The sequence below is a fragment of the Heterocephalus glaber genome, unplaced genomic scaffold, assembly GCF_053883595.1.
Source record: "Heterocephalus glaber isolate CG9 unplaced genomic scaffold, H.glaber_assembly_v1.0 deba00001532, whole genome shotgun sequence".
NCBI lineage: Eukaryota > Metazoa > Chordata > Mammalia > Rodentia > Bathyergidae > Heterocephalus > Heterocephalus glaber.
Window position 1 is genome coordinate 2,633,271 of NW_028258330.1, and position 121,896 is coordinate 2,755,166.

The window sequence follows — 121,896 nt, forward strand, 5'->3', positions numbered from 1 at the left end:
GAGGATATGCAGTACAAATGCAACAGCTCAGGGCTGGTAATATACTAAAGAGCATTGTTCTTTTGGTTTTTTGTCTTTTTGTCTTTCTTTCTTTCTTTTCTTTCTTTCTTTCTTTCTCTTCCTTTCTTCCTTCCTTTTTTCCTTTCTTTCTGTCTTTTGAAACAAGGTCTCACTATATATTCACTATGTAGTCCAGGCTGGTTTCAAATTCACAGTGATCCTCCTGCCTCAGCCTCCTGAGTACTGATCACACTGTTTCTTACTGTTTGACTTTCTTTTGACACTGAGGGAGATGCTAGTGTGCTGGGATCCTCTAGAACACCCAGCGAGCCTCCTTTCCTGGCTCTCCTGAGCCATTTCAGACCTGCTTGGGGCTTCTGTCCTGATCTCCCCTGGAGGCCTCAGTTGTGTATGGAATAAAGCTTGTCATATCCTCATGGAATATGTGTGGTGTCATCAGTATCAAACTGCAGAACCAATTTTTTATGGTGCCAATTTTAAATAGTTTTGTTGAAGACATTGCATTTTCCACTTACAATACAGTGCTTATAAAGTGCAAAGTTTTCTTTTCCCTGTGGACATATTCCATGTTCAAGTATTGAGAATGCCCAGTACTTTAATATGGCAGTAAAACTTTAAAAACTGCCACAGAATTTGCTGCAAACTTAGGTCCTTCAATATTTTATTAGGTGGAACAATGCTAAATCTACACCTGGGGTTGGCTTAACCAGGATGGATTTTGAGAGGGCATCCATACTGTTTGGCAGGATGGCTACAACAGCAATTCATAACATGGTGCTTAGCCAGGCTTCTTTCCTCTCTCAGAGAAAAATGTAGGCCATCTGGTTAGTGGTTTACAAATTATAATGCTGGTACAAATTTGGTCAAAGCCAGAAACAAAAAAATTGTGCAACTTACTAATAAGAGTATCTACGTCTCATTTGCTTATGAAACATTTGAGGAATTTGTATTGTGAACAACTGGGTGGACATGACCAGTGTCATTAAAATGTGCTCTAGGTTCTACATAATTTCTGTAGTGTCCATAACATTCTATGTCACCAAACCTGTCAAGTAGCAACTTCATATTACCCTTCTCCATTCTGCCATTCAGCTTGTGAAGTTACCTACAATATTCATGCTCATAACAAGATGGATCCTCTGTGCTTAGAAGAGTCCAAAAATCATTAGGAACAATAAATACATTTAAATATTGTTAGAAGATTTGACTGGGAGAAGGGTAACATCCAGAAGCTACAAAGAAAAATGACTACATAAAATTTTTAAAGTCTATTTGGCAGGGAACAATAGACTTAAAATTTAAAGTCAAGCAATAAGCTGAGGGCAATATCTGCAATATACATGCAAGACAAAGAGTTCATATATTTTTATATAAAGAACTCTTACAAAGCAATACAGAAAAGACGAACCCTGCTTTTGTAAAAAGACATGAACAGACAATTCAAAGAGAAAAAATCCAAATGACTATTAAGTATATAGAAATCATGATCAACCTCCTGAATAATCAAAAAGGTGCAAACTGAAACAATAAAATACCATGTTTCTGCTAGTATAGGTTTATTCTGAAGTAGATGTACGAAAAGGCTAAGCCAAGTGCTTACAAGGGTATAAGGAATAGGTGACCTTTATATACTGCTGTTGGGAGCATACATGGAGCTACTTTTTTTTGTTTGTTTTGTTTTTGGTACTGGGGATCAAACTTGGGACCTTGAGCTTGCTAGGCAAGCGCTGGAACCTCTGAGCTAAATCTCTGGCCCCGTGGAGCTACTTTTTAGAAGGGTAGTGTTTACCAAAATAGAACCATCAACTTCCCTTCTAAACAAGTCATTATTCAGATGTATACACAGTGGCATCCATAGGTCTGTTATAACCTATATTCATGATAACTGGACATTGGAGCAATATGAACATTTGTCAAATAAGGATCAGGAGAAGTGAGGCATGCTATGGTTGTACAATGAAATGCCACATAGCAGAGAAAATGGGAAACGCCACCAATATAGGAGTACATAAACAGTCTGTGTAGTATCGCTCATATATATTTTTAAAAGAGAAATACATAAAAGAATCTAGAAGACTACTACATTTTTGAATGGCTGCCTCTGATAGCCATGTCTTAGGAAAAAGGGCAAGGCGAGACATAACTAACTGCCTCAGGGTCATTTGCACAAATGCCCCTTAAAGACTGAGATGTCAAAAGCAATATTGAGAGATGGAGTTTTGGGTGAAATCAGCCTCTCTTCTGGCCACAGATGGCTTTTCCTCCAAGGGTTGGGACATCAGGGGGACAGGAAGATATCCTGCCATTATAGAAATCCCTGTAAAAGAGGTAGCATAAGCACAATGAGGTGAGTGGTTGAACAAAGTTAGATACAATTCATTTAGCACCACCCAGCTAGTTACTCCTGGCTCTAGAAGCCTCATGAAAAGGGAGATGAGAGGGTCTATTGTAACCTTGGGTGGGATGAAGAGGAGGGAGTGTGATAAAGTGCTGAGGAGCTCTGTAAATTCCTCAGCCTGGTATAAGAACATATCTCTGACCTAGGCAGAGGGGATGGTAATGGAGACTTTGCTTTGCCAGGGAGGGAGGAAAATGACATTGAGAAAAGGGCAATGACTTGCCTCCTGGGAGTTGTCCAAAAGTATGGGGACAGCTTCCCTTCAAGGCTTCAAAGGAGATTCAAAGAGAAGTACCGTGTTTGTGGTAGGTGCTCCATCCCCTGTTCCTTGCACCACCGCCACCAACACAAACAAAAATGTAGTGATACCTAAGTATAGGCTGGGAGAGGGAGTACTTTAGAAAACAAATACCTGGTGGAATAAAAAAGAAACACAAATTTTGTTCTGGATGTAGGCAAGGGAGAAGTTGAGGTCGTCCCATGTTATGCAATTCAAACTCAGGCTAGACAAGCTAAGCTTGCATAAAAAGATTTTTTTTTTACTAGAAATTCAAGGAAAGAGACATCTCTGCTTTCTCGGTAATATTTTATTCTTAAATATTTTTAATATTGAAATGGATTTTCTAGAAACTAGGAAATAATTATGGGACCAGGGACAACTGTGACAAGGATGGCATATGTGGCTTCATTGTAAGATCTGAGATATTTTTTACACAACAGGTTTAAAAATGTTAACATTCTCATTTCATTATACTGGGACATAATTAGTTTCATGGTATAAGTGCTGAAGGTGTCGATCCAAATGTAATCTCAATATTTTAGCTCTGAGATATAAATGTCAATGAGTTATGGTTGCGAAAGGCACTTTAAAAAGTCAAAAATATATAGAGACAGCTTTGCTTTGTACTTTTTTGACATGTTACAAATTAAGTGGTGAAATACTGATGACAGTGTCAGGTCTTAACCAACTAATAAATTTAAAATTTGTTAGATTTATAGACAATAGGTCAGTGAAATAAAAGAGAGACCTTGGCAATTTCAGATGTACATATATTTGGCCAATTGGTTTTCAACAAAGACAAAAAGACAACTCAATGAAAATTGGCCACTGACTTGCAGAAATGAGGGAGAGAAGGAGGGAAGAAATAAAAGAAAGAAAAGAAACTGGATCCACACTTTCTTATACTTCCCACAAAACTGACTCAAAATGGATCACAGGACTAAAATCAAAACTGAAACTTCAAAACATCTAGAACATAGGATACAGGTTAATGGAAATAATATATATCTTGATTGTGGTAGCTTACATGACTATGCATTTGTCAAACCTTAGTACCAAACACTAAAAAGGATGAATTTTAATGTATATAATTATACCTTATTTTAAATTATTCCTCAATTTAAAATTTTAAACATGAATGTTGAGAAATAATTATTTTAATAAAACTTATTAACTCTGTCACTAGCCATCAAGTGAATTTGGACAAAAACCTAACTTTTTTACTGAGCTCAACCGTTTAATAGGTATATTGAAGTCAATATAAGTGGTTTTCTGGAATATAAAAATATATTCATAAATAAAGAAAACACTGAATTATATAAAATTTAGATGGTCTGAATTACATAAAGTTCAGAACCATTATTACTTCAAAAGGATATTTTTTAGCCCTTGAAAACAACTTTTAAAGGCCTGGTTTGTTTTTCAAATTTTGGGAACATGAATGTTTCTTCAAAATAAAACAGTAAGATGTAAAACAGAGAACCAAGGTCTTTCCCTCTTTCATCATTAACAATAAAGTGTCTAGTGCAAAAACAATAGGAAGTAGCCATCCAGCACACAAGCTCTGTATTTTCAGCAGACTTGCTGCACACCGCAGTTTCACAGGAATGGAGATCAATTCCAAGCATCCAAGCCCTACTACCTTTTCCCTGCACAAAAGTTCCTACAGAAGAGGATATTTGGCATTGCAGAAGACTGTACACAAGGCATACTGTCTCTCCTTGGCTCACAAGCACACAGCAGCCCAGCACTACACAAAAATATATGTCTGCCTTAGATACACAGCGGTGGGCTAGGCTGTAATTCATTCATAATCCTGCTGTGGAGGAGCTCCAAGTTTAAACCAAGGCTGCAAACCTGAAATGCAATTCAGAACACTGACTCAGTTTCCTTAAAAGGCCATCACCATTATAAATGGGTAATTGGATTTAAATTCTAGTTATACCCAATTTGAATGAGAGATGGACTTTCATTCTTTTGTGAGAATTAATGAGCATAGTGTTTCTGAGAATCAAAATCTCTACATTGGAAGTTACATTGCATCACTTCTCACCCAAGACAGTTTATCCTTTAGCATAAGTACCTGAGGAGCTGTGGTTTAGCTTCTACTTTCACATATTTACGTAGGGGAGCATGATGCCTCCTATGTTTATGAAAATCTTAGGCATTCCTAAATCTATCCACATGAAAGTGGATTTTCATAAAGTACCACCTATATGTCCAATATTGTCAAATAACTTTATAGAAGATTCTTATATTGGATTAAAATCTTAACATAGGCTCACATACAATTTCTACTAATACATCTTTTAATACCATACTAGATAAATTCAATCTGGCTTTCACATTATAACTCTCAAAATATTGGAAGATAGCTTTAATTTTCCACTTTAAAACATACGTATAAGGCTAGGGGTATAGCTCAGTGGTACAGTGCTTGCCCAGTATGTGCAAGCTCCTGGGTTTACTCATCACTGAAAAAAAATGTATCCATACATTTGTGTGTGTGTATGTGTGTGTGTGTGTGTGTGTGTATGTGTGTATATATATATATATATATATATATATATATGGAAAATTCCCAAGTAACTAAACATGAAGCTCCTAAGACATAAAATTCTAGTATCTAATAAACAGTGTATTTAGTGGCCACTAAATATTCAACATAATTCAGCTCTAAGATAAAAAGGTTGGAAGTCATTAATTCCTCTTTAATAATAAGAAAAAAAGGAAGAAAGAAAAAGACAAAGAGACAAAGAGAGAAACTGAAGTCAGTGGCTTTTTTCTTGGACCCATGGAGGAGAACTGCGGTTAGAGATCTAAGTACCACCTTGCAATCTGGAGAGACAGGCAGATTGAGAGAGTCACAGCCACCAGATACTAGCCTGGAGCAGAAGTGTTAGAGCCATAATCTGTCAGGAACAATTAAATTTTGAGTGTGATGAGTTGCTGGACTCATTTAACAGCCAAGCATAGTGATGCCTGCTTACAATTCCAGCTCTCTGAGAGGCTGAGGCAAGAGGATTGAAAGTTTGAGCCCAGCCTGGGCAACCTAGTGACTTAGGGAAAGCCTATTTGAAAAGTAAAAAATAATAAAGGGCTGGGGATGTAGCTCATTAAGAAGGTCCTGGGTTCATTCTCTAGCACTGAAAAAAGTGTAACCTTAGGGGAGCCCACATCTTTGTAGATTTTTACCTCCAGGAACCCCAGAAGGTTTTTGAAGAAAAAGCCAGAAGAGTCTCTTAAAGCTCTGACAATGGAAGGATGGAAGTAACCATTTGAAATACACCCAGGGTATTGCCCTAGTAATGTCCTTTTTCCTTGGGGATAAACTTTTCCAGACTTCCCTGGTGAGGTCAGGAGGGCACACTTCCACAATTCCAGCCCTGTTATACTTCCTGACTTCAAGCAAGCGGAAGGGAAGATACTTATGAAAATCATATCCAAGGACACAGGTCCAATGGAATCTGAGATTTAGTCAGTAAGTTAAGAGTTGTACAATGATAAACGCAATTTATAAACATAACTTAAGAGTTCTATAATCACAAAATCATAAGATTATAGACCACTTAATCTAAATCTCAGTCATTAAAATTAAGAGTCCTACCCTGTCATAGGATTATAGAACTCTCCCATACTTTCCCACCCAATCAACAGGACACCAGCATAATGAGAGTGGATTATAGCAGAAGGAGCCACAAGAGGAAGCTCCATTTAAGAAAGAGTTCTTCAAGAAACCCCAAAACAATGAGAAACAAAAGCAAGGATAATAGAGAGGTCTGAAGCCTCCTGCACTGCAGCTACAGGAAACGTGAAAAACAGCCCAATGCCTCACTACATTAACATAAAAACCTCACACTAAAGGTCTCCTCGCCTCGGTTTCTATTACCTGATACATAGGTTTGGCTTCCAACCACAAAATTACAATTTGGGTTAGAAAGCAAGAAAAAAGCCCAGCCTGAAGAGACAAGGGAAATATCACAACCAGACTTAGATGTGGTGAAGATTCTGGAAATATCTAACAGGGAATTTAAAATAATTATGATTTATATGTTAAGGGCTGTAATGGAAAAAATACTACACACCATGCAAGAACACATGGATAACATAAGAGAAGAGAGACAGAGACTAAGAGAATCAAGAGGAAATGCTATGAAATATGCCTATTTAAGATGTAGAGAGAAAAAAGAATAAAAACAATGGAGCATTCAAGAGCTGTGGGATAATTTCAAAAGGTGTAACATATACATAGTGGGAATCCTAGAAAGAGAAGAGAATAAAGCAGAAATAGTTGAAGTAGCAATGCCCAAGAATGTTCCAAAATTAAGACACTAGACAAAAAAAACCTCTTCAGTATGGTGCTGGGAAAACTGGCTATTCACAAAAGAGTGAATATAGGTTTGTATCTCTCACTGTGCACTAACATAAAATAAAAATGAATCAAAAACCTAGATATTAAAATAGAAACAATCTCCTGGAAGATAAAATATGTGAAACTCTTGAAGACATAGGCATAAGCAAGGACTTTCTGAACAGAACCCCAAATGTACAGGAAATAACACAAAGAATCAATAAATGAGATTATATCAAATTAAAAAGCTTCTGCACAACAAAGGAAACAACCAACAGAGTGAAGAGACAACCTACAGAATGGGAAAAAAATTTTTGTTAGCTATTCCTCAGACAGAAGACTAATATCCAGAATATATAAAGAACTAAAAAAGTTAGACCCTCCAAAATAAACGATCCAATCAAAAATGGGCAGTTGAAATGAATAGACACTTTTCAGAAGAAGACACACAAATGCCCAATAAATACATGAAAAAATGTTCATATCTTTGACCATTATAGAAATGCAAATGAAACAATACTGAGATTTCATCTCACTCCAGGAAGAATGGCTATCATCAGTAATTCAAAATACAACACATGCTGGCTAGGCTACAGGAACAAAGAACCCTTCTACATTGGTGATTGAAGTGTAAATTAGTGCAACAACTATGGACATCAGTATGGAAGTTCCTCAAAAAATTAAAATTAGAAATTCCCTTTGACACAGCTATTCCCTATCATTCCAAAAGAGTTAAAAGACATCCTATTACAGTCATACATTCATACCAATGTTTATAGCAGCATAATTCATAACATCTAAATCTTGGAAGGAGCCTATATGCCCATCAAGAGATGAATGGACAAAAAATGTGGTATATATACACAATGGAATACTATTTAGCCATAAAGAAAGATATATTTGAGTCATTTGTAGGAAAATGGATTCACTGAGAGGCTATAATATTAAGTGAAATAAATCAGACTCACAAGCTTAAATATCATATAAATAATTTAAAGAGCATACTAAAAAATGATAGGAAACAGTAGACATTTTGCAAATATAAGGGGATCTAATGATGGAGGGAGAAGGAGGGAAAGGAAGAGGAGACGTTTAAAAGACCAAAATTGGCAAGTGCTATGAGGAAGAGTAACATTAGCCAAAAGAATTAACAAACCAGGAAAGATTAAAATATAAAAACAGATAACGGGCCGGGGATTTAGCTCAGTGGTTCCGGCGCCTGCCTCACAAGCACAAGGTCCCGAGTTCAATCCCCGGTACCAAAAAAAAGAGTAACCTTTAGCTCAGTGGTTCCACTGCCAGCCTCACAAGTGCAAGGTCCTGAGTTCAATCCTCAGTACCACAAAAAAAAAAAAAAATCATAAGGAGATAAAAACAGATAACGCTCATAATTGAGTCACATTTAAAAAGTGAAAATCCCTTCCTTCATTCCTCCTTCCTCCCTCCTTCCTCCTTTCAGTTCCCTAAGGGATAGCTCCTTGTAACTGTTTGGTATAATTCCTTCCAAATGAGTTAAAAAACATAAAAAAATTGAAAACATTTTAAGTATGTATTTCAGGTACATGAATTATTTCTACAAAATGCGATCACAAGGCGTGGTGTTCCAGCTAATCCTCATTGTCGGTTTGACTGGATTAAGAAACTAAGATGACTGGATTGTGAAAGCACAGTGGGTTGAGTGGGCTATTAGAATGTGGGACCTAGTTGGAGGAAGTGGGTCATATGGACGTGACTTTGGGGACTATATCTGGTCCTTGACCCCTTCCTCTCTGGTTCTTCCTCTACTGTCTGCTTCTTGGATGCCATGAGTTGAGCAGCTTTCCTCCACCATGACCTTCCAACAATGATGTTCCTGCCTTGAATCCAGGAGCCACAATAAAACCCTTCTTTAAATTGTAGGTGTCATGTCCCAGCAATAGCAAAGCTAATGAACTTGGCTTTGCAACTTTTTCTTCCTCAAGAGTATGCCATTGATAACTTTTCTTTTTTTTTTTCCACCATTAAGTTTATTGGTACATTTTAGGTATAAAACACAGTTACATTCATCATTGGGATCTTGTACCATTACATGAGTATCTTGGTTCTTTTTTTTCCCCCCTTCCCCTGCACTCCCCTCACCCCCTCCATCCCTCCCCACTTGCAAAGATCCTGTTTCCATTTTTTTCCCCTTTCTCATATTTTTCTCCTCTTTCCCCTCCCCTCCTCTCACCTCCCCCCCTAGACCTTTACTTCCTATTACACAATATCAATTACACATTTTTAAAATTAAAATATCAAGACCTAGGAGACATTACCACAGATTTTACAGAATTTAAAAGGATATAGAAAGCATATTACAAAAATCTGTTTTGAAATAAATTTGACAACTTCTAAGAAGTACCTTGGAAGACAAATTAATGAAACTAACTCTGGAAGAAATATAAAATTTGAATAGCACCTATTAAGGAAAGTATATTCCTAGCTTGAAAACCTACCTATATGACAACAACAGGCTCATATACATTTTAACTGATAAACTATATCAAACATTTAAAGCAGAAAGAAAAAGGAACACTTCTCCCCTCATTTTAGGAAATCAACATTGTGCTAATCCTAAAACTGGATAAAGATAATAGAAGAAAAAAGTATGAACATAGATAGAAATTTGTTTAACAAAACAAACTCTTAGAAGTCGGATCTGGCAGTATGGAGAAAGTGGTTTTGTTATAGGGATGGCAGTATTGGTTCAGCTTTGGAAGATCCACCCCCAAACGTCATCATTTTAACAGAGGAAAGGAAGAAGCCATATGATCCTGTCACTAGTTGGAGAAAAAGTATCGGACTACATTCCACAGCTGTTCAGGTAAAAGCTATGAGGAGAACAGAAGTAGAACAGAACCTTCTAAACAGATTAAAGACATATACTCCATACTTCCAGCAAAAACGGTTTATATGAATGGAGAAGACACAATGCTTTCTCCCTAAGGTAAGGAACAAGGGCAGATATGCTTACTCTTCATCTGTCCATTAAACTTTGAAACCTAGGCCCCACCAAAATAGTCTGGCAATAAAATGACACAACTAGGATAGGATTGGCATGGCAGAAGCAAAATCTTTATATGTAGATGAAATGATCATCTACAGAGAAAATACTAAGAAATCTCTAGGAGCCCCTAGAACTTGTACTTGAATTTAGCAGGATTAGAAAACACAAGGTATATATAAAAATTCAGGTCTGTGTATACTTGCTATAAATGAAGAATTGGATATTGAAATTTAAAAGTTACGTAGGAGTACAAAGGACCTAGAAAGGTTGAAAAAAAAAAAACTGTTGGAAGACGTTTAGTACCTAATTTTAAGACTTCTTCTAAAGCTACAGTAATCAAGGTAGTGTTGGTGTAAGGAAAGACATATAGATCATTTGAATAAAACAGAGAATCTAGAAATAGAACCACACATATACGGTCCACTGAGTTTTGAAAAATTATTTAACATTAGCATTTTATAGAATATAAACTCGATTCAAGAGCCGAGGAAGAGATAGTGTTTTCAGCAAATGGCACTAGAACACCTGGTATCTGTATATAAAAAATTAACCTCAACCCTTTATTTCCATACATGAAAATAAGTTGAAGGGATCTATGAACCTAAATAAGAAAGCCTAAAAGTATAAAACTTTAAGAAGAAATTATAAGGGAAAATATTTATGAATTCAGGGTAGGCAAGAACTACCTAGGATACAAAAACCGTGATGTATAAAAGAAAAAAAATTGATGAGATTCCATCAAAATTTAGAACTTTAAATGACATCATTAAAATGAAAAGTAGTCCTTAAACAGACCATATTTACAATGCATATAACCTATGAGCAGAATATGTAAAGAATTCTTAGAGCTCATTAATAGACAACCCAATTAAAATGTAGACATAAGAAGATGATAAATAGCCAGTATAGCACAAGGAATGGTGTGCAGTTCTAGAATCAGAAAAATACTAATCAGTACAATAATAAGATTGAATTATACACTCATTAGGGAGATGAAGTCAAAAGTTTTAAAAGCCTTGTCATGACCTTTTCTTTTTGTTGGATTCTCCCCCTTTGCGTTTAATTTGTCACGCCCAGTGGATTCATTCTCCTCGGTTTCCTGGGGTTGTGATCCTCATTGTCTTTTCCTAGGGCATTGTCTAACATTTTTTGGAGTGCTGGTTTGGTATTCATGAAGTTCCTGAGGTGCTCTTTATCATGAAAGCATCTTATTTCTCCATCAATTTTGAAAGATAGTTTTGCAGGGTACATCAATCTGGGTTGGAGGCTATTTTCCTTTAGGGCTTGAAATACATCACTCCAAGCTCTTCTTGCCTTGAGGGTTTGCATTGAGAAGTCTGCTGTGATTCTGATGGGCTTTCCTTTGTCTGTGATTTGTTTCTTTTCTCTCACTGCTTGTAGAATTTTGTTCTGTTGGATTTCTGGAATCCTAACTATTATATGTCTATGTGTAGTTTTTTTTTGATTAAGGTTAGCTGGAGTCCTATATGCCTCACTTATCTGTATGTCAAGTTCTTTTCCCCTGCTTGGGAAGTTTTCTGCCATCACTTCTGTGAAGAGTTTTTTTATGTCATCTGCACTCTCTCCTGTTTCTTCGTTGACTCCAATCAGTCTTATGTTATTCTTCTTTGCATAGTCTAGCAGCTGCTGGATTGATTTCTAATGTTCCTTTACAATTTTAAAGCAATTTTTCTTTTCCTGGTCACTAATTGCAATCTTATCTTCTATATGTGAAATTGTATCCTCACATTGGTTCATTCTGCTGTGCAGACTTTCGATGGAGTTTTTAATCTCCTGGAAATCTGTTTGCACCTGTTTTATGGATTCCATTTGTTTCCTATGTTGGGATTCCATCATGTTCCTCAGATTCTCTATTTTTTTATCTGTGTCCTCTCTAGATTTATTAATCATGTCTTGCACTATGAGCACAATCTTTGCCATTACCTGAGTAATCGTTTCTGATTTTTTTCCAGATCCTCTTTTGTTGCCAGTTCAGAGAGTCCAGGTGGTTGAGTATCAGATTGTTCCATTTCCTTTCCCTTTGGGGTTGCTGTAGGTGATCCAGAAGTCTGTTTTTGAGGCTTGTTTATGTGTCTTCTCATTTCCACAGGAGTGGGGGTGGGGCTTCTGGCTCCTGTGCGGCTCAGCTTCTGTGCCCTAGGAGCATGGAATGGTGGCAGGGGAGCTTCCTTCTGGGTGCTGGGCCTGGCTCAGCTTCTCAGGGAAGCTTCCTTCCAGGTGCTGGGACTGGCTCAGCTTCTCTGCCCTAGAAGCATGGAATGGCAGTGGGGGAGCTTCCTTCCAGGTGCTGGGACTGGCTCAGCTTCTCTGCTCTAGGAGCATGGAATCTGCCATTGATAACTTTTCATGGCTATGAATGCAGCCTTCCCTCATGCTACTATGTATCATTTTTCTATTGATGAAACTTTAATTATTTATAAATTGTGCTTTTTGAGTAGCTTTTATGTATATTTATTCCAAGTATTTTTACAGAATACTTACCTGAAGGTGGATTTGGTAGTTCAAAAAGGATATACATTTAATATCTTCAAGCAAAAATGTTGTATCATTTCACAATCTTGACAACATCCTCCCCTTGTGGTCCTATATTCTCCAACTCTGAATATAAGGTAAATCTTTTTGGAAGCAAGGAATTATTTCTCATGGCTGTTTTATTTGTAGGTCCCTTGTCTACTGGAGAACAAAACCTTCCTAGTAGTGTTTAGTTCTTTGTATTATTTCTTTCATAAATTGCCCGTTTTCTACTGGCTTGTTTAAAAACATGTTTATAATATATATTCTTTGCATGTACATGGTACACATTTTCCCCAATTCTGTAAACTTGCTTGTGATATATTTTGCTTCACAGGAATTTCAAACTCTTTTGGATTCTAATCTGTAGTGTTTTCCAGAACCATGTCTATGCCCTTCATTTTATACACTCAAAGTCAACTCAAAGAGGTCAACTCACTTGACCAATTATGTATTCCTAACTAGTATTCAAGGGCTGGCATCAGTTCTTTCCACATAATGCTCTACAATTGTAACAAAATAACAAAAAGTGATAAATGTAATTGAGAAATACAATCATGCAACAAATATGCTAAGGTTTTTCATGTAATAGGAAGCTCTTAAATTTGAGTAGGGTATCAGAGAAAAATTCAAAGGGCTAGACTGGCTGGGAGAATGCAAGCTGGATCTTAATAAATAGATACTGGATGGTTTGCAGGGAGAAGGACAAGACAAAGGCAGAATGGCTGTACTATGCTTGGGTAAGGAAAAGGCCAGCTTGAACAGGTCACAACATATGTCCTGGAAGTAGGATAGTTATGAAATAGTCATCCTCAGAGAGCAATTATTGGAATGGGTTATCTGAATGTTAAGCAGAGGACTTGAGTCTCTTTGTAAAACATTGGTTCCTCACTTCCCTTAATCTATGAGATCACCATAAATATGAGTTGATGCTACCAAGTCTGATGGAACCTGGGAGAGAAGTGACACAACCAACTGCAGCCTTCCCCTCCCTGCCAGAGAGTCAGGATAAGTGGAATCAGGGAAGCATGGTGGTGGTGGCCAGTCTGAGATTCAGCAGCAAAAGTTTGAGGTCCAGGATCTGGGGGTGTAGCTCAGTAGGAGCGTATATGCTTAGCATACATGAGGGCCTAGGTTGAGCTCTCCTACTGATCAGGATATCAAGGACTGAATTTTTAACTTCATTCCCTGTAAGGGGCAAGAAATGGAAGGGGAGTCAAGATAAGATTCATAGAATGAGCATGAAGTAGAGGGGGAAACAGGAATAGAAGTCAAGGAAGTTCTCCAGAAAACAAAGGTAGTAGCAGCAGTGGTAGCAGAGAAAACAAAGAAACAGTACTGAGCTGGCATGGTGGCCCACACCTATAATTCCAGCACTCTGGGAAGCTGGGGCAGGAGGACCAGAAGTTCAACCCCAGCCTGGACAACTTCATGACTTAATGAGACCCTGTCTCAAAATAAAAATTAAAAAGGGTTAGGAATGTGGCTTTGTGTGATAGCCTGGATTCAATCTCCAGTACAAAAAAAAAAAAGATTTAATATGACAACAGGAATGTGATGGTCATGTTTCATTTTGTGTATCCTGCTCCTGTCTTCTTTGCTGTTCTCTATCCACCTCCTCTCAACCACACACATATCTTCAATAGTTCTAGTGGTGGCTATCATAGAACTATGCCCATAGTGGTGAGCACTTGTTCAAAACTGAACCAATCAGTCTTTCTAGATTAGAGTAGAAAGCCATAGTTGAAATCTTCTAGTAGAATTCTTTGTGGGCAAACCACAGAATGGAATGGTAGCCCTGGTTTTTTTGCTCTATGGAGGAAAGTAATCTATAGTAGAAGAAATGATACCAACATGCAGAGAGATGACAGGAGATGAGTGTCCTGGTGGCATTTGGGTTTCTCATTATTTTGTTCCTGACACCCAGCTGCACATTTACCTTTCTCTAGTCTGAGACTACTCTCAACAGCATTCAAATGAATACCTCTTTTCATATAAATTACTTCATTAGGTTCCCATAATCTGCAGGAATATAAGGTAAATCTTTTTGGAGGTAAGGAATGGTTTCTCGTGGCTATTTTAATTGCAAGTCCTTTGTCTACTGGAGAACAAACACCTTTCTGGTAGTGATTTGTCCTTTATACTATTTCGTTCATAAATTGCCCATTCTCTACTGGCTCATTCATTTGAAAACGCATTTATAGTATGTATCCTTTGTGACTACAATATGGGTTTAAATTCAAATTTCTATATGTGACTGTATTTTTTAACTTAATATAATGAGAACTGTTAAAGAGAAATAGGGTAAGATTCTTATATGGTGATTCCTAAATTCCTAGACATATATCCTGCCTTTTTAATATCTCACATATCTGTCCTTCCTCATTTCCACGGCTGCTACTTTAGTCCAAGTCCTCATGGATTTTTATAATAGCTTCCTAACTGGATATTCTGCCTCCAGCATTAGTATTCCTGAATTCATGCTCTATACTGATGCCAGTATGATTTTAGTCTTGTTGCTTTCTATGGATAAAATCCAAATTATTTAATATAGTATACAAGGTTCTTCATAATCTGGCTCCTGCCAAACTTTCCCTCTCCCAGTGATTCTCAATTTGTTTCTTATGCTCCAGTCACACACAATTTGTCATTTCCTGAACACTCTGAGCTTTCTTAGGCTTGGCATGGGGTACATATCTTTGTTTTTTGTTGCTATATACCCACAGCTGGGTACTTACAAAGAAAAGAGATTTGTTTAATTCACAATTTTGGAGGCTAAAAGTCCAACATCAGGTGTTCCCATCTGCTTTGCCACTGGTGAAGGCCCTGTTAGCTGTCTCACATGGCAGGGAAACTGGTACACACACAAAAGGCCTAATGTGTGAGGTGGCCTTTCTTTATAACAACTCACTCTCATAAGAACTAAGATCCCAAGGGAACTATATTTATCTCTTTGAAAGCAGATGCCCCCAAATGATCTACTCACCTCCCACTATGTCCCATCTTTTTTTTCTTCCAGTGCCAGAGTTTGAATGCAGGACTTTTGACTTGCTAGGCAAGTTCTCTACCACTGAGCTACATTTCCAGCCCCTGGCCCCATCTTTTAAGATTCCCCCCAGTGGTTCCGCTACCTGCCTCACAAGCGCAAGGTCCCAAGTTCGATCCCCGGTACCAAAAAAAAAAAATCCCCCATCTCTCAACATCAACACATTAAGACCAAGTTTCCAACGTGATTTTGAGGGGACAAACTCAAACCATATTCAAACCATAGTGGCAGACATCCCTTAAATGTTCATTGATTTAAATTATTTCTGTAAATGCTCTTTAAATGCTCCTCTTATCTGGACAAAAGAATACCATTTTCACCTTCTAACTTCCTGATCTATGAAATACATAAAGCCCTCATCTAGGTTTTTCAAAGACAAAACTCTCAAGTTATTTCTACTTTTAGCATAGAATTTTGCTTAAGAAACTTTTCTGTTTGATTGATGCCAAGATTATCCTACTGATTTTCTTCCAAAAAGAGAAACTTACTTATGACTGAAGATGTGTTTTTCCAAGAAGGTGGATAATGTTGTTCAACATTTCAACTATAGAATGTCATGTGACGAGAGAGTTAAGGAGAGGTGTCAAGCAGTGGTGAAATGAAGACTCAGCCCTACCAAAAAAAAAAACTTTCTCTCTACAAGTTCAGATCCATTGATATATTAACACTACTTCTCAGCCTCTCCTTTGACATACTGGGCATCAATCTGTAATTAAACACGGTATTTTAGGAAATATGTTCTTTTGCTCTCATAAAGGAAAAGAAGGAAGATATAAATAAAGCAAACATTTCCTGAAACCACTGTAATAGATGCTATCTATCACAAACTTATTTCATTTGTCACATCTTTACAGTTGAAAAAAATGAATTTCAGAGGGCTCAATTTGCCACCAAATTTTCTTTTGGTAGAACAGAATTCCACTGAAGTTCATTTAATTCTAAAGCACATTTGCTTATTTCATCATACTCAATGTAACAGATGAAAATACATTAACATTCTAGGTTAAAATTTTTAGCTTGAATACTTAATAATGGTGATTCAGGATATTATTTCAGGGAATTTTTGTCCTTCACAGTATTTTTCTTGTTTAGTTTTTCTTTTTTGGAGGGGTTAAATGAGTAATGCTTTTTTTAAATAGAAAAAATTGAAGAGCTATTAAAATAGGTAAGACTAAGGTAATTTGGTTAAAATAATTAGTGATTAGTATAGGTGAGAGATGTGGGAAGTAAAGGCATACATTGCTGACATGTAAACTCATACAGTCTTTTTGGATGACAATTTGGCAACCTCTATCAAAATGTGCAATAAACTTACCCTCTGATCAAATTTTACTTCTACAAATTTATCTTGCAGAAGTTTTGGTACCCATACATAAAAATCTGTATGTATGTTATCTATATCACTGTTTACAGTAGAAAGGATTGGTGGGAGGGAGGGAGGGAGGGAGGGAAGGAGGAAGGCAGGAGAAAAAGAATGAACCCAAACTCATTAGTAGGAGAATGGTTAAATAACTTAGAGTAAAATTAGAGAATATAATGTGCTCATGAGAAATATGATGGAGGTCTATGTACAGTGCCATGAAAACCCAAATTGGTAAAGATGAGGAACGTATTTATAGGTAAAGTGCTATTCAAGATCAGAGTATGAATACTAGGAATGTTTCCTTACTCTAGAAGCAGAGGGTCCTTCCTCTCTTTTCCCAAGCATTCAGGACATTCTTCAGCACAGTAACCACTTGATAAATTCATAGTTAACACAACTGTATATGTTCACTCCAGATCTTTTTGTTCTGGGGAATTTTAATACAAAAAGGAGAAAACATAAGTAGGATAATATGACAATAAGATAGTATCTTCCTACATTTAAGAGAGTTTTATGGGAAGGAACTATACTTATAGTTTGACATCAAGAACTGAACAAGGACTGATTCCTGAAATTATGGCAACATATTTAACCTCAATAGAACTTTCTAGTAGTCAAACTACTAAATCATATTGCGGTTTTTATGAAGTCTTCTTTGGAAAGTAGGAAGTTCATTTCTGGACTTCAGAAGCCTATATACACAGATCATATTATTTTGGTCCTTTCTCAAAGTCCGTGATTGGGCTGTTCTGGTGTTGAGGTCTTGAACTCCTTAGGAATGACCACTATAACAAGCCAATCTTAGAAATAACTCCATCTGCTATTGAACTTTTAAGAATATAATATTCAGTGCTTCTTCTGTGATAGTCTCCCACCCTCCATAAGAAATAAAGGTATGGATCTGGGGGGGGCAGAAATAAGTAGAACAGATATGCTATGTACAGGAACCTAATAACCTAAATGAATGTAAACATTATATGTCATAAACATAAGATTAATAACATCAGCTGGATGTGGTAGCACATGGCTGTAATCCCAGCACTTGGGAGGCTGAGGCAGGAGGACTGCTGCGAGTTTGAGGACAGCCTGGGCTACATAGTGAGTTCAAGGCCAGCCTAGACTACATAGTGAGACCCTATCTCAAAAAAGAAAAAACAGATTAATAATATCAACAAGAACAAAAATTGGGAAAGGGGATTTGGGGGGGAGAGGAGATAGGAAGGAAGGAAAAGGGGATTTTAAAAAAGAAGCTGTATTATGTACATGTACCCACTTTTCAAGATGATTGTAAACTATGTGTACTGCAAACATGTACTGTACTAATAGAAAAAGAAATTTCTTTTAGAGCTAAGTGGTAGAAAATGGACCTTTCTCTGAGGAATGAGGGTATGTGCACTCTTCCTAAAAATAAATATATTGCCTTTTATAACTGATCTCTAGGACGCTGAGAGCCAAGACTAACATTCAACTTTATTGTCTCTATAGGATGGGTTTTTCCCCATCCATTTATTAACATATTACTCTTTTATAGGGTCCTTTTTAAAAATTTTTCAACTATGTCTTTTTATTGGTACATTTTAGGTATACAATATAATGACATTCATCATTGGAAATTTGCACCTTTATATAATCTCTCTTGGTTCTTATTTTTCCCCCTTCCCCTGCTCTCCCTTCAACCCCTCCATCCCTATTTACAAAGACTTTGTTTCCAGTTTTTCATTTTCTCATATTAATTCCATTCCCTTCTTTCCTCTTCCCTACCCCTTCCACTTCCCCTTCCTCTTTGCCCCTTTTCTTCCTATTTCACATTATCTATTATACCTTTTAGTCCTATAAGGCCCTGATCCTTACGGAATGTTTAAAATACACAAATATATTTGTAAACTGCCTCATATTTTTATGAATCAAGGCAGAGAAAGAGTAAGTGTATATTTTTTCTTTTTTGCCTCATATAATCCCTCCTAAATCTTTGTCAAATTATCTACATGACAGATACAACTGGCTTGAACACATGCAAATGGAGCAATTTGTGATTAGATTTTCTTGGGCATGGAAAGTCTCTGTTAAATTAGTAAGTAATTCCATCTATTACCTATAGAGTTAAATACAATCACATGGAGAATACTGAGTATACAGAGCATTCTCCATTTTTCTTTTTGACATGGGTATGAAGGGACTCTAATTTGTTCATGTATCCATGACTAAATAATCTCTTTATGTCACATTTTTTTTTTCATGAGCAGAGCACTTCAATGACACTTGCACCTACTAAACCTGGGTTTTATGTGAAGACGATATGAGAGGGCACTGGAAACTCTAGGTTTCTCTTTGATCCCCCAGTGTCTTTAGAAAGCAATTTCTAAACCATTATTTCCACTACCCTCTTAATCTCTGCAAATTGTTGAAAAAAGCTCCATCAAGGCAGTCTGCCAACAGTAGCTCAATCATATATGTACTACTATTAATTACCCTAAAAAAATATTGCATTTAAGAGAATCAATTCTAAAATACATATATGTTCACCTGATGCATTGTGGTGAAACTTTATATGTAAAATACTTTCCATTTAGATCTTTCAGAGCATTTTCCCATTTTATTAGCAAGCATACAAAATTAAAACAATTATTTTGTAAATAACTCCATTATCCAAATCACAGAACAATTTACGTACAACATTCAATGTTAACATACCCTTCACTGTTCAACATTTACTTATATCATTTTAAAATTAACTTTATAGCTGGAGATTTAGCTCAGTGGCACCTCACCTGCCACACAAGCGCAAGGTCCTGAGTTCGATCCCCCATACCAGAAACAAAAAATTAACTTTATAAAATTATAAATTCGATTTAAAATTTTCTTTTCCTGTGTGTAAATTTTTTTACCCATTAAGGTTTGCCTTTTTATGCTTGTTTTTGCTCTTTGAATCCGGGTCTCGCTATGTAGTCCAGGCTGGTCTTGCATTTGCCGTGAGCCCCCTGCTTCAGCATCCCATGTGCTGGGATTACAGGAGTGCACCATGCCTGGCTGAGTTAGTCTGGTCTTTTTAACCTATTTTGGATATACATGCCTTTTATCTTGGAAGAGGTGATCATTCCAAATATTTTATTTTTCTATTATATAGTAATACATTTTAAAAGATACCCTACACACCAAGTGATAAGCTGCTTTCGTTAAAGTTGCTAGATTTTTTCAAGCAATTCTCACTTCTCTGGCATGGTATGTGGGGCTAAATTCCAATGGCTTGTGCTTTGTAGCACTTTCAAGAAATTTTCAAGTTTTCAGTTTGAAACACCTTCTCAGTATTAACTCTGCATAATTCCCCATATAGTGACAAATTGCTTTTCATATTTAGTACTTTTCAGAAACTTTAAAATAAACACTGATTTGCTAAGAGTCAAATCCCACTATTTCACAAACTAAATGTTTTAGGGTAATAATTTTAACGTCCATCTGACAGATATATAGTGGTTTAAGACTTATTTTGTTCTAGGGATATAGCTCAGTGATAAAGTACTTGCCTAGTGTGTGTGAATTCCTGGGTTTCCTTTTAAGCACAATTCCTACTCTAGAATTCAGATATATATCCTATATCTGTTCAGTATACAAGAAAAATTTTGTCAAATTATTCTCTAATTAAAATATTGTTCTTTATAATATTATTTCTTCTAAATTCACATAGTAAAACTTCATTTAAAAAGTGCAATAACCTAATAATTTATCAAAACATCAAAATTGGAGTTATTGTCCAAGTAAATGATGGGAACAAATAACCTAATTACCTAGCTCAGATGTGAAAGCTGATACCTTCCTTGATAATTACAAATTGATTTGTGCATGTAAGGTGATACATCTTTAGCCCTGAACTCTTAGATTTGAAAACATGGATAGCATGTAAAAAAGTTATAAAAGTATACATTTTTAAAAGTTACATGAAGTCCTTCTAATTAAGCGTGGGTGAAGATAGAGTAGAGCATTTAGAACAACCAGCTCTTTATACAAAATGACAGAAATATGATTTTGCTTAAAATTCAACATTTTTTTTCCTATAAAAGAAGCATTTAATGATAGTCTAAAATACTAAAGATGTTGAAAATATTGTTTAATGGAAATGTTATGATCTTAAAAGTTTTTAACTTTCTACTTGATACACAAATAAACTTGTTATTCGGAATTAAAATATTTCAATATTGCTATTGTTTTCCCCATATCATGTATCATTCTAAAAGTTAACTTCTAAAATATAGAAAAATTTAAATTTCTAGCTCAAGCTTACAATACTAGGGTGAGAGAATTGTGACAAATAGGACAATTTTTTTATGTTTACTCCCTAGTACAGCCTGTTATTCACTGCTGTAACCATAAAAAATTAATATCACAGTATGATGCTGGGGAGGTTTTTCTATTTAATCACTTCATTGAATTTTATTATAATGATTATTTAGACAACGGTAATGTCTTTAACCTATCCTTGGGTTGTACTAATAATTATTATGTTAATTTAAAATATGTTCATTGGTCAGAAAAAAACTATTTTCAATCTAAAATATCTGGGTCTTAGGATGATTCAAGATATTTTTAAGAGGAGTTAAACTGCAAGGATTTTGCATATTGTGAAGAAAATATGAAAGAATTACTGAGTCACAAAGAAGTTACAGTCATATAAATTTGTTTTCAGGGCTTATTTCAATTATTTTAAATTTCTTTTAATAATTTTACAATTCTGAGACTTTCTCTGTGACACAGTAATCCTTGCATATTTTTTTTCAGAAAATGCAAAATCCTTGCAATTTAACTACTCTTAAAAATGATTGGCAAAAACTTTAAATAAACTTTGTTTCATATTCCTAGCAGCTTTCTTTATAACTTCAAATGTTCTTATAAAATACTAATGTCTTTGACATGATTCTTTAGTCCCTTTCAATTGCAAAGATATGTTAAATCTACAACATGAAAATTTCATTAATCAAATTATTTCACAACTATTTTAAGCTAACCACAAATGTGGCACATGTCTCCTTTCCTAAAGGTGCTTAAGTCCTTGAGTATCACGCAGAGAGTTCTATTTTCAAATACAGTTTGTCCTGATGAGGAAATTCAGGACACACTGGCAATCTACTTGTTACCCTAGGAAGACAAAATCTACCTCAGTACTGGCTGGAACTCCACTTCAAAGCAGATCTGTTAGATGGGTTCTGGACTCCTCCCAGGCCCCTCTTGCTGAGCTGTCTGACAATAGCAAATCCCAACTCTGGGGAAGACACCTTCTTCAGAATGATTTTGACAAACATTTTTGTCCCTAAGGTTAACTAATAAATTAAAGATTTTCAGTAAATACCACATTTTTGTCAAAAAGCCAAGAGAGTCTACAGAATCTTTTTGTCTAAGAAAATTTTATCTGCCACACCCTTGGTATGTTTCCAGTGATAAGTGTGAAACTACAAAACCTAACCAATGATAAGAGGAAGGCACCACACCATCTCAAGAGCATGGTACCTCTTGTGTTATGAAATGGAAGTGTGCCTTCAGATGTGTAGACCATCCCGGAAGCAGCAGATAACTTACTATGCCTGCAAGGAGGGACAGGAACTGGAAGGCTGGAAAGCAGGAAAAGGGAACATATCTTTTCACTGTATTCCCTTTGAGAGTACTTGCTTTTGTTTTCCTCTGAGTGCCAGCATTAAGGAAGAAAAAAAAAAAAGAAAACATTCCTGAGAAATACATTTCCTGTGAAATCCAATTTAATTGACAGTATTTAAGAATCTACTAAATCTAAATTTTCATTCACAATTTTGGACAGACAATAATCTGATAAAATCAACTTGATAAAAAGCTTCTATGAAGTATAATCAAATTATTTTGTGTCTTTAAATATACAAATATATTCTCCAGAATCTATTTTCAAAACCATCTGTATACATCCAACTAGTGTTTTCATCATGCCATGCAGGTATGCAATTTCAAGTGAGACACAAATAACTGATAGGCATAAATAGTGGCGATCAAAAAATTTTTCCCCCAGAACTGTTCACCTCTAGCAAAGGAGTACTATTTGGTTTATTTCTAAGCAGTCAAAAAGTGACTGTGCAGAGTTTCTTCAGATATGGTAAAGTACTTTTTAATTTAAAGATGGGAGCCTTTCAGATGTAAATGTACTTGTAATAGGACCCAACACAGTTAAAAACCGAGCAACAACTTGTACAAACACTTGTAAATGGCTGAAGTTCTATAAATAAAATGTGAAATAAAATGCATCGCCTGAAAACAGAGTAAATAATATTCATCTGGAAAAATAATTGAAATACTTTTTCAATTAGGACAATAAATCAACATAGAGATTGTGACAATGGCTTCATGTTTGAAGTATGTTTGAATTTGAAAAGTAAAATATAATGGTTCACTACTTTTATTTGTGTTTGAGGAAAGTTTAAAATTGCTTTCTACTATTTTAAGTTAATAAATACAAGTAAACAATGCAATTTTTTTAAAAAAAAGACAAACTGGAGTTTTGAGAAGGATCCCAGTAATCGCTTAAATACACACATAAGAAGACTTTGTGTATTCTTAATTTAGGAAAAATACACAATTTCAGTGCAGGTGAGGATGAAGATCTAAAAGACCCAGAAAGTAGTATCATGTCAAAACTGTGACATTATTTTGCTGTCAATAACTGATATCCATAAACAACTCATGTAATTAATTTTATTCTTTCATATGTATTTTAAAATATCACTCTAAATACTCATCTAGTTGTCACTTTCTTCCCATGGGTGACCATCTGGCTTTTTCTCCTGTAGAAAAGGCAGATTCTTTGCAAAAACTACACTGGAATCAACAAAACAATTATTAAAACAATGAGACAAAACCACATTCCAACCACAGAAATGAAACTAAACAGAAAAAGGAATATGTAACACTGTTCTTCCCTTCGTGACATGCTGTCAGGCTAAACTTTCATAGTTTTCACACATCCTCTTATTTTTAAAAAACACAATAAAATTTGGCTGAATAAATCATTCTTATCTTCCTTCTACTCGTTTCCAAAAAACTTTTTTTCCAAAAAATTGTGTCATTTCCTTGTCATCATTATAATTTTTTAAGTTGCAAGACTGTTTTCAAAATTTAGTCAATACGCTCTGCACACTTCTTTTGTTTAATTCTTTGTCTCAGTATTTGGTAGAGAATTCAAATTGTGTAAGTTCTTCTTTGCCATGCAGGTAAATTTACAAAGAAAAAAAAAGAAAGAAAGTTTTCCTTTTAAATCAGGTTATGGCTTTGTATTTTTCAAGACAAACTATCATTTTCACGTGATTTCTACATCCACTTTCCTATCTCTTGAACAGACTTTTCCCAACAATAACAACAACAACAAAAAGACCTACCGCAAACAACTAGAAATATTTGAGATTTTGGCTCTTTAAATCTTTTCGATCAGAGTAATGACAATAAATTCTAAATCAGAGGTAGGGGGAGAGAACACAAAGGGAAAGGTAACAGTAAAGAATTTTACAGGTGTAAATTGAACATGAAACATTTTAGCGAATAAAAATAAAAATTTATCTTCTTTTCCCTTGTTCAACTGCCATGCCCACAGAGTAAAAACAGAATACTTACAAGTTAGCATCTGTGTATTTGTTAGTGTCTGTGTGTGTTTTCTCTTCTCTGGATTGGGATACTTTGAGCTAATTTGGTGGTGTCCGTTGGGTGGCCCACAAAATGATGCTTAAAGATCTAAAGATGCATAAATTAGGAAGCCCTACAATGGCAGAGGACTGGCATTGTAACTCTTCTCTTTATGCGCTCTTATGGTGCGACCCAAGAGCCTTTTTTTTTTTTTTTTTTTTACCACTTTAGATGATGGAACCTTGAGGGGCTGGTAGCTGGAGAGGACCGGGCGAGTCCTGAAAAGCCACCCCTCCCTGCTTTAACAGCATGCTGCCCCCTCCCAGTTATCCTGGACGTTGCTTCTAAGTCACTTCAGGAGAACTCCGGTCGGGATGCGGGCAAGCGCTACATCCAGGCTGACACCGGCCTCCGGGCGCTACTCCCGGTGCTACGGGGCCGGGTGCCCGGCGTGGACAAGGCGAGAGGATGGAGAAGACACGGGATGTGTGTTGGGGGGGGTCTTTCCAGGAGTACTGCTGCCCCCCTTACCTTTGCTGGCTCCGTTATGTGGGGGGAGAGAAAGATGTCAATGACCATTGTTTGCCTGTTCTGGATGTTGCTCCGCCCCCCTAGTCTGTCGTAAACCTGGCGCTGGACTAAAACCCAGCTCCGCAGCCGGGACCGCACCGCGCAGAGGTGGCGGCGACGAACGGCGCCGCGTCCCGCCCGCCCGCGCGCCCCCGGGCCCCCACCTGGCCGCCCGCCGAGCCATGTCGTTGAGCCCCAAGCACACGACGCCCTTCTCCGTGTCCGACATCCTGAGCCCCATCGAGGAGACCTACAAGAAGTTCGGCGGCACCATGGACGGCGCGCCGCCCGGGCTGGGGGCGCCCCTGGGGGCCGCGGCCGCTGCCTACCGCGCGCCGCCGTCCGGGCCAGCCCCGCAGACGGGGATGCAGGCGCCGCATGCCGTCGCCGGGCACAACGCGGCGGCGGCGGCGGCCGCGGCGGCGGCGGCGGCCGCAGCAGCGGCCGCCACCTACCACATGCCGGCGGGCGTCTCGCAGTTCCCTCACGGCGCCATGGGCGGCTACTGCAACGGCGGCCTGGGGAACATGGGAGAGCTGCCCAGCTACGCGGACAGCATGCGGGGCGGCGCGGCGGCCGCAGCAACCGGCTGGTACGGCGCCAACGCGGACCCGCGCTACTCCTCAAGTGAGCGGGGATGAGAGTGGGCGGGCCGGCTGCGCAGGTGTTTCCCGCCACAGCCGGAACGTAGGCGCGCGTGGGGTCTTGGGACACAGACCGGGGCGTGCGAGGGAGTCCTGGGACCCGACCTGGGGACCGCGAGAGGTCCTGGGACTCTGGGCGCCTCGGGCTTCCTGGGAAGGCACGGGGCTCGCGGGGGGCTCCTGGGACCCGGGCTGAGGCGCGCGGGGCCTGCTGGGGACCGGCCTGTTCGCGCCGTCGAGTCCGCCCTGCGTGTGGGGAGCCGGGCGGAGGGGGCGGCGGCGGCGGCGGCTCTGGCTCCCTCGGGCGGGCCGGGCGCTCACGGCCGCCCCTCGCCCTCTCCAGTCTCCAGGTTCATGGGTCCGTCGGCGGGCGTGAACGTGGCCGGCATGGGGTCACTGAGCGGCATCGCCGACGCCGCCAAGTCTCTGGGCCCACTGCACGCGGCGGCGGCGGCCCCGCGTAGAAAGCGGCGCGTGCTGTTCTCACAGGCGCAGGTGTACGAGCTGGAGCGGCGCTTCAAGCAGCAGAAGTACCTGTCAGCGCCCGAGCGCGAGCACCTGGCCAGCATGATCCACCTGACGCCCACACAGGTCAAGATCTGGTTCCAGAACCACCGCTACAAGATGAAGCGGCAAGCCAAGGACAAGGCGGCGCAGCAGCTGCAACAGGAGGCAGGCCTGGGGCCGCCGCCGCCGCCGCCGCCGCCGCCGCCGCCTTCGCCTTCGCCGCGTCGCGTGGCCGTGCCCGTGCTGGTCAAGGACGGCAAGCCGTGCCAGAACGGCGCGGGGAGCGGGGCGCCAACGCCCGGCCCGCCGCCGCCGCCCACGCCCGAGCTCGAGGAGCTCTCGCCCAGCCCGCCCGCGCTGCACGGGCCCGCGGCCGGGATGGCGTTGGACACGGCCGCCGGGGACTACGGAGCGGGGGTGCTCGGCGCCAACCTGCTCTATGGCAGGACGTGGTGACCGCGCGGCGCCCCGGAACAGGGGCTGCGACCGGCGGCAGCCGACGGGGACACTGGATGTGCGGACGCTGACCGCGCTCGGCGATCGACTCCGAGAGCCCGGGCTCAGACTCCTGAGCTCTGGGCAGGGGACAGCGACTTCCCAGGACCCAGTGCTGCCACTGGGCTTCGCAGTGGCGATCTCCTCTTTCTATAAGTTCCTAAATTAAGCGAAACGCTGGCTGAGCGCATAGGCACAATGTTCCTAACCTGAGCGCTCGGAGTTTTAAAAGTTGGAAACTTTATTGGCGTTTGTAGCTCTAAAAATCAACCCAGCTTTAACAGTGAATCGTTTTTGACCCGAAATTGATCTTGGGAGATTGATTTTTGAAGGGGACCCCCTAAGTGCAATTTCATTAATGTTTCAAAGTAAATTGAATTGTAACTCGAGGTGGATCATAGGATCGTACACATAGCAACATTTATTGCAGAGGAATTATTGCCATTTAGGTAAAATAGAGCAATGGAATAAAAAAAGTTATATGGATCAATATAGCATTTTAAATTTAATACTGATTTTAAAAGATCTTCATAATTATTTGGCAACGGAGTGTTTGCATTATTCTAGAAGAGTCCCCCCTCCCCCCAAGGCAAAGCTCATCATAGAAAGGGTTGTACTTTTTATATGGAATCTGGTTTCTCCATATCTACTGATAAAATACACCCAGTCGTTCTACAGATATGGTACTGACTCTTTTAAAGGTATTTTTGTCCGAATTTGAAGCAAGTAAAATTGCTAAAATTGACATCAATCGATATTTCAAAGCATGTGAAGAAAGAATAAGATGATTTAAGGTGAACTGTAATAAGGTGAATTGTAATCAAGATAAGAGTAACCAAAATATTTATAATTTTCCATCATGTTTAGAACTTAATAGTAGTTGCACCGATTTTGTTGGTGTTTTATTGTATAAATAATGTATTTACTCTTTACTATGCCAATTTATATTTCCTATGTTTCAGATGAATATTTAAATATAACTTAAAAGAACCTTAAGTACTTTTTCATAAAAGTCAAGTGGTCATTTCTTTTTCATTAAGTGTATAGAGGTTTGTGATTTTTTTTTTTTGAACACTAGTTGGTATGATGTGACAACCTAGCCAAGTTTACTCATGATTTAAATAACTGGGAGTGGAGGGAAAAATATTAAGAGACAGCTGAATAATGTGTTTATAAAGTTAATGTAGTTAAATAAAATGGATAAACCACAATTTACAAATGCTGAAAACAAAGTTACCAGAGATCCCAAACCTCTTCTACATTAGAGGTTTCAGAGTAAGTTTGGGGCTGAAATATTTCGTTTCATTTCATTGTTTGAAAATTTTTCTCAATGTGCACAGTGAATCCATAGGAAAGTGTTATAGACATTAAACTTGCACTTTCTCTAAACTATTTTATAAAGCAAATGGTCTCTTTTTCTTTAAACTCCATTCCTTTCACAGAGGTAGAAAAAGAAGCAAAGAGACTATCTTTTATCAAGCTGTGAATGCATTTTTGGAAAATGAGATTTAATTTTAAACATTTTACATGATTTCAGCAGACAAACTAGTATTAAAATGATACAATAAACCTATAGAAAAATCTTCCACCTTGGGCTTTTGCATTTTAATGGACTGACTTGAGAAAGAAATGTTAACCAAGATAGCAAAACTATAATTGATATGTCAGAGTTTAAAATGCTTGTTTATAGCAGATCCTATATTAATTTTAGAAAACATGTTCTAAGTTGCAATTTGTTTTTATTTTTTACTTACAAGACCAATAATGGCTTTTGGCCCAAGGACTCACAGTAATATATTTAAGGAAAATGAGTCTTCATGGACAGTTTTTTCTTGATAATTTATTTCTAGTCCAAAGAATCCCTTAAACTGATGAACTATGTAAAAAACATCATCAAGAAAAACATTTTTATTCAGTATTTTCTGCAAGTGTGCTTAGTGTAACTATTTTTTTTTTTCCATTCAGCATTGCTTTAAAGTAGTAAAAGACCCAAACAGAAGTAATTTCTGAGAAGGCTTAACATTTTACCCCCACAGACTATGTTTATGTGTACTTTGCCTGAAATTAGGAAAAGGTTTGATTCCTGAAACAGTAAAAGAAAATTTTTTACTACAGAATTCTGTCTTGTGATTAACGAAGAGCAAGAGCTTTTTTTTCTTCTTTTGCAGTTAGTGCCTTGCAGATCTTTTATAAAAACACAAACGGCCAGACTAGGTGAAACTCATTAACTGAAGAGGGGGATAAGTGTCTCCACATCCAAGAGGGAAGACTGATGCAGGGTCTGAGAGGGACAAAGCCCCCTTAAAGTTTAGCAGAGACCACAGCAAACCTTGATTTCAGAATTGCTAACTCTGCACATGTGACATTCTTCTGTCTATTTTGAGGTCTAACTTATCTTTTCCCATTGAAGATTGGAAACCAAAACCCAGAATCAAAGTTGCAGAGAGGACCAGCAGGACCGCAGGTACTTTCTATAATCTGCATTGGGATGTAAATTGAAGTGTCTGTGTGTGAGTGAGTGTGCAATTTTGAAGGACACAAGAAGGGTGTTTTGTATATGGAAGGGTGAGGGTATAGCCCAGTTATCTTCTATTTAAGGCTTTGCTTAGAACCACAGCCTAAAGGTCAGAACAAGTAGTCAATCAGACTTCTATCAACACAGATGTTGTGTTCAAACTCTATTCTGCTAGCAACTGTTTACTTTCAATTTAAAGCAAATCAGAGACTCAGTCCTGCTCACTGAATGCAAGCACCTTCCATAGACTTGCTTTGTTAATGCACTGAATAGAGATGATTTAGAAAGACTTAAATTTGTGAACCATAAAGATGTAGCAACAAGATTTTTAGACAGGAGTTTGGGCATATGAGAAAATAATGCATTATGTGGTGACAACATAAATTTCAGATGCAATTCCAAGCATGGATGTGTTCTCCATTGTTAATATGACACCAACGGTATGTGGCTGGAACCCTGTATGTTAATTATTTGGGTCTAGTTTTTTGAAATGGTTACTTGCTATCCCAACCCAGTGAGACAGGGGACAGGATATGTTATAAAACATAAGTAACACTTTATTGCTAGTAAGCATTTGTGAGCATCTGGGAAGTGTCCAGAAGATGTCCAGACGGACCAGCATCCACATCCTGTCAGGAATGCACTCTCCAGTAAGTACTGATACCACTCTGTGATTTCAAGATCACTTTTTTTTTTAAGTTTAGAGATAATTGAAGTTTTTGGAAGTTTTTAGGGTTTTGTTTTTGCTTTAAAACGTTTACCTACATGTGAATGAAATGCTTTTTAAAAAATTCAGTCTTTGTTTAGGTGAGTTCTAATAACATTTTAACTACCAGTGTTGCCTAAATTAAAGTTATGCAGACTATTCTGCAGTAGCAAACTGCTCTAGTTCTTTCACACAAATTAGAGCATGCTCTCCCTTGATCTTCATTCTCTAAATATGGTATAAGGAAACAAGCCTCGAGTGTTCGATTTAACCCTGAGTGGAGGAAACTTGGCCTGTTTGTTACTTTACTCCTTCATTGATCTTCTCTGGACTCAGTCTGGTGGGATCTCAGTTCCCTGACCTTTTTGGGGGAGGAGGTATCTGTAGATTGGGAGACAGCTAGAAAGCCATGCTGCGATCTGGGAAAGGGGAGAAATTGGCTTCAGGGAATATTCAGATTTTAGATTTCTAAGTATAGCTGAATTTGGTTATAGGCAGACTTTGACCCTTATGAGCAGCTACCTCGGAGGAAAAACCATTTCTGTTATTTTCTACAGGTTTGCACTTGCAGTTGAAGAGGGCTGAGTCAGCGACACTAGGCAGGTTGAGAAGCTGCAGCACCGCGCAAAGGAGCAAAGGACTGCGGCCACCACAACCTGAGGGTCGAGTAGTGCCCCATGGACCCCCCGCTGGGGAGGGGCTGGGCCAGCTATCCAGCTGCGACCGACAGAGCAACAGTGCAGAGGCCCCTGCAAAACCCAAGGCCACTGGGCCCCAATCCCACCCCGTCCATTCCGCGTCACCCAGTTGTCTTCGTAACGCTAAGTGACAGTCGAATACCAGTGTGCAGCCGGCTTTGGCTTTGTACTTCCACACTACTCTGTTTGCTCTCCAATGGGAGGACAGCTGCTCATTACAGCCTGTTTTCAGGTTCTAAGATTTTAAAAAATCTTTGATGTGGGGCCCTGAAAAAAATGTGCCCTAGTACAATGACGTGAAACTGGCCCGTTGACTTTGACCCTGGACTTTTGAGAAAACATTTATAGCAGTAAATATCCTACCTTAAAGTTCTAAAAATAATTTTGCTTGAAACAAGAGGGCTCGTTTTTCTGTAGATGCCACCATAGGACCAGTTGCTGAGCTGGGGAATCAGGAAGCAAGAGCCAAGGCTTTGGCACGGCCTGGGGGAGGGGTCTGGGCACGCCCATCTTGTCCTGCACACGGAGCCTTCCCCAGACCTCTTGCTTCCACGTCTCAAAACATTTTTGATTTTTATTAGTCCATGTTTGCAGTAAAAATTACATTCATCATGGGGAGTTGGTACATGTACATGACATCTTAATTCCTTTTACCTCTCATTTGGAAGACCTGTCTTCCTGTGAAGACTTTAAACATATAGTCAAAAGCTGAATCAGAGAATCTCACGGAGGCTTAAAATAAAATTAAACCAAAACTAAAGGTCTAGGAAAATATAAAGGGTGGCAGTGTTGGTCTTGGGTACCCCAATAGTAAGATACTCTGGGGCTCCGTTCAAATATTTAGTGCTTTACAGAGCTGTACATTTTAAATATTGAGATGTATTAGAGAAATCTAACAGCAGAAGGCATTATCACATTACTGCAGAGTGAAAGTAATACATAATGGTGTGTTGGCAATTCCTAATGAAGGTGCTCTGTCTCAGAAATAAAAGGCTCCTGTTCTATTCGCTCATCACTAGCAATGAACTCAATAGCTTCAAAATAACCTTCCTATTCAAGCTGAAGGTGGGATTCTTTTTACCCATATAAATAAAGATGAACAAATGTGCTTAAGGTGAATATTAATGCAAAAATATCTTAAATCAGAAGGTCAAAGAAGTATCTTACAATCTTAGGCCAGGATGGGAAGATTGAAACAAAGCAGGTCTTCATATGTGGTCTTAAGTATTTTTTGGTAGTAAAATGAAAATACACATAAGAGGTGCTGTATGTAAATTCCAAACACACACTTAAGGAATATAATGCACTGAATAGCAAGGAAAAACAAATAGAAATCTATGAACTAACATTTTAAAATACTAAGGAGTATAGAAAATTAAGCTGTGAATTAAAATTTTCAAGTTTTTAAAAAGATTTTAGCACAAGTCCTTAAAACTGGAACACATCTGTGTGAAATTTATAAAAATGTAAATAACTTATTCTAAGACTTTATAACAATGTATTAATAAAATACAGTCTTGCTGACTGTATCCTCTTGAAATTTTGACTTAGCTGGGCATGGTGGCACACTCCTGTAATCTCAGCATGCTGGGAAGCCGAGGCAGGAGGCCTGCAAGTTTGAGCCCAACCTGGGTAATTTAGCAAGACCTTGTATCCAAAATGATGATGATGTTGATGATGATAAACAGAAAGGACCAAGGATGGATGTAGCCTAGTGTGAAGGCTCTGGGTTTAATCCCCAGTATGGAAAAGGGGGAGTTGCTGCACCTTCTCTATGTCTTCACTGACTTGCTTGTGACATCTAAACGCAGAAACAAATTGTTTCTGCAAAAGCTAACATGTTCAGTCAAGATTTTCAAAGCTGAAATAGTGTAAAATAACACGAGACCAGAACTTTTAAAGTTTAACTTTATTTTTTTATTAAAGTCCAGAAATTTCTGTAAGACAAGTACATTAATGAACTGTTTCCAAAGAACAATATATACTCTAGTTTGCTGAGGGTTCCAGCTCAAAGAGCTCATACCTAATTCCTGTGCACTAAAAATCAGCATGGATCTTAGATGATCTAGAATACACTGTGTTTTGAAGTCCACAGCTGGTTTGATTTTTAACGATAATGAAAAACCAGTACTAATTCCATCAAATATGTTTTACAAGCAATTATAAATTCAGATCCACTGTATTATACAACACACGTCTTTGGAAAGCAACATAAAACAGATCAGATCAGTAGAAATATACAGTTAAAAGAAATACACAAAGTACTGTAGTTTTATTAAAAACTACTACTTGGGAAAAAAAATCTCCTTTCCACAAATAGCATAAAACTGTAGAATGATGAAAGGATTTGGGAAAGCTTTACAAAAGCTTAATTCCAACTGTATCTTCCTGAGGGTGGTGGCAAAGGGTATTTTCTTCCTTCTCTGGGATATCCCTAAAAATAAAAACAAAGTGTTTATTTTGTGGATTAAAACTCTTGCAAAGAAATTATTTTACATCTTTGTAGAAAAATATAAAGAAGCTAAGTATGTCTTAAGGTACAAGGGCAGTCTCTATAAGCAGGTTCTTGGAATCCAGAGCTTTAACATAAAGCTTATTGCAGAGCTGGATAGTAGCCCAATGGTTATCACTGAAAACTAACCAAACAAGCCTTCTTCAGACCAAAGAAATTCCCTAAAACACACAGAAATGAACAGAGAAATGCTTTATGTAAACAACATGTACAGACAGTAGCTCTCAATTTTCCCAACATCTCAAACAGTAATTCAAGTCACTTGGTTGGTAGGAGTTATTTTGTTAGAGCCTACTGAGTCAGCTAAGGCCTATTAGGCAATTAATTTTTTTCTGCTTTAGTGATAAACAGAACATTAATAATAAAATTAAGGTTATTAGATAAGCAGTGACTTGTATAACATATCCTCATATGTTTGTAACATTTCTGTATATTACAAGGTAAATGTGACAACCCTTCCATGGTAAGCTCCCATCTAGGGATTAGAGGTATAGCTTACCAGCACAGTGCTGGCAGCGCATTTGAAGCCCGAGGTTCTATATCCAGCACCACAGTACCGTTAATAGAAAAGAGTTCCTTCTTTGGAGTACTGCAGTGGAACCCAGGGCCTTAGGCATGTTAAGCAAATCCTCTAGTCCTGACCTAAAAGCCCAGGCCAGCAGAGTTCCCTGAAATGAAAGTTTCTTGACCAAAGGCAGGAAGATGACCTGTCCGGCAGTCCAAGCAGCCAGTCTTCCAGCTCTGCTGCCACACTGTCAGGGTCTTAGTTCCTGACTTGGAAAATGAGGTGATCAGACTTAACATTCTCCAAGGTTTCCGCTAGTTAGGTATTCATTTCAGAAATGCCCATATTTAAATTATTTAGTACCACCTAGACTAGCAGCACAGACAGCCTCAAGTTATTGATGTAACTTTTAGAGGTCTTGGGTTGAAAGAATTCAAAGTAAAATGCTATGAACTGATTTTATGACACAATACTCTCAATAAGTATTAATATTTGCAATTAAAGTGACTTTTTAAATGAAAGGTTAAGACTTGTGAGAATACATCAAAAAGCATAAAAAATGATTTTCCTTAGCTGTCAGAAGAAAACTCTTACATTAAAAGGGATACATGGCAAGAACCCAAGTAGAAAATTAATATGTAAAGCACTGCAGAAGGCCTGTGGGCAACATCAGGTAAGCAATTTACAAACCACTCCACTGCCCGGTGGGAGCACATACTCTGAATCACAGCTTTCCAATCCTGTTTTCTAGCAAGGATTTGATCAAAGAGCACGTAAATATTGGCCATGGTGTCAAACTGCCTGGGGAAATTATGTTAAACTGACCTCAGCCTTAAATGTTGCTAAAACTGGATGGAGTCAAGAGAAGAATATTATGCTTTCATCTACTCAAGTTGTCTATGAACTGTGATACTCATTCAGTGACATGGCTAGTGCCATTTAGTAGAAAAATATGTGGAAAATCTTCTTTCCAAGTGGAGGGATATCACTGATAAGTCAAGACCAGAGACTTACAGGATGAATAAAGACAAGAGCTGAACTGGAAGACTCTTTCAGCTTCCAAAAAATTCTCATGTGTTATAAAAGACCTAATTTCTGTTAAAGCACAGTACCCATAAAGGGAAAACAATGTGTTTTAATGACTGTCTTTTCTTAGTGTTAATTATCACTGACTACTGTGATTAAAAAGGTTTCTGGACTGGGACTTCTCTAGTACCTTCAGGGAATAAGTCTGGGGAGGCAGGTACTATACTTACATACATGTTTAATCACAGACACACGTTCAGCTGAGATACTCTACTGACATGTTCTCCAGAAATACTGGTAAAAAAAAATGCTGAGTCCTGCAAGGCATGTTGAAATACAAAAGTCAGCAGTATGCTTTTCGGCCACGGCCCACACTGCATTACCTGTCTTCCTCCACGATCATCTCGCCGGGGCGGATACCCACCCGGCCCAGCTAGCATCTGGTACTGGTTTGGCTGGAAAGCTGCATTTTGGGTTTGGAGCATCCGGTTCCATGGCAGCAGAGGCTCTGCCCCAACACCTCTGTGGAAAGGGACCAAGTGTGTATTAGAAATCAAGCTTATTACACAGCACGAAGACGAGGAGTGGAAGACAATCATCTCCAAGTTTCAGGGCAATCTGATATGCCTAAATCTGCCTCATGGGATATACAGTTTCGGGAAGACCTTCATGTCTCTTCTATCTGGTGTAATCAAATGTATTTCATGAGGTTATCTGTATTTATTAAAAAAGATGTTCAAATTCAACTGAATCCGATTTGACTTTTAAAAATAGTTTGTTCTTTTTCAATTGTGAAATTGCCTTTTAAGTCATTTGAAGATTGGGATCCAAGATCACCAAGTTGGCTATATTTTTGATGCTATCCAAAGAGTACACATGTACAGGGTAAGAGAATGAGGCTTTATTTTTAAAAATGTCCAGACCTGTTCTTGGAATCCATTCTTTCTAGTTAATTGCAGGTTGCAAATGAATTCTTACTGCTGAGTATTTTGAATCCAGGGTAGGGGACTTGGCTGCTTTTTCCCATCCATTATTCTGCTCAATATGTCAGAAGGTCTGATTGGGAGGAAACCTTTTCAAGTTCTATTGATGCAGCTTTCAATTGACCACGGTGACCTAGCAACATGAGCACTAATTGGCATGGGCTGACTGGCATTTGGTGTACAGTTTACATGGGAACACAGATTCAACAGCTATTATAATCCACTTTGCTGTCCCAGATTACTAGTCAAAAGAAATGTTTTAATTGTCTTCAAGTGCCTATTTTAACTTTACAGATACACAACAACAGGTATAAGGTATTAAATCATAACTTAATTAAAAACTGTAACAATGTAGCAAAGATAAGCCTTCTAATGGCAATCACCATTTAAGGCATAACATTCTCCTTGAGTAACTTTACTCACTTTCGTTACAGGCCTCACTACAAAGAATAGAAGCAAAATTCTTTGTATACTTTAACATAAAAGTTTTGAGGCCACTGAGGATGTTAGGAAGAATGCAATACAATTTTAAATTTAATGAAGTTCTGCCTAGCTGGTATCAGCTGTTACCGTATCAGCATATGAATTTCACTTCTTAGGGAGGAGAACTCTCAGGAAAAAAAGCCTAATGTTGGACTCGTTGGGTAATGCATTCTCCTTCAAGCCCAAATTCATATTCTCTAGACTCCACTTTTTCCCTTGACTTGGAGCTTGTGTTAAAAAACAAAAACTCAACAACAAAAACATTACTTTTGTTTGATATTTCAAAGAGAACAGCTCTCTGAAGAACTCTAGAAAGTTTAGCCACTTTCCAGTGGCTAAAACTAGAGTGCTACCATAACTTGCTGTGATTAAAAATAAAATTCAAGGTCTGTATCTCAGACCTTGTTTAGGACTTAGTTACTCTTCAGGCTCATTATTAGTACAATTAGCTAGAATGCCTTATCTGCTTTACTAGAAACAGCCCTGTGTGCAGAGATGGAATGGTGGGATATGAGGAGGGGTTAAGACTACACTGTGACAAGGAGGCTCATCAATGCTCGGCCAGTGTGCAAAATTGTAATGCCACTCACACACTGTATTAACTCATCATTTTTCCTTCTGGTCTTATAAATGTAAAATTTACACAACCTTGTTTCAGGAAAACCCTTGGTACGAAAAATGTACATTTAAGTGCAATTTTAAAATATTTTATGTCTTAAAAATAAGACAGAAACAAAGCCATAGTTTAAAAATACACACCTCTCCCTTTTGTTTGAAATTACTAATATTTTTCACAATAATCATTATGATAAAAATAATTAAAAGAAAGAATACCAATGATGTGTATTACCTACTTTTGCTTAATAGGAGAAAGGTCTTTATTTTCACAAAATAATTGTATTTCTGTATTAGTTTACAAAAAGAAAATTTGCCCAGGAGAATGTGTTAAGATCTGAGCTGGATGCATTGAAGCTGATACATTCTAGTGGTCAGAAACCGAGGTAACTTAATTGGAACATTTGGCATCATGGTGGAAACAATATTTTTAAGTTTTCAAAGTGACTGACAACATGAAGTCTACCTATTTGGATAGTTCTAATTTATAGGTAGGACAAATCGAGTCTTTAAAATTTTTCCATGACTAGTCAAGCTCAACACCCATAGGCTAAAAACAAAATGTTTGCCTTAATAGGGCCAGAAGAAGAAGCCTCCCTGGCAAGGAGATCCCATGAAGCGTGGCAGCAATCAAGCAGCAAAGGGAACTCAAATGCTGGACACTGCTGATCAGGATGGACCCTACTAACACAAGGCTGTTTCTGTGTGGGGAGCAGGTTAAAGCATGTTTCTGTCTTCGTTGTTGTTTTGTCTGTTTTGTACTTGAGATTGAGCCCAGGGCCTTTGCACTGGTCAGTATTCCTAGCATTCATGCATTCATTCATTCATTTATTTATTTGATGACTAGGTCTTGCTAAGTCAGTGAGTGGCCCAGGCTGGGCTCAAACTTGCTTGCAATCCTCCTACCTCAGCCTCCCAGGGTGTGCACCACTACCTCCAGGCTACTCCTATGATATTTTTAAATACAAATATGGACTATAAACACTATATCAAAGTAGGCAATAATTCAAGATAATATAGTACATCTTTTTTTTTTCTTTTTTTGGTACCGGGGATCGAACTTGGGTCCGTGCGCTTGTACAGCAGGCGGCAAAACCACTGAGCTAAATCCCCGGCCCAAGATAATATAGTAAAAAGAAAAAAATATCCTGAAAATTCTAATAGGATTCCCATCACATACTCCGAACACTGGAGTAGAAATGTACCACACCTTGGCAAAGTCAAGACAGTTTCTCATCTATCTTGTAAGGTCTGCTTGTTGGACCGACAAGTCCTGTAGAAGTGAATGATGCAACAGGCCTGCTTACCAGTCAAGAGAAGATTAGAAAAGCAGAATCCAAACCTAGTTTCTTATGACCAAAATAGTGAATTTCTTAAATGATTATAACTTAAGCTTTATAAATTAGAATTCTTTTTTTCTTTTGGTACCAGGGATCGAACTCAGGACCTTGCGCTTTCGAGGTAGGCACTGGAACCACTGAGCTAAATCCCTGGCCCATGAATTAGAATTCTAATAATGCTCACATTTAACTTTTGCCTTAAGCGTGATTTTAAGTCAATGACTAAAACTAAACCAAAACAACACCAGCAGCAGCAGAAAACAAAACCCTGTAAAACTTGTTCCTAACCTGTTGGGTTCACAAGGTCAGTTAGGATCACACTGGTACTTGGTGAGGGTAGAATAAGAACAACAAAAAAAAGATGACCATAAGGCAAGGAAAAGGACAATGGTGGTGATCTTAGGAGAGTTTTGCTGGGCTCATGGAGGAAAGCTGTGGGGTGAAGATGGGCAGCCGGATGTGGACACAGAATCTGTACTTCCTCCAAATCCGGGGCTTATTATATTATGCTCATAGTAAAAATCCCAATGAGTCTTGTTCTGGAGAAAAGTTTCCTGGTAAAGATCAGTATGGAATTGTGACCTTAGCTAAGCTACTGAACTATATATGTGCTTCAGTTTCTTCATATCAAAACAACAGCATCTACTTCAAAAGGTTGCTGGGAGGGGAATATATGAAGTCATGTTGACAAAAGGGTGTTAATATAGTCCTGACACTTTGAAAGCAGAGGAGAAACATGAGCAATTATTATTAAAGTGAGGAAGAACTGAGCAACACAATGAGAAAATTTAGAAAAATTTGCCCTGTATATTTGTTGAAAAATGATGCTACTTTCACAATAACGAAATAGAACATGATGTGTGCTTTGATTGGTTATACTGAAAACAAGACAAAAACATATGCTACTAGTCATATTAAATTTAAAACGTGACTTGCACTAAGTAGCTAATACCTCTTAGTAACAACTGAGCAACACTTCTATGTTCTTGAAGAAAACTTTTAATAAAATGAAAATTTTAAGTTTCTAAATAATTATTGACTTTTCTTAAAAGCGGATTTATAACCTAATTTATAAAAACACTTTATTCATTTCAAATATGAACAGATGAGAGAGTACTGAAACACTAGAGAGGGGAGTAAAATGGATTAGAACTGGGAAGGCAAAAAAGGAATTCTTGCTATGATGGGGCTTCATTTGCTTTTTATTTACAGATGCTGGCAAAACCAGAACAAAATGATGTATTTTAAAGCTGCCCTTTACAAATTTTGCTACAGATGTTAATATACTATTCATAACATGCCTAGCTGTCTTGTTGTCCAGAGTCCATCTGACTTAGGAGCACACAATTTATCAATGAAGGAACACATGTCAAACATCCCTTCTTATTAAACCATGTCACATTCTTCCTAGTCCATGGCACTTATTAGACTGCAGATCCCATAATCCTCTTCTGAGTCCCTTCTGCATTTAATTCAGTTCAGTCTTAAGTAGTTAAAGAAACTGTTTTCAGTGGCAACTAATAACTACTGACCTACAGTGACACTGCCCTACAATAGGCTTGTCAGCCTTGAAAAAGTTGTATCAAAGAAGCTGATTAGGACTTCAAGAGGTTTGTTGCAAGAATCAATGGTTGGTCTGTATTAATGCTGCATTGCTGGCACAGAAATGATAAAAGTGGAACACCATTAGTTATGCCTCATTAAGCTGCACAACCCTGCTAAAAAGAAATTTGTTTAGCCTGACCAAAACCTAATACAGTTTTAAGCTCTCTATGTTGCATTTTTCAGGGCATCTCAAAAGCTTCAATAAAATAAAGGCCAAGAACCAAGATAAGTAGAGAAGTATATAAATGTGAGTTTTAATTCAAAATATTTAAATCAAATATTTAATTCTATATTTTCAAAGGACAGATGCAAGAGAAACTTTTTAGTGAGAAAAAGTGTTTTCCAATCATGGAGGTTTTAGTTTCTAAAGAGCCAACAAACCCCAGATGCTGATAGGGGAAAATATTTAAAAGCCATATTGGCTTTAATATTACCTGTCAAATCTCTGCTGCTGGAAAAGGGGAGGAGGACCTCGCCAGGAATCCTGGGGCCTCATATCTGGAAAATAAAAAAGGATGAGTTACACAGGGATGAAGTTAAACTTTTAAAAAGTAATCGGTACTCAACCACCCATATACTTTATTTGTAAGAGTGCCTGAAATAATCTGAGACAGAATGTATGCCAAGTAAACTAGTATTTAATTACACCACAAATGTAAAAAGACAAGAAAGCAATGGGATTGACAAATATTTAAATCATTTTCCCCTTGATAAAACAGTTTTGGTAACCATGGCCACTAAACACAGATCATTTCGCTCTCGCTGTATGTGAAAACATACATATTTTACCTTTATATTTTAAATGCTGTGAAGGACAGGATTTAGGTCTTATCCGTAAATACAGACTGCACAGAGAGTAACTTTAATAGAAATCCTGAAATCCGACTTCTGTTCCAATGTGTAAATTGCTGTAACACTGAGCATGCCCAACCTCTCTGACAAAAACCAGGAGGACATGGTCATGAAGGGCCCACCCGCTTTTCCACTCTGTGCTCACAAACGTCTCGCCCTCAACACCTAGCTGAGTTGCCATCTGACTGGATGGCACCCCTCTGTGGCTTCTGCCCCTGTAAACAGATCCACTCAATGCCCAGGGACCCATGGGAGGGGTCCCGAGCCCCCCCAGCAGAGCACTCAGCAACTGTGGGGTCTTGTAGCCACCTCCAGCAGTGTCTGCTGCAACCTAATTAAAACAGCTGGTTCCAGAAGTTGTCTAATGAGTTTGCTGTGCAGGGACAGTCACCTCCTCCAGACTCCAGAGACCAAGGACAACAAGGCTTACTGTAATGTATTCAGGCTCACATTTTAATGGAAACACAAACTAGAAACATGCTTTTCAAAATTACTTCCTTAAAGAAGAAATGAAAGCTTATCTCTGATTTAGGAACCCACCCCCATGCAATCTGATTTTCATCTAAGGAAAAAAGAAAAAGAAATAAAAAGGAAAGAAAAGTAGAATTGTGTGTTTTTAAAGCTCACAAAAGAGAACAGAGTGCAGGAAAGTTTCTGGCTGCTGTAATGCTTGTGGTATGACCCATGCAGCCACCTCTGTCTCCTTCACATTTCAACACCATGAGGACAGGCAGTGGAAAGACCGAGAGCAGTGTCCTTTCCTGTGGGCATGATGCCGCAGGGCACAAGGGGGCTAGTGGGCAGTGAGCCCCACTGAGCTATCTAGAAGCAGAGGCGGGAGGTCTTCCAGCTGTTGGCACCTCTGAACCAAAACAATGGTGTCTCTAGTCAGTCTGAATCAAGTCCTTCAATCTCTTCAAATCCAACTACTAGCAGCCAAACCAAGTAACATGTAGGAGTCCTGGGCCACCAGAGTGTAGTCACGGTCAAACCCTGGATGGGAACTCAGGAAGTGGCTCACTACACAGCCACAGAAATGGGACAGGACAGCTCCCTAGTCTAGAGCCAGAGTCACTACAGACACAAGCTAAGAGAAAATCAGTAAGGAAGAAGCAAAACCTTGAAATTCTCAGAAGAACAGCAATTATCTCATTTCATTTGTGTAGTTTCCTTCTACAGAAAAACTAAAGACACATATTATTACTCAACATATTATATAGCTTTCAATGAGTTACTATTTATGATAAAGCAACCTACTCAAAATAAAATCACCATTTGTGTCAGTTTTTCTGATTACTGCTTTCTTAAACTTCAAGTTCACTGGTCTACTCAGATGGTATACAAAAATTAGTTTAGCGAGAATCAGTTCAAATATTCCCAGAAGTATTTTATTTTAGTGCCTTTACATAGACCAAATTCGCTAATTTTGGGTCCCTGTCCAGCCCTGTACTTCATGTTTACCAGAACTGCTATGGCCTCCTGGAAACACACCTTTTTACCATGGAGACTTGGTTTTATATATGACACAATTATAGGATACATGCTCTCTGTGGTACTCAAACATGACTTCACAGTGGATCCCCAGTAAATTTGAAATGAGGACAGTAAACACATCTGTATTGAGAGAAATCTCCTAAAGTACTACTCTAATATTGTATCAAACAAACTTGCACATTTTTTCCTAGAAAGACTACAGTGGGAAAGTCACCACCACCAGTAATACACACACACCGGATTCAAACACACTGCACGTGAGAGCAGAGCTGGATTTCTAAGCAGAACTGGAAAGCAAAGCTCATTAAGCACAGATGGTCTGGGAGAGTGAGTGCCTGTCAGTGACCTCCTGTCCCACCTGTGAGTTACTAATCTGTCCATCTACTTCTAGTAAGCCAGCTGCTTCTCCTTTATTTTACACTGGTTATTTCTCACCTACAGAATAATTTTTTTCCACATAAACTCAGCATATGCAAAAAGTTTTCTTAAAACCTGAGCAAATTTTCTAAAACTGTAAAAATAAACTGTCATATAATTATTAAAACATTCTCTGCTTTATTTCAACCCCAAAATAAAATTGAAAAGATCAACAAAAAGACAATCTTTATGTGTGTATGTGGACATGTATGTGGGTATGTGTGGACATACGTGTGTATGCATGTGTATTTGGTGTTTTTTGACTTCTTTGTTTTTCTAGTATTGAGACTTGCAGTACTTCCACCCTACGCAAGAGCTCTACCAATGAGTTATACTCACTGAGCAACAACTTTCTGAGATATGTGTGAAGTTGCCTAAGCTGCCTCAAACTTGTGATCCTCCTGCCTCAACCTCCAGGGTAGCTACAAGTAAGCATTACCATATCTGATGTAGGATTACCTTTATAAAAATTTCTTTGTGGGACTAAGTAATATATATAGTCCTTAAGTATTCATAGAGCAGAAATATTTCCTGGCTGATAAATAATTAAGTAGATGGTAAAACAAACTTATTATCATTCATTTGTAGGGCTCTAACAGAAGATCCATTTGAGAAGGAGAAAAAAAATTCTGAGATAGTGAATTGCACTTCAGAAGGTACAAGCGAGCGGGGAAAAAAATGGCAGTTAATTTTTTTTCTTTGGTCTTTAAAAACTTATCCCTTTTCTAGCGCTCTAAGGCTACGTAAACCAAGGCTTCACCAATAGCTTCTCAAGTGACAATTTACCTAATCAGCTCAGCAATCACAGAAAAGCTTCCATGTTTACTGATTGCACTAATCAGAAATCACTTTTCAAGTGCAGCTAACTGATAAGTTTACCAACCGAGATGAAGAGAAGTCACATATGTTTTCTGGGCTGCAGAAACCACATGCTTTATTCATACAGAGTACTCGGGCTGCACTTGACTCCACCAAGTTACCAACTCCTGGACTAGTACTCATCAGCCAAAAACTGAAACATGAAAGACAAATCAGAGGCTGACCACATGGCACACCTCCAGCAGACACCTGACAGTCAGCAGTTTGACCAAATGGCCCTTCCTCGTGTAATTTTACACTACACGAAGAAAATAGTTTTGACATTAAAAACATTTTAAAAGATTAAATGGTTTTGATATCAATTTCACTAAAATAAACAATTTCTAACCAAATTTTAAAGTTCAAAATTCTATAAAAGGAAGGTGATCTTTTATCACTTAATACTTTCATAGCACTCAGTATGTGCTTGGCACTGTTGGAACTGCTTACTAAGTGAAGGGATTGGGCCTGGGTAATCTGTAACTTAGGAACTCCTACTCTCTGTAGCACTGCAGAGACAGGACTCTGGCACTGACCACAGCTTGTAGGGGTCATGTGGTTATCAAGGGGCAGAGTGAAGCCAGAGCCACCTTCTCTTGCCCCACACCCACTTGTACTGTGGGCCAAGCTGCTTCTTTGTGTTATTTATTTCAGAAGGATCAGAGCAGAACCACCCTGGAGTTCTGGGCTTCTCAATCAGGAGGATCAGACACTTGCAGTTTCAAGAAGAAAGGATTAGGGATTTGAAAACTATTTTTCATATTTTGAAAATTCAGAATTGACATTATTCACATGTCTAATTAAGACAGGAAGGAAAGGGTTGGGAGTGTAGCTCAGTGACAGACCACTTGCCTGGCATGGGTAAGGCTCCAAGTTCCATCTCCCAAACCACGAAGAAGAAGAAGAAAGAAGAAGGAAGAAGGAAGAAGAAAGAAGAAGAAAGAAGAAGAAGGAGGAGGAGGAGGAGGAGAAAAAACCCAAAAAACCCAAAAAATGAAAAACAAACCAGGAGGAAAAAACAACTACATTCTTAGTAAACATTTTCTCAAGTACAAATTAAATCTAGTAACAGTAGTAGCAAATGAGTAACTTACCCCAAGTCATAAAAGTGGATTCATTGGAATAAAATGCACAGATGCAGACAAACAAGATGTGTTTTTCCAAGAAAGACTGACCAAGAACTATAGAACTATAAGCCCACAGGGGCGTAAGATTCTCTATGTATGGTGATACTGATAAATATTTGTCAAAGAATTTTTTGGATTCTTTTTTTTTTGCGGGTGTGTGTGTGTGCGCGCGCATGCCAGAGAGCAAACCCAGGGCCTTGAGTACACAGGGCAAGTGCCCTACCACTGAGCCACAATCTGAGCCCTTTGGCCTCTTTCTTTTTCTCTTCTATCAGAGCAGAATCTTATAAGCTGCAATTGGAAGACCATGGGATGGGGTGCTTGGGTTTCTGTAAACCTCATAGAGTGACTTTCTAAGGAGTGGGTTTGTGTATGTGACCTGCAATTCCTGAAAAGTTAAGGACCACTGACCTAGGCTAGTATTTCCCAAAAAGTGGTACACAGGGATGGTTTGGGCGAGTTGTGAACAAGCCTTTTGCCTTCATAGTTAGATTTATTTTGGTGTATATTTGACTCTTTTCCCCTTTTGGGGGGAGGGGTTTTGGAGAGTGAACTCAAGGACTTGTGCTTACTGTGCATGCACTCTACCACTGAGCTACACCTCTAGCCCCTTTTGATATGTATGGAGGGTGGTAGAGGCAAGCATGCCAAACCTGTAACGTCACAGTACTGATGTAATTTATGAATTTAAAGTAATTTGAGTTAAAAGATTAGAAAGGATAATAAAGTATTTAGGCAGTATCTATACAGATCATAGAGTGGTGCACCTAGTTACAAGGGAGACCTTAGGCAACATAGCGCTATGCTCAAGTATGGCCTGAGTGCCCTCAAAACTTCCTGCATTGAAATTTCACACATTCCCTCAGGCTTGAGCCACCAGTAATACATGCATGACTGTCTCATTGGGCAGCTTGAACCTCCAGTGGTTAGCTATTTAACATCAGATGACAGAGTTCAAATCAGAGCTGCCAGCAGCAAAACATATAAATTATGGCCCCACTGTGAACATGTGAATCCCCACTGTGAGGTATTAACAGGGTGGAAACTTTATCCAACTATGGTGTTCAAAGGTGGGGCCATTGGGAGGTGATTAGGATAAAGTCATTGGGTGGAACTCTCATGATTAAATTTTGGTGGCTTTATAAGATGACAAAGTCAGAGCTCCCCCAATCACCTGCTTTGGGATGCCCTGCCCTGCCCTGCTTTGGGACTCTGACATCAAGAAGCCTCCCCTGATGGGGGACCTCAACCTTGCACCTCTACAACCAGGAGTCAAATCTCTTTTCTTTGTAAGTTAGCCGGTTTCAGGCATTTTACTGTAGTAATGAAAAATGTACTAATACTTATGGGATGGAGGGAAGCTGCTTAATCATAAGCACATGCTTTTACTTCTGCTACTCAACCTTCTTTTCAGATCTCTAAAGTTTACTCAGTGCAATAACCTGAGAAATTCCTTGTTAACTATTATCTTGAGAAATACTAGCTAAATTAACCCAGATGAAACCAGCTCGGCATTCTTATATCTCAATTCTCTTTGTTTGTAAGCTGTGGTACCACTGTGGATGGAAATAAATGCCAAAGAGCCATAAGAAAAAGGAAATGGATAAGGAATGTATCAATGAACAGCTGGCTTTAAAACTAAGCTGGCTGGGCTGGGGATTTAGCTCAGTGGTTCCAACGACTGCTTCGCAAGGGCAAGGACCCAAGTTCGATCCCCAATACCAAACCAAACAAAACAAAAAAATAAAACTAAGCTGGCTATGCTTTCACCACTCACTGTAAAAGATAACTTTTTCAGTGATTATTAAATTCTGTTGTATGTGGTATGATTCCATATTGATTATGTTCAAATACTGAGGAATATTACTTGCTAAATCTTAAGAGTAGGAAAGCAGCTCCTTAACCACTACACCAGGCAGATCATTAACTGCATCCATGATAGTCTGACACTGCTCCAGGCAAGGTCAGTAACCCACACAACACAGAAATGCAAACACCAGAGAGCCACTCAGTGAGAACAGAGAAGGCCCTGAGGATATGAGATCTGTAAAACTTATTTCTTCTTGGGTATATATTATACGCAGAAAATCTGAGCTTTACAGTAAAAAATGGTTTGTGATTTATCAGCATTCAAAGGTGGGCATAGAACATAAATACTTCCTACCAATCATCTACTTTAACCTGGTACTTTCTTTTATTAACTACAAATTTGGTTAAAAAAGAATTCTGATGATTCTCCGCATTGCAATAGCACATTTTTTTAAATTAAATTTTTACAAAATATTTTAAATATTCAGAAAACAATCTGAAAGGATATGACCCTCAGACTTAACACATTAGCATCTTGCCACACTGTTCCTTCTCCCCATACCATCCTTGTCAAGGTCAGGCAACAACCAGATAACCAGGAAGGGCTCTGTGAAGACAGTGGTTTAAAGAACTTGGCATATGACTTATACTTCTGTAATAAATGGGCACAGCCCAGGAGCTCAAAAATAACATTACATGGAAATAAAATCAGTGCAAAATCTATGAAGTCTAATATTCAACTATTTTCTCCCTTTACCACTGCAATCAGAACACCATGTCAATTACTGTTGTGGTTAACATTCCTGAATTGTCCACAAGACAAATTATGAGGGGTTAAAGAAAGGCCAAGGTCACAAAAGAACCACAATATTAAAGATATATTCCCACCTAAAACAATTCCTGACTTTATCTTAGATACTGAGATAAAAAAATTAGATAAAAAAATGGTCACTTGTCTTTCAAATATCAAAGTGGTGGCAATTTCATATCTACTGTACCTGGTTTAACTGTCCAGATATTTGTATTAATGGAAAAAACACCAATAAATCCCATGTTAACTCAGAAATAGTTTTATAAGTGAAGATAAAAAAATCCAGTTCATCTCATTCAATTAACTATATACAGTAAAGATAAAAATAATAAAGATTTTGCATTAAAAACTCTCTTACAACTCTTAAATGTTTTTTAAGGTTTCTATTAATGCAGTGATAACTGCTGATAAATCTTTTTAGCAATAAAGGATTGGAGGGCTGGGGGTATACCTCAGTGGCGCTGCTGCCTGCCTAGCAAGCGAAAGGTCCCCAGTTCGATCCCCAGTACCAAAACCAAGACAACAACAACAACAAAATAATGGGTTGGAAACCAACTTTGCTGTGATACTTAATTTAGAATGTAAAATAACCAATTAGTAGAAACTTACTGGACATCAATTTGGGGATCTGGGCTTGTCCTCTTAACAGCGGCCTGTATAAATTTCCCTGGTAAGTTGCAGAGGGTGGCGCAGCATTGCTGTAAACTCCAGTCCCTGAGCCTCTTGGCATAACATGGCTGCAAAAGGACCCCCATATAAGAAAAGAAAAACACACAGAGGTATATCATCATTGAGCTGACACTAACAAACACTAGCCACTTCTCTACTACTAGATCTGTTTAAGATAAAAAATAAACAACAGAAGGCTTACAACTAAAGTTCAAAACCATGCACAGTAGTAATGGTGATGGCAAATACTCATGGGCCACAGCAAGACTACTGGTAACCACTGAAAAACCAAGTCACATTATGCAAAGAATGAGCCTTTCCTTTTCTGGCCTTAGTTTTTTTCTCAAGGATCCATGCTGTTATCACTTTACACAACACTACTCTGTAGTTTGTTATTTTTAATTTACTATAGAAGGTACTTCCTCTATTATTTTTATTCTTCATAATTACATATATATAGATAAGATAGATAGACTTCATTATGCTGATTTTATTTTTTAATCTTTCTTATTCAGTGTCAGTACTTTACACTGCAATACACTAGAAATATTTAAGTATATAACTATGCTTCTTTAAATTTGCTCAGGACAAAATCCAAGTAATAAGAATACAGGTCAAAGATTAAAGAGTTTCTCCAGAACTCAGATTCTATTTAGTGTACTTCTATGTAGCTTTCCAAAGTAGTTAGAATAATGCAAAAAGACATTTTAAGATTATTCTAAATTTTGTTTTTTTATTAAGAATGAAGACTTCCCAAATAGTAACAGCAAAAGTTAACATTTACAGTGTTTAGGGACTATCCAAATACTTGACAGACATAAGCTCACTTGATTTTTATGACTTTCATGAGGCAAATGATTATTGTCTCCATTTCACACATAAGGAAACTGAGGCATAAAGTGATCCAGTAACTCACAAATATATTAATTGGTTAAAAGAGGGACTGCATCCAGACATTTAGGATCCAAGGCTCATGCTCTTAACCATTATGCCACATTATCCCTCTTAATGTTCACATAAATCGCATGCTGATAGTGATGCTTTCTGTTCTAGATCACTTTTTGAATAATTTCTATTAACTAGAAATGCCTGTTTATGAATTATCATGATTAAGTCTTGAACTATATTACTACTTCCTTCAGCCTGTTGCTCTTTTTATCACTTTACCTGCTATTGCTATAAAGTCCTCCCTTCCTCTCTTAGTCTCTTTAACAGCAAGGAAAAAGACAATTACATAGTTAATAGAGCAAAAGCTTAAAATCAGAAATTTACAAAAGAAGAAATAAAAATGACAATAAACACAGAAAAGGATAATCTCAGTAGGGAGGAAATACAATCCAAGCAGCAAAGATATTGCTGTTCAAGTGCTGGATAAATTAAGACCTGAAGACATCTGCATATTAATTCAGCTAAAATTTTCCAGAGGGTAAAGAGCATGTTTTATTCCTTTGAAATAACTGTCAGAAAGATAGTAAAAGCTCTTGAAAATAACAGAATTATCATGCAACATATAAAGTAATACATAAACCCAAGAAGGAAAGAAATGAATTCCTAAAAATGAAAAAAAGGAAAGTATCAAAGTCATTAAATATTGACAAAAGAGTTGCATTTTATGGTCTCTTAAATATCTGTGTAATAAATACTGACTTGCTTTGTCAAATGATTCAGAAAAGGCAAAACATACCAAAGATAGAAACCCACGACTTACCCCAAAGTCCTGAAGGCTGCCTGGTCCAGATGCACTGGCCTCCGGTCCCGGTTAAAGCCCAGCTGGGGCTTCCATTGACGGCCATTGCTGGATTTTTCCCAGTCACTGGGCTTCAGTACTGCTGCTGGCTTTCTGGCCATTTGAAAATACAATATTTAGTTAAAGGGTTGAACACTGTCCATACAAAAATCAATCTAGATAGGCTTCTGCTGTTACCTTGCTCCTGGAAGCATTACAGCTTTAAAAACATAATCTTCAGCAAACTGTGGGTCTTTAAAATTAATACTGAAAGAGAATAACAGATAATTTAATGATCTGATTATATTATACCAGCTTAATTATTGTGAAAACTGAGGTATTTTTTATATTTAAATAGACTAGCTACAATTCAAAATTCTGTAAGAATTATTTTAGCCAATGATTTTGCCAAATGGCTAAATACCTTCCACACCAAACTGCCTCTGATTCCTAATACTTATGCCTCAAGTAACTTTCTCTGTGGGAAGAGCCATTTCTAGCTAACTATAGATGATCACAGAGAAATAATGGACAATGCCTCAACTCTTAAGAAATTTTAATCCAATACTAGAGATGAACATAAAAGGTTTACAACAAAAAATAAAAATAAGGTAAGTATACCAACTAAAAAAGCTTATGTGGGAAAAAATAAGATCTCACTAAATTTCCCATACCCTGCTTTGCTGATGTGCTTTTAAAATAATAAAATACTCAAATAGTTTGAAAACTACACAAATACTTACTTTGAAAAGCTATACACTCAGACTTTGGGTATAAGCTGGTCGAAATTTCCTTTCTGGGGGTGGGGGGTGACACGTGTCTATCGCAAAGGTTGGTATGCATGTGTACGAATCTTCCTTCTGACCCAGCAATGTCTCTTCTAGCAGTTTAGTCATCAGATTATATTTAAGCACACTCATAGCACCTTTACTCATAATGTCAAAAGACAATAAAACTAAATGTATGGGTAACAGTGGACTGGTTAAAGAAACCAGGCTTGTTCCTAAAAGTGGAATCCTCAGATGATAGTTTAAAAAAATGTAGTGACAGAATACTTAACTACATGGGAAAAATATATATTCAACAGAATATATACTCATCAACAGGTTATCAGTGATCATCTCTGTACAATCATTTCCTTTCATTCTTTGTGATTTTAATATTTCCCAAAATTCCTCTAATGATTACAACTATAGTTACAGTGAGTTGAAAAGAATTTACTAAAAAAGATTTTACTGAACTGGTTGACATTTTTAGATAGCTTTTTTTCCTTTTTTAATATTGCCACTTTAACAACTAGGATCCATCTGTTACAAAGAAAATGTCATTGCAGTCAGATTTAACTGTATATTTAAGTACACAACATTAGCTTCATATTTACAATAAAAATACCATGAGCTCAAGAACAGGTGAACAACACTTCATTTACTCAATTAGTTCTTCACACAACTCACCCTTCACTGGCAACTGCCACTGCCTCAAAAGCTCCCTACCAGCAGGGTGGCACAGCAAGGACAAAACAGGACAGGCACTGATCAAGGTTTCAGAGCACATCAGAGAAAACAAGCGTTTGGGCTCTTTTGGGCTTTGCGGATACAAAATACAGAGAGGAAATTGGCAAGATTTGCAACTAAATCATCTCAAACCATGTACCTTTGTTTCAGAAGGGCTTTGCTTACTATACGCACAGTCTCATGGTGGTGCATCCCCTTCTAGTAAGGGATATAAAATGCTTGATAACAGTTTTATAAGGAAGAATGTAAGAAACGCAGTAACAGGCACAGAACAGATTCTAAGTCAAAGTATGTATGTGCATGTACATGTATGTTTTTATTATTATGTGTTAAAGATATGTGAATATGGGAAGGAGAAGGAAATTCATTCACCTGGAGACCAAGGAAAACACCATCCAAGAGGTTATGGTTTAAGGCAAGACAGGATTTTCACAGGATGGCAGAAGAAATAAATGCAACAAGGACTGCTGAATTCTACACAACATTTAAAGAACACCAATTTTCAAACTATTCCAAAAACAGTAAAAAGGAGGGAATTCCACCAAATGGATTCTATGAGGCCTGCATAACCTTAACATGAAAACCAAAGACATTATTCTTGAAAAATATATACGAAAAACTTCTCAACCAAATCTAACAGCACATCAAAAAGATCATAAACCATGATTAAGTGGAGATTATTGTAGGGATATGAGTATGATTCAACATTTGCAAGTCAATAAATACAATACTGTATCAATACACTGAAAGCTAAAACCCATATGATAATCTCAATAGATGCAAGTAAATTAGATATAAAAGGAACAGGGCCGAGATTTAGCTCAGTGGTTTCACTTCCCACTGCGCAAGCGCAAGGACCTGAGTTCGATCCCCAGTACAAAAAAAAAAAAAAAAAGATATAAAAGGAACCTATCTCAACATAATATAAGGGGCTCTATGAAAAAAACCCACAACCAACATCATGCTAATAGTACTTCCTCTAAGATCTAGAATAAGACAAAGATCAGAAAAAAAAAAGACAGAAAACCGAATTAACTCCACCAAAAATCCACTGAGGGATGATGAACAAATTTAATAAAGTTGTAGAACATAAAACCAATGCACTAAAAAAAAGTAGCATTTTACACACACACACACGCACGCACGCACGCGCACACACACACACACAGCAATCCCCATTCACAATATCCAAAGTTTTTAAACAACAAAATACCTAGGAGTAAACTTAACAAAAGAAGTGAAAAACATCCACAAAGAAAATAAAAACATTCATGAAAGAACTCATAGAGGGCACACAAAATAGAAAGACATCCTATGCTCACAGATTTAAAAGATAAATATTCTTAAAATGTCCATGCTACCCAAAGCATTCTACTGACCCAATGCAATGCCCATCAAAATATCAGTGGCATTCCTCACAAAATTAGGAAAAACAATTACAAAATTAATATGGAACCACAAAGAACCCAGAAGAGTCAAAGCAATCCTGAACAAAAACAAAGTTGGAGCCATCAGAGTATCTGACTTCAAAATATAGCATCAAAACAGCATGACACTGGCATAAAAAATAAGATGCAGAGACCAACAGAACAGAATAAAACCCAAAAATTAATTTATGTGTTACAGCCAACTAATTTTTGACAAAGGAGCCAAGAACATACATGGGAGAAATGACAGTCCCTTCAATGAACAGTGCTAGGCAAACTGGATGTACATATGCACAAAAATCAAACCACACCCCTACCTCTCACCATATACCACCCCTCTTCCAAAAAAAAAGAAAGAAAGGAAAAAAAGTTGGATCGAGAACCAAGGACCAAAGAGCTGGATCAATGGATTGAAGACCTAAACGAAAGACCCAAAACTACGAAACAGAAGAAAACCTTTTAAGACACTGAGATGGGCAAAAGATTTTTTTTTTTGATAAAGACTCCAAATGTAGAAGACAAAAGTAAAACCAGATAAATGAGATTATATCAAACTAAGAAATTTCTGCACAGCAAAGGAAAGAACAAAGTCAAGAGACAACCTACAGAATGGAAGAAAATTTTCTGCAAACTTTGATCAGACAAAGGGTTAATATTTAGAAGGCTAAAGAACTCAAATAACAGCAATAACCTCTAAATAATCTCATTTGCAAATGGGCAAATGATCTGAACAGACATTTCTTGATATATAAATGGATAAGAAATATGTGGAAAAAAATGCTCACCAGAACTAAATTAGGAAAATGCAAATGAAAACCATAATGAGGTATCATCTCACTCAAATTAGAATGGCTATTAGCAAAAAGACAAAAATTAAGCAGCACTGGAAAGGATGAAGAGAAAGGGGCACTTCTATACACCTATACACTACAGGTAGGAAAGTAAACTATACAGCCATTATGGAAAATAGTATGGAGGTGGGCCGCAGATATTAGCTCAGTGGTTCCACCGCCTGCTCCGCAAGCGCAAAGACCCGAGTTTGATCCCCGGTACCAAAAAAGAAAATAGTATGGAGGTTTCTCAGAAAACTAAAAACAGAATTATCATATGATCCAACAATCTCACTACTGGGTATATATCCACTTTGTTTGTTTGTAGTGCTGGGGATCAAACTCAGCTAGGCAAGTGCTCTACTACCTAGCTATATCCAAAACTCTATTATGGGCCATATAGCCAAAGGAAATAAAATCACTTTAACAAAGAGACACCTGTACGTCCATGTTTACTGTAGTGTTATTAATAAGAGTCAAGATGTCAACTGATGAATGGATTAAAAGATGTGTCATATATACATAATGGAATGTTGGGTTTTTTTGATACTGGGGATTGAACTCAGGTCCTTGAGCTTGTGAGGCAGGCAGAGGAACCAATCAGCAAAATCCCTGGCTACATAATGGAATGTTATTCAGTCATAAGAAAGGCTGAAATCCTATCATTTGTAGCAACATGGATGAAAATGTTAAGTAAAAATTATACTAAGTGGAATAAGCAAGACACAGTGTTATGGCTTATATGTATTTGTCCCCTCAAAGCCTCATGCACTCACAGATGGGGCTTTGAGGAGGTGACTGGATCATGGGCGTGTGATACTGTATTAGTCTACTGGTTTAGCAAAGTTCTAGGTGTGGACGACGGATTTACTGAAGAGGGAAGACCTACCCAGGGTGTGGGTAGCACCAACTAACAGGGTTGTAGCCTGGGTGGAATAAAAAGGAAAGAAGGATGTCTAGTTGTTTCTTGCCTGCCATGCCATAATCTGTTTCTCCTCAGTTATATGCTGCCGTGCCTTGCAGCTAGCCAACTATGGACTGAAACTCTAAAAACTATCAATCAAAATAAACCTTTCCTCCTTTAACTTGTGGTTGTCAGGTATTTTGTCCCAGCAATAAGAAAGTAACTAAGTCACACAGAAAGACAAATACTACATGTTCTTACTTGTGAAAGCTAATAAAGTTGATAACAGAGAATTAAAATAGAGGTCACTAGAAGCTAGGAAAGGAGAGAAGTGGAATACTAAGAGGTATATGATAGGTTATTAAAAATAGCTAGATGGGGGCAGTTCTAATGTCATACAGCACAATTGGGCATCTAGTCTACAACCATTAGACATTCAAAATAATAAGAATATGAATATTCCAAACACAAAGAAATAATAATATAGGAGACAGAAATGCTAATTACTGATTTGACTGCCACACATTGCATATATTTACTGAATTACAATACTGTACCCATAAATAAGTATACTTATATTCCAATTTTAAAAATTAAATTGGGGGCCAGGGATGTAGCTCAGTGTCAGCAAGGGGCTAGTGTGAGCAAGGCCCTCAGTTTGATTCCAGCAATGGAAGAAAAAATTTAAAAAGAAAAGCTAACAAAAATGCCCTTTTCCCAGACCAAGGAAGGCCAGCCCTTCTCCGTGGGGATCTAGGCAAAGCCCTACACAAAAGTGATTCGTCTACATTCTCAATTCTCCCAGGCAGATATACTGTATAGCTAGCACTATTCTAGACCCACAAGACACAAACTGAATTGTTACATTAGATGCTTTAAATGCTCAAGGCTTCGAAAGGGCTGGACTACACGGCAAAGTGTACCAGTAGAAGTGTGCAGGAAGAGGGCCCAGCGTAAGTGAGTGAAACTGCATCACCAGTAAGGAGGTAAAAGTGACCAAGATTCGTTTCAGAAAGAACTACCTTGGAGTGCTGAGGAGGGAACAGGGGGTGCCACCCTAAAGAGGGCACAGATGCAGGCTAAGCCAGAGCCGGCACCACAGAAGGGCAACACTGGAACTCCAACAGAGCTCAAGTCCAAAGAAGGCCTCAGATGAACTCTATCTGCTTGTCATACAAAAAACAGACCTGAAACAGAAAAGGGAAACAGCCAAGGCCAGAAGCTCTGAGAGAGAGACAATCCCAGCCAGCACTGCAGGATCACCACTCCTGCAGGACAATAGCAAGAGATTTAATAAGATAGTCTGGAAGACAAATTCACTTAGCTGCCCAATATGTGCAATCCACTATATATGCATTGTTAACAAAATTGTTTAAAAAGTCCATTTTTCATGTTGATGCTCTGAAAGGGAAAAAGATTTCTAAGACAATGGGAAAACAATCCCTAAGATCTCCCTTACTTGCTCCTAAAATCATATATCCATCAAAGTAAATGATATTCTCAATCTAGTACAAACCAGTAGGAGACAGAAAAGGAACATCTAATGGTAAGTTTGGAAATCTCCACCAAAGAGACAAAGACTCTATCTATCTAGCTACCTACCTACCTACTTATTTGGAGACAAGGTCTCCCGGTTCAGGCTGGCCTTGAACTCATGGTGATCCTCCTGCCTCGGCCTCCTGGGCTCTGGGATTACAGGAATGTGCCACCACACCCGGCAAAAGACACTATTTATAATTTCAAAAGATGAAAGTGTTCCTTTTCCTTGGGTCTTTCAGAACACTTTGAAGGCACTCTTTCTTCTAACATGAGGTAAAACCTTCTTAGCTTGAGATCTTTAGTATTTTAATTGGTTCCTAAAAATGCACACTAAAATGTGTTGTTTTAGTACTTTTCCAATGTGGTAACATCAGCCAAATGAAAGGCACAGGTAAGGACCCATTAGGCAAAGTTTCTAAGGGTAACTTTGTGTATCAGCATTCCTTTTCTTTTCAGGTTCATGTTTTAAATTCTCACAGGTAGAACAATGAAGGGAAAAAAAATACAGATTACCCTTTGACAACTTCCACCAACAGAAACAAAAATCTAAAAAAGTAGAGTTTATTTGGGGAAGGGAAGCAGTAACACTGAGACGAGAGAACACAGAATCTATGAGTCTAGGGAGAAGAGGAAGAGTGAAGAGAAAGCCTGGGGTGGGTGTAGCGCAGCAGAGCTCTTGCCTGTGGGGGCTGGAGTGTAGCTCAGAAGTAAAGTGCCTTGTGCAAAGGACCTAGGTTCAATTCTTAGCACTGCAAAAACAAAAAACAAACCAAAATAGCCCCAAACAGCCTATAGACCCAACAGGTTGCTTGGGTTCAGGTTTATACTGTCTAATTCTGTGAACTAGAGAAGTATTTTTATCCACCTTTTCCAAACACAGGCATAAAAGTGCTGCTCACCCAGCACTAGGTCAGCCTCCCAAGAGGAGTATAATGGATCCCTTTCTCTACACTCAGCTTTCCTGTCATTTCAATGGCTGTCTTCATAAACACCAAGGATAAAATGAATAAAAATTTAAAACCTAAGGAAGACTGAAAATAAAGCAACTCAACAGTGCTTTTATCTGTACTGTTGGTAAGAAGAAAATATTGTGGCAAAGTCTCAGTAGAAAAGGAAGGGAATGAGCTGGGGATTTAGCTTAGTGGTGCCGTGCCTGCCTTGCAAGAGCAACATCCTGAGTTCAATCCCCAATTCCGGAAGAAAAGGAAGGGGAATATTTACCTTTCTCTGACTCAATTTACTTTAAGAACTACCCTTAGGAATGCTACTTTAGGCCGGGGATTTAGCTCAGTGGTGCTGACGCCTGCCTCGCAAGCTCAAGTTCCCGAGTTTGATCCCGGGTACCAAAAAAAAAAGGAATGCTACTTTAATTAAGAGTGCTAGCACCCTTACCAAAGGAAGCTGAAAATTCCAAACACAAGGTTTTATTTTTATTCTACGTTTCCCTGTTATATGCTGTAATTAATGCTAAATCAGCATACCAAAGCAAATTTCTTGCAGGAAAAATTTCATGATTCATATACTTGATATTTTAAAACACTTGAAGAGTTTATAGAATTGTGACATTTTATCAAGGAGAGATTAACCATTTTAGTGTCCAATAAAGTAATACAACAGTGGAAGTAAAACTCTCCCAAGTGTTTTCTACCATCAGTGCTTCCCTGGTGGTCTAGTGGTTAGGATTCGGTGCTCTCTACCATCAGTGCTGATTGCATGTATTCCACTTTCTCCAGGCTTCTGATTTCAAGTTCTCTTGTCAAAAATGAACCTTGGGCCAGGGATTTAGCTCAGTGGTTCCGCCTCCTGCCTCGCAAGCGGAAGGACCAGAGTTCAATCCCCAGTACCAAAAGAAAACAAAAACAAATACAAAATCAAAAATGAACCTTACAAATGCTGCAGGAATGGTCACATTAAAAATAACCATCTCCATACACATTCACACAATTTTTAAAAATTTCCTCAAAGAGAAAAAACATTCTATTCCCTGGCTAATTTATCCAAAGATGAATACAGAAAGTTTGAGAAATAATCTTCTGAAGAAAAAAGTTTGGGGCTTTTGGAAGAATTCAGCAAATACTGGTTTCAACACTAAATAAACTGGGCTTTTATATTTTTACATGGTCTCAGAACTATGGTAGGTGCTATATAGGGGCAAAAAAAAATCTAACAATGTTACTGCTAAAAATAACATGCTCAAATTATTAAATTATATACTTGTTTTAGAAGGGAAAAAAACAAGGAAGGGTAGGCAGAGAAAAGAAAGGAAGAGCTCTTAACAATGGGAAGAAGGCACAGAGGCCAAAGGATGCTGAAGCGACCTGCAAGGAGGGACCCTTGAAGAAGTGGGATGCAGACACAGAGCCATGGCTCTACCAAGTCACAACTGGCCTCATAAATGCACAAGTGTACAAGGGTGTGAACACCTACACCTCCAAATAAACAGGAAACTGTGCTGCTGCCCTGGGAAGATAATTTCAGTAATTTAAAATTATATGCCAAGGGTTTAAATATTTAAAGTTAACAAAGAATTATTCCTAATATACTATATGTAAGCAAATTACAATGGTGGAGGAAGACCAGCATGAGGAAAACGAAGGGAGATAGCTCAGTCTCGTTCAAAGCTAAGCTACTACTATGTCGAATGACTTATGAAAACAGAACTGGCGAAGGGAAAGAGCTCCTAGGTCACAGCTGACTGCATTCTCTAGGGTCCTTCATGAACTAAGGGCACTTCAATGACTTGTACAGTGCACTTCCTCAACACTACAGGTAAGACCAAATGCAGTGGGAGTAACCAATCCAAACTGAACTCAAGGAAACAACTTCTCAAATATGGAACAAGATCCCAGATGCATCCACAGAGAGAAGGGGAAAAAAGGACAGAAGTCAAAATAGAACTGGCAAGTGACAGTAGAGACTGCATTTTTAGACTTTTATTTATAATGCAAATATAATACTAGCAAGCACAACAAGCCCAGAATCAAGCAAACACACAAAAAACTGCAATGAACTGGAGCTCAGCCCAACATTACCCTTAGAGAACATATTGAAAATCATCTCATGAAATAAAAGTAAACTTTGGTCTTTTACAAGTCTTTAGGAAGTTAATTCAATAAAATCAACTTTAGCCTGAAGTTATTTTCAAAATACACTCCACTGTGCACCTAGATATGGAATTTGGTTTCTTTTATAAATTTAATAAACACAGTGACAACAGTGGATACCAAACTGTACTTCAGGCTCAGACCAACCAAAAACAGTATCACCGCCATAACACAAACTCTAGGATGTTTCCATTGTCTGTAACTCTTCTTTGGGCAAGACTATCTTTATTTAGAAAGTTAAGTAAAATTAACTATTTCTAGAAAGCGAGGCAAGAAGGCCCTTGAAAAGATGTAGAAAAACTGAGGAATATAAGCAAAAACCCAATGAGAAAACTGGGGCAATTAAGTGGCCCGAAGTGCTGTAGACCTTGGGGTGAGGACACAGTGTTCACACTGAGCCTGTCAGAGCCAGATGGCCACAATGGGCCGAGGAGCGCAGCTTGAAAGCCTGTGCTCCATCCTTAACAAAAGAGCACAAAAGACAAAGAGCCAGGACAAGTTAAGTGTAAATATAAACAAAAAATCATGTGTAAAGATAAGTGAAAGCAACTAATTTAGACAGATTTTCCCAACATACAATAGTTTTCCCTAAGTAAAAGCCTTTCTAGAATGGCAATTGGTTACTACCCAAATTCATTAAAGACAGGAAATAAACATGCTTATATTTCACAATGAGAAATCTAAGCAAAAATCTAAAATAGTTTCTGAGAGGAAGAGAAATCATAAAAATGGGTGAGAAAGGAAGATTCAGAATTAGCATGTTATAAAAAAAAAAAAGAATTAGCATGTTATAATCAAATTCTTGAATACCTGAGAAATATCTCCATAAACTAAGCCATCAAGACATTATACTACACAGATGAATACTACGAATGATTTTGTATGATAAAATGTCATATTACATTTTACATTATTTTTACGCAACACAAGATGCTGTCACTACTAAGAAACTGAGGACCATGTACATTTTCCAGACAGGAGAAATAAGACCTATAAATTCACAACTGTTGATAAAAATGTTCACAGACACAGTCTATCTCATCCTAACTAAAATATATTACATAATATTTTTGTTTTAAGCTCTACAGGGCCACAACTGCAAACATTAACAGTCCATTATAATACAGTAAAGTTGTCTGTCTGCTCCTATGTGGCAAACTACTAGAAACTCCTACTCTCTGCCTCCCACTTTCCTAATCCAAGAATTAGAGGTTGTCAGGGGAAACCAGAAAACAGATAAGCACTCTTGCTAAATCAGTAACCTTAACAATATACATAATTTAAAGTCAAGAGGCTCTGCTTGGAGGTCTGCAGCACAGGGACTCTCCAATCTCAAAGCACTGGTGCACTCACAGCTGTCATCTCCCTCTGAATCAGAAGTCTTTTAAAATTTATGTGCAGGTTCAGAGCTGTGTTCTGAGACAGGACTATGAATTTTGGAGAACTTACCTGATCGCAGTGTTCTGTGTCAGATCCCGTAACATGGGAACAGGAGAACACACTACTCTGAAGGGAAACAAGAGAAGAAACACCTATTTATAAATTGTAATCTCTTAGGTAAGTGGAAGTTAGATGTTGCTATGCTTGTTAGGCTTTAAAAAAAAAAATCATTAAAATGCACTAATAAAAGCAATATGACCATTTATGTTTTTAAAAATGACCCTGTCTCCCTTATTTATCATCTCATAAACAGAAAACAATCATGAGCTGATATTAGAATCTGTAAAACAAAAAACAAATACTCACTGCAAACCAAAAAGGGGGGAAAAGAATTAATTAAAAAAACCAGAGCAGGTACCTCATAAATAAGAAAAATCAAATGGTTAACCATTAACCACAAGAGATTTGCATTTCTTAGTAAACAGAGAAATGCAATTGCATAATATGCCAGTAAACAACCACCAAAAAAGCTAACACTGTCACAGTGGTCCATGGGTTTAACAAAAAGCAGCACAGCAAGATCTCTCACAAACTATTGCTGGGGTCATAATATAGTATCACCACTTGAAAAACAAAACACTCAGTATTGACCTAGAAAAGATGAAGATACACACACCCTGAGGTCAGTAACTCCACTCATGAATATACACCCAGCAGCAGCAGGTCTCAGACCCAAGAGTCAGAACTCTTTTATATTCTTAAACATTACTGAAGGCCTTAAAGATCTTTTCCTAATGTTGGTTACCCCTTTCAATATTTACCTATTAAGTTATAACTAAGAAATTTTAACTAAATTAAAAGCAAACCTGTTACATTTTAGCATAAATTGAATTTTAATGGAAAAGAACTATTTTTACAAAGCAAAACAAAAATAAATGAGAAGCGTGTCACTGTTTTTACATTTTTAAAAAGCCAGTATCTGGCTTGCTATCTAATAATTAGATTCTCTTCTCTGCTTCTGATTCCATTTCTTGATTTTTAGATTACATTTAGCTTCTGGAAAACACTGTGCACTCCAGAAACAGAATGAGAAATAATGAAGTAACACCATAATATCTTAGATTATGAAAATAATTGACCTTGTGGATGCCATGACAGAATTTCAAGGAACCCCAGAGGTTCCCAGGTGACAGAGCTACTATATATTGACATAGGCTTTGAATCCAAGCCTCTTTTATTCCAACAAGGTCTTTTTCTCTTTCCTTCTCATTAGTACTAGAAAATAAAATATTACACAACAATGCTAACTAAACTTCCTTCCAGTCACCTCAAGTATATACAAATGAATGCTTACTGATCTGGGAGAACGGCCTCTTCATCCAAAGAAAATTTTCCTTGAATCCCATGGCAAAGTTCAGGTGGGACATCCACTGGCTGTGTGGAAAGATACATTTCTGATTATACTATATACCCAAATGAGTGGGGAATGGGACTAAAGCAGATACTCATACACTCAAGTTCACAGAAATATTATTCATAAGAGTCAAATGGTGAAAATAACTTAAGGATCAAGACATGAAGAGAGAAAGAAAATATGGCAGATAAATATATAAATATAAATGGAAAAGGGCCTGGGATTTAGCTCAGTGGTGCCGGTGCCTGCCTTGCAAGCACAAAGTCGTGAGTTCAATCCCCAGTACCAAAAAAAAAAGGAAAGCATTCAATCATAAAAAGGAATAAAATTTTGGTACACTCTACAGTGTGCATGAGCCTTAAAAACATTACATTATGTGAAAAAAGCTACACAGAAGACAAATACTGTATGAGTCCACTTATAGAAGATACCAAAGAAGACGCAAATTCAGAGGCAGAAAATAGAAGACAGGTGACAGACTCGAGGGAGAGTAGAATGGGCAGGTATTGTTTAATGGGTACAGAATTTCTCCATGAATAGATGAAAAAGCTCTGGAAGTAGTAGTGATGATCACAAATATCATGAACACACATAGTTTTACATTAAAAATTGGTTACAACGATAAATTTCCATCTGTGTTTTACTAAAAAATCCATTCTTGGGCTGGGGATTTAGCTCAGTGGTTCCACTGCCTGCCTTGCAAGCACAAGGTCTCGAGTTTGATCCCCGGTACCAAAAAAAAAATGCATTCTTCATTAACCCAGTTGTACACCATACCTCCGTGGAACCCGTTTGGTACAGCTCAGAAATGAAGTCATGGAGTTGGTGATGTTTCCCCACAAACAAAACATCAGCTCCAAGGCTGTTTCTTCTGTCTGAAAGGAAAGGAACAAAGGAATAAGAACCACACATCAAGTAATTCTATCTACAAGACCCATTTTTATTGAGAATATAACCAAGGAAAGCATCTAAATTTTTAAAACTTAATTCCAGGTTAAGGTTTACAAATTCTACTTCTTAGTATAATAAATAAATGTTTATATATTTCTTATATAAACATTCCCTATAGAAATATTAACTGTATCATCGGATGACAAAGATTATCCTACAGACAGATGATAAAGTATTTCTTACATGCTTATAATGGTATAAAATAAAATTTTCAATAGAGCTCAGTTTTAGCATTTCTCCATTTAAATACTTATTATTTTCAGTAGTAATTACAAAAATCCGTTTTATGCAAACAACATTTCAAGTTAGCATTCAAAGGTCAAACACTTGCTTCAGTGGAAGAAATAAATACCTTTTCAACAGGCAAAAAATACTTTTTTGTGTTCATATCACATAAGAATCAAAAAGCTAAAGAATATTCTTTTTTTTGGGACTGGGGATCGAACTCAGGATCTTGCGCTTGTAAGGCAGGCAGCGGAACCACTGAGCTAAATCCCAGGCCCTTAAGAATATTGTTATGTTGCTTTTTAATAATTTTAACAAACATGAATGGTAAAAAGTAGTACCCAATTTACAGATGAAAGATTAAGAAGCAAAGCTAATGGTTTGCTGTAAGAGATAAAATCAATGATTTATGGCCCCTTATGGGAAATGTGACGAATGGGAGAACGGGGCCCAATTACACAGAGAAATGCAAAGCCTACAATACATGGACTCAGAGTTGACCAAGTGCCTTGAAAATCTTACTTTCTTCTGGAGTGAGGTCTGGGTACACCTCTTCTAGGGCAGCTCGCAGCCTTCGCTCATCCACAAAGGGCAACAGAGCAACACCTGGGGAAACACATACACACAAACCTTTCCAGTTAACACTGGTCCAAATAAATATTTTAGTATACTATCCCTGTTGATAAGAAGATATTTTGGAATTGAACTCTAGTAGGTCATTCAGCCAAAATTCAGATGCAAACATTTTGTATATGATGGCAAAAGAAACATTCTCTATGTTTTTCATACTTTAAAAGGCTCATATGGAAGATGTTTTCTGAATCTTTGTGGTGATACAATTTTCAGATGAGACGATCAAGGGCACACCTGTCAGCGATCTATGCCCCAGCCTTGCTCACTAGAAAGTGCCCACAGGCTGGCCAGCTCATCCTCCTAGGCCCTGGGATTGTCCTGTCTTCTTTCTGGTACCTGGTTTTTTCTTCTGCAGAATGTGATTATTCAACTTATCAACTGAAATACTCAGAAATTCTAAGCAACTAGACTACATGGACAGTCTCTTCTAGTTCCAAAATTCAACAGTAGGCTGTTGATATTTTAAAGTCTGCTAATTAATTTATGTATAAATATTCTTTATAGACTTGCTTAAATAACCTAGAGAGGAGGAATGGAAGACATGGGGCTCATCTAGGGACTGAAAAATGGTCCTCTAGAGTTTGCTGGACTTTAAGGCACTGCTTTAAGTGAACTTATGTGCATAAATTTCAGAAGTGTATCACTGACACAATACCTATTATTAGAAAAATGAACAAAGTTACTGAAGCATTTAAAGGTTCTGCTATTATACAGTAACAATAGTATTTGGGCTAAATTAAAAATACAAAGCAAATAGCAAAGACAAATGCTAAATAGAGCTAAATAATTTTGAAACTACAACCACTGAAAACTGTACAATATTTGACAATTATGAGAAGTGAAAATGTTAACAAAGTTGTCAGTAATATTTTAGCTACAATATTTTCAAAGTAAGGAAATGTTTAATTTTACTATGTAGTAAGGAGAATTTTTTAAGTTATAAAGAAAGTAAGATCTAGTGTGAATTTGGAAAAAATATTAATATCTATCTTTTGAGTGAAGCTATTTCAATTACTGGTAAACATGTAGGGGAAAAAAAAAACCCTAGGGAGTCATTCAAGTTTTACTTAGTTTTGTTTTTTTTTTAGGAGAAATACATGAATGAGAAACTATAGCAATATCTAGCTTTTAATTTCTTTTAGATGTAGAATCTTAAAAAAACATCCACAAGACTTTCCTACAGTAAGACTTTCTTACAATATTGACTTCAGAAGCCAAATCCAATCAGTAAGCAGCTTGCAGCGCTGCTGACAGCAATGAAGTTACCAAGCAACAAATCAACCCTCGTGTTCAGAGTAGAACAAAATGCCTTACTCTAGCAATGGCACAAGTGCTTTAGAGTGCATCGATAGTAAAAATGAGACCAGCATCCAAGCATGTAATATGTTACACTCATTAACTGACTTCACCCAGAAATGCCTCAGGTGGTCGTTTTTGCTCAGGTACGCAGTCACTTTCAAATGTGTGCTCTGGAATCAGACTCTGGATTTAGATCTTGGCTCTGCCACTGTGTTACTCGAGTCAAATTAACTTAAATTCTCTGTTCACTCATAAAATATACATCAACCAAAACTACTATGCTATATATACACACTAAGCAATACAGTACAAAAATATAGCACTGTTGTAATTTACACATAATGTTGCTAAGTATACACTCAAAAATGTTGGAAAAGAACTCAGATATATTTTATTTTCTATCAGTTTAAGATGTACTCAACCTGGGCAAGAATTTAACCTAGTACTGTATTAATTACTACTTCTACCAAGTTTTAAAAATGCTAATGAAGAAATAACTACATTTCCTAACAGTACTGTTTTATCTCAAAATTTTTTCTTGGTATGAAGGCTAACTGCAAATATTAATATACAATATAAAATTATTTTTAAAAATCAAAATGTAAACCTATCATAAAATGCATATTGACTCTCAAGGGATCCCAAATAGCCAAAACAATACTGAACAAGAATAAATTTGCAGGATAAAATTTCTGACTAAAACTTACTATAAAGCTACAGTAATTAAACGAGTATGGTACTGGCATAAGAAGAGACATAGAACTGCTTCTCGGCGTTTTGGCTAAGATCAAGAAAAGACATAGAGACCAAGAGAATTGATGAGAGAGCCTCATATATACAGTCAACTGATTTTTGACAAATGTTACAACTATTCAGTGGGAATAGATCTTCTCAACAGCTGATGTGGGGCTGGGGATTTAGCTCAGTGGTTCCATAGCCTTCTTTGTAAGTACACGGTCCCAAGTTCGATCTCTGGTACCAAAAAAACAAAACAAAACAAAAAACCCCAGCTAATGTGAAGAAAATTCAATATCCACATGCAAAAGAATGATGTTGGACTCTTAGCTTATGTCATATAAAAAAGTAACTCAAATAGATCAAAAAGCTGAATGTAAGAGCTAAACTACAACTTACAGAACAAATCATGGGGAAAGATCTACAACATCCGATTTGGCAATGATTTCTTAGATCCGATACCAAAGGCACAGCAATGACAAAAACAGGTAAATTAGACTTTATCCAAATTAAAAATTTTTGAGCATTAATGAATATCATAAGAGAATAAAGACAACCCACAGATACAACTGAAAAATATGCAAATTATATATCTAATAAGGGATTAATGTCCAGACTATGTAAAGAATTTCGACGATGCAACAACAACAAAAAATCAAACCCAATTAAAAAATGGCAAAGGTCTTGAATAGACATTTCTCCAAAGCCTATAATACAAATGGCAAGCAAGAACACAAAAATATACTCAATAGCACTAACAATGAAGGGAATGCAAATCAGAAACACAATGAAATAGCACTTCATTATCCATTAGGATAGTTATTATTAAATGACAAATGTTGGCAAAGATGTGTAGAAAGTGGAATTGTTGTGGATTGCCTTATTTCTCCTAGAGTTAAATTATATAGAAAATGTTCCTTATCAGTGACATAGATTACTACAGTGAGTTGGTAAGTCATCTGTATGCTTAGGTATTTACTTATTTACTTACATATTTAGTAAATCCAGGCAATGATTTAACTATTTCCTTATGTACAGTATTTAACAAACACAAATATATTTACCTACTTCCTATTTACCCATTATTTTTACTATCCCCCATTCTCCTATGCTTCTTTCTCAAATCAAAACATCCTCCACAGAGCTCCTTCAAAACCCACCTGAGATGCCAACCTGTTCACATATAACAATACTTTCTATAACCCCACCCAGGTAGTACATTTTCCATTATCATTTCAGTGAAGTAATATGAAATCTTGGCTACTAAAGTAAACCAAAAGTCAAGCCAAAAAGCTCATAAAATAATAATTCTCAATCTGTAAAATTACTATTTATGCCTTCTGCCTCATAATTCTCTAACTTATTTCACTGGTCATTCATTCCCACCATAAGCAATCATCAAGGAAAATGAAGACATGGTTTTACCAAACTCACTTATTATCCTAGAAAAATATGTGGTAGAAGAAAAGGTTAAAATGGTTTGCTGAAAGGAGGCTTTGATGGAAATAATAGCTGGCTTACTGGGTCTCTGTAAGAGAGATTTAGCATTTTTTACATTCGCTCACCAAGATGTGTTAAGTGGTGACCAGTACCTTAAATTTAGTACTAATCTTATACTGCCATTCCTAAAAAAATCTGTTAATAGAAGGAATAAAAAATAATAGGTAATGACCAATGTCAAGTATCCATACTAAATAAAAGTTACTACATATTTTTCAAAGGCTTCTACAGAATAGCTGGGTATGGTGGCACAAGCCTGTAATCCCAGCACTCTGGGAGGCTGAGGCAGGAAGGTAGCCAAGCTTAAGGCCAGTGTGGGCAAGTTAGTGAGACCCTGTATCAAAATAAAAAATAAAAAAGGCCTGGGGATGTAGCTCAGTGTGAAGGCCCTGGGTTCAGTACTGAACCGAGGGGAAAAAAAAAAATGGTTTTCAGCACTGAAGAAGTTTTCTACAGAGAACAAGGGAACCTCCATGTGGATATTACCTTGTTTTCTCTCTCTCTCGGCAACCTCAAAAGGTGATAATGAACTACAGAATGGATGGACCAAGTGTACTGATTAATCACAAGGAGATAAAAGACATAATTACTGGCATACTTCAAATCAATTTACTATTTATTAGAATGTTACAATTAAAGGGTTGGGGATTTAGCTCAGTGGCACCGTGCCTGCAAGGCAAGGTCCTGAGTTCAATCCCTGGTACCCCAAAAAAAGAATGTTACAATTAAAACTATTAATTCTTCTTAATCACAGGTGGGATGAACAAATACCAATTTTTCACAGATATTATAATTCTAAGAATATCTTTTCCAGAATTCTTTCACCCTGTAAGTCATGATTGCTCAGTTTTACTAAAAGTTCTTTAAAAAACAAAAAGAATATTTAAATTTTACCTTGCCATGCATATTTCTTCCCATTCAAATCAATAGCAAAGTCTTCAGGGTAGAAGTCAATTATACTAGAATCCTGTATCAGGGGGAAAAACAAAGAATCAAAACAAAAGTTACATCACCCTATTATAAAGCATTTGCTATGACTTCCATTCAATTTATCAGGCCTGAAGAGAAACGAGGTCCATTCCTTTATAAAAAAAATTAAGCTATGACATCATTAATTCCAGGAACAGTAAAATGAAATTTACAATTGTATTTTAAAGATATAAAGGAAAAAGGAAATGTAGAAATGACAACTATGGGCTGCAGGCAGGCAGGTAGTGAGGATTTATCTCCTTTAACACTTTGTACTTCCTGGATGGGTCTCACACTTTTTCACTAGCACACAAAATCATCTAGATGTGATTTCAGGCAAGGTAGACTTTTGAGCTCTGGGAGCCATCATACATGACTGAAACAAATAAAAATGAAGACTTAAATGTAGGCTGAACACAAAGCAATTTTATTTATTGGATAGGGTACTCATACCCAAAAGTAGCAGGGAAAAAAATGTATGTTGTGAAAAATATACCAAAGAACTCAAATTCTTGGTCTCTGGACTTTAGTCTTTTAACTGTGAGATGCAAAAGCAATTGTGACTAATGTTAATAAAATATGTGACAAAAACCCAGTTACCCACCCACTCGATACTAAGAGACTCACAGGATCGCTCATGAGCTTCCGCCAAGATGGGGGTAGAAAGTTACCACTTGCAGCTGGAAAAACTCCCATAAGTTGTTCCAGTGGTTTAAACTGCAAGAAAGAAAAGAAGTTAAAGATTCAAATTATACAATCCAAAGTTCTATTATTTTATCAATTTTAATAAAGCTTACCGGTTTTGTACCCTTCTCAAAATCAGAAGGCATGTCTGCAATACCTTCAAAGTCTGAAGCAAATGGAGCATAATGGAATGGATAATACCACTTCCAGGAAGCACAGCCCTAGAATCATTAAAAACAAACAGAAAACACACACACAAACCTGTGTTAATGATGGGTACTGAAAAAAGAGACAATTCATCTATAATTCTCTATATTTACTCTTTATAAAAACATGGTGTACTGGTTAATCTTGATTGTCAACTTGACAGGATTCAAGAGACTCTTGGAGGTGACTGGATTGTGAGGACAACAACCTCATCAATGCCGTCAACCCACTCACAGTTCACAGAGTATGAATGAGTAAGTGGGATCTAGCTTGAGGAAATGGGTCAAGAGGCATGACCTTATGGGCCATATCTGGTCCCTGGCCCCTTCTTCTCTGCTCTCATGAGTTGAGCAGCTTTCCTCTGCCATGCCCTTCCACTATGATATTTCTGCCTTGGAGGTGACCAAGCATGGACTTAAACCTCAAAAACAGTGAGCTAAAATAAACATTTCTTCCTTTAAGTTTGGTATGTCAGGTATTTTGTCCCAGCAATGGAAAGGTGGCCAATACATATGATTTCTAGTATATATACCATATACAGAATGCACCAAAAAAAATGTATACACCTATCAGCAGTAAATGTCTGGAAGCTGATGCCCACCAGTTTGAGTAGCTCTTGTAATTTTAGAAGCCAAAGGTAACTTGTATTAATCTCATGATAGCGCAATAAATTTAATATTAAAATATTTACATAAGCTTTTCTTTTCCTAATGTATACATTTTTGGTAGACTTGTTAATTGTTTTTCATGAATCATAAAAATTGTTTTGATTAAATCTGAGCTTTTTGCTTTCCAACAGTGGCTCCTTAATTTTGCAAAACATCTTTAATAATCAGTAGTTAATACCAAACTTTATATTCACAAACACAATTCGGTGAAAATTTCTACGCTTAAAATGTACTCGGTGGCATGTTTTTCCAACTCTAGAGCTGCCCTCATCAAAACCGAGAGAAGTTGCCCATTACATTTACTGAGCAGGTAGATAGTTGGGGAAATTAAAAGTTAAACAGCCAAGTTTCATTTTAAAAGTCATGATTTTTTTTTCCTTTTGAGACAGGGTCTTGTTATGTGGCCCAGGTTGGTCTTGAACTCCTGGACTCAAGTGATCCTCCCACCTCAGTTTCCACAGTGCTGGGATTATACACAAGTGCCTTGGTGCTGGCACCCATTACTGTATTTTCATATAACAACTTTCTCTTAAGAAAAAGAAATCTGAGTAAAAGTACCAAAGATGTGAAAACAGAGGCAAGTTACACTCATAGAAAGGAAAAGACTTTCTGACATGTGTTTGGACTCTGTGCCTAATGGATTAAAATCTAGAGAGTAGGAGTAAAGCATGCAAATAGAATATTTCACATTATATTATGTGCTACTTAGAGTATTCTATTATGTACTACTTACCAACAAACTTCATCTCTCTGGTCACACCAGAATTAACTTGGCTCAGAGTATGAAACCAGGTATTAACTACAGCACACAATCCTCCGTGCGTCTACTGACTCTCTCACCAATTTGACATCCCAGTTATCACAAGGTTCAAGTCAGATACAGATCAGTTGGATCAGAATTCACTTCCTGTAACATGACTGTGTTAGGAGGAGATGGCACTGTTCAAACTCCTCTCAGATTCTCACTGGGGTTTCCCAGGCTCTCTTTTGTTCACTCAGTGACTGGAAATTAATTTCCTGGCTTTTTTTACACTCCAACTTTAAAAACCACACAACTTTAATCCTCCTAAAGATATAGTATAGTTGGGTGTAGGGCTCAAGCAAGCTTAGGCAGGAGGATGGCCAAGTTCAAGCCCAGCCTGGGCAACTTAGCAACTTAGTGAGACCCTGTCTCAAAATAAAAAAATAAAAAGACCAAAGAAGGTAGCTCAATATGAAGATCTTGAGTTCAATCCCCAGTACAACAATTACAAACAAACAAACAAACAAAAACAGGTATAGTCAGCCACATACTTAACACTGAAAATCCTTTACTACAACACAAAAGTAGCTTTGTTTATATATTAATAACCAAGGAGCTCCAAAGTCTTTACAAACAAATATTTATGGTAATAAATTCTTAAATATGAAGCTTAAAAAATTAGTCTGGTTTTTATTTCAGAATATTCAATATTATACATTATGACATAAATCAGCATTGTTCTAAAATGATTAGCTAGAAATTTAGAATACAATATTATTTTTGTACCTGATAATAATATCTAAGAACCCAGCAAAGTCCTTCAACATAAGACTGTACAACTTTACGACGGAATTTCTCATCAGCTGCATCAACATCAAATTTGTTCTTGTAGTATCGCTGCTTCCAACCAGCTTCCCACAACCTAAAAGTCAGGGACAGCCAGTTTATGCTGAATCAATACACATTCAGTATAGATTATTCATTGATTTATATCCCAAATCGATTAATATTTACTGTCCATGAGAAATTAGAATGAGTTAAACAGTTAATACTAACACAGATTTAATTGGATTTATCAACTAAAATCCAGTTAAACATCGAAAACCCAAAGACTGATTTTGGTAGGACTGTTACACAACTGCATTAGGAAAAGACAGATAAAATGATGATTTATTAAGTATAAATAGAACATCTGTTTGCTCAAATTTTAATACTGCTTTATTTTTTTCAATTATGCAACTATGTTTTAAGATTCATAATACTAAAAAATGGCTTATAAAATAATCTAGGAACCAGGCAGAAATTATATTTGTACTTACTCTCTACTCTTTCTCTATCCTTGCTTGGACCTTATCCCTCTTTGAGATAAGAGGTGTTGATGGTTTAAGGGAGGCAAACAGTATATATATATATACATTCTATCTCTCTCTCTCTATTCTGTCTCTTTTCTGTCTTTTTCTCTCTCCCTCTCTCCTATGCATGCTCTGGTAAAACCTAGAAGCAGGTCAATTAATCTAATACTTATCATTAATCACGGAAAATATGATGTCAAGATCCATATTCTGACTAGAGTCTATGATTTTTAATAACTATTTTTCATTCTCTAAAAGATTTAAACATTTAACAAAAATGAAGATGTCAAAGAACACACACACACACACACACACACACACACACACAAATCAAGAAGGATCAAGAACACTAAGATGATTCTCCATTAAAGGCTCTTTTTCATGTAGGCCAGAGCTCACATATTAATTGTAGTCATGCTTTAAAATATACCATACTAAATTTTTAACCCCCAAAGGATTCACAGAACAAAAATTAGGAGAAATATCCTCTATCCATAATGTAGATTATCACTTTTTTACAAGAAAGTATTAATGAAAGAAATGCTACCAGCCTAAAACATTTCTATTTTGATTATCTTCAGTGGCAGGATCAAACAGTAAAATACCCAAAAAATCAAATTACCTATTAAACTATCATGATCATGAAGGTTATACGGTTAAGTAAAGAAAACAAAAAATATGCTCGAACAGGGAAATTCAGAGCTACAGAAGCAGAAGACAGAAACTAAGGGTGGATCAGGTAAATGTTAGATCACAGGCATGGATCTGACATCAAAGGCTACTAGAAAAATGCAGACCATCATGGGCCTTGTGAAGTTTCTAACCATAAACACGAACTGCACTTCCACGTCCTGTAAAAGGAGCACCAGCAATGGGACACTACTGTCCTGTTTAACTTTGAAAGTTGTCATCTTCCTACATTCTTAATGAGCTACAATTTTTACATTACTGGCTTTTTGCACTAAAAGCCTACGGTTCAAATCTGGACTTGTTCTATGAAAGTCTGTTAATCTTACCATTTAATGATCCTAAATGTCTGGATGAATTAAAGAACCAGTTTCCTACTATAAATTTTAAGAACATAGCTAAAAGAAAATGTCTGTCATGAAATATAATTGTGCATATGCAAGTCTGTGATTAAAAAAATACAATTTATATCTTTAAATGATTTTTGTGTATTTCATTTTGAGGAAGAACCTTTTCAGCTGAGAAGATTAAAGCAAATGATATTACTATCCAAGTATAACTCAACTTTCTAGGTTAAGCAGCTTGAAATTTTAACCTCCAAATAGAACCATTCAAATCACACCATCAGAGCCAAACACCTCGTGTCTAGCCATGCTAGTGCCTGGTCTCAGAGGGGACAGTGGCTTACAAGATGAAAACCTGTAGGCATACTAATCTAGATGCTTGGGTTTAACAGCAATAGCTTACACCTCTCACTGGAATTTACCGACTGTTCTAGCTCTCCACATTAATTACGGGTGGATAAAAAGATCACGGGCAAGCATCTGAAGGCATTGCTGCTCTAAGCTAAACAGCATTAATTAGACTGCATCTCTTTCAGCAATTTGCTAACAAAGTGCTATCAAACAATGGCTTCACCTGACATTATCCTCGGGCTCAGGCTCACTGTCGCTGTCTTCTGCTTTTCGCTTAATTCCTCCTAGTGGAGACGGGGAGCCATCGGATGTGAAACTTGTATTAGGAGACACGGAAGGGCTCTGCAGGCAATCACGACATCATAGAAGCAGGATCTCATTATTCATTTTACATGAGTTACAGCCAACTGCCATTAACCACCACATTTCACACTGACACATTTCTTTAAAGGTATTAAACAGCTGTGGTAAATATCTAAGTGTGGTAAACTTTAAAAGTACAGAGACTGATATTCCCTCCAAAAGTAATGCAGTATTCTCAGCTTCCCATGCTTAAAATCAAAAGAATTAACATTATCGAGGTAGAAAGTGGTTTAGAGAAAAAAAGAAAAATTTAACTTTTTTCAGTACTGGAGATTGAGCCCAGTGCCTTGTGCAGGTCAGCAAGCCCTCTACCACTAGGCTACACCCTAGTTCTTTTCATTTCTTTCTTTCTTTTTTTTTGGAACTGAGGATCAAACTCAAGACCTTGCACTTGTGAGGCAGGCAGCAGCACCACTGTGCTAGATCCCCAGTCCTCTTTTAATTTCATTTTGAGATAGGGTCTTGCTAAGTGGTCCAGGCTGGCCTCCAACCTGCAATCCTCCTGCTTCAGCATCCCAGTGGCTGGGACTGAACCCAGGACCTATGTACTGAGATGCGCCCCCAGTCCATTTGTATATTTTATTTTGACACAGGGTCTTGCAAAGTCCTTTAACTCCCCAAGATGGACCATGGTTATAGGCGTGCAAAACCACACCCAACCAATTTTACAGATTTTTTAAAAAAATGTCTGTCATGAAATATAATTGTGCACTTGAATTGTTTTCCTTTGGTATCTCCCTGTTAAGAACTCATCATCATTCTCTACTTATCAAATAGCAAAGCTTTGAGGGAAAACACATAAAACATGCATTGTATGTGTAATATATACAACAATAACATATACAGTAATATATAAAGTAGTCAATGCCAGTGAGAGTAAAGGTGGATAGCAAGTGTTCAACCCAGTACAACCACTCTGGAAAACAAGAGTTTCATGAGACTCTATCTGGTTACTATTAAATTATTTCATATGTACTGTTTTAAGATTCAATGTACAAATAACAGTTTATTACTCATCTTGGAAAAACACAGATTGTATCAGTATCACACAAAGATGTGGATACCATTTTAAGTTTAGTAGCAGCCTGCCTTTGTGCCAGATTCAATGAATGTAACAGGGCCTTAAAGTATTTTACTACTTAATTTAAAAATTAAAATCTTTTACAACATTAAGTTAAATGACAAATTATGAAAACATACGGGCAACAAAACATTTTCATTGTAAAGTTTTCCTTCTATTATTCATATTATATGTTAGGTATTTCAAGTAAATTGAATTATCTTAAAATTGAGTGCTCGCAAGGTTATTTCAACAATGCTAAAATGAAAACCTCAATATAAAGGCAGTTTACATTACAGGCCAAGAAAAGTCAAAGCAAAGTTATTTTTCATATAGAACTTCGACTGCTTTCCTTTTAAAACTGTGATATCAAGTTTATTTATGATAATATATATGCAATACTGTCAAACGAAAAAAATGAAAGCACTACTGGTACTTGGAAAATGAGATAGGTATATTTAGTCAGGCAGATTTGACTGTGAAATACCAGGTTCAGCCTCTTCTGGGCGCCTGGTCTTGGGGAATTTAACTGTGAACCCACCTTAAAATGGGAGTGATGAAGCTCTGCCTCTTTACAGGTGACTGTGAGGATTAAATGAAACAATGTGTGTGAAAGATTACCAACTAATGTGTTGCTCACCTGGCACATGTCCACTGAGCCAAAACTATTATTTTTTAAACCTTACACTCATCCATTTGGATTAAAATTATGAGGTGACATCCCTATCAATTTCTAAGTATAAAGAAACTGTATAAGTAGCAAACTTTTGCAAATTGAGTCTTAACTAATGAAATATAAACTCCAATTTTAGATAACAAAAACAATACTTTTAAGGAGGAAAAAAAAGCTGTTCATCAATTAATGCTAAATCTTGCTGCCCTGCTTTTACCAATCAATGTATTCTGCTCTGGGCATACCATATTCATACAGTCACTGAAATAATTTGTTTTTAAAATGCTGTTTTTGTAATCAAATTCTATTAAGAGGATGGCCTCAGATGTAATGAAATCATACTTCAGAATGCAAAATTTAAAACCACATATATCAAGAAATAGAAGCTAAGTGATAAGACATTAACATTGTTGACCATCAAAGCACAAGTTCTGCAGACTAACATGTTCAAAAGCTCAGAATAAATAAAACAGCAAAAATCCGTAACTTCAAAGACTTAATGAGCTGACAATTTGACTTCATGATTTTCTTAAGTTCAGAAGATTCTAAAGGAAAAAATCCCACTATTTAAAGACTCCTATACTTCCTCTCTATAGAAATAATTATGTCAAGAGGGGTTACGATGGGATCCAATAAGCAATCGAATTACCAATCTCCCCACCTCTTGGTCCCATGGCAGACAGTACTGATCAACAGTCTGATTCTATGGAACCTTAACACAATACTGAAATTTTTCTTTAAGCAATTACAGCTGGCAAAGTTTAAACCTATCTGCCTCCCCTGAGAAAGATTAAGAAAAAAGCATTCTATCATCAACAGCGCACTTGAGAATACCAGTCATTCTCAGTTTTTCTCTGTGGGGACTGCAGTCACATAATCTTGAATGACAGATACCAGCTTCTTATGTCCTACTCAGGTATCTTTTTGTATTCCCTTTCCCTGAGCCTCCACATTCTACTGTCAGTGGGACAAAAGAATTAAAAACAATAAAAACTTTGGCTGATGCTCTCAGAAGATGCAAAATATCACTTCTCAAATTCTAAATCTAAGGTCCTAATATCTCTAGGTGTGAATTTATATGAATACAAATTGAATCAGTCTTTTGATGTGGCAAAAATTCCATGTAGAGTTGCCCTAAAATAAGGGACATCAGCATCAACAGAAAAATTATTAAGAGTAATGAAACTTCAATATCCATGTGTGTGCAATTTCCCTGGATATATTACAGCAGAAGTGTACATACAGTCTAGATCTCCCATAGTATCTTTCTTTCCTCTACTCTTAGTTCGGTCTGTTCCTCCCCGCTGCTCCTGAGCTCAAGGATGTTGCCACTACAACAGGAAGCTGGTGGACAGAGAACAGATCTGCTAGGTGGGTTGAACTGTTTCTGCAGTTTGGATTACAAAGTTCAAACAAGCAGGGATACCACAGGCCAAATCCATTCAGTTCTTTAGTTCATAAACAGGGAGCAACAGAGTTTGGATAATGAGGACTAGCTTAAAATATTTATTCAGAACTGTCCCACGCCCCGTTGGAAATGAGGGTTTAGACAGGGAAAAGTACCAGTTTTTGGTATTTTAAAGAACACTATTTAGCAAAATGCCCAACTGACCCCTGGGAGGAAAGAGGAAGTAAGGCATAAACTGCCCCAGAGTGAGACATCTGAATATTGAGTCTCACTGCCAGCACCACCCACCACCCAGGTCCTGAGGGCAGGGAACCCAGCTGTGGCCTCTCTGCATAGCAGGAGAACTGCAGTCCCTCAGCTCTTTAAGTGCATGGGTGCTGGCTGTCCACACACTCCTTTCCCATCATTTAGGGATTTTCATACGGATGAAGATAGACTCAAGGAAGTTACTGATACCTCAGAAACTGACAGCACCTAAACAACTGAGTGACACAATTCACATGCATACAATCTCAAGAGGAAATCACTCACTCTTCAGTGTCACATAAATGTAAGCCACTTACAGAGTTGGTCTGCATCCGCATTTCATAAGCTGCTTGCCTCGGGTTACTGGATACTTGGGAACCTGGTGAGTTTCTTGAACCCAAGGCATGAGGGGTTAATATTCCACTAGGAGTGAAAGCTGGTTGATCTCTCTAACATAAAAGGAGATAAATATAGAAATCAAAATTAAATCACAACAACATAGGATATAGGAAGAAAAGAGGGCTATAGAAGAAAGTCCTTAATATAAGCAGTTAACTACTACACTAAACTCACCAAAAGACCAAATGGATTTCCATCAACATCACAGATTTGTGATTGTCTACACTTTGGCTTCATAATTACTTATACATACCTTGTAAACAGTAATCTGTAGTACTTAATAACTCTGCCCTAAAATTACATAAAATATACTGTTCTGGTGTATAGAATCCATTTAAATCTCATTATGATAAACCATTTATTTATAATTTTAGAAAATAGTCAAGACATAATTTTAGGCAAAGAAAATGTAACAATAAAGGTAAGACTTACACTTAGGAAATACTGTGTAATTTTTATTTATCCTTTACTTTGCTAGGATTTAACTATTTCCAATTAATTGAGGCCATAATTATAGCTGCAATAGGTGATAGTCATGGCTGACTGATACAACAGATATTGACTGAAATAGTAATATATAAGGTAGAAATCAAATATGCCCCTTTCTGCCTAAGTGATTTTTGAACCTACATGCAACAATAAACTCGATTTTTCTCCCTTCTAGTTTGCTGAAATTCCTCAATTCTAACAAAACACAATAAAAGACAATCTCACTCCATAAGTTTGAAAATCTGATTGAGAAGAAGAGAAAAAGAACTAAAAAAGTTAAATGCCTAGTGGGGAAAGCAAATGTGAGCATGGTGAAGACAGGAAACCCTGTGGAGCAGGAAGCAAAGCAACACTGAGCTTGCAGACGGGTACAGTGTGTTTGGAGGACAGTGGGGGCCAAGAGGAACCTGAAACTGGCTCAAATCACAGTATGCTCCGAATGCAAGGCTAATAGCTTGATTCTGACTAGGTTAAGGAGGCAGTGGTTATTTCAGTTTAGAATGTCACGTTCTGAGTTTAACCAGACAAAGATGTAGGAATAAGAGTGTAATAAATTTCTGATTTTATTACAAAAACAATACCCAACTGTTTTAAGCACTGCTAACAGCTAAGTGCCACTCCCCTCCCACCTCCTGCCCAGCAAGTGTAGCCCCTGACCCAGAGCTTAGAAAGGGCTTCTTTAAAAATCGACACAAGTATTCTTTCTCCAGGCAAGAAAGCTGGTTAAACATGTGTCTGATCAACTCCTACTGAATGGGAAATAAAGTTACTGTAACGAACATATTCCTCACAAAATAAACTTAAGCTACTGCCAATCTCATTAACTCACCTTCATTCTCTTTCTTTTTTCTTTCTGTCGTCTTCTAAAACTGTCCTAAAAGTATAAAATCCACATATTCTGTCAAATAATTACACAAAAATGTCAGAGTTAAACATTACCAGGAATGACCTGGGAGATCATTTAAGTTTTAAATGAAGGCCTCAACAATCTAGGTACATAATTAAGCCAAGTAAGGAGTCATGTGTTCAAATTGCTGCTTAGGAGAACTTTACAACAGTTGAAAGGCTGAATTTAGATACAAGATACAATTAAATTGTTCTCCTTCTTTCTTAGTTTTGATACCTCTGGCAAATGCAACAACAAGGAAAGATCCATAGTTTACCCTGGGTAATATAGGTTGTCAGTATGGAGAAGACACAAATAAAAAAGAAGACAATCCTCAAATTTTAGCTGAATGTAGTTAATAAAGATAACTTTTTAAATCTGTAAGGCAATTAAATAGAGACTCTGTTACATTATTAAGAGGTTGACAGTTTCCAACTCTGCAGCATGAACTTCTCCATAGAGAAAGAAAACTGGGACTCTAACAACTGCTACTTTCCAAAGAGCCAACCCAATGGGAGAAAGAAGGAAATTCAGATGTGTGTGCTGCTGCTTACTGTGGGCCAGTTTAACTCACAGGAAAGAGTCCATTACACACCAACTAGTCCCCTCCACTCATTTTAAAGTGCAGCCATGGTTTCAGCTGATAGGATATGGAGTTGATCCTGCTTTCCACCAACTCTGGGCCATTCAAAGGACTCCTGTGCCCACGCTAAAGCCTCCCTGAGTGGCAAGGCACTGAAACGTGTTGTAGCCTCAAACAGAGGCCAGCAGGTATTGTACTTATGAACATCCTAAGTGGCTGAACTTCCTAACCCTGCCAAGTTAGTCCTGCCAACTGAACGTAAACCTTGAGATTTGAAGTTAGTGCTTTCTGCCAGGAGAGGAGCTGGACACTGGACCATGAAGTCTTCCTCTCTGCAGTGGAGTCCAGGTGACTGACTACCTGAAACCTCCTATAATATGGAAACCACTCAATTCACTCATCAAGCTTTCACTCTCATCGTCCATGAAACTTCTCCTGACCTAGATCATGAATGGCCTGTGGAATGTGCAACCTATGTGTCACTATCCAGTCCTCATCTGACCATGACTCTTTCTCCTTCAACTGATGCTTTGCTGGGCTCCCAAAACACTACATTCACCTGATTTTCTTCCTTCACTCTTGCCCCAGGTCTTCGCTTAATACTCCACTTGTGGGAGTCATCACTTGGTCTCCTGGCTTTGAGCATCACCAGATGCTGAAAACTCTCCAACCAAGACCTCTTCCCACTCAACATATCCATCTGGCTATCTCAAAACTTAACGTGTCCAACACAGAATCCCCATGCCCACCACTGTTACTCACAATCTTTCTCAGGACTGCTCAGACAAAATGCCCTTGAACACAACAGTTCTATTTTTGAAACATCTTCAGAATGTAGCTACCTCTCATCTCTACCACCCGTATTCTCCTGGATTACCACAAAAAGCCTCCTCACCTGGCTCACTGCTTCCGTCTGTGCCTCCATATAGTTAGTCTCAATGTGTAAGCTGCAGTGATCATTTTATAATACAAGTTAGATCTTGTCACTTTTCTACTCAAAACTCTCCCCTATCGCAGAATGAGAGCTAAAGTCTCCTATGGTATCCTACCAGGATCCCTCCATCATCCATCTGACCATACCTCTGACTTTGCCACCACACTGTTCTGTGCTGTGCCATGGACATCTTATCTGTGCTCCAGCCAGAGCCCTGCTGCTTCCCAGTCTGAAGTACACTTCCTTCAAACATGGCCTGGCACGCCCCTTCCTCCACAGGTCTTCATGGAGTGGGCAACAGGGAGGCAGGCCTTCTCCAGCCCTCGATCTGGAACTGCAACCTCCCACCTCCACTTGAGCTTCCTCCCCTGTGCTATCCCACCACAATTACATCCTAACACAGTACATGTTCACAGATGCCCTGTTATTGTCCACCTCTCCCAGGAGAACGTAAGCAGGAACTTTTGTATTTTTTGTTTGTTTATTTGTGTTTTTTGTACCACTAGCACTCAGAACACTGGCATATGGTGAACACTTAACAAACATTTGCTGAATAAATGAACAGCATTTGTAAGATAAAAGGCAAACATCAAAGCTCATAAAACAAAATGCATCACATTTCTGGCTAATTGCTCTATTTTAACAATAAATATTGATGTATTCCTTTCCTGCCATGCATTCTGCTGGTCATTACACATTCATTTCTAAGGGTGGTCACACAAGCTGCATGGCAGACAACCAGGGTGGACCTCATTGCCCTTTCATCTTTTTTGTGCAATCCCTTCCTTTGGAAATCTGTCAAAAACCATGGACACACCTCCCAGAAAAAAAGGAGACACCCAGAAATTCTCACATTGAATTATTTCTGATTCCCCTAACACCCCACCATGCTAAGGACATTATTTATGACTCCAGGGTCACCAAAAAGAACCCAAAGCTTTAAAATGTCCTCTCTGTAATGTCAGCTGGAAATCATATTAATAAATCTGAAGCACTACAGAATCTATCAAATCCCACACTTCCTCCTCTAATGCCAACTTATCACTATTAAAACTCTCACTGTCCCAGGAGCTGACTGCCAAGCACTGAAGGCTCTGGAAAGAGTGCTTACAGTACACCCATTGTATTACACAAAATGATGCCTAAAGTTTGAAACATAAGAGATTGCTAGAGCTGTCCTGTACGAAGTTGAGGAAATCCTGTTAAATCAATGACATGTTTTTAATCTGCTAGGAGATCATGAGGCAGTATGATATTATTATGCTGTTATTTGCTCAAAAGAGCCACATGGCTTTTTAGGGAATTAGTGAAAGGATTTCCTTCACTCTAATAATTACTATCTGCTCATTTTGCCCATAGCTAGCCACCCACCATCCCCGATTCCACCGCACTGTGTCTCCAGTACCTACACTCCTAGTAGCTCCCCTTGGTCTCCCACCCCAGCATGGGCTCAGTGCCCAACCATCTCACTGGGATGGCTTCCCATCTCCTGAGGGACTTCCTTCCACCTCTCTAAAACTGGCTCCCTTTCTCCTTCCCACGACTTCTGTAGGAAGCAATTTCACTCTGAATAAATTCAAACTTCTCACTCATAGCTTCAAGTACCTTCCATCAAGTAAGGAGTACAAATCCCCCTCTCCTTCTCTTTTTTGTTTTTTGAGACAAGGTCTCACTATGCAATTCAGGCTGGTCTTGAACTCACAGTGATCCTCCTGCCTCAACCTCCCAAGTGCTGGGGATTACAGGTATGTGTCACCACATTCAGGTTCAAATCTCTTTTCAAGACACTTCTCCTCTCAGCTATCTACAGTCCCTGAAACTCAACATCTCCAAAATGAAATTCGGTTCCTATTTTGTCCCTGCCCCAAGCTGCTCCACCCTCAGGGCTTGCTAGCTCAGTGAGCAGCACCAGGCAACTCCTAACTGCCCAAGCTGGACACCTGGGGTTCTTCCCTAAGCACTTACCCATCACATGCAACCAACTTCCAAGAACTTTGTTGTTGTATTTCCTTCTTATGTCAACTTTTTACTTCACAGCAGCAGCCCTCCACAGATCCTTCATTCTTTCAACCCTCTGCCCTACCTCACACAATCCAACCCAGATGCCTATAATCTATTAGAATACCAGTTCCTAGGTCTTGACCTGACTTCTAGACCACAAATGTTCTCTGTAAGACATGGCAGCCACTAGCTGAACGGCAGCGTCATTCTAGACTTGGACCCCTCACTTCACAGCCTAGTGTTTAGATAGGCATTTGTATTTATATCCTACTTAAGATTATAAAGAAGAGAGGAGAAAAATCACAATGCAATGCCAACTACGCAATACAGTTTCCATAGTAAGCATCAAAGCATTAATCACTTATGATTACATTACTGTTGACATACTACAATGTTATAACAACACACTCACATAGGTTAAAAGTACAATCAGAGGATCATCACAGCCCATTAGAGACAGGAGCAATTTTAGCTACTGCAATAGAAACACTTTACCTCATCATCCTTTCTCTTTTTAAAAATGCTATCCTCAACTTCACCAACTGCTAACATGATCATCTGTACTCTTTGCAGATTGACATAACCACTTTCTGTAAGGTAACCCTGTAAGTGATAAAATACATGTAAAATGACCTTCTTAGAAAAGTAAACACTTCTAATTTGAACTTATTTAAGAGTGAACTTACCCCAGTCTTGTGCACCACGTTTTTGTATATGTTAACCAAACGGTCAATTGCACCTTCCCTGGCACCAGGAGACAAACACTGTGCATTAGGACTAGCAAGTTCATAAAGTCAAGAAGGCTAAAACAATTGGGAAAAACATGCAAATACACATACCTAATCTCTAAGGATGGCAAGTGGGGAAGGAAGTCATTTCCCACAAAGAAGCACATGAAGACCCAATCGTCAATACTCCTCTCAACATCAAATGTGAATGGCAGGCTGGCCATGGTGAGCTCTCTTTCCAAATACTACAACCAAAAAGGAATGCTGCCATTAAAGCTATCAAAAGGGACTATTTTAGGAGTGCCAGTTGCAATAATTATAGATACATACCTCACGCAGAACATTCAGCCGAAGGAAGATAAACTCTCCTTCTGCACATGGAAGACTATCTCCAAGTTCATCATGCTGCAAGAACAGGAGTGGAGATTAAACAAGTCTACTTTAAGCCCTGTAATTTTTTTTCCAGACAAGCAAATTTTAAAGCTTTTTCTAAAGCCAGATCCAATCTACTATTACAAGTACTAAATTTAAAACACCAACCTATTATAATACAAAAATTACCTATAAACCCAATCACACCTAGACTACAGGTCAGCAACAGTTTTCTATAAAGGGTTAGACGGCAAATATTTTAGCCTTTGGAGAACAGACAGTCTCTGTTGCATATTCTTTCATGTTTCATTGTACTGATAACCCTTTAAAAACATGAAAACCATTCTTAACTCATGGGCCAAATCTAGAGGACTATAGCTTGCTAACTCCTGACCTACATCAAACCAATATTAGTACTTTGATGTATATGCCTCTAATCCCTTCTGTGAACATATGCATAACTACACATATTCAGCCTTTATTCTACTGTATATCTGAACTCATATAGCATATTGTATTTCTTACTTGCTTTTTAAATTTTTTTTCCCTTGCACCCTATTTTTTTTTTTTTCTCAAATTCTCTTATTGGTACATTTTAGGTATACAATACGTTTACATTTATCATTGGGTGCTTTTACCTGGACATGATGAATCTTGGTTACTTTTTCCCCATTACCTGTGCGTTCTTCACCCCCTCCACCCTTCCCTATTTACATACATTTCTTTCCATTTTTTTTCTTTTCTCAGAATTTTTCCTTTCCCTTCTTTCCTTTCCCCTTCCCCTTCCCCTCCCACCACCCCTACACCTTTAGACCTTTTCCTATTTCAAATTATGAATTATTCATTTTAATCCCTATTTACACTTTCAGTTTCTCACACTAGAGAAACTATTTGGTATTTACACATGTGTGTCCTATTTATTTCACTTAAGAGTATGGCCTCGATATGCATCCATTTAGCTATAAATGTCTCTAGTTTCTCGTTCTTTATGGCTGAGTAGTACATTTCATAAAAAAAACCACATTTTCTTTATCCAGTTTCCAGTTGATGGGCACTTGGGCTGTTTCCAAGCTTTAGCTACTACAAACTGTGCCGCTATAAACATGGGTGCACATATATTGCCGTGGTATGATTCTTTTAATTCTTTTGGGAAGATCCCCAGCAGGAGAATAACTCGGTCAAATGGGACCTCTAGCCCTAGTTCTTTGAGGTATCTCCATACTGATTTCCACAGTGGTTGCACCAGTCTGGACTCCCACCAACAATGGAGAAGAGTTCCTTTCTCCCCACACCCCCGCCAGCATTTGTTATTGGTTGATTTCTTGATAACAGCCATTCTTTCTGGGGTGAGGTGGAATCTCAGTGTTGTTTTCATCTGCATCTCTCGAACCTTGCACCCTATTCTTAAAATAGAAACCCTCTTAAAGGATACTGGATTCATGTGAACAGAAAAGACACAAAACTGTAACTTAAAAACTGTCAAGAAGTTAAATACGTAAGATTTGCAGTTCCTTGAAGAAGAGTAACCATTTGCATAGAGCACATGCAGTGGTCAATATTTTCTTCAAGAACTTAACCTCATGTAGATGTGGGCTACATTAGAAAATTATAAAGTAGAATGAATGTGTGTATGCATGTTTTTGAATGCAGGTTTACTTTAAAGTACTTAAGATCTCTCTGTGAGGGCATTATTTTAAAAATGAGGCAGTTTGCCTATTTTGTGTATGTATATTTACCATGATAACAATTTTATTTTTCAAATGAGGCAGCTAACATCTAAGGTTCTTACCTTTCCCTTCTTTTCTCTTGGCAAACCTTCACAATCCTTGACCTCATGTCCAAACTGGTTACAAAGACCACAAGGTTTGGGCTTGTTTGGTTTGAATTCTTCTCTAATAATGGTAAAGTTCGGTTCGTGTGTAGCGAGGCCAAGCATAATGAGATCAGCTACCAATAAGAAAAACATGGAATGGTGAGCGCTTCAGAGGACCCTTACCATAACCAAAGTACTGTAAGACACCAATAAAAGAAAAGCCTCAGTGAGCCAAAACAGGCAGCAAAGTCAAATATCCCAAAGCTCCCTAGCACTCTTCAGTTAGCAAGAAGTCTTCCAGATAGACACATAGGGACAAACACTCAGGCTTACCCACTTGGGAAGCGCTACACTTTGAAAGTACATGTAGCTATATTAAAAGGTTGAAAAACATTAACACAGGTGATCACTAATCATAGACTAAACAGCAACTCAACAGCAGTTCTCTCTCAAATTTAAAACAAGTGAGGCATTTCAGAATTTCCAGGTAGCCCCTGAATAATCCATTATATTAGCCCACCAACTTGCTACATATTTACCCAAGAAAACTAAATCCCAAAGAACAAACTTACCATCTGCCCCACATAAACAATGGTGAGTATTTGGGTCATGGTTAGGCTGTGCTGAAGTGGAGAAAAACAGGTTTATATAAATACATTGCACATTGCAGGATTATCGTCTTACCAAGTACTTCTAACTAATTTTTTTTTTTTTTTGCAGTACTGGGGATTGAACCCAAGGCCTGGAACATGCCAGGCAAGTGCTTTACTACTGAGCTACATCCACAGCCTAGTTTATCTTTTTTTATGTCGAACACACTGTATAATCAAATATTTATGTGTTTTACCTCTTTGTCTTCTAATGTAATCCATGATTTTATGTTCTCCTTCACCAGGAGCACTAGCATCAGATAAAATAACCTATTACAAAAAAAGTAACAATTTCAGCTCATCCCCAGTTTTCTATTACCACAGAAATCAAAAGAACTGTCTATCTTGAGATAAACTGTAGTAACTCTATTATGACGGTATTACTGGTTGGAAATTTTCTACATAATACATGTGTCTTAAGCACCAAAACTACTTCACTGATTAACTTACTACATGAAACAAAAGAGAATGAAATGTGTAGATTAGACTTTGCCACAGAAAAACTGATCAGTTGACAAGCTTCTATTTTCACTATTACCCAAGGAGATAGCACTGAATCATATAAGCCCCCCAAATAATCAGAAGACAGCAATTAAATATAATTTACTATGTCTAAATGAAGGAAAACACACTAATCTGAAGTTTATTAAGTTCATTTAAGTTTTACTTAAACTTTTATGAGAACAGTCATTTTTTAAAAGCAACCCTACAACTTTAATCTTGCTGTATTTTGCTATCTCCTGACAGAAATTTCTACTTTAAAGCCACATTCTTATATATTTTAAGAATTATGAATCCCATTTTATAGCTTCGCAGTGATGGCAATAGAACAAAATTGGCACTGAGAAGAAATTTAGCTATCTAAAACCTAACTATGCAAGGCAGCCCATTTCCAATAACCTTGGAAGCTTCTCTTTTCTCTGACAGTCAAATAGCATCTTATGGGAGGTGGGGGGTGGGAGGATACAGAATATTAGTCATACCAAAGTGTAGCCTCAAATGATCACTCTAATCTTTCTGAAGTACCAAAATGTGAAACTTACTGTCAAATTTTTCCACCCAGGGTCATTATTTAAACGATCAGCAATGTAATAGCGAAGACATTTAGCAAGATTGTCCATGAACTCAGTTCCCTAAAATGATAGGAGGAAATAAATTAACCTATCATTTAAGAGTTAGCAATAGCTAGCAAAGTATAAGACTACTTACTGGTGTAATACAGTTGCTGTCAAATCTTTCTTTTATTTCTTCTGGAGGAAGATAGCCACCTAGAAAAAAGAGGCAATGTTTTGTTTCCCCTATAAAATGTGAAGTAAATTAATATTAAAATAAAACAAAAAAAAGTTCAAATGCAAAGGCACAATGTTCCCTTTTTGTAGAAGAAAATATGATTGCTCCTTTCAAATTTAACATAAACTTTAACGAGACTGTGAAACAATGTAAACAAATATTAGATGTATACATAAAAACTATGAAGTTCTCTCTGCAACAGAATGAAACACACACACACACACACACACACACACACACACACACAAGGTTTAAGGCTTTTAGTTCTGATGACAGTTGTTAAAATGAAAATACCATGGAAAATGAAATTAAAATGCTGAATTTAATACAACTTTGACAAGAAACAAAATGATGAAATGGATATAAAAATGCTATTTTTTTCCTCTGTATCACTGATTAGCTGTTTCTCAAGAACTAAATATATTCATAACATCTTTAAAAAAGAAAATATACTTAAAATAAACAAATATTAAAATAAATACAAACAGGTTGTAGAGTCTTAGTTTTCAGCTGTTGTTAAAGTCACTATATACTTGTGTATTTCCAGCAAACTGACAAAATTCATCATGATCCCAGCTTATGGCATTGTGTTTTGTCAACTTCAGAGTGTAATTATCTTGCACCGGCAATCTGTGGCTCTTCTTAGTCTCCACTGGCATCCGCGCCCTGACTTTCCTCTTGAGACTTTGCTCCTACTTATGTACCCAGTAGGAATCTAAGGCTTTGGGAACAGAGGTAAAAAGTCAAAAGTCCAGCTTCAATCTGCTTATTCTCTACCTTTTGCCATTATCTCCTCCCTGACACGCTGCTTCTCGATCGCTGCTTCCATTCCTTCTTTTGATGCTCTGAACCTCCTTGACCGCTGCTGGTTCATTTTAGCACGTGGTGCCTGAAAACACGTATTTCATATTCATGTAAAATGATTCAAAATATTCACAGATGCTGTACATTATTTTCAATCATTTTTAGTACACTAAAATGGAAGAAAGTAATGTGCCTAATATCCTTTCATGACAGACAGTAGATCCTGAGAACTTAAATTTGAACCAAGACCCTACAATCTGAGATCAATCAGGCAAGTGAGTGACAGGACAAACAGACAAGCATACTCTGAGAGCACAGGAGTTCATTTATACTCCAAGGGTCACAGCCCAATGCTGGCCCCCTGGCCCAGAGCACCTCGAGGTGCCCAAAAAAGGAAAGCTCACTTTACTCCAAGACCTAGCCAGTATCTGAGGTGTCATTACCACAGTAGCAGAGTCAGGGGACACTTTCCCTTCATCCATACTAAAGGAATGACAGTCTCCAAACCACCTTCACATAAAAGCAATGGAAAACAACTTCCTTTTGCCCTGCAGGACTTGAATGCACTTTTACTTTGCATTTCCTATAATAAATTTCATAGGATTCTGTCTTTTCAACAAGGCACAGCAGTTAGAGGGGAAACAATGTCTTAACCCAAAGTACGTTTTTTTGTTGTGGTTTTTTGTTTTGTATTGTTTTGTCTTTTTTTGTTGTTTTGAGACAGGGTCTCCCTATGTAGTCCAGGCTGGCCTCAAATTCACAGCAATCCTCTTAGGGCCTCAGCCTCCCCAGTGCTGAGATTACAGACCTGTTCCACCACACCTGGCCAACCCAAAGTACTTTTAAACCATTGTAATTAAATGTATTTCCCCTAGTGCTGGGGATGGAACCCAGGGCCTAAAACCTGCTATGCAAGCACTCTGAGCTACACCCCCAGCCCACCAAAAGTAATTTAAATCACTGGATGAGCCTAAATGAAGTAAACTGGACACCAGGATTTTGGAATCTTAACAGTTTCAGAGGGATTAAAGAACTCTAGAATATCCTATTAACACCTAAATAATAAGTTATCTAACGTTCCTTTAAACAGTTCATTTTCCTGTAAGATGAGATCATCGAATGAAGCACTCGCAAACACTAAATTCACTCATCTGAATTTACACTTTAATGAAAAATGTGTGCAAACACATGTACATGTACACATATAAGTACAGACATATATAATACCTGATCTAGTGAGGGTAAATGGAGCCAACTTAAAAGATTTACTTCATGAAATACAGCTGAGTGTGAACTGGAATATGCTCTTCACAAGACAGATTCCTGTTCTCTTTATTCTTTACTCCACTATAATTCCAAGTTAGCAGACAGCTAAGATTTTCCATTGAGTAAAAACAGCTACACAAAATAGCTTACCTTGGACTCAAAGAACTCCAGATTTTCAAAATCATTCCACCGACCACTAGGCTATACTACATCTAGAAGAAAATCTACTTGCCTATACATAATAATCTAGGGTTATGATTTACCTTTATTTTCCTATTACCCTGATATATAGTCTAGGGGTCATTTATAACATAAGCTACTTGGTATAATTATCACAGGTCCATAAAAGAGTCTCCTCTTAAACCATTCTGAACATTACTCAATGCCTATAAGGTATAATCCAAACTCCTGAGTTTGGCATGTAAGCCCTTCCCAAACTACTGTCCTACTTCCCCCTTTCAATGCAAAACTGCAGCTACCCCAGCATCTCAATGTGGTCACAGACATGGAAAGTATGCTTACCTGTCACTTCTAGCAATCTGGAAGGTCTCCCTTCCTCCCCACACCTGTCCCATCCATCCCATACCACTGCCTATCAATTTCCAATTAATGTTCATCCTTAAAGAAATGGGAGAAAAGTCACCTTCTCCATCTCCCAACTCCCACAGTAGTCCTGACCTCCTCTTCCCTCCACACCCTGCAAGTGATGTCTACTGACTATGAGGAACTGAACCCACTCAGGTATCTGTGTCTCTCTCTCTTTGAGGATAACACTTTCAAAGTAAGGGCATTTGCCAATAACTCCAGCACTTCACAGTACCTGGCAGAAAATAAGCACTAAAAATATTTGAATGACAACTGAAGTATGAGACCTTTTTTCAAATTCACCACAATTGACATTTTTCACTATTTAGCTGACTTTCATTCTAGACACCGGAAACAGAAAAAACAAAAATGGAAGCTTCTAAGTCATTTATTTTAGCACTTACCACTCCATCTATTGCCATGTACAGAAGACGTCTTGGTCTTACAATATTGAAAAGTCTGTCTATGTACTCAAATATTGCAACCATCATTTCATCTTCATTTTTTGGTGCTGGCCTATAATGACAAGCAAACAATGTAGTATGATAGAGTACTTCCCCTGTGACTTGTGACAGCAGTGACAGAAACAGGTTACATACTTATCTTCAGGATGAGTACAGGGGTGGATGATTCCATTCATATCCAAATACAGATTATCAAACTCCACATCATTTGGGTTAGGTTTACTGGCATCAACTGGAATCTTTACACCATTGCATTCTTTGGGCTATGAGGAAGTGATAATTAATAGTAGTTTGATTGATCAGGTCTAAAATGACAGATACTAGGCTCAATATGAACCTATTTCATTTCTGAACTGGAGATAAAACACTTCAAGTAACTTATTTAAAACAAGTTTTCTTTTTCCTTAAAGCAAACTGAAACAGATAATTTATCTGTAGAAAGTGAATGGATTCTAACACGTTAATTTTGACAATGTGGGTGATTTTTATTTTATTAAATTCCCAAATTCAATTGTCCAAATGACAGATCATGGGAACCATTCATTTCCTTCACCATCCACATCATTAAGTCCTTTCAATTTTTTTCTTGGTACATGTTTGCCACACATAATGATCAAAGTCCTGTCTTTTTAATCTAAAAAAATCTACTTTGTCTCTTTCCACTCCCACTGTCATGAATATCAGGTTATCGTATCTCACCTAAAAGGTCCTAATATTCCTATGGACCGCCTGGTAGATTCTCTCATCTCCAGCGTGTCCTCTACACTTGCAGAGTTCTCTTTCTAAAGCACAAATCTGTGTGCCTGAATGTTGCCTGACATGCTTTCCCAATGATTCCCACAGTGGTGGGTGCTAACAAATGAGCCTGGTGGCCTAGTCTTCTGTAACAATAGCATGGAGGCCCACTGAGCTCTCAAACATTCCTAGAAAACGCTCTTTCATGGAATCTCAATGTCTTTCATAATGCACCTCCTTCCAGAACAACTTGTGCCCTACCAACACTCAATGCCTGAAATCTTATTAATTTTCCAGGGTCTAAACAGATCAAATGTCACTTCCTAACCTTTGTCTACATCTCCCAAGAAATTAACTGCTCCTCCCCTGCATTGGCTAAGAATGTTGCTATTTCTCTTGTAGCATTTCCACAGTTTTATAATTAATTTGTCATTCTAAAACAACTACACCGTGAGTACATCAAATGGTAAAGGCATATACTCACTTCTGAGGCACTGAATTATATTTTTATAAATGATATTACTTCTGTGTTTTTCTTCTAGGACCTCAACAAGATTAAGAACATGAGATCAAATTTTTATTGTTATTAAAATTCACTTTGGGCCTGGGATTTGGCTCAGTGGTGCTGCTCCCTGCCTCAAAAGCACAAGGTCCTGAGTTCAATCACTGGTACCAAAAAATACATAAATAAATAATAAAATAAAATTCACTTTAAAAATAATGGCTCCTCAAACACATACAAAGCAATAACAAAAAAACTGCAAACAATTTAAAAGCCCATCATGTACACTTTGCATCATGGATACATTTCAAAACATTAAGTGAAAGAAGTCAGCCACAAAAAACCATACACTGTAAAATCCCATTTACAGGAAAAGTCTGGAACAGATAAAGCTATAGAGACAGGGCAGATTGATGGCTACTTGAGGCTGAGGTGGGGGGAGGGGGAGGGAGATAGAAGTAACTGCCCGTGGGTACAACGGTCCTTTGGGGAGGAGTGAAAGCTCTCTAAAATTAGATGATAGGATGACTGTGCAACTCCATAAATACAGAAAAACGCCACTGAGTTGTATACTTATGAATTTCACCATACTACATATAAATTATATTTCAATAAAAATTTTTTAAAAAATAAAAATCAAAGGTGACTTTAATTTGGGGCAGGGAGCCCACTGAGAAGAAAATGATTAATAAACAGTGGTATTCAATGAATGAGAGCTGGATGGTCACAACTGCACTGCTGAGCCAAAAGGCCAATGGCAGAGGAACACATAGTGAGCACCTATAGACAGCCACAAAACAGACAATGCGGATGCTGCTCAGAGACAAATATGCAGTGCAGCAAAGGACAGAGAAAAGCAAGGGATGATAAATACTACTTTCAGGAGAGTGGTCATCTCTGAGATGGAGGAAGGGGACTGGACTGGGCTTCTGTTCATTTTATAATTGGAGGGAAAGGATATGAAAAAGGACTTCAGGACAGAAAAGAGAGGAAGCTATTAGACAATGTTCTGTACATATGTGGTGCAAACCAAGCCAAGGCCCTTATCAGAAGTAATGAGTTGGTAAGTGGCAAGAAAAGCAGGCCCATTCTTGTGGGGTCTGTGGAAGAAGGTACTTTGATGACCTCCAAGCAAAACCAAATTCTGTTTAGTATTTAGGCAAGAGGCTCTCTGTCTCTCCATCTAACTTGCATATCGCACAGTCCACATTTTCCTATCTTCTCTGTACCAAGCTGTCACCACTCTCAAGAAAATGAAGACTCATTCTTTTGTGCCTCTCAAAGTCAAAGGTAAATATTTTCTACTCGGCTATATAATCTTAGTTGCAAATTCAATCCACCTGTGTAGAATGAAAGCAGCCACAAACAATATGTACACAAATGGATGTGGCTGTGTTAAATATAATTAATTCGTAAAAATGAGTCACTGGGAACTAACCCCTGCCCTCATGCATAGCAGAGCACCAGGCATACTGAACACTGAATACTGAGTGTAGCTGCACAATTTCTATCTCCAGTATCTAGAAAAAAATACAGTATGATGAAGGTGGCAGAGGAGGGTCCTAATTCTGAGAAAAGAAGATCAGAAATTCCCACTAAGAAAACTGAACATATTTCCCCTCCCACCAAGAGTAGGTAGACATTTCAACACATTATGCAAATTTAGTTCCTTAGTTCAAAAGAGTTTGATACTAAAGAAAGGAATTCCTTCCTCAAAATCCTTGTCCAATACAATACTAGTGTTTTTTCTGTTGGGTTGAAGTGAAATCCTTAATCAAAGGGCAGCCAGAGTATCTGTTGGGTTCCCCAGCAGACTGAGCAAACACTTTAGTCTTCCTGTGTTACCCCAAGACCACATTAAAGGCCAGACAAAAATAATTGTGTAACTATAGTGGAAAACTGGAAGCAGAAACTTCCATGGCTGAGAAATGATGGGACACTTGAAACATGAGGGAAGCAGTAGGCACAGCATCTACATCACAGTAGAGCAGATGCTGCTGAGGTGGGCAAACAGAGGAGGCTCCAGGCCCGTGCAGGGATAGGGAGGGCAAAACCACTATTGTCAGAAACAGGTAAGTAGATACATTCTTGTTTAAACTTACAGGATTTAACAGCAACATTAGAAAAGTCAGGACTCATGTCTAAGGTTTCAGTCCACTAATGGAAGTCAGATGTCAAACTATTAAATTTCCCTTGAAACAGCTGGAAGCCATAGAAAATACAAAATTTGGGTGTTATTTTGGGGAGAAATGGCCAAAAGGATAATGAAAACGTCCAATTATAGGATTTGAGGCTTTAAAATTCAAGCTGTAACTGTGTATGTATGTGTATGCTTTTGTCTGGTTGCTCGACAGACATTATACTGAACCTCCTGAATTCTAGGCAGCTTTTCCACTTCTGAGCTACATCCTCAGCCCCAGGCTATAAATTTTGATGTTTCTGCCCAATAGAGTATTTGAAACCTTTTAAACAGTTAACGTTTCTTCAAGTTCTGTGTTAGATCTTCATCTTTAAAGAGTATTTTAGTGAACAAGAATTAATAATTACCATGGACATTTATGGACACTGAGACCGTCACAAGCATGATTCTAACTAAGGTCCTTTCCTCAGGGATTATTCCACTCTTTGCTCACAACCACTCCCTGAGGTCCATAGGGAGTATATTCAGCTTGCAAATGCTTGCAGGGTGAAGTGGCTTTTCAAAAGTCACCCTCCCACTAGGTTCTGAGGCCAAGAGTTGAACCTGGTAGTTTGGCCTTAAATTGGTACCTTCACCACTACGCTACACTGACCTTTCACTATGTATAACATGATGTGTGCCAAGGACCATGGCAACTTCTATGGAGGACACAAAATATGAAACCTGTGAAAGTGATCCTTGCTTTCAAGACTGAATAATATAAGAAAGATCAAATTACAATATGACAGAGTCTAGTAACTTACATCCCAGTGAAACTGGAGACAATTGTTTTAAAAATAAAACCATTTAAAGCTTTTGGCAAACAGCAATCTAATTTAAAAAAAAAACAAACAAACTATGAAAACAGTGGAAATGACTTCATTTACAAAAGATCATGGTAAGGTTGGAGCCATCTGGGCCAACATACCACTATCCCTGGTACCAAGGAGGAGACTTGCTGGCTGAATTACCATCACCCCCAGCGCCAAGGAGGTGAGCCTCCCAACAAAGGTGCCAACACCACCCCCAACCCAGATGAAATGAGAAGACATGTAAACAAGTCTCAAAACCAGACTTCCAGATCACCTAAAGCAACCACAAAAGGGAAACAAGACGGAACAATCTGATACTCAACCATCTGGACTCCCTGAACTGGCAACAAAAGAGGATCTGAAAAAAATGAAATCAGAAATAATTTCTTAGATAACAGCAGAGATCGTGCCCATAATACAAGACATGATTAATAAATCTAGAGAGGACACAGATAAAAAGATAGAGAAGCTGAGGAACATGATGGAATCACAACACAGGAAACAAATGGAATCCATAAAACAGGTGCAAACAGATTTCCAGGAGATTAAAAACTCCACTGAAAGTCTATGCAGAAGATTGAGCCAATGGGAGGACAGAATTTCAGACATAGAAGATAAGATAGCAATTAGTGACCAGGAAAAGAAAAATTGCTTTAAAATAGTAAGGAACCATGAGAAATCAATCCAGCAGCTGCTACACGATGGAAAGAAGAATAACGTAAGACTGGAGGTCAATGAAGAAAGAGGAGAGAGTGCAGATGACATAAAAAAAACTCTTCACAGAAGTGATGGCAGAAAACTTCCCAAGCAGGGGAAAAGAACTTGACATACAGATAAGTGAGGCATATAGGACTCCAGCTAACCTTAATCAAAAAAAAGCTACACATAGGCATATAATAGTTAGGATTCCAGAAATCCAACAGAACAAAATTCTACAAGCAGTGAGAGAAAAGAAACAAATCACAGACAAAGGAAAGCCCATCAGAATCACAGCAGACTTCCCCACACAAACCCTCAAGGCAAGAAGAGCTTGGAGTGACACATTTCAAGCCCTAAAGGAAAATAGCCTCCAACCCAGACTGATATACCCTGCAAAACTATCTTTCAAAATTGATGGAGACAGCCAGGGATTTAGCTCAGTGGTTCTGCCACCTGCCTCGCAAGCGGAAGGACCCAAGTTTGATACCTGGTACCAAAAACAAACAAACAAAAAAATTGATGGAGACATGAGATACTTTCATGACAAAGAGCACCTTAGGAACTTGATGAATAACAAACTAGCACTCCAAAAAATTTTAGACAATATCCTAGGAAAAGACAATAAGGATCACAACCCCAGGAAGCCCACCAGAATGAATCCATCGGGCATGACAAGAAATTAAACACAAAGGGAAGAATCCAACAAAAAGAAAAAGATACAACAATGATAAGTCAATACGTATGAGTTATAACCATCAATGTTAATGGTCTCAATTCACCAATCAAAAGAAATAGACTGGCAGAATGGGTCAAGAAGCAAAATCCAACAATATGCTGCATACAAGAAACACACTTAATTCAAAAGGAAACTCATAGACTGAAAGTTAAAGGGTGGAAAACAATACTCCGTGCAACAAGAATCTGAAAAAAAGCAAGAGTAGCTATCCTCTTTGCAGATCAAGTGGATTTCAAACCAACACTGATTAAGAGAGACAAAGAAGGACACTACATCCTTGTAAAGGGAACAATTCAAGAGGAAGGGATAACAATCATAAATACATATGCACCAAACCCTAGTGCACCCAACTATATAAAACAAATACTGACAGACATGAAAAGTCAAATAAGCACTAATATAATAGTAGTGGGGACCTCAATACCCCACTGTCACAAATAGATAGATCAACTAGACAAAAATAAACAACAAAATACTAGAACTCAATCAAACTCTTGAACAGATATTTACAGTGTTCCATCCCATGAAATCAGAATACACATTCTTTTCAGCTGCACTTGGGTCCTTCTCCAAAACAGACCACATACTCACTCACAGAACATGTTTAAGTAAGTTCAAAGGGACTGAAGTTATTCCCTGCATATTATCAGACCATAGTGCGATGAAACTGAAGATCAACAGCAAAAGAAACCACAAGAATTTCATAAACACATGGAAATTGAACGACACACTTCTGAATAACCAAGGGGTCACAGAGGACATTAAAGAAGAAATCAAACAGTTCCTACAATTAAATGACAATGACAGTGACAATACAACATATCGGAATCTATGGAACACAATGAAAGCAATCTTACAAGCGAAATTCATAGCAGTGAATACTTATATTAGGAAAACACAGCAAGCCCAATTAAACAACCTGATGCTGAACCTTAAGCTTCTAGAAAAAGAGCAGGACAACCCCAAAGCTCATACAAGGGAGGAAATTATAAAGATCAGAGCAGAAATCAATGCAATGGAGACTAAAAGAATGATACAAAAAAAAAAAATGAAGCCAAGAGTTGGTTCTTCAAAAGAATAAACAAAATTGACAAACCCTTAGCCAACTTCATCAGAAGCAGCAAAGAAAAGGCCCAAATCCATGCAATTAGGAATGAAAAGGATGAAATTGCAACAGACCCAGCAGAAATCCAGAGGATCATCAATACCTACTTCCAGAACCTATATGCCAATAAGATGGAAAACACAGAAGAAATGCACAGATTCCTCGAAAAGTATGAATTACCAAAGTTGAACAAAGAAGACCTAAAAATTCTAAATGACCCAATATCAATCAATGAAATTGAAAACATAATTAAAAACTTATCAACTAAGAAAAGCCTGTGTCCTGATGGCTTCAGTGCTGAATTCTACAAGACATTTAGAGAGGAAATACTGCCACTACTGTTTAAACTCTTCAATGAGATTGGAAGAAAAGCAATATTCCCAAATTCATTTCTGGAAGGAAGCAACACCTTGATCCCCAAGGCAGAGAAAGACCCAACCCAAAAAGAGAACTATAGGCTAATTTCACTAATGAACATAGATGCAAAAATCCTTAATAAGATACTAGCAAATAGAATGCAGAAGATCATCAAGAAGATCATATACCCTGACCAAGTGGGATTCATCCCAGGGATGGAGGGATGGTTTAACATACACAAATCAATCAATGTAACACACTATATCAATAGAGCCAAGGACAAAAACCATATGATCATCTCAAATGATGCAGAAAAAGCATCTGACAAAATCCAACACGAATTTATGATAAAAACCTTACAAAAAATTGGAATAGACAATCTCTACCTCAAACTGATAAAAGCCATCTATGAAAAACCAACAATCAATATCATACAAAATGGTCAAAAACTGAAATCCTTCAGGGGCTGGGGATTTAGCTCAGTGGTTTCGCCGCCTGCTGCACAAGTGCAAGGACCCAAGTTTGATCCTCGGTACCAAAAAACCCTGAAATCCTTCACACTAAAATCAGAAACAAGACAAGGATGTCCGCTATCACCACTCCTGTTCAATATACTTTTGGAAACATTAGCCACAGCAATTAGACAAGAGAAAGAAATAAAAGGAATAAAGATAGGAAATGAAGACAAATTATTATTTGCAAATGACATGATACTCTATATAGAAGACCCCAAGAACTCCACCAAAAGTCTTCTAGACTTAATAACCAAATTCAGTAAACTAGCTGGTTACAAGGTCAACACACAAAAATCAATAGCTTTCCTCTACACCAACAACAGACTCACTGAGACAGAAATAGGGCAGACAATTCCTTTCACCATAGCATCCAAAAACCTGAAATACCTAGGAATCAACCTAACGAAAGAAATCAAAGACCTCTACTCTGAAAACTATAGCACCCTGAAAAGAGAGATTGAAGATGATATCAGAAAATGGAAAGATATCCCCTCCTCCTGGGTAGGAAGGATCAATATAGTGAAAATGGTCACACTTCCAAAACTACTATATAGATTCAATGCAATCCCAATTGAAATCCCAGTAGCATACATCATGGACCTTGAGAAAACAATACAAAAATTCATTTGGAACAAGAAGAGACCTAGAATAACAAAAGCAATTCTAGGCAATAGACATGGCAGGAGGTATCACAACCTCCAACTTGAAACTATACTATAAAGCTACTGTGATAAACACAGCACGGTACTTGCAAAGAAACAGACCGGAGGACCAGTGGAACAGATTAGAAGATGCAGAAACAACTTCAGACACACTCAGCCACCTTATCTTCAACAAAGGAGGCAAACACACTCACTGGAGGAAAGACAACCTCTTTAATAAATGGTGCTGGAAAAATTGGGTTTCAACTTGCCAAAGATTAAAAGTACAACTATATCTCTCACCACGCACTAAACTAAAATCTAATGCTGAACCAGTTGGAACAGAGGTTAGGTAGACCTCCTGAAGACATTGGTGTAGAAAAAGATTTTATGAACAAAACCTTAGTTGCTTGTGAACTAGCACAAACAATCAACAAGTGGGATCTCTTCTTATTAAAAAGCTTCTGCACAGCAAGAGAAACCACCAACAGTGTGAAGAGACAAACCACAATGTGGGAAAAAATCTTCACCTGCTCTTCCTCAGACAAAGGTCTACTATCTAGAATCTATAAAGAACTTAAAAAAAATCAGACATTCCAAATTCAAAGACCCAATCCAAAAATGGGCATTTGAAATGAACAGAAATTTCTCAGACAAAGAAGTAGAAATAGCAACTAAACATAGGAAAAAATGTTCAATATCACTAGTCATTCCAGAGATGCAAATGAAAGCAATTCTGAGATTCCACCTCACCCCAGAAAGAATGGCTGCTATCATGAAATCAACCAATAACAAATGCTGGCAGGGGTGTGGGGAATGAGGAACACTGCTGCACTGCTGGTGGGAGGGTAGAATGGTGCAACCACTGTGGAAATCAGTATGGAGATACCTCAAAGAACTAGGACTAGAAGTCCCATTTGACCCAGCTATTCCCCTGCTGGGTATCATCCCAACAGAATTAAAGGAGTCATACCACAGTGGTATATGTGCACCCATGTTCACAGCAGCACAATTTGTAATAGCTAAAGCTTGGATGCAGCCCAAATGCCCATCAACTGGAGACTGGATAAAGAAAATGTGGTTTTTTAAAAAAAATAAAATGGAATACTACTCAGCCATAAAAAATGAGAAATTAGAGATATTTATAGCTAAGTGGATGCACATTGAGGTGATACTCTTAAGTGAAATAAATAGGACACACATGTATAAATACCGAATAGTTTCTCTGGTGTGAGAAACTGAAAGTGTAAATAAGGACTAAATGTATAATAGGTAATGTGAAATAGGAAGAAAAGGGGCAAAGGGGAAGGAAGTGGGAGGGCTAGGGGAAAGGATAGAAGGGAATGGGATTAATATGAGAAAATGGAAAAATAGGAACAAAATCTTTGTAAATAGGGAGGGATGGTGGGGTTGAAGGGAGGGCAGGGGAATGGGGAAAATAAGAACCAAGAGATATTATATAAAGGTGCAAATTTCCAATGATGAATGTCATTATATTGTATACCTAAAATGTACCAATAAAATTAATTTTAAAAAAAACATCATGGTAAAGTTAAACCCAAAGGTACTCTCAAGAACAGTCAAAGTTGGGCCGGGGATTTAGCTCAGTGGTTCCACTGCCTGCATGGCAAGTACAAGGTCCTGAGTTTGATCTCCGGTGCCAAAACAAAACAAAAACAGTGAAAGTTACAGAGAAAAGCAACTGGGAGATTCCTGGATCTACTGACGATACAATCTATTATACAGGCCAGCTAACCTGAAGAAGAGAACTGGGGAAGGACAGAGCTGAAGACAGTCCTCTAGGATTTGGATACTAAATGGTGATCTCATAAACCAATTCCTCAAGAGTAGTCACAATTTATCTGGACAGGTTTATGTACGAATTTATGTCCCAGGGCATAACTGAAAGTAACAGAACAATGGGCCCAACTGCTCAAGTTTAATTGCTGGGTGTGATCAGGGAAAGAGGAGGAGGAAACCACCTGGTTCTCCCAGTCATCCAGGTGACTACAGAGCTGCCCCAAACTACACCTCCTTAAGGAGCAACACCGTAAAGAATTATAAAGAAATACAATAAACAAGCATACTCCAACAAATTAGACAACTTAGATGGAGTGAACAAATTACTAAAAAGACATAAACTATCAAAAATGATTAAACAGAATAAACCAATAGATGAAAAAAATTGAGTCAGTAATTAAAAAACTACCCAAGAAGAAAAGCCCAGGCCAGATGCCTTCAGTGAATTCTACCAAACACACAAAAGAACAACTCATACCAATTCTTCACAAATTCTTTCCGCACTTCCCAACTCATTTTATAAGACCAATATAGTATTACTCTGATACACACACACACACACACACACACACAGAGGAACTGGGTGTACAGCTCAGTAGTAGAGTGCTTCCATAGCATGTATAAGGCCCTGGATTTGATCCTCCAGTACTACAAAAGGTAAAAATAAAAAATAAGAAAAGAATTAGGCTGGTACTTGTTATGAACATGGGTGCTAAAATCCTTGACAAAACAGAAGCAAATATAAAAGGAATCATACATCATGACCAAGTGGGATCTATCTGAAGAATGCAGTTTAACATTCAAAACTCAATGCAAAATATCACATTAATAGACTATAAACAAAAATGACACGATCCTTAAATACTTAAAAAGATGTGAAAAATCTAAAACCCTTTTGCAACTTAAGAACAACAAAAACTCTCAACAAACCTCAGTAAGGGGAATCTACAACAAAACCCCAGTTAAAGCTACACTTAATGATGAAAGCCTAGATTTTCCCTTTAAGATCAAAAATAAGACAAGGATGTCTGCTCTTGCCCCTTCTATTATGATTAAATTGGAAGTTCTAGCCAGGGCAATTAGGCAAGAAAAAGATATAAATGGCAGCCATGTTGGAAAGAAAATAAAACTATATTTGCAGAAGACCTGATTTTGTCTACAGGAAACTCTAAAGAACCGACTAGAAAATAATCAGAACTAATATATGAGTTCAGTAAGGTTACAGAATATAAGATCAATATATAAAAAATAAATTGAATTTCGACATACTTGCAATGAACATTCCAAAAATGTAAAAATTCCATAGTAGTATTCCCCCAAAAAGGATTACATTAACAAGAAATGTATAACCCATGTTCTAGAAACTGTAAAACGCTGTTGAGAGAAACTAAGTTTAAACTATATCCAGAACACAATTCGTAGCACTCAACACCTATATCAGAGAAAAAATGTGTCAAATGAATGGCCTAGGCTTGAAAAGCAGCTAAACCCAAAGTGAGCATAATAAAGAGATAATAAAAAATACCAGCAATCAACAAAGTAGAAAACAGGAAAACAACAAAGAAAAATCAATGAAAACAACCGCTTGAGAGTTTAGATCAGACAGATAATGAAACAAAAGAGAGAGGACAAAATTACCAGTATGGAGAATGAGAGATGATATCATTACAGATTTTAGTAAAAGTGTAAGTAAATACTAAATACAACATTATGTCAATAAATCTGACTACTTAGATGAAATAGATAAAAGTCCTCAAAAGATACAAATTACAGAAGCTCATCCAAAGAGCAATGAATAATTTGAATAGTTGAACATCTACTAAAGAAATTGAATTTGTATTTAAAAACCTTCCTACAAAACCCCAGGTCCAGATGCCTTCAGTGGTGAATTCTAAATATTTAAAGAAGAAACAGTATCAATTCTACACAAACTCTTCCAGAAAACTGAAGAGGGCATACCTTGTAATTCCACTGGAGGCCAATATTATTCTAGTATCAAAACTACACAAAGCGATTACAAGAATACTACAGACATATCTTTTGTGAACAAAGACGTAAAACTCAGGAAAACTTAAGTGACAGGAGTAGTGCCTGAAAGTTCCATTTATATACCCAACAATATATAAAGACAATGCAACATAACCAAATGGGGTATATCTTGCCAAGGAATGAAAGGTAGGCTTAACATTTTTTTAGGCTTAACATTTAAAAATTAAAAGCAATTCACCATACTGAAAGATGAAACACAGGAACCCTAAGATAAACTAAGACTATAAAACTTCTCTAAGAAAAACTAAGAGCTTTGTGACCTTAGCTTTGGCAAAGACTTAAATACATTACAAAAAGCAGAAACAGAAAAAGTTAATAAAGAATATGGCATTAAAATTTAAACGTTTAAGACAGTGCTAAGATGTGAAAATGCAAGCTACAGATTATGAGAAAATATTCACAAAAGACACAGCAACCTAAAGACTTCTACATAGAACACACTGTGTAACAAACTCTACAATCAACAATAAGACAACTCAATTTAAAAATAGTAAAAAATCGGAACAGATCCCACAGCCAAGAAGATGTATGAAAGACAAATAAGTACTGAAATGATTCTCAATAACATTTGCCATTAGGGAAAAGCAAGTTTAAAACCACAATAAAATGACACTACACTTGGGCCAGGGATTTACTTTAGTGGCACCGCACCTGCCTCGCAAGCACAAGGTCCTGAGTACGCACGTCAACGTAAAGTGGCACAACCAATTTGGAAAAGTAAGTTTTTCTTTCTAAATAATCACATACCTACCACCTCACCCAATTATTTTACTCCTACTCTTTTCCCCTAAAGAAAGAGAAGCATATATCCACAGAAAGACTTGTACACAGATGTTCACAGGTTTTCTTGTGACAGCAAAGGTGGAAATAATTCAAATGTTCATCTATCAGGAAAATAAACAAAATGTAGTATTATCCACAATACAGACTATTATTAAAAATAAACCATGGATACCTGTAAACATGAATGAATCTCAAACTAATTATGCTACACGAAAGTGAGCCAGGTTAAAAAGAGTATATGTTGTACAAAGCATTTATACAAAATTCTAGAAAATGAAAATTTATCAGTAGGGTCAGAAAGCTAACAGTAAGTGGTTGACAAAAGATGGAACAGAAGTGTAGTAGAGAAAACTTACAAAGGGGCAGAGGGTAATTTAGAGGTGATGCTTGTTGTCTTCATTGTGATATTGGCTTCCTGACACGGTATTAAATTATACCCTAAATATGTTCTACTTTATATAACCTGCATGTACCTCAGTAAAGTTGCAAAAGAAAGGAGGAACTGGGGAGGAAGAAAGAGCTAGTGAATGAGCAAGGAAAAAAAAAAAAAAAGAAAAACATCAATGTAGGAAGACCAATGTTTAAAGTTTGGGAAGGAAGGAAAAAAAGGAGGTCAAGAAATAAAGATTATCCCCTAAAACTGAAGAACACACTAGGGTCCAGATTCAGTCTGGCAGGTACTGATCAAAATAAACTTAAGCTTAAAAACAAAATCTAGGGCTGGGGATTTAGTTCAGTGGTTCTGCAACCTGCCTCGAAAGCACAAGGTTCTGAGTTCGATCTCCGGTACCCACCCACCCTCAAATCTATACCTAAGTACATAATCATGAAAATTTAAAATTCAAAAAGAAACCAGGCATAGTGGCATGGGCCTGTAATCCTAGTTATTCAGGAAGATCACTTTGGCCCAGGAGTTCAAGGTCAATCTGGGCAAAATACTGAGATGCTGCCTCAAATAAATAAAATTCAAAAAGAAAAACTGAACACAAAAAGAATGAGAATGAAAGCATTTAAAAATTAAGAGCAAGGTTTTGTGGGTTTCCATACTGGCCCCACCAAATACTATTAGCTAAGTGATCTTAGGTATGTTACTCAATCTTCTATTTGTTTTCTTATCTGTAATAATAAGTAATAATAGTCAAGTAGTTGTTAGGAGAATCTAAAAAGTTATCTGTAAAGTGCTTAGACTATACTTGGTACATGGTAAATGTTAAGTACTGGTTAAATAAAAACCACATTAACATTGAACTTGTCATCAGCAATGCTAGGTAACTAAAGAACAATGTTTTCAACATTTTGAGGGAAAGTAATTTAGAGAATTGAACTCTTTGCCTAGATAGTGATCTTTCATATGTATAACAGAATGGAGATATTTTGAGGCCTACAATGACAGAAAACTCACATCCCACAAGGGCATTTCCTATGAAGTCAACTGAGAATAAAAACCGAAGAAAAATTTAGCCAAGAAAGATGATGATCCATTAAACAGTACCTTCCACTGAAAATCTCAGAGAGCAGCTTTCCAGCAAGCCTACATAATAACCAGGTGTGAATGCAACAGGAATAAGGAAGACTCCAAGGAGAAGTCTCCAAGAAAAAAGCAGACTTGACAGAATGTCTGATAAAATGGTTTGGGTGGAGAAAGGTAAAAGTGGAAAAAGGAACAGCAGCGCTAGGAAAAAGAAAAAAACAGCATATAAACACATAACACAAATCTGCCCTGTGGAAACAATCAACAACACTATTTGATTTCTTAGCTTTTAGGAACAAACTTGTACAGTATAACCAAAGCCCCAACAATTCTGTATGCCAACAATGAAAAAGTACAGCTGACAATGGTAAAGTGAAGGGTAAGGGGAGTAGGGATAGAAAAGCTAACACCAACGTCAAAAACTAGTAAGTCGGGGCGTGAAGCTCAGCCGGTCCCAGCACCCAGAAGGAAGCTCCCCCGCTACCATCCCAGGCTCCTAGGGCCAAGAAGGTGAGCTGGTCCCAGCACCTGGAAGGAAGCTCCCCGCCTCCATCCCAGGCTCCTAGGGCAGTGAAGCTCAGCCAGTCCCAGCACCCAGAAGGAAGCTCCCCTGCTGCCATCCCAAGCTCCTAGGGCACAGAAGGTGAGCCCAGTGGGCGCCAGAAGCATACCCACCACCCGCCGTGGAAATGAGAAGACACATAAACAGGCCTCAAAAACAGACTTCTGGATCACCTACAGCAACCCCAAAGGGAAAGGAAATGGAACAATCTGATACTCAACCACCTGGACTCTCTGAACTGGCAACAAAAGAGGATCTGGAAAAAAATCAGAAACGATTACTCAGGTAACGGCAAAGATTGTGCTCATAGTGCAAGACATGATTAATAAATCTAGAGAGGACACAGATAAAAAAATAGAGGATCTGAGGAACATGATGGAATCCCAACATAGGAAACAAATGGAATCCATAAAACAGGTGCAAACAGATTTCCAGGAGATTAAAAACTCCATCGAAAGTCTGCACAGCAGAATGAACCAATGTGAGGATACAATTTCACATATAGAAGATAAGATTGCAATTAGTGACCAGGAAAAGAAAAATTGCTTTAAAATTGTAAAGGAACATTAGAAATCAATCCAGCAGCTGCTAGACTATGCAAAGAAGAATAACATAAGACTGATTGGAGTCAACGAAGAAACAGGAGAGAGTGCAGATGACATAAAAAAACTCTTCACAGAAGTGATGGCAGAAAACTTCCCAAGCAGGGGAAAAGAACTTGACATACAGATAAGTGAGGCATATAGGACTCCAGCTAACCTTAATCAAAAAAAAACTACACATAGGCATATAATAGTTAGGATTCCAGAAATCCAACAGAACAAAATTCTACAAGCAGTGAGAGAAAAGAAACAAATCACAGACAAAGGAAAGCCCATAAGAATCACAGCAGACTTCTCAATGCAAACCCTCAAGGCAAGAAGAGCTTGGAGTGATGTATTTCAAGCCCTAAAGGAAAATAGCCTCCAACCCAGACTGATGTACCCTGCAAAACTATCTTTCAAAATTGATGGAGAAATAAGATGCTTTCATGATAAAGAGCACCTCAGGAACTTCATGAATACCAAACCAGCACTCCAAAAAATGTTAGACAATGCCCTAGGAAAAGACAATGAGGATCACAACCCCAGGAAACCGAGGAGAATGAATCCACTGGGCGTGACAAATTAAACGCAAAGGGGGAGAATCCAACAAAAAGAAAAGGTCATGACAAGGCTTTTAAAACTTTTGACTTCATCTCCCTAATGAGTGTATAATTCAATCTTATTATTGTACTGATTAGTATTTTTCTGATTCTAGAACTGCACACCATTCCCTGTGCTATACTGGCTATTTATCATCTTCTTATGTCTACATTTTAATTGGGTTGTCTATTAATGAGCTCTAAGAATTCTTTACATATTCTGCTCATAGGTTATATGCATTGTAAATATGGTCTGTTTAAGGACTACTTTTCATTTTAATGATGTCATTTAAAGTTCTAAATTTTGATGCAATCTCATCAATTTTTTTTCTTTTATACATCACGGTTTTTGTATCCTAGGTAGTTCTTGCCTACCCTGAATTCATAAATATTTTCCCTTATAATTTCTTCTTAAAGTTTTATACTTTTAGGCTTTCTTATTTAGGTTCATAGATCCCTTCAACTTATTTTCATGTACGGAAATAAAGGGTTGAGGTTAATTTTTTATATACAGATACCAGGTGTTCTAGTGCCATTTGCTGAAAACACTATCTCTTCCTCGGCTCTTGAATCGAGTTTATATTCTATAAAATGCTAATGTTAAATAATTTTTCAAAACTCAGTGGACCGTATATGTGTGGTTCTATTTCTAGATTCTGTTTTATTCAAATGATCTATATGTCTTTCCTTACACCAACACTACCTTGATTACTGTAGCTTTAGAAGAAGTCTTAAAATTAGGTACTAAACGTCTTCCAACACTTTTTTTTTTTTTTCAACCTTTCTAGGTCCTTTGTACTCCTACGTAACTTTTAAATTTCAATATCCAATTCTTCATTTATAGCAAGTATACACAGACCTGAATTTTTATATATACCTTGTGTTTTCTAATCCTGCTAAATTCAAGTACAAGTTCTAGGGGCTCCTAGAGATTTCTTAGTATTTTCTCTGTAGATGATCATTTCATCTACATATAAAGATTTTGCTTCTGCCATGCCAATCCTATCCTAGTTGTGTCATTTTATTGCCAGACTATTTTGGTGGGGCCTAGGTTTCAAAGTTTAATGGACAGATGAAGAGTAAGCATATCTGCCCTTGTTCCTTACCTTAGGGAGAAAGCATTGTATCTTCTCCATTCATATAAACCGTTTTTGCTGGAAGTATGGAGTATATGTCTTTAATCTGTTTAGAAGGTTCTGTTCTACTTCTGTTCTCCTCATAGCTTTTACCTGAACAGCTGTGGAATGTAGTCCGATACTTTTTCTCCAACTAGTGACAGGATCATATGGCTTCTTCCTTTCCTCTGTTAAAATGATGACGTTTGGGGGTGGATCTTTCAATGCTGAACCAACACTGCCATCCCTATAACAAAACCACTTTCTACATCCTGCCAGATCTGACTTCTAAGAGTTTGTTTTGTTAAACAAATTTCTATCTATGTTCATACTTTTTTCTTCTATTATCTTTATCCAGTTTTAAGATTAGCACAGTGTTGAGTTCCTAAAATAAGGGGAGAAGTGTTCCTTCGTTTTTCTGCTTTAATTGTTTGAAATAATTTATCAGTTAAAATGTTTATGAGCCTGCTGTTGTCATATAGGTAGGTTTTCAAGCTAGGAATATACTTTCCTTAATAGGTGCTATTCAAATTTTATATTTCCTCCAGAGTTAGTTTCATTAATTTGTCTTCTAAGTTACTTCTTAGAAGTTGTCAAATTTATTTCAAATCAGATTTTTGTAATATGCTTTCTATATCCTTTTAAATTCTGTAAAATCTGTGGTAATGTTTCCTAGATCTTAATATTGTAATTTTAAAAATGTATAACTGATATTGTGTAACAGGAAGAAAAGGTCTAAAAGAGCAGGGGAATTAGGAGGGGTAGGGGAAGGGAAAAAAGGGAAAGGAAAAAATATGAGAAGAGGAAAAAATGGAAACAAGGTCTTTGCAAATAGGGAAGGGTGGAGGGGGTGAAGGGAGGGCAAGGGTAGGGGAAAAAAAATAAGAACCAAGAGACTCATGTAACGGTACAAGATCCCAATGATGATGTAACTGTACTGTATACCTTAAAATGTACCAATAAAGTTAATGGGGAAAAAAAAACAACTAGTAAGTCAACAACATTTTATAAAGGTGATGGAAATAAAAAAAAAATTACTTTAAGTTACCAAATTAACCAATGGAAGAAATAAAAAACGATGACTTACTGTCTTAGAATGAGGGGAGGGCTGAATAAGAGACTAAATGCTCTATTATATAGAGAATTGGAACTTAAAACTGATAAATCAAGTATAACCATATTTAGAGATAGAATCAAAATAGTTAAAAGTGGCTGGGCCGGGGATGTAGCTCAGTAGCGCGGTGCCTGCCTGATGCAAGGTCCAGATGAGTTCCATCCTTGGTACCAAAAAATAAAATAAAATAAAAAATAAAAAAGTGACTGTGTCTGGAGAGAAGAAACAGTTTGGGAAAGGGTGGACCAAGGAACTATTCCTTTTTATTTGCTTAGCACTATGATAATGTAAAGTTTGATTTTTTAAAAAGTATTACAAACAAAGCAAACAAGCATTAGGCTTAGCAACTTCTTTCACGAAAGAAACACAAGAAATACTGATAATGTCACTCAAAGCAAGACTTTTGATTTCTCCTGGGTTAGCACCTAAGAAATTAAAAATCAAGAACTTTGCCATCTAAATAAAAGAAAACTTCATGGCAGCAGGGAGATAATGACTTCAAAAACCGCGGAGGGGAGGGAACAGTTGTGCCCTGAACTTTATCAACCCAGAAATTCTAATAAAGAGTTCGCCATCGAACTCAGGATCATGAAAACGATAAACTTCAAGAATGGCCAAAAGTCTTCCTATATTTTAAAAAACTAACAAAAAGTATCTTTTTTGAATGCATCCTGAAAATGTCAACAAACTGTCCAGCAGTCCGGACAAGAAGAGGATGGCACTTATCAGTCCTCTTTCCGGTCGTAACCCTTCCCAACCAGCTGCTTTCTGAACCAAGATTTGACAACAACAACAAAAGGTCTCGCTCCGATAGTAACAAAAAAACTCGCCGCCAGGGATTGCTTTCCAAGGTGGGTAATATCAGACTTGTCATCCACGCGTCCCTAACCCGCCAACCCTGCAGACCCAGCTTGGACGGCATCTGGGGCCTCCAAGCCCGCTGTGAGCCCCGAGGTGCGCGGTCCCGGCAGAGACAAAGCGTGGGCGGGGCCTGAGAGTGCCGGGAAGCGGGGGACAGGGAGGGCCGGCCCCTGCAGCTCTCACCCGCGGGCCCCGCCCGGCCCGGACGCCCAGGGCCCAGGACCTCAGATGCATCCACAAGCGGGCCGGCGGTGCGGCTGGAGCTCCGTCTCGGCTCCCCAGGGCCGGGCGTCGGGACGAGGGCCGAGGCCTACACACGCCGGGCCTGGGTTCCAGCACGGCGAAGGCCCGGCGCCTCCTCACCTTCTCTTCCACGCAGTTGACAATGATGGACGGGTACTTGCGGCTGAGCCAGCGGAAGAACGCCGGGACTCCCATAACGGCGGCACAGCCGAGGCAGCGGCCCGGCCGGCGACCCGTGTAACCAGAGAGACCAGCAGGAAAAGCAGCCGCGGGCACCTGCACTTCCGCCCACGTGCGCGTTGCGGCCGGAAGTGATGAAACGCGCCTCCGCGGGGCACGCCGGGATGGGCCGGCCGGGCCGGCCAGGTGAGGCACGCCGGTAGGTGGGAGTGGAACCATTGTGTCTTACTGTCGTCTGGGTCGTGGCCTCAGGGTGCGGGCGGGCTAGTCTCACAGGGCTTCCACCTCCCGGCCCCCGCGCTGCGCTCCGCAGACCCCGGGGGTATCTACCTGCCCTTTGGGTCATTTTGGGAAAACGAACGATTTTAACTTTTTTTTCACTCACCTCGATAAAGTCAAATGGAACCATCCGAAGTCCCCCCGTAGTTCCATTTCCTGATTTCTCTTGGTTTTGTGCCGCAACACGAATCGAGGCCATGAAACGGGGCATTTTATTTTACGATAATGACTGGTTTGCATAAATTCACTCAATTGCAGAATCTAGCCATTATTTGACATCCAATACAAACTTTCAGCTGCACTGACGTGTATTTAAAAATTGCTAAATTTGTGTATAACTTGATTGACCTCTTAGAATATGCAGAGGCATTGACCAAAGGGTTCTGTCATTTAATCATCATTTGAGCCCTCTGAGGCACCATTGCCATACTTCGGTAACGTGTAAGCTAATGGGTAGGAAAGTCAAGTTGTAGAAGGGCTACATCACTTGCTTCTTCTCACAGCTTATGTTTCAATTCAAGCAAAGATCATTTAATCTCCTGTCCTTGGTCTAATATACTTTTATCCTTTGTTTATGATGGCATCAAATGCATTTTTACATGTATATAAAAGGAGATATCTGGAAGAGGTGATATTTATGACCGTTTGTTCAGGCCACAAAGTCTCTCTCCTCTGAATGCCTTCTTGGCTTTACAAATCACATTCAATCCTAAAGGCTCACTTCGAGAGTCCTCTAAGAATGTACTTCTCCTGTGCTACTCATCAGCAATATTCATTGCCCGCCCTGTGGCCTGATGAGATTGTGTGTGTGTGTTACTGGGGATTGAACCCAAGCCCTCAAGCTTGCTAAGCAAGCGCTCTACCACTTAGTTACATACCAGCCCCTCCTTTTATTTATTTATTTATTTTTTGGTACTGGGGATTGAACTTGGGTCCTTGAGCTTGCACAGCAGGCGGTGAGCTAAATCCCCAGCCTGCCTCCTTTTATTCTTTAAAAAATTTTTGAGACAGAGTCTTGCTAAATGTAGAACTTAGAGACATGGTTACCTCATATTTTACTTAAGGATAGTTAAAACTATTCCAGAGTATTTTGTCTCTGGTGAAATTTCTCATTTTACCTGGAAAGCCCTGTTCCTCAAGTACTTGGTTTTCTTAGAAGGTGCTGTCTTTTTATAGGAATACACATATCATAATTAATATAGGCATAGGCATCTGACCAAGGTGAACCATTCAGATTTGTGTCCAGAATTTTTGATCTTTGAACCATAAAGAATTTAAGACAGCCCTTCGCAGATGCTATAAGATAAGAATCAGGACTTCTTGCCAGTCTACCATGAGAGAAGCAGGTTCAAGTCCCTGGTTCCAGTAGATTTTGAGATCCAGCTAAATTCTCTTCCTACACTTTGTTTGGTAATCTTGTCCTTGGGTCAATGAGCCAAAAAAATCTTTTACCTTAAACCTAAGCACCTTTGGTCTAAGTTCCTGTTCTTTGCAAAGGAAAGAGTCCAAACAAACAGGTAACAAAATTAGAAGTACACAGCTAATTTCCCTAGATGTTGAAATTGCTTTCCATAAAAAAAAGTACAAAACTTGGAGGTTTTGGAACTCAGAGAAAGGGAGAGTGAAAGGTAGAGGAGGAGTCTGAAAGGCAGCAGGAGGATATGGACTAAGCTGAATGTATCCTGTCACACTCAGGCTTAGTGTGGGCTTCTTGAGAAATCAGAGGATTCTCATGTTGGGGTCACCGGGATCCATAGCCACAGGGCTGGGAAACAGCAGAGGTCCAGCAGAAGAGATGATGAGAATTTGAGTGTCAGAAATGAACACAAAGGGCTGGGGATTTAGCTCAGTGGTTCTGCTGCTTGCCCCGCAAGCACAAGGACCGGAGTTCAATCCCTGGTACCAAAAAACAAAACAAAACCAGAAATGAACACAAGTAGTGAACTTGGACTTCTGTAGGCTGAGAATCCAGATTTTGAAGCTTTTTTTACCTAGACTTTGATGGGCCAAGGAAGACTTCCAGCTGACATCTGGATTACATTAATGTGAAGATATTACTATATATATATCAATATTCATAAGCATTCATAAATTCATTTTAAATCCATTAACATGATAATTATTGTAGAAAAGAATATTAAATGAAGGGCTGGGAATTTAGCTCAGTAGTGCCGCCACCTGCCTTGCAAGGCAAGGTTCGGAGTTCAATCTCCAGTACCAAAAAAAAAAAAAAGAAGAATCTTAAATGATTTTGCCTACTTTTGGCTTCTGGATTATCAATTGCTTTCTTTCCTTCTTGATCCTTACAGAATTCATTATGAATAACCTCATGTATTTAAAATAGTAGTTGTGACGGTTAATTTCATGTGCCAACTTGACTGGGCCATGATATTCCCAGATATTTAGTTAAACATTATTCTGGATGTTTCTATGAAGACATTTTGGTTCAAGATTAACATTTTTTTAACATTTTTTAATTAGTAGAAAAAAATAGATTGCCTTCCATAATGTGAGTAGACCTCTTCCAGTCAGTTGAAGGCCTCAATAAAACGAAAAGACCAGCCCTCAAAAAAGAAGGAATTCTCTGGCTTATATATTGCCCCCAGGTTTCATCTACACTATTGGCTATTGTGAGTCTTGAACCTGTCATCTAACACTGCAGATTTGGACTTGCTAGCCCTTGTCATCACATGTATCAGATATATCAATCTCTCTCTGCAGATAGATACAGATACCTGTAGACTCTGTTACTCTGGAGAACCCTAATACAGTAGTTTTATTTATGTGGGAATTTATTTTATGTACTCTATTTCATGTCAGATAAATCTTCAAACAACTTGCTTCACATTCTAAATTAATTTTTCTTCAATTAAATAGTTTTTTATAGTTTTTAATCCAAATTAAACAAATATAGGAATTAGAAATTAAAATACTTTGTTGGTGAGAAGATGCTAAATCAAGATTTATGAAGTTATAAGAAGAAGGTTAAGAATATTTGTACAGGAACAGACACAAGAATTAATGGAAAACAAACCCCAAACAGACCCACATATCCACATATGTATGTGAACACTTAAAAACAATAGGTGTTGCACTGTAGAAAATTGGAGAAAGGGCATCTTAAAAAAAATCATGCTAGAATAATTTCATGTCCCAATGGAAAAAAATGAAAGTAAATATCATCTCTAAAACTTTTAGAAAAACAAAAAACTCCAGTTGGATCATAGTCTTCCCTATGAAAGGCAGAATTATAAAGCTGTTAAACATAATAAAGAAAAATAGCTTTAGAACCTGTGGATGAGAGAAGTATAACAAGCCCTAGCCATAAAGGGGAATGCTGATAAAACTGATAAACTACAATTAAGGGCTCTATTCTGCAAAACATGATAAAGACAGTAAAAAGACAGACCAACCACAGAGTTATAAACAATATTTGCAACACACACCACTGACCGAGAACTTACACGCAGAATACTTAAGGAATTCTTGAAACTCAGAACAGAAAACCCAACAGACAGATAGGCTATGCTTTATAAAGTGATAAACAAGCCCTTTTGCCAAATAGGAAATCCAAATGATCAATACATGAAAAGGTGCTTAAGCTCATAAGTGATCCAGTAATTGCAAATTAAAGCCACAGTACACATCCAACAGATTAGCAAAAATTAGAAAGTCCAAATATACCAAGTATAGGTGAAGAGATGAAGCAACAAGAACTTTCATTCTTCTGCTACTGGGAGAGCAAATTGGTGGAAGCTCTTTGAAACATTTGATGTGATCTACTATGATTAAGGAGACACTCTTCTACCCACCCCTTTACACTTGAGGAGCCACAGAAGACTATTGACAGCACCCTTGCTCAGGGTTACCTTAAACTAGAAATCACTTTACCACCTTCAACAGTGGAATGAATAAATAAATTGTAATTCTAAAAGGATACAGTAATGAAAGTTAATGAACTGAAGTTACAGAAAAATACAGATCCCAGTTCTCCACACAGGGTCAAACAGCAGGTCAGCCTCTGTATGTTTATTTGTCTTTGCATTTTTCTCAGCACTTAAACTACTGCTATTCAGTTATTTCTTTGACAAACATTTGTTGAACATCCACTGTGTGCTACTGGGAAGGCAAAGGTGATTTTTTTTATAAGCAAAGGGTGAAGAAGACCCACCCCTCCCCGACCCTCACTCACCACCGTTGCTCTGGTCCCCGGCATTCTCACCCCCAACACAGTCCACCTCCAGAGAGCTTATTGCCTGATACAACCAGATTGTTTGGTTCTGTCCCACTTCTCTAACAAATGCCCACAGAAGCTGGAGTCTTAACTTTGTTCTGAAATATGACAACTTTTCTTTTGTATAAATACCTATCAATTGTTTTTAAAAGTTGCCCTTTTTGAGGCATGTTACAAAAGTCTAATGTTCTCATAACATTTTAGTAAAATTTGTAGCTACTGGAAGAATCCAGATTTAAATGGCTTAGTGGAAGAGAAATGTTCTGTTTCTACACTATTGAGATGATCATGGTCACCTCATTTTTCTCACCTTTTGACTTTTTAGGGATAGTACTTTGTCTTTAGGAGGTACACAGTTCAGAAGAAAACATCTTGGCAACCTAGGGCCTAGAGGAGGAGTAGGACTTAATCTTTATGACATTGCCCTCTGCTGAAGTTGAGGGATTTGCCAACGTGGACTTAATTCAAATCTGAAACAAACCTTGGTCTGTTGGGGAGCTTTGTGGCTTTGGAATTTGAGAAGCTTTAATCCTGGAGCCTTGGGTTCGATGGTTAATTTTATATGTCAGTTTGGCTGGGCCAGGGCCCAGATGTTCATTCAAATCAAACATTACTGTAGATGTTTGCTGAAAGTGTTTTTAGGGTAAGATTAACATATAAATCAGTAGACTGAGTAAAATAAATTACCCACCGTAGCGTGGGTGGGCCTTGTCGACATAGCTGAAGGCTTTCATAGAACAAAGCCTGACTTCCCCTAGCAAGAGTGGATTTGGCCCGCAGATTCCTTTGGCCTGTAATTGCAGCCCTTCCCTGGTCTCCAGGCTGCCAGCCTCCCACATCAGACTTTGGACTCCCTAACCCTCCTCAATCCTGTGAGCCAATTTCTTAAATCTTTCTCTGTCACGTCTGTAGGTTTCTTTTTCTCTGGAGAACCCTGACATTGGCAAGATGTTTAAACCTCTCAGAGTCTCATTCTCTTCATTAGTAAATAAGGGTTCTAGGTTTCATAGGATTTCTGTGAAGATTTAGTGGGGCAGTACCCAGGACATGGCCCAGCACATCCAGAGCACCAGCAAGCCTTGCAGTGCCTGCCATTGCATGCTTATCATTTGTGATGCCATGGAGAAGCTGCAATTTGATTAGTATGTTCCACTTTAAGGTTTGGGGCAGTTTAATTGAATAGTACCTTATTTTTCCAACACCAGGGGTGGCTATAAACCCTCATACCAAGACTGTCTTCCTTCTCCCTTTCTTATGTTTCCTGCTCATCCTTACCTTGCATAGTACATGCTGCTAGTGTTCCCACCACCTTTTTGCCAGTTCACATTCTCATTCTCTCATCCCTTCTCCCAGCACATGAGCCCAAACTGGCTTTTGCCCATACTTATCTTCCATATCATTTCAATTCTCCTACATGTGGTATTATGCTTCACACTATTTCAGGTTCAGTCTGTGAACATTCTGTCCTCACATCCCTCACATGGGTCAGGATGAGATGGGCTTTCCTGCAGTAACAAGTAATGCTGAAAGTCTCATCAGCTTACGCTCTGTGGTGTGGGGCTCCAGGGCCATCCTGCACATGACCACCTGTCATTCTTGGTTCCACCAGCTCAACACATGACCACTGAAGTCACTGTCAAAAGGGAAGATGGCAGGAAGGCTGTACTGGATGTTTTCAAGGCCAGGCATGGTGGTAGCTTTTGGTACTTTTATTCACATCCATTTGCCCTAGCCCAGCCACATGACCTCTGCACACCCACAGAGAGACTGGGAAATCGTCTTTATGATGCTCAAGAAGAGGAAAAGGATATAAGCTTGGCAGACACAGCATTGCCTCTGTCACCCTCAATTAGCTGCAAATCAAATTACTAAATATCTACTTAAGAGCCAGTCTTTGATGTGTATCTTGGGTATCACAAGAAGTCATTGCCTTCAAAGAGCCTACCTCTAGTAGCAAGGCCAAGATATAACCACGAAATATGAAACATCAAGAATTATATAATAGTTTGACCAACAATAAGTTGCCCACCACAGGACCTGATTAAAATTCTAAATGAATTTCACAGATAATAATTGCTAAGGCATTTAGAAAAAGTAGTGATCCTATCACCCCATGGGATCACTACAGATGATCAGGAGGAGGTAGAATGACAGAGTTTTGCAATATTAAGTTTTGGTTGGCAATAGGGACATGTGGAGGGAGTCACTAAATTCCTTGGGGAAGAGGTGTGACTTATTTATCTTAGGTGGGCATCTAATAGACTGTCAATAAATACTTCTATTGAATTATTGGAGCAGCAATTCTCAAAGTGTGTTCCAGAGACTCTTGGGACCCATGAGACCAGAACTGTTTTCATAACAGGTTGTTATTTACTCTTTTCTCTCTCATTCTTCTGAAGGTGATTTTTTTTCAGGGCTCAGTGACATGCAGTGTCACAGCAGATGGAGCCAGGAGCAGCAGTGACAGTCCAAGTCAGTACGGGAAGGAGTTTCAAAATGTAAAACAATGCCGATCTTCTAGCTAGCTTTTTTGTTTGGGAAAATATAGTTATTTTATTAAAATGTTACTGATGTTACCATGTATTTCTTAATGTTATTTTGAGGATTTTTGTTGTTACTTTAAGTGAATCAAGACGTTAGTATTATAAATTTTTCTCGGGCTTGATTTCTAACCCAGTGAATATCAATAGATCTAATCCACTTAAACAAGCTCCTTGGGCTTCTCAATAATTTTTGAGTCCTGAGACCAAAAACTTTGAGAAGTTCTGTTTTAGAACATGAAACTGGAAATGGAATCTATAAATTTCAGTTCCTAGAACCAATCTAAGGCTAATTTTTCAAATTCCTAAGATTTTTATATCTTTAGATATGGTCTCATATGCTCTTTGCTAACCCTAAACAATCTGATATCATCACCACCAAGTATAATTCTAGGTGCCAGTGAGTGTGACATTGGTGAACAAATGTGCAACCCATGTGTTTATATGCAGTCCTTTTCTAGTAGAGCTCTACAGTGCAGCTCAGAAATGTAGGCACAAAAATGTACCAGAAATGGAACTAATGTGGACGATGTATTTTTAAGTCCTGCATTTCTGTGCCCAACTCAGAGCCTCTGCAGCTGACCCATCTTTAAATTTCTCTAATCATGAGATTCATTTGTTTGCAAAGAACTTCATGGGCTTGTATCCCTTAGATGCTCTAGCAAATGGTGCTATAGATGTGTTGCAAAGTGATGTTGTGTATGTAGAAATGTGTAGAAACACTGCTAGGGGTATGTGAAACAAACTTTGGCCGTATGTCAGTAGGTTTCAGAGAGCAGGATGTGATGAAAACCACGGGTCTAAATCCATACTTGTTATTACATGGATTTAGATGACAAATCCTATGCTCTAAAACATAACCCCAAACAATGAAAGCCTACTAGAACATGATTTGCTTGTACAAAAAGCATAAGATGTCCTAGATCCAGCTCTATGAAAGGACCCTACTATATTTAATTCCCTAATATGACATTTGAGAAAATCCTGGCAGATTTCTATTTGAGGTCACAGGTTGTATTGTCTCCTAAAGGAAAAGACAGGAAGTTGACAGAAACCATATGTTTCAAAGAGTCGAACAGTTGTAATTCCCTCTAGAGGTATAAATGGAAGAAGCTGGATGGAAAAGACCTCATTTAAAGGATAATAAAGTGTAAAGCTCTCTGAGAAGTGTTGAAGGTAAGACCTCAACCCTGCAAGCTGATAAGCAGGCCCAGACTTTTATTTATAGTGACATGAGTGACATTTATCTGCCTCTCACTAGAACATCTAATCCACTTGTCAAGGTGTGTCTCACACAGAGACCTGATTTCTGGTCAGAGTTGTCAGGCTTCAAATACAAATATGACTTCCCTGGCTGAAATTCCTGATTGGAAAAAAGAAGTCACTGGGATATGAAATAATCAGGTAGCCATATCACCTCCATTTCACTTAGCCTCAGAGTATGTCGCCAAAAGAGAGGGTTTTGGCTTCATGATATGCTGTAGTCTGTCAATTAAAGTAGGAGTGGAGTGAATTCCTGAGGGGTTCTCCCTACTTATTCCCTCAATAGAATCATTATAGAATGGTAGATGTCTCTTCCTTACTCCAAATTTTTGGCCCCATCTGGTTTCAGGACCAAAAACCAAGGTGAGTCAAGAACATCTGTGACCGTGGCCATCTCGACGGTAAGGAATGGTGGGGGGCTTAGGGTTCAACACTCACACAAAGAGCTTGTGTTCCAGATAAGAAAGCATAAGAACACTCAAAATGAAGTAGCAATAAGCAGTTTGAATAGTAGATGAAAGAAAAAATAAGGTCATAGGTATTTACAAATAAATTAGGCAGTACTTACTATAAAGTTCGAAGAAGGGAAAGAAGAAAAAATATGAGTAAGAAGTCAAGAATTATAGTGGAAGTGGGACTTGAAACAGGTCCTGATGGAAAAGTGAGATAAATAAGACCTTCAGTAAAACCATGTATCATTAGTGCCTGGTGTGGTGATACGAGTCCTCCTCCCTTTTTCCTTCCCCCACCTCCTTCCACCCTTCTTCCCCCTCCTTCTCCTCCACTTCTTGACCATATTCTTTCTTGGCCACCAGATTCACCCCCACATGTCGTGGACCTGCCCCTCTGCCTTGTCATAAAGCATTTCGAGAAAGACTTTTATTTCCTTCTCTCTCTTATGGAGAGCTGAGTCCAGTTAAAATCTGTTCGTTTTGTTTTCATGTGGTACTGGAGACAAATCTAGGGGCACTCTACCACTGAGCTGCATCCCCAGCCCCTTTAATTTTTTGAGACAGAGTCTCACTAAGTTGCCCAGGCAGTCTTCAAACTTGCAGTCTTCCTGCCTCAAGTAGCTGAGATTACAGGTACCCAGCTCTACTTTGTTTTTTTTAACTAAACTTATTGAGGTATAACTTACACACATTGAAACGCACCAATTTTAACTGAGTTCAGTGAGTTTTGAAAAATGTATATAGTTGAAACTCACCACTACAATCATGACATAGAACAGTTTCAGCATGCCAAGGACTCTTGTGCTCTTTTCCATAGAGAGTCTTTCCCTGTCCCTGGCCTTAAGCAATCCTCAATCTGGTTTTAGTCCCTGTAGATTAAAGGTTTTTTTCCTAAACTTTCATATCAATGAAATCACAAAATTTTATAGAGCTTGGTCTGGATTCTTTTACTTAAAACAATGTTCTTGAAAGGATCCATGTTGTATAAGCCACTTGTTTGTTTGTTTGTTTGTTCAGTGCTGGAAATCAAACATAGGACCTCACCAAGTACTCTACCACTGAGCTACACCTCCAGCCCAGTTTTTAAAAATTCTTTTATCGGTGTATGATATCTCATATAGATGCACCTCAGTTCCTTTAGCCATTCACCTTTTGATGAATATCTGGGCCATTTGTAGTTTTTTGTAATAAAGCTACTATGAATGTTCACATATAAGTCTTTCTGCAGAAATACATCTTTATTTCTTTGGGACAAAGTCCTAGAAATAAGGGTTGCATGGTAGCTGTATGTGTAACTTTATAAGATCATTAAGCTGTTTTTAAACAGCTTGTGCCATTTTATCTAAATATAATGCTTGATGGTTATAGGAATGGGTATCACTGTCATTGAAAAAAATCTGGAGGCTTCTATTTTTGTTGTTTTTGTTTTCTCTTTTGTTACAATGCTGGGGAATCAAACTTGGGCCTTATTTTTGCAAGGCAAGCTCTCTGCCACTGAGGTACATCCCAGCCACTCTTTGGGGAATGGAATTCACACTGAAGACTCACATCTCAGCTCCCCACCACAAGCCCTTATTTCTCCTTTCTCATTCCACTCTTTCTTTTATGGCTTCTTTCTCTCCCGCACATTATCGAACCACCTGCTGATCTACAACAGAGCCACACCTGAGTGACAATACTTCCAGGACTATGGATGGGTTTATGCCAGCTGGATGGGTGTCCACGTGGCTTGTGACACACAATCTCGAGCCAGGGTGGTCAGGGTTAGTCCAAAACTAGATGTATGAGTCATCACATTCTAAAGACAAGTTTCACACACATTACTAATCATGAAATGTTACTGTCTTTAAGGAGAGCCTGTTTTTGAAGGAGGCAAGTACAGACAGCATCATTCTTTCTCCACACATTCAGTGAACAAGCATTTTACCAGCATCTACTATAGTAAACATAGCAGTTTGTGGGAGATACCAATATGCAGGGTCTCTGTCAGATGGAAGTTGCTGCATTCGTGGAAAAGGATGGGCACCACAGATAGCTGTCAGAGAGCCTGAAGGGACTAAAGGGACTGATGTGATTCTAAGTGAAGCACAAAGAGAACCCATAAAGTATAACAAGCCTGGCCAAGTGCGATGGCACACACCTGTAATCCCAGCACTCAGGGAGGCTGAGGCAAGAGGACTACAAGTTGTAGCCTAGTCTGGTCAAGTTAGTGACTGAGAGTCCCTACCTCAAAGAAATAAAAAAAGCTGATGATGCAGCTTGGCACAAAGGCCCTGTGTTCAATTCTCAGTACCATCAGAAAAACAAATTCTAAGCCTGCTTTTATGGTCCAATTACAGAGTAAGCCTCATTTCTGACACCCCTGTCCTTTCCTCAGCAGATCTGCCAGGCTGGGACGTGCTGCCTAAGGCTGCTCAGGGAAGAGGTGACCCAGTCCAGCAGAGTAAGAGCCCAGAGCTTCAGTCACCAGAATCCTCAGCCTCCTGCTGCAGGCCTGGAGTGAGCCCACCACCTTCATCAGAGCCACAGCCTCACCCGCAAATGGGGAGCTGAACCAGTTACCCCGAGGGCCTCCTGGTGCTACACATCCAGGTTAAGATGCCCGTGACATTGTGACCTGCTTGTAACCACAGATGTAAACAATGTGATTGCTGTTTGTTTCAGCTGTGTGGGTCTCCTTGTCCCTTCCTGGGTCTCTCCACCCGTGCCACGACTTCTGACAAATACTGACTGAACAGCTCTGGGCACCAGACCCAGGTAGTGCCAAGCCCAAAGCACGCTGTCTGAGGCCACCGCGCAGCATGCATGGAGACAGCTGCCGGCCGTGCAGTGAAGGGGAGCAAACAGGGTACATGCGGGGCAGTGACCATGGGCTGAGGACTCTCTAGGGCCAAGGAAGGCCATTTTTCTATTTTTAAAAAATTGATGTATAATTGACATAAAAGATCCAGTTCTAAAGTGTTCTGTTGGTGTGATGATTTTACATACCTGTGGTGGTTTTAAAACATGCCTGAAAATTATGTGACATTGTCCCTATCATGTCCCTCTCTTGAATTTATTGACCAAGTGTATGGAATGTGATTCTGAAGACTAAGGCTGACAAGGCCATGCCGCTTCCACCTGGCCCCCACCTCTCCTCTTCTCTCTTCCCTCCCCTGCCCTCCCCTCCCCCCATTCTCTCGCCCTCTTCCTCTCCCTGCCTCCCTCCTTCTCTTCCTCCCTCTCTCCCTCACTCCGCCCCCTCAGATGACTCATTCACTATTCTGTGAGGAAGCCAGGCAGTGCACTAAGAGGCCATGCATACATGTCCTGGCTGACATCCTGCTGTAATTTGGATCTGAAATGTACCCAGAGCTCCCCCCATCCCCCACGTTGAAGGTGCGGTCCCCAGGCTATGTTGCACCATT

At 38.2% G+C, this 121,896-nt stretch overlaps 2 protein-coding genes and 2 long non-coding RNA genes across 12 annotated transcripts; 2 read left to right on the forward strand and 2 right to left on the reverse strand.

Annotated features, from left to right (window-relative positions):
- The first annotated feature begins 25,391 nt into the window (after window positions 1-25,391).
- Window positions 25,392-30,676, forward strand: Nkx2-4 (NK2 homeobox 4). Its single transcript, XM_087188629.1, has 5 exons — window positions 25,392-25,836; window positions 26,197-27,664; window positions 29,266-29,319; window positions 29,938-30,020; window positions 30,634-30,676. Exons 1-2 carry the CDS (start codon window positions 25,392-25,394, stop codon window positions 26,814-26,816), a joined length of 1,065 nt encoding a protein of 354 aa, XP_087044755.1. The 3' UTR covers window positions 26,817-27,664; window positions 29,266-29,319; window positions 29,938-30,020; window positions 30,634-30,676.
- Window positions 30,677-32,665: 1,989 nt separating this feature from the next.
- On the reverse strand, window positions 32,666-109,836 carry Xrn2 (5'-3' exoribonuclease 2). Of its 2 annotated transcripts, none has more exons than XM_004840901.3 (30): window positions 109,662-109,836; window positions 90,215-90,342; window positions 90,020-90,131; window positions 87,738-87,849; window positions 86,880-86,938; window positions 86,714-86,803; window positions 85,868-85,940; window positions 85,593-85,643; window positions 84,997-85,154; window positions 83,166-83,240; window positions 82,947-83,080; window positions 82,794-82,851; window positions 82,603-82,710; window positions 78,533-78,577; window positions 77,133-77,264; window positions 73,289-73,407; window positions 71,118-71,253; window positions 68,828-68,935; window positions 68,658-68,747; window positions 67,956-68,028; window positions 63,417-63,500; window positions 62,496-62,593; window positions 61,659-61,738; window positions 60,374-60,430; window positions 49,805-49,873; window positions 49,589-49,720; window positions 47,821-47,948; window positions 40,278-40,341; window positions 35,201-35,339; window positions 32,666-33,208 (listed from the first exon to the last, which is right to left on the reverse strand). In XM_004840901.3, the coding sequence occupies exons 1-30, from the start codon at window positions 109,734-109,736 to the stop codon at window positions 33,143-33,145; spliced, it is 2,853 nt and encodes a 950-aa protein (XP_004840958.2). In that variant the 5' UTR covers window positions 109,737-109,836; the 3' UTR covers window positions 32,666-33,142. The 2 variants fall into 2 exon arrangements, with proteins under 2 accessions (XP_004840958.2, XP_087044754.1); XM_087188628.1 differs by having other exon boundaries at window positions 109,482-109,736.
- LOC147824618 (uncharacterized) lies at window positions 50,384-60,366 on the reverse strand. Its single transcript, XR_015441949.1, has 2 exons — window positions 60,278-60,366; window positions 50,384-50,486 (listed from the first exon to the last, which is right to left on the reverse strand). It is a non-coding gene; the product is annotated as an uncharacterized LOC147824618 (long non-coding RNA).
- On the forward strand, window positions 109,795-121,525 carry LOC147824619 (uncharacterized). Of its 8 annotated transcripts, none has more exons than XR_015441942.1 (4): window positions 109,844-109,920; window positions 116,649-116,706; window positions 117,805-118,438; window positions 120,870-121,525. It is a non-coding gene; the product is annotated as an uncharacterized LOC147824619 (long non-coding RNA). The 8 variants fall into 8 exon arrangements; XR_015441947.1 differs by having other exon boundaries at window positions 118,387-118,438; window positions 120,867-121,525; XR_015441944.1 differs by having other exon boundaries at window positions 118,387-118,438.
- Window positions 121,526-121,896: the final 371 nt, after the last annotated feature.

Bases quoted from the DNA above. Each gene is read 5' to 3' on its own strand.
- Nkx2-4 (XM_087188629.1), top strand. From the start codon at position 25,392: ATGTCGTTGAGCCCCAAGCACACGACGCCCTTCTCCGTGTCCGACATC. The intron at 25,837-26,196 runs GTGAGCGGGGAT...CGCCCTCTCCAG, and splicing joins GGACCCGCGCTACTCCTCAA to TCTCCAGGTTCATGGGTCCG.
- Xrn2 (XM_087188628.1), bottom strand. From the start codon at position 109,736: ATGGGAGTCCCGGCGTTCTTCCGCTGGCTCAGCCGCAAGTACCCGTCC. The intron at 86,804-86,879 runs GTAAGTAGTCTT...CTATCATTTTAG, and splicing joins ACAGCAACTGTATTACACCA to GGAACTGAGTTCATGGACAA. The intron at 62,594-63,416 runs GTAAGATTTTCA...CTTTCCTTTCAG, and splicing joins AGACCTCACTCCAGAAGAAA to ACAGAAGAAACAGCCTTGGA.